Source organism: Leptodactylus fuscus, chromosome 1, assembly GCF_031893055.1.
Source record: "Leptodactylus fuscus isolate aLepFus1 chromosome 1, aLepFus1.hap2, whole genome shotgun sequence".
Lineage (NCBI taxonomy): Eukaryota > Metazoa > Chordata > Amphibia > Anura > Leptodactylidae > Leptodactylus > Leptodactylus fuscus.
In genome coordinates this window covers 289,331,015-289,456,327 of record NC_134265.1, presented here as the reverse complement: position 1 = coordinate 289,456,327, position 125,313 = coordinate 289,331,015, and the positions used below count along the sequence as shown (strand labels likewise).

The following is a 125,313-nucleotide window of genomic DNA, read 5'->3' as shown; positions in this document are numbered from 1 at the left end:
CATACACCATTGATAATCACAGTTCCTGATCAAGCCCTAATCTGTAATACTGACTATAGCACAAAGAATAAGAGCGCAGATCGCTGTGGCACAAAGACAAAAAAACAAGCTAGCAGACCTGGCAAGAACAAGTGGTGAAAAGATTCCTTCAAGGAAGCTGAAAACAAACAGATCACAAGACATTGGAGCTGAAACACAGAAAAGGGATACTGGAAAAAAACAGAACTGCACTCGGAATATTACTGAACTAGAACAAGGATGCGTATCCTGAATTACTGGATTATATACAGAGAACACACTTCATACCAAGCATAGAAATTCCAAAAATGAATTTCTAAATGTGGTTTAAATCTGTCTTGGGAAGGTGAGGAATAAGGAGTTATATGCAACGGAGTACAAGTATACAGAGAAATGATATTTGTCTGCTAGCAAAAGGCCTTTGTGACAAGATGAGAGAATCCCCGGCCTCTATTGTACGCCAGCATTTATATCTGCCTCCCTTTATCATCTTTCAGTTTTGGATGCTTTGTGCCTGGCCATGGCGCAGCCCTGTCTGTATATTAGGTGTGATCTCAGCAGTACGGTGAACCCAAGAGCCACCCATCAGCTGGGTGTTGCCTAGCAACAACCACAAAGAACAAGGAAAGGAGTTGTTCTGTCTATTGAATCCTCTGGTCTTCAGTAATTGGAAAAGAAGCCACGCTTTTCAGATAAAACCTAATATACAGCCTGACATATTCAGCAAGCGGGCAATTGTCTAGATTTGCTAATAATAAGCCGGCCAAACGTTAAAACAGGTATGAGTTGGTTACCTGTAAGTGAACAAAACCTTATTCAATATTCTTATACAAATACAATCTTATTTTACAGCCTCGAATATTCAGCAGATAAAGCCATTCCCAAGTGGCCAGTGTAATTCTTATTGTAAATGGAGTATGTACTATAATTACACTGCAGTGTTGTATGAGAGCCTTCTAAGGCGCTGTTCACAAATCGCTGAATCTTTTGCATGATACCATTGTTGGCCAATGGACTCTACTGACTATCGCTGGGTTCACACCTGCGTCTGGGGTCTCCGTTCTATGGTTTCCGTCTTCTGCATGCCAGAAGACGGAAACCATAGACCGGGTCCGGCCGTGCGCGGCGGTGAGCGTTTTAGGCTCTCCGCCGCGAAACCGGATTTTTTTATCCGGACACAGAGTACTGCATGTCCGACTCTGTGTCCGAATTATAAAACCCGGTTTCGCGGCGGAGAGCCTAAAACGCTCACCGCTGCGCACGGCCGGACATCTCTCTCACCCATTCAAATGAATGGGTGAGAGAGACTCCTGCAGGTTTCCGTATCCTGCCTGTGTTTTAGGCAGGAAACGGAAACCTAAGTACGGAGTGCCGGGCCGCAGATGTGAACGAGCCCTAAGGGGGAATTCACGCGGAGTAAAGTGGCGCGCAATCTGGCATGTATACGCGTGTCACAAGTTTGTGTGCTCAAAAAAGATCCCATTGATTTCAATGGGAGTTACGATCGTATACGGCGTGTAATTTTGCTGGCCGCTGTATACGATCGTAACTCCAATTGAAATCAATGGGATCTTTTTTGAGCGCGCAAACTTCTGACATGCGTATATGTGCAGATTGCGCGCCACTTTACTCCGTGTGAATTCCCCCTAAAGGTCCCTATTACACAGACTGAGCCCACAGCAGAGAGAATCGCTCCTGCTCATTGCACACTGGTTTGCTACATGTAAATGGAGCAAATCATCAATGAGCAAATCATTCATCCCAACACAGTTTGCATTTCTTGGCAGCACATTGCCCTATTGGGAGACATGTCATTTTGCCTTGGTCATCGACCAGTTTTTGGAAAATGACCAATTCTAGGAACAGTAATTGGTCCATCTGCAAAAAAATTCTCTCTCTAAATGGAACCAAAGACGGCTGAGTAAATATAACCTAAAATATGACACTTAAAGGTATTTTCTGAGTAATTATTTTTAAATGGAGTAAAAGCAAGAAATTGTATAATATTAAAAAACAGAACTCACATTTCAAATGTCACCCATTTACATAATGGCTCTTCTTGTTAATAGCCTACACTGAAATCTTGTATATGTTCTGACTACCCGGCAACTGGCGCTGTGCATTACAGAGTATTTTCCCTGTATTGTCATGCTCTTTAGTACTGTTCATTCCTCAGTAGCTCCATGGCCGATTCATACACCATTAAGTAATGCACCATGAAGAAATGTATGAGGAATGACACGGCCATGGAGCACCCAGCACATGCACAAGATTATGGAAAGAAAGCTGCAATGCAGGCATAGTACATTTTAGGGCCCAAAACTGGCAAAATTTGTGGTCTCGCCTTATCCCTGATAATCCTCCACAGATGCCTCACACATTATGAAATGCTCCCCTGAATCACCTACAGTGGTATATAATGCTGTACAGCGGCCCCATACAATATAAAAAGCTCCCCAGTGCCCCCCTCACTTTATAATGTTCTACAGTGACCCCACACCGTGTAATATGCTCCCCAGCACTCCCACAAGCTATAATTCCCTACTGTGGCTTCACACAGCATAATATGCTTTCCAGAGCCCCAAAGTATATTCCACAGTGGCCCCAAACAATATAATAATCACTAGAGCCCCACACAGTACTGTATAATGCTCAACACAGTACAATATGCTTCCACGAGTTCCCCCTCTACCTTGCAGTATAATGCTCCACAATGTCCCCACACAGTATAATATACTCCTTAGAACTCCCACACAGTATAATGCTTCACAGTGGCCTCACACAGTATAATATGCTCCCCAGAGCCTTCCTCCACCACAGCATAATACTCCACAGTGGTCCCACACAGTATAATATACTCACCAGAACCCCCACAGTATAATGCTCCCCAAAGGACATCTCAGTATAATTCTCTGAGGTGGCTCCACACAGTATAATATACACAGTATAATGCTCCACAATAGTCCCATGCAATATAATGTGCTTCCCACAGCCCCCACACAGTATAATTTTCCACAATGGCCCTACACAGTATGATATGGTTCCCAGACACCCCCCCCCACCACCACCACCACACAGTATAAATATCAATGACTTATCCAAAGGATAGGTCCTCCATATCAGATTGGTGGGGTTCAACATCTGGCACCCCCATGGACTAGCTGTTCAGTGTTTAGTGGCCAGATCAGCAGATAAGCTCCTATTCATTTCCACCGCTACATACAGAAAAACATTGCCTCCTGCTTCATACTCTGTGTATCAGCCGCTATTTATTTGGGGTGCTGGATGTCATACCCCCACAGATCTGATATTAGAAACCTATCTTCAATATAGGTCATATTCTTAGTCTGGAAAAACCCTTTAAGAATACACCATCGGTTTTAAATCACTTGATGACCTCTTTAATATGATCATATTTAGAGGTGTTTTTTTTTTGTCCCAATGCAATACTTTAATGCTCTGTGATGCTTCACCTGTTTGATCTCAGATATTATTTCCCTGTAATTACTTCTTTGGTTTACCATGCGATACTCCGCCATGTGACGTCATTGTCTTTTCTTGTGGTCGCTATAGTATTCCTTTTTTAAATATTTGTGTGTGACTGAATAAAGATTACATTGAGGAATTGCTGACTGTTCGCATTCTTTGTGTTTTGCAGGTTATTGTGTGCTTGAGCACAGTCTCATCAAACTCAGTTTGTACAACAAGTCTGTTTATGTGATACTGAACATATGTTATATATCTGTGTGACTTCTATTACTCAACTATCAAAGAAAATATATGACTCAATCCCGAATATCAGTTCTTTAAGACTAGGTGAGCAGAGGCAGGTATACAATCACAAATATGGTGCAGGTCACATTGTTTCAGTAATTACAATTTTTCATGTCAATGTTGACAAAACTAAGAAGTTTTCTACTTAGTAGGATCTAGTTATGATAGAAGGTCCCAGATGAGACAGGACTGATCTGGGATGAGATCAGTCCAGTGTACCCCTGTGGACACATTTGTTCCTTCTCGTTCTCCAAACTAATACAAATGCTTACATGACACTAGTTTGCATGACACACTACAATAGGCAGATGCTTTACTTCTTGCCTCAGGCAGCAGAACAGTGAGGTACTGACACCCACTACTACAACAGCTAGGGATTCCAGCCTTACATGAGCTAATACCAAGCCTGTAAAACAAGCACAGTGAGAGAGTTTCTCTATGATTTATGATCTGTCAGGGTCAGATGTCTCCATTTACTGGGAGTTTTTCATTCCCAGCACCAGTTCTGGTCAGGATGAGCACTCAACAGTGATATGCAATGAGCACTTAGAAGCAATGTGGATGAAGCAGATAACTGTACATTACACAAAAATACACACGACATAAAGAATATTATACTTCATCCAGAATATTTCACTAAAGATAATTTTATGTATTTTTTGCTAACACATCTAATATAGGTCCATTTACTATGTACAGTATTTTATATGCAGTAGAACCAGTTTTTCCCAACCATACCTATTTACTACTTAGAAACAGGTTATAACATAAGGTAAAGTCGCATGTTACTATATGTTGCCTGTTCACACCATTAAATCTACTGTATGTACGAAAAACAGTTATGTACATAGTCCATGAAACTAGTATGTCTGCGCTGGGCTCTCTGTCATGCAGGTCCACCAGGGGACCTAAAACAGGGGTTACTGATGGACTAAATAGTCTATAATGGGGTCCACCCGGTGTCCGCTGTTTTAATACTGACAACGTTAGAGAGAAAAGTTTTCTGTGCAGGGCTTTTCTCTCTGCCGATTTCTATCGGTTTCTGTTGCAATGACTCCAGTGCAGGTGTTAACATAGCCTAATGTAATAGGGACAATGCCAAGGACAACAAATAATCATTTATTAGACTCTGTTCACACAGAAGCACAATTCTCTATTAGATCTATTGTTTAAATGGATACCCAACAGTGTCTGACCAATCCCATTGACTTACAATGGGTTGGTTTAGTTCTTTCATGATATCCATCATTGTGATGTGAAGAATAGTGTATACATGAAATACTGCTTTTCCACCATAAATTGGCCCCATCGTGTGCAGGATCAAATAATTCCCTTTCCATTAGTGCCCTGTGTAATCTTTTGGGCACAGAAGAGTGAAGTTATAAATGTTTAAATGTATAAAAGTCATATAAAAATTAAGGGTAAGTTCACATCTGCACCGAAGCTTCTATTGGAGACTCTTTCAAGGAAGTCTTGAACGGAATTCTTTTTGCTACACCACTTCAAGTATTGAAACGGCAGACCCCATTATAGTTAATGGGGTCCGCAAGTGTCCATGTGTTTTAGGGCCCCGGCGGACTCGAACGACAGAGAGTTGATGCTAGTGTGATCCTAGCGTAAATAGTCATGGATAGGCTTCTGTTATACTGTACTTAGCAGTCAATCTAAAGTGACAGAGCTGCAGGATAGATGGAAATAAAAGAGCCTGACTCAATGATAAGACAGGAGGTGGATTGCAGACTACCTCAGTCCCTTTGTAGACATTGTAGCTAATCTGTAGCCACAGATCACATTGCTGCTCTAATGGAGCTGAACTAAAAATCAGCCAAACAGCAAGTACTACATAAATATTAGATAATCACATACAGGAAAAAAACAATATTTTTAGAATGTCTTTTTTGTATTACATTTTCAGTCTAACATCTATGCTGTTTTGGGTTTGTCTACCCTAAGTTATTAGAATGATTCCTCATCACAGATTGTAAAGCAGTGGTCCTGGATTAGTTCATATTTAGGATAACTACCGGTACAAAGTATCAGATAGAAGAGTTCTTCCATTCTTGCCAGCTAAAGTACTGCCAGTGGGAGATAAGAGGGGTAGAAGAAGATGACCAGAAGACTACACAAAAGCCTTTATTACACTCAATAAGTGTAACCAGAGAGTTTTGGGTAAATCTATGGGGAAACAGGGCCACAGATTTAAGAAAATAACATAAAGGGGAGAGGAAGAGTTCAGAACAACTTAGACTTCAGTCTAGAAGAAACTTTTATTTTAGCTAAAGAATTGAGCAGTTTCTTTAAAGGGAGTCTACCACCATCAAAATCACTTCTAAACCACTTATATGATGTAGTAGTTCTGGTTATTGAACATGGCACAAACTGCAATCTTGCTGCTGAGAAACTCAACTTTTATTCCATATGCAAATAAGCTGTTTGGTTTCCATTTTGTAGTCACTATAGGACATCTGTCTTGAATTCAGAAACATAGTCTTGACTTCTCAGCAAGGTGGGACTCTTAGCTTAGATTCACATGGCATAATATGGAGAAGATTTTGAGGCGGATTGATTGTTTTCAATGGAAGACAGTGATGTATGCTTTTTTTCAGGATGTTAAAAAAAAAGACACGTCCTGTTCGATCAGCTGATTCAGGCCCAGAATCCATGGTGAGAGGCTCATATTAGTTAGCCCCATTGTGTCTGGAGCTAGTATCCAAAGCACTACAATATCCGACAAGATTCACAGGGCTGGAATTTGGAGAAGATTCTGAGGCAGAAGATTGTCTCAAATTCCTCTCCAATTTACGTCCTATGAAACGAGCCTTAGTTGGATTACATTTTTGGTGTTCAGTGGCAATGCTTTCTCTAGATTCTGTTTGGGGGAAGTCCTAACCAAGCTATATTTCTATGTTGATGTTGAAGCTCATTAGCATATGAATAAAAACGGACTTATTCAAAATCTACTGAGGCAATTTACACACAAAAGGTAGGTGTGACATAGCCTTTCTAAAGGCTATGCAAGGACGTGCTTATCTAAAAATGACTTTTCCCAATGATAGAGCCCCTTTAAAATAAGATGATTAAATTCCAGTTTTAAAACTTCCTATGCATATAGAAATACCCAAACAATAATTTCATAAAACAAGGCTCTTGCCATGAGACAGGTGTGACAGATGCAATTGAAGCTGCCTCCATATAGAATGATCCTACTAAATGTCTGTTCTGCCACATGTGTAGGTAGCAGTACTGGGTAACATCTGGATGTTCTTTCTCCCCATGGAGTAACAGGATTACTTTCAGCATCACTGGTGCCCATCGGTGCAGCCTGAGAATATCCACAAGCAGAGGCTGTTACGGATCATTTTCCTATTTGAAAGTCTCAGATAATAATCCTATTCATTTCAACATTATTAAGCATCAGATTCTTTGGCAAAATACTGATAAGTATATAAACAGCAAAACAGATCACAGCAGAACAGAAGCCGCATCTTGGCTTTCTATGACTATTTCTAACCGCATTAGTTCCCACAAAATATACCAAATATGTAGACGACTCCCTGAAATACACATATGTGAGCACCGGCGCAACGGCTTAATTATCCAAATAGCAGCAAATCCAAATGAATCTCCAAAGACTCTCATTAAAAATTCTAGAAGTGGAACTGGAGTGGAACATTACTTCTCACAGCCAAGTCATCCAATAACATATTTGAACCCACAGAGGAATGCTTGAAAACACCCAAGTTAAAGAAACACTTCAACTCACAATGAACTTTAACTCGATAAATTGTGGTTTTGCATTGCAATGATTTCCTAGCTCATCCTAGACAAAACTCTGGCTTTTCTCTGTGTCCAGATGTCACTCATATGGAATCGATTTAGTGGGAGCAAATTACAAATTTTTATAACACATCACAATGCCTTTATTTTACTATGGCTGATAGATTCTGGAGATGGGATAGGTACACACAGTGCATTTCATAGTATGTCCCAATAAAAGTGACAGCTACAGTGCTATCATAGGCAGCGCACTAGTGCCCCCGTAATGTGGAGAGTGGCTAACTTCTGGATCATGGATGGCCCATCAGGAGTGGGAGCTTGAGAGGGTGTAGCACTAGGACAATGCTCTCAAATTCTGGCTGTTGGTGCAAGCAGGACAGTTGATAATAGTATGAAGTGCAAGGATCAAGTGAGGAGAAGTCAGACAGCAGAATACAGTGTAGTTTGGAAGAGAGTCTGAGACTGGGCAAGTGCTCCACAACTTACTATAAGCTGGTGAGTAGATAATGGGGCTAAACCATGGGAGCAGCCTATACACCTTAATTACATATCCTGCCCAAAAGAGGAGAGCCCTCTTGAATCAACAAAGTGGCTGAAGATTGACAGTAAGTAGTCAGAAAGTTGTTCCTTTACCCAAGTTACAGTAAAGAACCATCAATTGTTGGTTGTCACTATTGTGTGCTTACAACCCTATAACAGAGCCAAACAAGGAACCCATAGCAATGACAGCCATAATGCATAAGGGCCCCCACCCCACTGTTTTTATTTTCAAAAGGCCATAACCTGGTGGTTTATTTCAGCAAATAACAACTGATATTCCCCTATTGATCCCTGCTCCTGCCTAGGCCCTCCTCTTCTTTGCCTATAGCCTCTAGGTGGCACCACACCTTACATCTCATTGCTGGTCCAGACATTGCTTCCGTTCATTGTGGGAGGTAATATGCAGCAAGAGACTGAAGACAAAGCGAGAGCGCCCCTAAGAAGAAGCTGGGATAGATAAGTGAATACTGTCATCTACCTGCTGGAGTAATTCAGTAGGTAGCAGCCTACTGGATCGGTATATTGTGTGGGGGTCAGTATGGAGGGCAAGTACTGCGTGGGATCCAATATATGGAGAAGCTACTATGTGGGGGTCTCTTATTGTGTGGGAGCCACTATGGCTTTTACTGTATGGGTTCCTGTAACCGGGGCCCTTACTGTATGCTGGCCAATAAGGAACAGTATTTTATATGAAAATTAATAAAAGGCAATGCACCGTGTGTGGGGGGAATGTCAGCAAAGGGGATGTGATACAGTGTGGGAGGCCAGGAAAGGCAATGTTTATACGATGGACTGGCCAGCCAGTTTGCCATGGGGGCTGGTCTTTCCTAGTTATGCTCCTGCTAGTAACCTCCCTGGTATATAAGAAAAAGGTTAGCCTGCCCGTGTTGTCACACTAGGACAGCCCTGTAGAGAAACTTTAGTGACTTGATTCATTTTAACTACAACGAAAACTCTCAAAAACACTATCGATTTGAGAAGACCACCCCCTTTTCCAGACCAGATTTTCTGTGCCAGATTTTCACTTCCACCACATATCACACATACTAGTCATCTTCTTTGAGGGAGGTCGTCTGTAATAACTATGAAAAATTAGCATCAACACTTCAATGTGTTCTTGAAGACACATTCTAAGAATCCTGAGAAATCAAGTTTTTGTATTGTTTTTGATTCTTTTTTCCATATAATTAATTGAAATGCAAAAAGTAGCAGAAACAGCAAGTTATGTTTGATACTATGAAGTCTATGGCTACATATGTATGAGCCGTCAAACTAGTTAAGTGATATACTGGCAGAGCTTCACAGGAAAGCGGCTGGACTGTATTTACTGCACAGGCATATCACGTGCTTGCCTCAAGCAGCACACTTTAGAGGGGAAGCCGCCAAACGGAATCTAAGGTTTCGTTTCATCTTTTAGCATTCGTTTTTTTAGCAATCCAGAATTGTTAAAGCATTTTCTAGTTTTATTTAAATCAGACTCAATTTTCCAATATAGTTTGCGTTTCAGTTCTTCGCCATTTTCAAGATGTCTGCTTGCTGTTAAAAGCTGTGTATTTATGTATTAATGTGACCATGTCGTCATCATATATAAGCACAATAACTTCACCCTATCATTAAAGAATCCATTTTCTTGTAGCTGTTCATATTGGACAGACACTGCGTTGTTTTATCTCAGGTTTATTTACAGGCCACAATAGATATTGCAGTTTACACTTAGTATATTGTACTAGCTGTGCGTGTTCGTGACCTGCAGCTCTGGGAATTTGCCTTGAGTCAGGACCACTTTCAGCAGGATCCACTACTATTGTAATCTCTCCAGTTGTCCCGGTGACTTTGTTGCTGAGGAAACCTTGTTTGGTCAATGGACAAAGATATGAGAATCCTATTTCACTGCTCAGTGACTGCCGGCCGATCAGACTGCAGGCTTCACTCATTCATATAGAGTTACTGACTTGTCTTGCCATTTGTCTGCCTGGCAGCACAGCATGCACCCAATGCATAATGGCCGTCCCTTGTCCTGCTATCCTCATGACACAGGAAAAAGGATGCTGTATACAGGTAACACGCCAGCACATCACAAGTGCATGATACATGTCTGCTTCTCTATCAGGCAACAATGTGACTGTATTTCATGGTACAGAATATGGCAGAGTTCTTTCACCATTTGCAAATAGTCATCATTTTTGCTACAGTCACATTTATGTTTCTGTATCTCTCTTTGGATATTATATTTATATCATATTCTATTAAGTTCATCTCTATCTAAATCTAATATTGATTTATCTATGTAGTGATGAGGAACAGGGGGCTAAGGAGCCTCATTCTAGTGATTGGTCAGGTGGCCTAAAAGTGCGAGCCCCCAGGGATGTCAATCCTAAACTTAAGCCATTGACGTAATAGTCTAGAAAATCTCTTTGTCTTGCTGTTAATTCATTATGTTCAATGTCTCATTCGTTGTAATACATTTAAAGTCTACTAGAGAGCAGTTTCTCCCTGTATACATATAATCATGTATAGATATAATACAGTCATATAATACAGTCAGTCTGCTGCATCTGGTAGCTATTGATTCATGGAGCACAAAGAAAGTTCACCATTGATGTAGCTAAGCAACATTAGTCTCTATCAAATCATTCCTAAAGCATCTAATATTTACCAACTTTTTATATCAATACAAGAGTAAATAATCTATGGAAAAGCTTTGCACAGGATAGAATACAGTCATTGAGCCAAGAGTAACACATGCAGTGCAATTTACTATACCCTCTCTAAACCAGAGAACTGGCGTATATGAGAATATTTGGTGCACGAGCCTTACATCAGCCACTTCCCTCTTTCTGTCACTCACTTGCCACATTTTATGAAAGTGGATAGAGTAGGGAAGAGACCAAGGAAGTCCAGGCCTGATTTATACAGGAAATCTATGCCCCTTCCTGACTGCTGTAGATTCCCATTTTGGTGAATGGGAGTATGCCTGAATTATTAAAAAGCCATAGCCTGTAAATAATTCAGTAAACAGAGAATCTCTTACTCTTATCCAGGTCACCATGTCTAGAAGTTGTGGTAACCAAACTGGATTCAAGGAAGTGCCGGCTGCACATGAGACAACAGCAACAAGAGGAGAGTCCGACACACTTTTTATCCAATAAAAACGGAGCGTTATTTGAGGTAATTAAAACCACGTTCACGCAAGAACACGGACACGTACCAGGAAGACTTAGTCCTATGACAAGATCTGCCTGAAACACCAGTCTTCTTGCATGTACTTGGTTTTATTTGCTTCAAATAAATACTGTTGTTATTGGATCAGTGTGCTCCGGTTCCTCTTACAAAATTCAGACACAGTGAGGGCTATCAGGGAAATGTATAGGTCATATATGGTCCTTGGTCATGTGATATACACACAGTGGCACAGCTTGTTATAGTCACTGCACAGTAATCAGACGTCTGCCTGGTAACGAGCTGTGCACCTGTGTGTACATCACATGGACTGTATATCCCATGACCATGGACTGTATATCCCATGACCATGGACTGTATATCCCATGACCATGGACTGTATATCCCATGACCATGGACTGTATATCCCATGACCATGGACTGTATGTCCCATGACCATGGACTGTATATCACATGAAAGAATGACAGCAAGCAGAGATCTAGAAAACCACGAAGACTTTACACAGAAAGTATATTGGAAAATTGTACAACTTTTCATTATACAATGATATTTGTCTTTCAATATTAGTCTAAAACTGGACAACACCTATAAGAGACTAATAGATCGAGGTCGTAGCCTGTGACTATATGTGTATGATCTGCTCAGTATAAATGCTCAATATACTCATGTGTGGTTACCAAAGCTCTTTGTGTTCTGTAGGCCCAGACTATAAGAGAGATTACAGGACAAGACTTCCTGACTACACCACTTATATTGGAGAAGGGGTGCCATCTCCGGAAGGCACTGGTGATGTGAATTATCTGTATCGAGCTGCACCAAGCACTCCTGCCCCACTGCCTAAAGACTCTTATGTAGGTGGCATAGGCTGGGGAGTGTCTGAATTCAGCTTCCTAAACAGAAGCCAGCTATGTAGCAACCATCAGATCAAGGTAGGTATGCTGGGACTACTATGTGCATACACTGTAGTCAGCATAACATGTTATCAGTATATAATAAATTCCATACACCTTAAATATCATCTAGGAAAGTTATACAAAATTAATCAATGATACAAATAGGCTCACCTACCTCCTGATGTCTTCCAACCTATGATAGTTTACCTCATTTGGGTTAGGTATTATCATCAGCTGGTGCAGACGGAGTAATCTTCTAAATTTAGTGGTTTTAGGCCACTCTGATGCATCCCGATTTTTGTTATAATTATAATGGACATGTATACATCATAACAATAAACTCTATGTGTAAATATTAATGGAATATGCAAATAACTTGTCCTTTTCTAGTTTGGCGTTATTCCCAGATCGTGGCACTCTCTGAAGGCCAGGCGCTGATCTGAAGGGAACTACCTTCTATAAGGTAGCACTAGAGAAACAGTTTTCTTTTTTCCATCAAGGAACACCTATTTGCATTTTTCTTTCCCAGAGTTCCATTTTACATAAATCAATTTACAGTATATCATTTATTTTATATCTTATATATATTTGTAGATCTTTTCAACTCTACAATAACCACGGGCAACATTTTAAGAGGCCTATAAATTCAGATGCAAATGCAAAAAATGAACTTTTGTTTTAATCGCTTTATTGTCACTTCCCTGATCAAAGTTCATTGGCGCTGGTTAATAAGCAGCATAGGCCGTGCCAACTACTGCCATAATTGGTAGTGATATTTTTAGACTTGGGAATAGAATCACATTATATAACTTTCCCAGTAATAGTTACATACTAGATTACAGCGTGAAATGCTTAGAATGTGATATATTACTCAGAATCCTTGGTATACAGATCTTAATAGTCAGCGTGTGGGTCGTGACAGACTCAGGACACCCTATGGAGATTACCATGGCTTTACACTCAATATCTATATCCTATCTTATAGCATTGTAAAGAGATAAGTATGGCCTGGTAACATTCTTTCTGCTTGACCAATTCAGTAAATGGGATTACATAGTTTTGTATTCAGGAACCTTCTTCTGTCATAGAGAATGATCAAACCAGACCAGACACCAATTTGTCAAGCATGGTTTACTTGTTTTAATTGAGAACTAAGTTCTTTGTCCTTCAGTGTTTCTAGAGCACTACATGTCCACCACAACCTACAGTGCCCTTAGAGCCATTCAGTACACATAGCATTCAGAAATATGACATGACAATATTGTAATCACTCATTACAGATAAGTTATAAATGAGACTATAAATGTATCGTGTTCAGTCTATTGATACGTAACATGACATAATAGTCAGGCTTTTCTAATGACATGTAGCTAGCATGTGGATAGCCTGCACTTATCCTGCACACTTCCTGAGCTCCGTAGAGAACAGCAGGAATCCCCTCTTAATGACTAACCTTCATGGCATTTCCTAGAATGCTTTTCTCCATAGGTCACCTTTGAATTAAATCAAACACTTGACTATTCTTGAAGGTTACAATTATGTTTTTAATTATATAAGAAAGTATACATTCAATCCATTTGCACTGTAGCTGGTGCGCTGCTGGGCACAATAATATACAATGTATTTCTTTACTGCCGTCGGTGACTTTAGAGGCTGCAATATTATGTCTGAATGCTTATTACAATGGCATACTTACATCTGTATGAGTCTCTATATATTCACATGGCTCCTAGTATTCTCAAGAACCTACAAACAATTAGCTGTTGACCATATGGATTTTTACATATGGAGATATTTAGCAGGGCTGTTTCTAGGTGCTCATATCAGGGACTTCCGCTTCAAATTATTATTCAGTTTTCAGTTTACTTAATTTTCAGCCAATTCTTTACTCAGTCAATGGGAATGGTAACACTCAGTTTTAATTCTATTCATACAATTCCATGAAAAGGCACATGTAGGGGGATGTGACCATGACCTTCTTAAGCGGCAAGTTCAGAACTTGAAAAGTATATGGTTATTTTGGTCTATTTTACACTCAGGGATAACACACAGTACTGATAATGTACACAAAGGTATGACCAGCGCCGCTCCTCCGATGAGGCGACCTGAAGCGACCGCTTCAGGCAGCGCTATGCCAGGGCCCCGAGGAGGGCGGCATTTTTGCTTACCTAAGCCAGTCCAGGACAAGCTGTCCTGGACTGGCTTAGCGTCACCGTCACCAAGCGTTGGATTGGGGAGGCCCTGTGGACGCAGCGCTGCTCCAGCAGCCTCCCCTCACGCTCAGGCAGAGTGCAGGTCCTCTCCCTGCCTGCTCTCTGCCTGCTAACGACGCCCCGCCCTGCCCCCTCCGCTCCGTCCCCACCTCCGGGGGGGTGGGGGGGGGGGGTGGCATCTTTCTGTCATCTGCCTCGGGTGGCGAAAAAGGTAGGTTCACCCCTGGGTATGACAGAACAGAAATATTGCCAATATTGGTGTCAAAGTACAGGATAATAAACACAGTGATGTCACAGAACAGGGATAATAAAGTGATGTCACAGGATGAGGGATAGTAAACACAGAACTGGGATAATAACCATAGTGGTGTCACAGTACGGATATAATAAACCCAGTGATGTCACAGTACAGTGATAATAAATACAGTAATGTCACAGTACAGGGATAATAAACACAATAATGTCACAGTACAGGGATAATAAACACAGTAATGTCACAGTACAGGGATAATATACACAGTGATGTCACAGTACAGGGATAATAAACACAATAATGTCACAGTACAGGGATAATAAACACAGTAATGTCACAGTACAGGGATAATATACACAGTGATGACACAGTACAAGTATAATAAACACAGTGATGTCACAGTATAAGGTATAATAAACACAGTGATGTCACAGTATAAGGGATAATAAACACAGTGATGTCACAGTACAGGGATAATAAACACAGTGATGTCACAGTATAAGTATAATAAACACAGTGATGTCACAGTATAAGGGATAATAAACACAGTGATGTCACAGTATAAGGGATAATAAACACAGTGATGTCACAGTACAGGGATAATAAACACAGTGATGTCACAGTATAAGGGATAATAAACACAGTGATGTCACAGTACAGGGATAATATACACAGTGATGTCACAGTATAAGGGATAATAAACACAGTGATGTCACAGTACAGGGATTATAAACACAGTGATGTCACAGTACAGGGATAATAAACACAGTGATGTCACAGTACAGGGATAATAAACACAGTGATGTCACAGTACAGGGATAATATACACAGTGATGACACAGTACAAGTATAATAAACACAGTGATGTCACAGTATAAGGGATAATAAACACAGTGATGTCACAGTACAGGGATAATAAACACAGTGATGTCACAGTACAGGGATAATACACACAGTGATGTCACAGTACAGGGATAATAAACACAGTGATGTCACAGTACAGGGATTATAAACACAGTGATGTCACAGTACAGGATAATACACACAGTGATGTCACAGTACAGGGATAATAAACACAGTGATGTCACAGTACAAGTATAATAAACACAGTGATGTCACAGTACAGGGATAGTAAGCACAGTGATGTCACAGTATAAGGGATAATAAACACAGTGATGTCACCGTACAGGGATAGTAAGCACAGTGATGTCACAGTATAAGAAATAATAAACACAGTGATGTCACCGTACAGGGATAGTAAGCACAGTGATGTCACAATATAAGGGATAATAAACACAGTGATGTCATAGTACAGGGATAATAAACACAGTGATGTCACAGCAGACCTTAAAGGTACCTTATACACACAATATTATAGACAGCCAAAATAGATGATTTTGTCTATTGCAGACAACTATTGTTTGAAAAATTAGTATGAAATACACAGGTCTGCCAATTTTTTTTTCAAGAGCTGTTTTGGTTAATCCACGTAATCTTTATGTTTTTTGGTGCGCTGAATCCGACATTGCGTTTCCTGACAATTAGGTAACTGTGTTAAATAAGGCAATACCTCAAATACCTTAATTAATTAATAGCAATTTGGACTTTAAATTTAGTTACAAACCCATAATATAAAAAAAATACCAAAAAGTTAAAATAATTATTTTATTTTTATTATTTTTACATTTTTGATTTTTTTTATATTATGAATTTTTAACCAAATTTAAAGTCCAAATTACTATTAATTAATTAACATAAGTGCATTTAAGATATAAAATGCCAAAAAAAGTTCTCTCAAAGAAAAGACCTTCCAGAGCGAGTGAATAGAAAATGCTCAGAGAGACCTTCCAGATACTACTCACAAGTGTAAATGCACCAAGAAGAGCCTCACAAGGAAGAAGAATTGCGTTTAGAGTGTTAGTGGCTCATTTCAGTTCAAAAAAGGATTTTCATGAAAAAATTCTAATAAAACATTAATTTTATAAGTCTATTTCCACTTATTTTGAGGTATTGCCTTATTTAACACCATTGCCTAAATTGTCAGGAAACGTGATGTCCTATGAAAAAATGGAGGTCATTTTCAGATTGAGCGCATCAAAAATCATAAAGATTACGTGGAATAACCAAAACAGCTCTTGAAAAAATATGTTTTGCATACCTGTGTAATTTGATACATTTGAAGACAATTTACCATTTTGTGGCAAATCCTGACGTCTAGGAGATTTTTCAATGTTTTCAGCACACCAAAATACATGGAAATTAGCTGAAAACAATCAAACAGCTATTTAGTCGCAGACCTGTGTTATCCTTGAGATTAAAATGCTTATTTGCTACTTTGTTCAAGGACCATGACAACTGATCAGATACAATGTCACGTCACACGACCAGATATGTTCTGCTGCCAGTGTATTTTTGTGATGCTTCTGTTTTATTTCTTACATTAGATTGGGGAATTTCGCAGGGACTGTGAAGATAAAATAACTCATAGATTTCAAAATCCTTGGTAAGTGCTGTGTGCCAGAGCCATTGCCATACAAAACCCCTTTATTTATTATTTATTTTCCTTACCTATATAGCGCCATCATATTCCGCAGCACTTTACAAACATTGTCCGTCACTGTCCCATATAGGGCTCACAATCTACGTTCCCAGACAAGAAACCGGAGGACCCAGAGGAAACCCTTCTTAAAACGCACTGTCATTGTCTGATAGCGAACCAACTCGTCTGAATTTTAGTCACCAAGTTTTAGCATGTGGATGAGAGGTGTTAAATCCCATCTGCAGTGCTTTGACTGTAAATCGCAGCAAGTTAGCGACCACCAATTTTGCAGTGGCTAACCTGTTGCCATCATGGTACGTGTGGCCCTAGCTTTATAGGGATCTTATTCATAACAGTTTTTTTGTTATACAGCTCCCCCAATGATATACTGATCATAGAGCATCACATTGTTTTTGGTCCACAGCAACTATAATTTTTGGAGGGCCAGCAGCTGTTCAGTTACCCTGTAGGGATAATGTAGCATTACACAGCTTTCATGGAAATCCATGGACTGTTCCTATTTGACTCTCCAGAGCAAGAGTAGTTCTTTGTAGTCCATCTAAGGAGACATTCACATGACCATGGAAAAAACTGCATGAAAAACAAATAAACAGTCTATATACTAAAGGCCACTTGGCATCTGTGGGACATCAGTTTTCACAGATCCTTCATGGGCTAATCCGAGAAAAATGGTCACGAATACAATGTTGGACCTCCAAAAAAAAAAAAATAGACATGTGAATTGACACATTGAAATCAATAGGGCAGATTTATTTGGACTAAAACTGCTTACACCAGTCTTAATAAAGACCCCCAACTGGCTCAAGATGCTACTGGAAGAAGCTGTGGCCTATTAAGAAATCAGACATAAAGGGAAGTCTATGCCAGTTAGGAGCTGGTTGTAGAATTCTTGTATAACCCATTCCAGCTTATGGCCTGAGCCAGTGGCGTAACTACCACAGAAGCAGCGGAGGCAGCTGCACAGGGCCCGGGACATTAGGGGCCCGGTGACAGCCGCTATCGCTGTGTTTTTTTCTTTTTTCTTAATAGGCCGTTACCGACTGGAGTTATTCCAGCCAGTAACAGGCCCTATTTGGGCCGGGATCAGTAAGTGACACCGCGGGCCCCACAAAGACTATTATACTCGGGGGCAGACCCCTGAATATAATGATCGGAGGCCTGGGAGATGTAAGAAACATAAAAAACTGTGTTACTTACCTCTCCAGGCTCCGGGCAGGCTTCGGCCTAGTTGTCTGATGTCTCTGTCGTCACAAGAACCTGGCCTGCGTCCCAGGTCATGTGAAGTCTGACGTCATTGAAGAAAGCTGACAGCAGAGGACTGCAGCAGAGCCGGGGGACAGGTAACAGTGGTTTTTTTATTTTTTTATTCCCCATGGTCTCCGGTTATTATACTCTGGGGTCTGAAAAGACCCCAGAGTACAATAATTGTTTATGGGTGTCCACAGTGGGACTTAATACTGTGTGCAGGGGACACTATGGGGACATAATACTGTGTGCAGGGGCCACTATGGAGACATAATACTGTGTGCAGGAGTCACTATGGGGACATAATACTGTGTGCAGGAGTCACTATGGGGACATAATACTGTGTGCAGGGGCCACTGAGGGACATAATACGGTACTATTCCGTTATCGGGCCAGCAGAGCTGTTCAGCACTAGTATCGGGACAGCAGCAAGCAAGGCCGCATACCCGCATCGCAGTACAGTTCCGGACAGCATCGCGCATCGCAGATGAGTTTGGGACAGCATCGGGTTCAGCAGCATTCACACACACACACAGCTAATTGTAAGTGGATATACTTTATTTCGTAATTGCCGGCAGAGATGCTCAGCACTAGTTATCGGGACAGCAGCAGCATCGTAGTGAGAGAAATGGACGTGCCGGGCTGGTCCGATGCTGACAGAAAAATTGGGCGCCAAATTAGTGTGTTCGTAGTTGTAGTCACAGTACTCACCATTGTTTCAGTCACAGTTCTCAGCAGTTTTGTCAGATGGATTACACGCTGTGGGATTTACCTGCAGATGAAAAATCAGCAATTGAACTGTTCCAAGCCAATGGTCTGATCCATAAGAGCCGGTTTTGTGTTCGTAACCACCAGATGAAAATGTGTTTTTTGGCCAAAGCATCTCCAAAATGGCGGTGCAGCAAACGTCCGTGTGACGAAAAAAAGGGTGTGAGATCGCAAACTTGGTTTGCCAACTCACGCATTCCTTTTCTTACGGCTGCCCGTTTCATATATTGTTGGTGCCAAGAGCTGACATCCGTAGAGTTTTGTGAACAGCAATTGAAGATGAATCACAACACCTTCGTAGATTGGAATAATTACCTCCGCGAAGTGTGTACAAGTGCCTTAATATCCCGACCTTCTACAAAAATAGGAGGCCTAAACAAAGTGGTTGAGGTGGATGAAAGCCTTTTTACAAAAAGGAAAAACAACAGCGGCCGGGTTCTGCCACCACAATGGATCTTTGGAGGATTGTGCCGTGAGACTAAGGAGTGTTTTGTTGTTGCAGTCCCAGAAAGATCAGCTACAACATTGATAGCTTCTATTAAAGCCAACGTGGCAGATGGGAGTATAATATACTCTGATTGCTGGAAGGGGTATAATACTACAGACTTAAAAGCTGCTGGCTACGACCATTTAACAGTGAACCACAAGTACAATTTTGTTGACCCAAACACTCAGTGCCACACGCAAAATGTGGAACGTTTGTGGGGAAGTGCTAAATGGCGCAATAAAAGACAGCGCGGAACAGCCCGCCAGCATCTGGAGTCATACTTAGCCGAATTTATGTGGCGACAAAATCATTCCAAAGAAACAATGTTCACAGATTTGTTAAAAGAGATCGCTAATTTCATGCCTCCTGTTTAAGACAAGTTATATAACACAGCCCGACACGTCCATTTCTCTCACTACGATGCTGCTGCTGCTGCTGTCCCGATAACTAGTGCTGAGCATCTCTGCCGGCAATTACGAAATAAAGTATATCCACTTACAATTAGCTGTGTGTGTGTGTGAATGCTGCTGAACCCGATGCTGTCCCAAACTCATCTGCGATGCGTGATGCTGTCCGGAACTGTACTGCGATGCGGGTATGCGGCCTTGCTTGCTGCTGTCCCGATACTAGTGCTGAACAGCTCTGCTGGCCCGATAACGGAATAGTACCCATAATACTGTGTGCAGGGGACACTATTGGGGTTAATACTGTGTGCAGGGGCCACTGAGGGACATAATACTGTGTGCAGGGGCCACTAAAGGACATAATAGAGCGCGGAGAAGGGTGTCGGTCGGGGCCCCCATGTCAAAAGTTCACCACCCAAACACTCAGTGCCACACGCAAAATGTGGAACGTTTGTGGGGAAGTGCTAAATGGCGCAATAAAAGACAGCGCGGAACAGCCCGCCAGCATCTGGAGTCATACTTAGCCGAATTTATGTGGCGACAAAATCATTCCAAAGAAACAATGTTCACAGATTTGTTAAAAGAGATCGCTAATTTCATGCCTCCTGTTTAAGACAAGTTATATAACACAGCCCGACACGTCCATTTCTCTCACTACGATGCTGCTGCTGCTGCTGTCCCGATAACTAGTGCTGAGCATCTCTGCCGGCAATTACGAAATAAAGTATATCCACTTACAATTAGCTGTGTGTGTGTGTGAATGCTGCTGAACCCGATGCTGTCCCAAACTCATCTGCGATGCGTGATGCTGTCCGGAACTGTACTGCGATGCGGGTATGCGGCCTTGCTTGCTGCTGTCCCGATACTAGTGCTGAACAGCTCTGCTGGCCCGATAACGGAATAGTACCCATAATACTGTGTGCAGGGGACACTATTGGGGTTAATACTGTGTGCAGGGGCCACTGAGGGACATAATACTGTGTGCAGGGGCCACTAAAGGACATAATAGAGCGCGGAGAAGGGTGTCGGTCGGGGCCCCCATGTCAAAAGTTCACCACGGGGCCCCGCCATTCCTAGTTATGCCACTGGCCTGAGCTATAATGAAAATACATTGGGCTGAAATGTTCCCATCCCACTCCACCAACATCCGTGGAAAGTGGTGGGCACGTGGAGGTCACACACACTATTGAGCATCATTTTTAAACGTTTTAAGAACATTACATCAAAGTTGGATCAGCCTGTAGGGTGTTTTTCCACTTTAATTTTGGGGGTGACTCCAAATCCAGGCCTCAATTGGATAATACATTTGATTTCCATTGGTGATTTTTGTGTGATTTTGTTGTCATCACATTCAGCTTTGTACAGAGCAAAGTGAGCAATGAGAATATTTCATTTATTCAGATCTAGGAGGTGTTATTTGAGTGTTCCCTTTATATTTTTGAGCAGTGTAGTAAAGTAAAACAAATCAAGCTCTTACTTGGAACAAAACCAAAAAAACGCAATTTTTTTTCTGATAAGCTGAGAACTTTATTTTTTTTTTTTCTCAGCTGCTGAAATACATATATTGTAAAAATAAATAAATAAATAAATAAATAAAATAAATTTGTAGATATCACACCTTGGTATGGTTTGCAGTAATGTGTAACTTAGGCAGCTACATTTCCTACACTAAATCCAAAATGAACGGATATTTTATATCCAACAATTTCTTTGAATTAAAACATAAAAATTATGACTAAGATTGCGTAAAGACATTTGAGAGATTAGTTTGCAAATGTCTTGGACTTCAGATTTCTTTCTACTGACTAGGAACAACTGGAATGCAGTTTTATGGAAGAAAAATATTTATGTTTAATTTGACTTGTCTGTGTGGATGAAAATCCAGATGGGATCTATTAGGAAAGTTCTGTGATGTCACTAGGAAAGAAGCAGATACGTCTCATATAGCTCTTTAGGGCCATCTGCTGGCAGACAAGGGGACATTAAGAAAGCAGCCAGTTTTGTGTAGTTTCCCATCACAGTCCAGACATTTCCACCATTATAATAGAATAAGTGTGCTGCAATGGAACATTTCTGAAGATTTTCTATGGATTCCAGCCTATACACTGCAAAGGATGACATCTGCAACTCATAGCGTAGGCTGCAGATCTTTTTGTTATGTGTAAATTGGAATATACTGTATATAAAACTGCATTCACTAGCATTGTATTGTACTTTGTTGCTCTTCTCTATGCAGAATTTTAGTGTGGAATCTGCACCAAAAATCTGCAACAAATCCACCATGTCTGACCAGGGTCTTACCAATTCATCCAAGCATTATATGTTTACTGCCAGTTAGGAAATTTCATAGATCTCATCCCCACCTTGTGGAAAAATACATGCAACAAGCAGGCTGCAATTTCTGAAATCGCAGAATATCAATTACAGTATACCTATGGAAAACACCAGCGGTTTCCCTATATGTAGCAGCGCCTCACCTCCCATGAAGTGACCTGAAGCGACCGCTTCAGGCGGCGCTATGTCAGGGCCCCAGGGAGGGCGGCATTTTTGCTAACCTAAGCCAGTCCAGGACAAGCTGTCCTGGACTGGCTTAGCACCGAGCGGTGGTTTGGGGAGGCCACTGGAGCAGCGCTGCACCAGCAGCCTCCCCTCACGCTCAGGCAGAGAGCAGGCAGTCTCCGGGCTTGCTCTCTGCCGGCAAACGGCGCTAAGCCCCGCCCCCTTCGATTTGCCACATCCCCTCCGCTCAGCCACGCCCCTGCTCCGCCACCACCCCCGGCAAGGGGGGGGGCGCGGCTTTCTGTAGCTTGCCTCGGGCGGCGAAAGGGGCAGGTTCACCCCTGTGTATATAAGTGAAGCAGAAAGTCTGAGGAAACCTGTGTACTTTCTGTGAAAAGTACTGCAGGACACCACATGAGGCCTAAGGCAGGGTTCTCACCACCGTTGGATTCAGTTATGAAGGTGTCCATTTGAAATAAAACAAAAACGGACACCCATCATAATGGACACAAACTGACAATAACTGATGCCTATGTAGTGTTTTATATTATTATTATGAATGCAAAATAGAGTGAAAAATCTAATCTATATGTTCAATTGTCTTTTACTACAGGCACCCTCTGCCACGTGTGCTAGATTCACAAGGATTTGGATCCCGTGCAAAACTCGCATGGACTCATGACAGATTTATTGACTACTGCTATAGTAAATCAGAATGGGCACCAATGCTTGAGTGATACAAGACATTCTCTGCATCTTCCTCAGTGCAGGTATAAAGCTTATTGATCCCACATTGGCCTGGTTCACACAATGCTTTCTTAAATGGCAGTAATGAGCAGCACATTTCTATGCTTTGCAGATAAGCAGAAATTTTTTTTTATTATTATGCCAGTCAATGGGAGATTTTCCATTTAATGGCCATTCGTATGTAGGTGAAATGCATAGTAACATGTGCTGGGCATTACTTCAATGAGAAAAGCATGTAGTTCTTCAGTGAAACAAGCAACATGCCTTCAAGACAAAATCTTCACTGATAAATACACCATTTGCTATGCAAATTTGAGATTTCACATTTGATCAAATATCTTAAAGCAGGTCACAGACACAGCAGATACCAAAATCTTAGTTGTCCCCACAATTGTTCCTCTCACACACAGTAGTGATAATTTGATTTGGCATCTGTTGGGCCTTATTCACATGTCAGTGTTTTGGCCAATGATTTGCATTGGTGATGGTAATGCCAAAACCAGGGATAGGTTCACCTTACTTCTGTGTAGTCTGCACTACTGGTTTTGGCATACAATCACTGATGTTTTGGAGCCTACTAGGTCATAAATTGCTGTGATGCAGGGAGTTCCATTCATACTGCATAGATTGTGCCAGCGAATATGGTCCGCTCATGGACCACGTTACCTGGACAGGACTGGCAGTTGTGTGAAACCAGCTTCAGGATGCTTTTTATGGAGTAGCGCCATGTAATTGTCAATGAAAACAATGGGAAGCAACTGATTCTGGAGAGCCTGTCTGAGCAAAGAACATAATTGTGCTGAAACTAACAAACGATTGCTCAGGAATGGTGGGGGCTAGAATAACAATCCAACTGCACCAGAAACAGGAGCTGCAACTGATAAAGGATGCAAAGAGTTGGGGTTGGTGGAGGCAGGTTCAGTTTAAAGTTTTGAACTGATTGTGTATGGACGGTTTTATGTTTTGGGTGCCAATTCTCTTTAGTGAAGAAATGTGCCGGAGTTCACTTCCACTCCTTTGATACTTTCCTTTTTTTCCTAGGATGAAGAAAGTTGTTTTCTGTAAATATAAAATATACAGAGCATAACAACTATAGAAGACAACCTAGGGCTGGTTGAGCACCAAGTTTTTATGGGGTGATGTTTTGTTTTTTCCCGGAAATCATGTTGGCTTTCTAGCAGTATGTAATACCACGCATCTCTGAGGACATTAAAGGCCCTCTACGTCACAATAGAGTCTGATCTCTGCTACACACAGACCCGGTCGTAAAAAGTTCCATTAATTTAGTAATGGCAAATGTTAATGGCAGAGATGTATAATGCCACAACTTTACTAAATAAGTCATGTGCACGTTTGAGAGATGTTATGATGTATAAGTTTTCGTTTGGCTGAAATGACACTACTTGACAAATGTGGGATAGATTAGGAAACATTTATAAAAAAATAAAAATTCACCCCCCCCCAGACATTTTTCAAAAATTCACATAGAATGGGAGTATTAAGAAAGCTAACCATAACCCAGTGAAAGAGGCCTTAAAGGGCACCAATGGTTTATACCAGGGGTGCCCAATACGTCAATCGCGGGATGCAGCCAGGGATCCCTGGTGTCTGCTTGTTCACAGTGCAGGCTGAGAGTCGACTCTCAGCCTGCGCTGTGAACAAGCACTCCGGACACTTGCAGGCCGGGCAGCAGCAGCTCCGGGGGATGACGCGCTCCCCGCTCTTAGGGATAGAGGGAGCCGGGGTGCTGCCGCAGCCCCAGCCTGCCAGTGTCCAGAAATAACTCTCAGCCTGCGCTGTGAACAAGCAGACACCGGCGATACCTGGGCGGTCACATAACGCCGCTGTCTCCTGCTCCGCCCGGCCCACATACACACCCCACCTACAGGCCCACCCCAGCCCCACCCACAAGAAGTGGGTAGTAGATCTTTTGCCTTGGTCAGTTTATAAAATAGCTCACATGCTGAAAAAGTGTGAGCATCCTTGGTTTATACAAACTTGACATCACACAATAGTTAAATGTCAGAAATTTTGATCCGCAGTAGTTTTGTGGTACAAGATTTAACATAACTTTTATTTTGTTTTTTTCTTGAAAAGGTTTGTCCAGCTTCCCAGTGGCAGCAGTTCAGTGTCTACAGTGTATGCAGGTCTCTTGGCTGATATTCCGCTCATTATTGGCTGCAGCAGTTGCACAGGCCTCTGCAGTGACCAAGGATGGATTAGAAAGGGGACATGTGCTGTTGCCCAGGCCTGAGGCTGCGTTGCCCATTTGCCCTCAATAATAATCCAGCCCATTAATCAGCTTCCTGTGATTCAGCAGATTACTGCTGTGGGACATGGGAGTTTACTGAAGGGGAATATTTGTTGGGTGAACCTTGCAAAATTAGTCTTGTGAATATTCGCCCACTGGCTTAACTCAGACCAAAGCACAACTGCCATTATACTGTTGCGTCCATGCATCAGGATGCCAGTGTGACCCATATGACTACTAAGACACAATCACAGGCTGCTGAAGACCCAGACGTCATTGAGGAGGCCAGAAGAGGACAGGGACTGAGAAGGAGAGTAACACTTAGGTTTACTTACCTCTTCTGGACCTCCACTTATTATACTCTGGTGACCAAATTAGGGCCCCTACACACGGAGTTTACGCTCCGTGTATTCTGTCTACGCACTATGTATTCTATACATTTTACACGTGTAAAATGTAGTTAGCCATTGAATTCAACGGCTTTTTCGTATAACGCGCGTCTTTTTGCGTGCACAAAAAGACGCACATTATACGAATATGCCATTGAACTCAATGGCTAACTACATTTTACACGTGTAAAATGTACAGAATACACAGAGCGTAAACTCTGTGTGAAGGGGCCCTTATACTACTTAGAGGGGGATAGGTCATCAGTGTCAGATAAGTTGGGGTCCGAAACTTGAACCCCACCCCAGTCAGGTGTATTTGGCTGCTAGAAGCTGCCCTGCTCCGATTCAAGTAAAGGGCAGTGGGGTTGCTTTAGCAGGCACAACCGCTATACTATATGGACTGGAAGCTATGTACATAGTGCACAAAACTCTATAAAATGTAGTGGTGGGGTCTAGAAGTACAACCCCGATCCCATTCACTTCCCACCAAGTATATGGCTTCTGGCAGCCAAAAGGTAAAGTCCAGCTGTTGGGCCCTGACCAATCTGATATTAATGACCTATCCTGTCAATAGGTCACCAGTATCAATAACCTTCAGGTCCTGGATAACCCATTTAAATCTCTCTTCATTTCATTGTCAAGTAGGATGTCCTATTCACTGACTAATAACTATCTCAGTATCCACACTCATACAGAAGAGTGAATGACTTAATAGGACTAAAGTAAGCTCAGAGTTGAGTAGTGATCCAAAATAAAATAAAGGTTACAGAAACTATCCCCTCCCCACCAAAAAACAAACAAAACAAACAACTATTTCACCTGGTGATCTTGCAGAAATCAGTTCAGTGTATATTTGTTGCTTGTCTCAGGTTGACCGTATTGTATTACATTGGACAGCTCTTTTATGATACAGATGTTAAAGGGTTTCTATCACTGGGAAAAGTAATTTTTAACTAATCACACCTTTGCACAGGCTTTAGAAAGTCTATTTCACACCTACCTTTAGTATGTAGATTGCCTCAGTGGTTTCTGAATAAGTCCATTTATATTCATATGCTAATTAGACTGGTGCACGATACATTGTGCACCCCTTTGCTATGGTTTCCTATGGGAGGCTACTGCTGCTGATGATTATGACTCAGCTTCCTGCTTGCACACACACATAGGAGATAATAGCAGAGACGAGTGCTGCTGGGAACTTCCTGTGCTGGCGGGAAGCTCATTAGCACATGAATAAAAAAACGGACTTATGCTGTGTTCACACATCAGTATGCCAATCGTCCCACAGATGAGATTAAAAGTAGCAATTGTAAACAAAGTAAAGATAAGGAGATATAATAAAATGTCCCTGTGTCCTCCTTATCTCTACTCTGTTTACAATTGCTACTTTTAATCACCTTATCTGTCCTCTAGGACAGTTTGCTATCAGCATAAAAAGGTGTCAGTATATAATCAGTATGTGCATCAGTCCTTTTTGAAGTGTCAAACTGAATTCAAATGGACAGATGGCATACTGATGTGTGAACATACCCTTATTCAGAAACCACTGAGGCAATCTACTTACTAAAGGTAGGTGTGGAATAGCCTTTCTAAAGCCTATGCAAGGATGTGATTAGTTAAAAATGACTTTTCCAAGTGATAGAGCCCCTTTAAATTTCTATTCAATTTCAGCTGCTATATGGGACCATTGAACAATACATTATGTTAAGCATAGATTCTCAGCAATGTTGAGCTGTACAAAGGCACCATAGAGTCCAGCCACATTGTTCGATTAGGGTCCAAGGACTCAAAACAGACAAAAGACACAAAAACATATATTCAAAGGTTTATTGCACCAAATTCCACATAAAATATATTTAATATGATACAACAGTAGATTAAAAGCAAATATTTATCAATTGCAACTGACAACTGTACAATATGTAGATCTGCAGTGTAGATGGCGATCAGGTGATCCAGATGCACATGAGCAATTCTGATTGGTTCTTAATGTGTGTACTATGCAATAAATAAATTTCTGCCTGGTAAATGATTGCTTTCAATAAGCCCTGATCTTATACAAAGACACATAAGAGGGGGAGTCCCCTTTATAAAGGCGTTCATTTTCACTACACGACAAAGAACAAAAAAAAAAAAAAAGGAAAAAAAAACAAAAAAAAAAAAACCATGCACAACATACAAGATAAAAAAAAAAAAATCCAGCTTCAATACTGGGTCAGCAGATTAAGACTTGTATGCAGATTGTAGTTCTTGCACCTCCATCAATTCCATACCAAAAAGCAGCTAAGTGGCAGGTGCCCACATGGGTACATTTATGCTAAAACTCAAGCAAAACATACAAAGCATATAAAAGCAGAACCTACTTTAATACTGAATATAAAAAATAAAAACTCATTGGAGCTAAACATAAAAAAAAAATAAATCTAGCATTCATGTAAGTGTGTAGTGTATTATCTCCCCACTTCTACAACACAATAGAATTTCTTTAAAAAGAAAAAAAAAAATCCTAATTTTTAAACACATTTTAACACAATCTTGCTCTACACGTCACAATATCCATACTTTCCATTTTAAATTTATATAAAAAATAAAAATAAAATTAAGACTTCACGACAGAAGAGCCACAGTCCTAACAATTGAGGTAGAAACGTGAAGAGAAGACAGTGACTAAGGTCTGGATAGTTAGTGTCATTCCAAATCATATAAAGAGATTAGTCCAAACTTATCCACAAAAGACATTATTGTACTGGACTGGCCTGGGAAAAACTCAGATTTATAGACAAGTTTTGCGGCATACATCTGTTCCAATATAGGTAACAGGCCACCGTAGATCAAGGACTAGGCTAAATGGCGATTTCAACCACAATCTATGTGGCAGCCAAAGATATAAGAATTGTGCAGTCTTCACCACGAATAATAAAAGTTTGTGGTCCTGCTGTGACCTGCACGTTGCCCATGTCATGCAATGATGATAGTAAAAAATACAAACCAGATTGATGTACTTGCAACTATTGTGAGGGTCACCATTGTAGCACTGGGGGTGCATTTACTTTCATTACTTTAGATTAAGGAAGCACAACACTAATCTTTGCCTAAGTGATGCCTAAGAGTCCACCACATGCTGTTATAGGACTGGTAACATAACCTTCTTTGTGTCAAATTGCAATCATGTGACTTAAAACAAAAAAACAACTGTTTGGTGGCCCAGTTTCCATTTGTGGCCAAAAGAAACCAAGTGCACCAGCAGGCGCAGATATGTCCTAAGTTCCTTGGTATATGGAATAAAAGCTTCCTTTCCGGACAGCAAGATTGTACTTTGACACAGAAGAAGTATGGTCTGAATTCAGCCTCCAGAGAACTCCCAATATAAAGTGATAAAAGAAATGAATGGAACTGGGTTACAGGATACACTTGGTACCATCTCACCTTAGAAGTCCAAGTCCACTTATGGTACAGAATTAACATTGACATTCTGCATAGGTTATAGTAGCTAAAGACTGAAGTATTGTGCTAATCCTCTCGGAGAGCAAATTGGGATTTTGACAAGCTGAATTCAGATATAGTGAGAAAAATCTGCAGCAGATGCCCTAGTTGTTGTGGCCTTGACAAGGTGAGATCTGCATGTAACATATGGATCTCATGGTGAATTGTGTGGGGATTGCTAGGCTGACAGATTACTTGCAGAATATGTGGAAGCAGCCTTGGATATAGGAAAAAATAAATAAAAAAAAGCAGCAGTTATATGCAGTGAATGGATCAACTAGGGAGGTGATGTAAACCTGTAACTCCAGTGTATTTAGTGATATCACTGTCTGTACCATGTATAGCAAACACAAGATGATTGGATAGCCATGCCCTAAGCGCTTGTCTATATGGTCATAAATCATTTTTATTTATTTCTATATTTATTTTTAAAACAAGAGTAAGGAGGAGGAAATCTGGGCAAGACGGTGTGTGCGCATGAGTAAATTTCATTGTCAAAGTTGCTTAAGACTAGTACCATGCAAATAACTTACAATATACACAAGGAGCAGCACAGTCTATAATGGAAGACATCAATGACAGGCCATGGCGCTCTTTTTCAGTGCCTGACATAATGGTACATTCCCGATTGGTCAAGGATGAACAGACCCCATTTTTATGTGAGCTACAAAAACCCTGTTTGACACAACATACAATTACACCCACACGTGATCTTCTCCCATCAGCACTAATATGCATGTTTGTTCCCCTGAATGGCTTCTATTATTAACTCAGCCATACATTAATGAATAGTGATTATTAGGTCTAATTAAAAGGGATTGTCCAGCGGGTAAAACTCTGTTTTCTTCTTTAAAAACAGACACAGAATGGGTATTAAATAAAAATAAAAACTACTGCCCTTCATTCTAGGAGTCAGTGAGGTGGTCCCAGAGATAGGACCCCAAAGATCACATAGTGACGCCATATCTGTCTAGAAGAGATAGGAATTTACTATGGGGTAACTTTTTTGTGTTACAGTTTTGGTAGTCCATGTTTGCTATGTCTCAGAGCAAGAACCCAAGATCAGTAGTGATGTTTAAAGAAACAATGTAGTTTCTAGACAGCAAGCTAGAATGTCCGTCTTACTGGTAGGCCATAACTTGTCACTGGAATATTCTGCAGCTTCTCTACCCATAGGACATGCAATTGTGTGTTATTGTAAGACACTTTTTTTTCTGATACTTGGTCACAATGTTAAGTTTCAAATCATACAAAAGAGAAATGCATGTTCATGTAGAGCGTTGCTGAGTTACAATATGTATGCATATAACATACAGTATAATTGGGGGCACTATTAGCACTTACATCCCCTAAACTCCATTACCCAAAAATTCGGTATTCGGTAAATGCGGAATTCCCTACATGTTCCTGTTACAAACAAAGTGCAGTAAGACTATAAAAGATACTAGTGGAAAGAAGAAGCAATTCTGTAGTTTTTTTTTTTAAAGAAAAAAAAGTGGCGGTCCAGACATCAGCACTAGAGAGTCTTAGAATTTCAGACTTAAAATCGTTCCCTGTGAAGCCACAAAAGGCCACTAGGGATAGCATAATGCCTTCACGTCATGTAAACTTTAACAAGTGTCCCCATTACGATACAGGGGATACAGTTCAGTAGAAGAACAGCAGCGTCATAACCTGTTCTCCCCAATTCCTGATTGGTTGGTGATCCTCTGCAGCTTATGGAATGACCCAATGTACAAAGCAGCTTATAAAAGGATTTGGGCAACATGAGGAGAATGAGTACTTGCCACAGCAGCCAACAAAGGCAAGTCACTGGATTCAATCCTGAATGGGAAACAAAATGCAGAAGTTCCGGTTAGAAGGGTTTAGTACAATAACTATATGGTAAAAATTCTAAAAACTACTATTTCTGGAGACAGATAGGTTTAGGCTTCTACTGTCAAGTGGGTGGGATTAGAATTTCATCCTTGCCTACTTTTACCTGAGATCTGAAACTGACTATATAGCATATTAGGTATGAAAACAACAGCACCGATTGCTCAGAAACTGTGGGGGCTATAGGGGGAAAAAAAATAAACTCCAACTGTGCTGGTTACAGTAGACTGGCATCTATTAAATGACGCAAAGAGCTGGAAGTGGAAATGATGAAATGTCCTCTTTAAATAGCCTTAACAGGAGCTCCTGCCGCTGCTGGCTTCATGCAGGGCAGGCACATAGCGATGTTGCAGGCATCTGTGCCGGCGTCTACACTCCCCGGCATCCGCCTCTTTATTACAGCGGATGCCAGGTCTGTAGTCGCACTGTGAAGGCTACACTGGTCTCACCATCTATGAGAGTGCACGCAGACCTGGCATCCGCTGTAATAGAGAGGCGGATGCCAGGGAGTGTAGACGCCGGCAAAGATGCCTTTGCATATGTAAACCCTGCCCACCAATGACACAACAAAGCCGGAAGAAAGAAGAATTTACAGCAACGAAGACTGGTGAGTATGCGACGTGGGAATACCCCTTTAATATCTAATATACAACTTAACGCTAGGTTCACACCTGCGTTCAGGGTCTCTGTTCTATTGTTTCCATCTTCTGCATACCAGAAGACGGAAACCATAGACCGGGTCCGGCCGTGAGCGTTTTATGCTCTCCGCCGCGAAACTAGTTTTTTTTAAAATCCGGACACAGAGTACTGCATGTCCGACTCTGTGTCCGGATTATAAAACCCGGTTTCGCAGCGGAGAGCATAAAACGCTCACCGCCGCTCATGGCCGGACATCTTTCTCACCCATTCAAATGAATGGGTAAGAAAGACTCCTGCAGGTTTCCATCTCCTGCCTCTGTTTTATGCAGGAAACGGAAACCTGCAGTACGGAGTGCCGGCGCAGATGTGAACGAGCCCTTATTACTCTTGCTGTATGTCCTTATGAAGTCAACCAGGCCAAAACCCCTGGATATACATAATGTAACAGATGAAACAAGCTTCCGATGTGACCAAGATGGACTATAATGACACCGTACACAGCGAGAAGCAAGGGAAAGAATAAAATGCAGGATTTCACAGAAAGGAGACAAAATTTGTTAAATATATTACAAAATGTATTTTTGCCACAAACACTTCCAGAAAAAACAAAAGTGGGTTAGAAAGTTTTGTTACTCTTAAAGTGTACTTATCATTCACTTGCATATTAAACCAATGTATTTTGCAGATAAGGAAACACTCACCCTAACACCACTCCAAGCTCTTTCACATGAACTCTGGTGTGTCCCCTCAGGTACTCAGAGAGCATTTTACTTTTGAGGTACAACTCTTGTAACTTGTCCTCTAGATGCATCACACACTGTTCAGGGTAAAAGAACTAAGTTAGGCTTACCAGTAACAAAAATCTCAGACATGGACAATAACCTACCCAACATATAATAAGGGATCAGATTAATAGTGACACCTACAATGCAGTTTATACACACAGTAAAAGTCAAAAAGACCACGATCGTTTATACTTCTTGTTAAAGCTTTAGGTTGAGGCTCCATGGAGCGATCTGAAGTAAAAAAAAGCTGCAGGAAAAAATGCTGCGGAAACACAATGAAGCAGAAAGTCGCAAAAGAAAACTTTGCAGACTTTGTGTGAAAGGCAATTGTTCCTTTAGAGAAACTGCCGGTTTTCCATAGGTATGGACATGAAGAGATTTACAAAAATGCAATAGTTCCGCTGCAGGTATTTTTCTGCAATGTGCTGATGGTATTCTCTAGAATTCCATCCACTTTGCTGGGACTATAAAATGCTGCAGTTTTTGCCACGCTATTTTCACTGCAACCAAATCACTGCATTTACAACATGTGGGGCCATGGCTTTAGGCTGAGGCCAAATGCTATAGAAAAGCCAAGTTTTGTTTTTGCACATTTAGCTGCTTTTTTTTAAGCCAAAGAATAGAGTTGCTTCAACAGGAATGGGAATTCCAAAGCGAGCACTTACACTTCTCCTCTCTGCTAAATCTACTCCTTTACAAAAAAAATAAAATAAAAAGCCACACCCAGTTGCGTTTCCACAAAGTGTAGGCTCAGCAGGGCTCTTTTAATGCTTTACTAAGTACTGTTCAAAAGTTTCCCCCCCAAGTAGGCCCCCCCTCCCCCCCAGTAGTTTCATGGCCCCTCAAGTGGCGCTCACCTAATGCCCCCTTAATGCCCATAGATGTATGCTATATACAAGTTAAAAGACAAAAGAGAAAGTGGAAATTATTTATATTATCACCTAGCTCCGTTCCCACAGTGCTTCATGCAGGCTCTGGCTGTAGGGATATCTGCACCTCCTTGTAGACTTCCGCTGAAGCCTGAATGGTGGAGCACAGACCAGATACCTCTGTGCTCCACCACTGAATTCAACTATATCTGCCTCCCACTCAATTTGGGTTAGCAGAGGGCCCCGCTCCCCTCTAGCATAGGGCCCGGTGGTTAAAGCATTCCCTTGTTCCCTGCCTTAAGTAGCATTAAAAAAAAAACATTTCTTTGGTTGACTCAAGTACCTTTATGGAGCTTTCCAATTTTAAGTAGCTTTTATTCAGTATATAGCACTAGCCAATATTGGTGTAAGACTACAAGTCTCAATTCACTAGTGCCTATCCTGAAGGTAGATCTACTAATGCGACAGCAGCAAAATATCCCAAAGTACTGCAGTGGCATACTTACAAACACAGGGGGTGTTTTGAGCTTATGAAGCTGTAGAATAGACTGTAGCAAACTGCAGACCTGACTGGACACCAAAACTTCTGTACCAAGCTTTGTGCAATCCGTTGGCACCTTCTGGCTGCTGACCACCTGGACAGTACATTTATCAGTGTCTGCCACTATGCACACAGCTTCTGCAAGGGGCTCATCCAGGACAGGGTGCTAGAGCCAAAGAGGAAAAGAAAAAAAAAAAAAGTTTTAATTCATGCTTTGCTTAACCCTCAATTCTTAAAAGGGACAGAACTGCTTAAATGAACCAAATGCAGACTAAATACTGTACACATAGTATACCAAATAAAATAACAGATTGTGGCAAATGTTCATTCCAAACAAGTCCCTTTATATCCAACTTGTATAGCTAATAAGAATACAACAGTGAAACATCACTGTGCATATATTTAGAATTGAATCCATTTTAAGCCCCAAAACTGTCTGGTATGTCCACAAATGTGAACAGTGCCTTGTTTTGTATCATAACAGAAACCTTATAGTCTGGGGCAATGTCACCTGACTGTACGGCCCAACATACATGGGTTGAGTGAGCCAGGCTGGCTGTCAAGCAGGTCTTCAGCTTCTCAGCACTTGCAATCCCATGCAGCACCATATCAGGCATATATGTGGAGCAGTAACCACCAAACAGAGATCTCCCAAAATTTTTAACACTTGGGCTACTGATGACATCAGACCTAAAAAAACAAAAAAACAAAAAACAAAACACGAGGTAGATCAAATATACAAAGTCTCAGTTCGGCTCACTATGAGCTATAAGACATACAAAAAAAGTGGGATTGGATTTGTCATTGACAGGAGGAAATGGTCTGAAGAAAATGTAAAGGAATGCTCCAGGCAGAACGTAATATACAACTATATCCCTAGTACATGACTCAAGGAACATGAAGAGAATCTTAGACCTCACACTAGAGAGGAGCCAAGTAATAGGTGTTGTGTGGGAGAACAAATGCTCAGTGCTCTAGATCTTACCTTGGTAGTGGAAGTTCTAATTCTGCGTGGTCACTGCTGTGGTCCCAATCTTCTGGATGGGTGCGACCAGTGTGCAGCTCCTCATCACTGTGACCTAGTGCACTGTCATAACTTTTATTCCTTGGAATGTTTCCCTCCAGTCCGCCTTCAGTCTCTTCGAGTGGATCACCACAGGGGATTTTTTCAGAGGATATCGGAGGAGGGTGTACTTGAGCATGAACAGAATCTGTTCTGTCATTCTTACAAGTTCTTTCCTTCCTACTACTGTCGGCTCTTATACTGGAGACAAAACACTTTTCTGATAACCGTGAATGGGAGGGAAGAGATTCTACTGTATTTGTTTCAATTCTGTTCCCCTCTACAAAGTACTCATCAAATAAACTGGACCCTCCCTCACAGGAAGGGATCCGAGAAAGCATCTTTCCCCTTCTTTGAGAGGCAAATGTGTCAGATGGTGGGGAGCAGCCCATTGTGAAGGTGACTTTACCCGGAGGAGAGTCTTCTTTCAGGTCGGCACGAAGTACTTCCTTTGCCCACTCAGACAGTTGCACTGGAGAGCTGACTTCGTCATATTTACTCGCATAGTGATGGCTTTTAACATGGGATGTTAGAGAGTCAGAAGTAAGTACATGGTCGGTGTTAAAAGCTGGCGTTCTTGTGACCGACACCAAAGTTTCTACTTTGGCTTCCTTAACCAACGTTATAGTTTGCTTACAGGAAGTCCCACTGCTCGTAGGCGATGCAGCCGTTCTTTGGGCTGATTGAACGCAGCCTTCACTTGTACTTCCGGTGGTCTCTGCAGTTTCTGAAGGATCTAGTCCATTACCATTTTGAGGTGATGCAGCTCTTAAATTACAGGGCAATGAAGGAGACAATAGGGCGGACTCATTGTTCAGAGTTATGACCACATAGTCAGAGTCTTCCACCTCACCCTTCTCAAGTGAAGTTGTGACATTACTGCCCTGTACTATCTGCTCCCCTTTCTTTAAGACTCTGCTGTGCACCAGATGGTTCTCCTGAAGTTCAGAGCATCGGATAAAATAGGTAAGGACGTACAGAATGCGCTGGACCAAGTCTTTACGCTTTCCTACAACAACAGTTCGAGTCATTCTGACGGGAGATCCTATAGCCCCATATAGATCACCTAAGAGCGAGATAAAGAAAAGGCTTCATGAGAAAATCTCACCTGGCAGAAATGGCCCCTACACCATCTACACCAGGCATGTCAAACATGCGGCCCATGGGCCACATGTGGCCCTTTACAGCAGGCAAGTCAAACATGCGGCCCGCATGTGGCCCTTTACAGGCATATCTGCGGCCCACACAAAAGTCTCAAACTTTGTCTCTAAACTTTAGAGACAAAGTTTGAGACTTGTGCGGGTCGCAGATGTACAAGGAAAGTGAGCGGTGGATTGGGGCGGCCCTGCTGGATGCAGCGCTGCTCCAGCGGCCGCCCCTCACCCTTCACAGAGAGCAGGTCTCTCTGCCTGCTCTCTGCCCTTTCTGCTCCTTCCTCCCTCCACTCCGCCCCCTCCTCCCCACACGTCGGGTGACGTGGCCACGTAATCAGGCCCGCACCCGACGTGTGCCTGCATCCTACGCGGTCTCACAAGACCGCTGCACTTGCTGAAGAGCAGAAGCAGGTAAGCTTCTGCAGAAAAAAAATTGTGATATTTCAAGTATTTATGATTATGGGGGGGTTGTTTTGCTGGGGAAGGGTTGGGGTGCTGGGGGAGGGGGGGATTTTTGATGTCTGTCTGCCCCTTCCTTGGGCTTGAGGACTGTTTTTTTCCCACCCACCTTGTAATTCTTTCACTTGGGGGGTTAATTGGAGCATTACAGTCTGTAGTGCTCCTATTAACCCCCAAGTGCAAGAATTGCAAGTGGGTGGGAAAAACAGTCCTCAGGCCCAAGGAAGGGCCAGACATCCAGAAGCCCCCCTCCCCTAGCCCCCCCTTTCCCAGCACTCCAACACAATAATGGTGTCTGCCAGCTTTAACTGAGGTGCCATTTTACCGGCAATCGCAGGCACCCGGAGAAAGATTCGGGGCCTGCGTGCATTTTTATGGCAGCCGGGAGTCTTGTGAGGCTCCAGCCTGTCATTCTATACTTTCTATTGTAGGCTACTCTATGTAGCCTGCAATAGAAATGCTGGATTTTTGCGATGCATGGTATTACTGATCAGTCCCCTAGGCCTTAGCCATTAGCTGCTGTGTGCGGCCCTCACAACAACCTCTTGTTACTCATGTGGCCCTAAGGGTACCCTGAGTTTGACATGCCTGCTCTACACTATCCTAGCAGAGAGGTTAGGGACAGTGCATATCTACAATGGATTCAATACATGACAGACATCAGTGGTGCTTGATGAAAGGCACTGACTTGGGTCTCAGTCATGTACATTTTATACATTCACAAAGAACTTTTTTTTAATTTGCTATACTTTTCATTGTTTCAGGGTCCATTAAAAAAATAAATAAATAAATAAATAAAATGGATAGCACACGCTGGGACCTGTCCGTGATTTTCACAGACCATTAGATTTCAATAAAAGTCCATGTATGGCAAAAACAGACCAAAATAGAACACATCTCCATCCCCCCCACCCCCAAATTATTGATCTGTAAAGAAAGGGGAGAAAATAAAACAGATCTCTGCATGTACACGTACGAATCAAGTGGTTTGGATCCAGTTGGTGATTAATAGGACATCATACAATCGTATCAAACCATAAATAGGCCCCTATAGCAAGGTTGCACAGATGTATCCATTGTTTGAAAAGGAAAACTAGTAGCAGCTTGGGTCTCCCTTAGCATCCTCCAATGAATATATGAATAGTCCAAACAATATAATCACATATAAGAGACTATTAGTACATCCATTTTGGCAGCACACATACTGGTAAAGGAAATTATAAATGCAATTCAAACACATTAAAGATAATTTGTGGGAGAGCCATTTATAAAGGTTTACTTAAAGGGGTTATCCAGGATTTACAAAAAACCCCAAAACAAAACAAAAACACTACACACACAGAGCGAAATGTCCACAAGCTAAGTGTAGTACTGCAACTCGGCCCCATACACTTTAATGAGGTACAATACCAGACACAACCAATGGACAGGTATAGTGCAGTTTCAAGAAGAGAGCGGCCATATTTTTCTAACCTTGTACAACCCCATTAAGGCATCCCAAGCTACAGGTTGATGCCTTGCTCAGCTATAAACCTATGGCCCCCATCTAAAGTCTTTGCCCCCCAAAGACAATGTGAAGCAGCCCCTATAAATATTACACTGACTAAGACCAATAAAGGGGTCATCCAGGAACTTTTTAAATTACTTCCTCCAGGAACTTGTTAAAGATGTGCCTGAGGGTTCCAGAAGGATTCTGACACCTGGTCAGGTTATCAGAACCAGCTCCACCCCTACCCTCCTGTCCAGATTTCACAAATAGTTACAAGGGCTAGCATACACCCAGTTTATATTGTTTTGATGCAGGAAAGGAGAACAAATAGGTGACCTCTTTTTTTCAGGAGAAACACAGAGATTGGATAGGTTGCAACCCATGAACAAAATTCCCAAAGATTTTTGGCAGGATGATTTGAGAAAATAACTTAGGCCAATCGTTCACCATTATCATAGTTCAAGCTGATGTCTGAATGAATTAACATTTCTACTACAAGGAAGGGAAGATTGATAACTGCAAACATTCCCCAAAGTCTTGAACAAGGACCCTTTGCCCCCTGTAGACCAGAGTTGGTCTACTACTAAAGCACTGGTCACCACCAGTCAACTTCTAGACATTGTTACAAGGTGAAAGGTCTGGAATAGGTTTCAGCCCCAAGTGTAGGTCCTGAGACTTGTTACTGGCCTACAAAAGGTTGCAGAGCCTGCACTTCAGGGAAGATCCAAGAAGTGAGCAGATGGCTGGGTCTGTCCTGTAACCTTGAGTCTGGTGAGACCAATTTGTGCTTGCGTTTTTCATGTGGCTGGTAGTAAGCTACATGTATAGTTCGGTTATTACTTCTGTTTAGTTAGTCGCTCGGACGAGCAGGAATTTGTATATTTTCACCTGAAGTTAAGGCTGTATTTTCTTTTGCTCATTTGTGCCTCAAGGTTTATTTATTTCCCATTTTTTTGTAAATAAACCTGTTTTCTCCATAGTTTGTGTCTGTCTTGACTGTTTGAGTCTGCACCATGGCTTCTACTGAGCTACCTTTCCCGCAACGTGTATTGTGGAAACCAAGCCTAAAAGCAGGGGGATCCTGAAGATGCCCCCTAAGCCTAGGTTCACACCTACTCTCTGCTGGGGGATTACGTTCCCCATTCCGCTTGAAAAATGCGGAGAGAAAAGTGCTGCAAGCCTCACTTTTCTCTCTGCATTTTTCGGTGGAAATCCCATTATAGGGGTCCGTGGGTTTCTGCTTTTTTAAGCAGATTAGGTTTCTGAATGGAGGTGTGAAATGAGAATCAGATTTTAATATCGATTATGTTCAAATGCAAATAAAATACCATTTAGAAGCAAGCACTACATAAAGCCTAAGAGAAGAAACAAGATTCTGTATCTCCGGGAGCACTTAAGTATGATCTCCAGACTTTGCAAAAGCCACTGAGGATAAGAAGTTTATCCCCAGGTTGTCAGATTTACAGCAGCCTCACGTGGGGGCATTCAGTCACCTGCTACAGTCCAAGACTGGCTTCCCATCAAGTTTCTGCATACTGTTTGTTACACATATTTAACTCCACACATGCAGGATGCACAAATGCAATGTAAACTGAAGGGAAGGAAAAAAAAATAAAATATCTATCTATCTATCTATCTATCTATCTATCTATCTATCTATCTATCTATCTATCTAACAGTTGTGTAGCATCAGAAGAAAGCATACAGGGCTATGTAATAGATTCCTGGTTTGATCCATGCTCTATCAATCTATCCAGAGCAATGAGAGCTTTTTACTAGCTTCCTGGAAGCCGCCTGCTACTTTAAGTAATAAGCTGACATAGCAATAGAACAGATATATGAAACATTCATCAAGTTAAGTGGATATGTCTATGACCTACTCATGAGCTCAACAAAATGGACAGAGTGATTATTATATTAAAAGGGAAACTACAGTCTCCATCTAGAATTATTCTTAAAGGAAATCTGCAATGACAACAAAATCTCCCAATTTAGAGAACCTGTGATGTTCTGCAAGGAATTAACAGAAGACTGAAGAATGTGGTCACTCGGTACCTTATTAGAGAAACCAGGCACCAGTAAGTAAAACTGCATCGTGGCAATGATCTGCATGTGTGTTGGAGAGACCTTTACCAATCACTCATTGCATGCTATTAATGTAAGGGTGCATGCACACGATGTAACGCGGCACTGATTCTTGCACGATAACTCATGTAAGGATCAGTGCTGCAAAACAGAAACCCATTGTCGTCAATGGGTTCCGTTTAGCACACGTAACACATTGAAATCAATGGGAGGCTTTTTAATCCATTGATTTCAATGTGTTACGCACGCTAAACAGAACCCATTGACGTCAATGGGATTCTGTTTTGCAGCGCTGATCCTTACACAAGTTGTCGTGGAAGAATCAGTGCCGCGTTACATCATGTGCATGCACCCTCAGATTCTACCAAACCCATATAAGATGCAATCAAGTAAATGTATCAAAAATGCAACGTTATCCCTATGCAGGCAAGAATAACATCAGAAGTGACCATCAGGAGTAGAAATGGTGCAATATCCCATCATAGCCACAAAACCCAGCCCCTTGTGTAACTATAATGTGTGCAGAGAATACTTGGTGCAACTATATACTGTATAATCAAACTAGATCTGAAGCCGTAACCAGAGGAACTGTACGAGAGAACAAGTTATTCACAACATTCTTATAGCAGTTTTTCTTACAGAGACCAAGACAACATAGATACTGATGACCCATCTACATGATAGAGACTCTTCATCAGATCAATCGGCTCTTAGACAACCCAGCCATGCTCCGATCAGCTGCTTTGGCTTCCTAAGTCATATATAAGGTATATGGGGAACTGTGCCACCACTAGTGTACGGTTCTGTGTACTGCAATGATGGTGCTGATATTGACGGCCTATCTTGTAGATAATCATAAACACTTGAGTTATTGTTTTTTGGTGGGGACCCCCATTTATAGTCATTTTCACATGGCATTATTCTATTCAGTATTTTTCACCAGTGTTTGGACACAATCTTGGTTTTGTTGTACAACAAAGAAAACGGTGAAAATCTTTCCATTATAGTTTCCCATCTCTGCTTTTGGCTTACAAATACGGAGACAAAATACTGACTATGAGAAACTGGCTTTACATAGCATCAGTTCAGGAGATGAGATTTTTGAAGTCTCATCTGAACATTGGAGTAATTTTCTCCATCTACGATTAATCTGAGGTATTTTAGAATAAGTGCAATGTTGTTTCGGCACTGCACGAGGTGAAGAGATAGTTAAAATCTGTGACAAACTTGCCACGCATACTTGTGGATTTTACACATGTATGTGTTTTTGCATACATCTAATTCATTCCCAGGTGAAAAAAGTCTGGGATGGGGAGAAGTTATTGAGGGTTCTGTAGACTTTGATCTGTGCAAGAACATTTCCTTGCCACATATATTACTAATTTATAAACAGTCTTAATATTTTTTAAAATTGGTCTTTGAAGGAACTGATTTAGTTAAAAGGGGTTATCTGGGGAATAAAATATTCTAGCGCTTTGTTCACTGCAGTAGATGGCTTAATATATATGCTGCTCCCCGTGGTGAAATTCAGAATTTTATTGCATTGCCTGAGGACCAGAGAACTTCTTTGATGCAACTCGACTCTGGTTTTTCTGGCGGACCCTGATCTACTTGTCCTGATCGGAGTAGTGAGGGGGGTCAGCCACATGATCCGGAATCTGTGAGTCAGTAGAGAAGACTGAACTAGAAAACTTATTGTCCCCAGGCAATGGTAGGAAATCCTATGAACACAGTAGGACCATCTACTGCAAGAACTTTGTATGCCATAGATAACACATTCAATAAAAAACAGCAATTTATCAGCGTAAAAAAACAAAACAAAAAAAACCAAAACGCAACTTAAGCCACAAACTGATTATAAATATATTAATTATATGGATTATAATAAAGGCATAAAAAGTATGCCTTTCTCGAAAAGACAATTAACTCACCAAGCTGGGCCCACAGGGGGTTATATGGATGGGACTTTGCCAGCAAATCGACTGACTGGGAAGTGTGCTTTTCACAAAAAGACTTTATTGGAGGATGGTCATTTGGCATCACTGTTGGAACCCATGCCAGGTGGTAAGTCAAAACTGCAGTGATTAAAGCTGCAAAGAACCTGTAAAACACAAGTCAAGTGTCAGTAACTTACTGTTATATGCCTTTATACAGTCATAGAAAAAACCTGGAAAACCCAAATATCTTTATATGTTGTGCAGTTCAATGAAGCACAGAAAAAGGAAGTCTACTTAGGAGATAGAAAAGTATCAGATGCAAAAATATGATAGGTGAGCTTCTAGACAGCACACATCAGGAAGGACCTTCTCCGAAGGATATACTACAGGCATTTGGATTAAACTGAATTGATGTTCCTATACTAAACCATATTGGACAAGCAGCACACACTTGTCACTGTTGGGTACAAGGTAGTAGTCCTGGACTGACGTAGAAGAGTGAGCCACTGAGCAGTCCACGTGTGTGCGAGAGATATACCACATGGAGCCTCATGACATGAGCTGCTCCAAGAAACTAGGACTCTCTCTTACACATTAGCATAGGGCTACTATCTGGTCTGATTTACTAATGGCCTGGTGAAGGTTTAACAACCCAAAACCTTCTATATAAAAAAAAAAACAAAAAAAAAACAAAAACCACACACTTAATACACAAGACTAGTTTTGGATCAGATTATTGAAACAATAAAATATTGAGGCAAGCTTGAATTCATGAAGTGCTGTCCTAGTAGAAGGTTCTTGGATACTATCCATATACTTTACTTACTGGTTCTTGTTAAGCTGCTCAATGAGATAGGTGAACTCTTTGAGGAAATGCTGGCAAAGTTGACTTTTCTCAGTAGTGCTGGACATCATGGTCAGCCACACTGGCTCAGCAATGCGGGGAGCACAGTACAAATTCCAGATGGTTTCCCTGTAACATACGATAAAATGCCATTTTATTTACTATCTATCTATTAGAGGATACGTTACTGAGCTTAGGTTCCTGTTTATATGGGTCATTAAAAAGTGTGTTCTGCAAAAGGTTATTTTTATACATTTTAGTTTCAACTTCATATTATAGTGTCTGACAGTGAGGCCAAAAACCACGTCTGGCAGCACAGCTGCACCTTACAGATATACTCAATGGGGGAGAGCAATACTGGCATCTCATAGGGATTCCTAGATTTCCCCTGTGCTTGAGTAAGATGCACTAATGTATTAAGGGACAAATGCCTTTTAAGAAAAATCGCTACAATTTGTCTTTCCACTAAATCAGAATTTATATTTAACCCCTTAAGGACCAGGCCATTTTTTGGTTTCGCATTTTCGTTTTTCCCTCCTCACATTTCAAGAGCCATAACTTTTTCATTTTTCAGTTCACAGAGTCACATGATGGCTTATTGTTTGCGGGACAAATTGTACTTTGTAATGGCACCATTCAATATGCTGTGCAATGTACTGGGAAGCTGGAAAAAAATTCAGAATGAGGTGCAATTGGAGAAAAAATGCATTTGCGCCATTTTCTTATGGGTTTAATTTTTACAGCGTTTTGGGAAAGATCTGATGGTTTGATCACTTTTTATTCAATTTTTTATAAGAGGCAAAGTGTTGAAAAAAACGCTTTTTGGCTGTCTTTATTTTTTTTGCCGCTACGCCGTTCGCAGTACGGAATAAATGTTTTAATATTCTAATAGTTCGGGCATTTTGGAGCGCGGGGATACCTAATATGTTTATGTTTAATGTTCTTTAATTACTTTTATAGCTAATCTAGGGAAAGGGGGGTGATTTGAACTTTTATATTTTTTTATTTTTTTTAATACTTTTAAAAACTTTTTTTTTTCTTCTGTTACATTTATGATCAGACCCCTTAGGTACCTTGAAACCTAGGGGGTCTGATCGCCCATACTATTCACTGCAATACTACAGTATTGCAGTGAATAGGAAAATCGCAGCACTTCTATTAGACGATGCCTCTGGCATCGTCTAATAGATCTAGTGCAGAGACAAGCCTGGAAGCCTTCAATAGGCTTCCGGCTGTCATAGCAACCGATCACCGCCCTCTTGTGACGTTCAGGAGGGCGGCGATCGGGGAAACATGGCGGCGCCCATGCCGCCTGCGCTGTTTACACGCTGCGGTCGCGTTTGACCGCAGTGTGTAAAGGGTTAACAGCAGCGATCGGCTCGGGCACCGACCGCTGCTGTTATTGGCAGGTCCTGGCTGTATGATACAGCCGGCATCTGCCGTGTATGGAGCGAGCTCAGCGTGTGAGCTCGCTCCATACATCCCCATGCGACCCATGACGTACAGTTACGTCAAGGGTTGCTAAGGGGTTAAACTATAATTTATGCCAGTTTCAGGTGTAAATAATAGTAGGAGGGGCATGGCTTCCCACACGCTGACACACTTGCTAACTTCTGCCCCAAGTGGCAGTGGGGGGTGCCAATGAGCCAAAATTTGTGACTGCTATCATACCTTTTTGGACGCAACCTGGTGTAAAATGCATGATTGAATCGGAGCATTGTGGCAGAACTAAGGCTATAAGCAGACATCTAGGGAGCAGATTATGGTCCAGGACGGATCTGGAGTAGGCCTCAGCCCAGATGTAGATCCTGGGCTCATTACTTGGCCAGAAAAGGCTGCCGATCCTGCATTGCAGCACAGTTCCATGAGGTGAAAGGAGGTGTCTGGTTCTGTCCTGTAACCCCCGAGTCCAGAGAGACAATATTGCTCTTGTTTTGTTCGTGTGGCTGGAAGTATGCATGCAATTGTGATTTGTGTTAAGGGATATTAAAGAAAATCAATCACTCCTACAGCCTACCTAAAGTGCCCCAGAGCCTCCATGACCTGACTGAGGTAAACTTGCACCCGTTGACTTGATTCTGTAATCTTCCTGCATGAGATCATTGCCTGAATATGGAAAGAAAGTTTTAAAACAAAGTCAATTTCAATAAATCAACATTTTCAAAGAATCTTTAAAACTAGGTCCTGCCATCTCTCTGCACATGTCCTTTTTATTGACTACATGGTAAAATAATTCAGAAGCATCTGTCTTAAGAACTTGTCTATATTGTGGTGGGGCTGTGTTGCTATGTCAAACAACAAACTCTGACCCCATTTTTATAAAAACAAAACAACAAACAAACACCTGACTCAGACTTTAAATATGGCTAACAGCCATGGTCATATGGAAGCAGTAAAGCTTCTCCAATATAGTGGGGGTGAAAAAGCCAGTGATTAAATACATAAGAAAATATTTAGTTATACAATATCAATAATTGCTTAATCTATAAAAATAATTTTATTTTGAACCTGGAGTTGATACATTCCCTCCCCTCCCTCCAACTCCACCAAAAACTGGCCACCCCTGGAGTGCAATATCACATACAGGAGTGTGAGCTGCAGTAAAAAGAAATGCACAAAAGGTGGCGACAGAGAGCAAGAATCCAGAGCGCCACTGTCTGCTTTACTTCCACATACATTAGACACGCATGTTTTCCCATGTCATTTTGTCAATTTTATGGAATAGACAGTTCATTTAATTTATTTTCTTTTATTAGAACATCTAATGTGAGTATTAAAGCAGCCACATTTCTTGTGCAAAGTTACATAAGCTCAAGGACCCTGAATGATCAGCGATAAGCTGTTATTGTTGGGGAAAGCTGACAACCTACACATTTCCCCTTCAGTAAGATATACATTCCCTGAAATCAATAAAGAATCTGATGGTGAAGTTACCTTCTCTATTGCAGATTTCAGCTTATTCATGTGAGACTCGAACAGAGGGAAATGAGAGAAAAAGAAGTCTTGGAAGTTGTGTTGTGCTTCGTCTTCTTCAGACAAGGAGAAGATGATACTGATTGCAATCTTCTTTCGACCAATTGTTGCTGGGTTGGATGGATACGTTTCATCAGCCATACTGAATGTCTCTTCTGTGGTCCTGTATATACAATCAATTATGGTAGACATGGAGTACACAGGGCAAGTCATCTTATAACCACAGACAACTTTCCCTGCCAGTGCACTTCATAGGAACAGCCAGGAGTATTAAATCACAATTGCTTCAACTAAAACCGCAAAATGTGCTGAAAATAACAATAACTGTCCATAAAGTAATGTGCAAACTGGATTCATTTCTCTTCATCAACATAACCAATGTAAAAGTTATTGCAACAATTGGAAAAAAATTACAATGATTCAGATGTGCTATTAATAATGCGTGTGTTATGCTACATTTATTTATGGTTCTAGACACTTTCTACGCCTTGTCAAAAAGAGGGAACAGTCATAAAAAGAGAGTTTTATAGAAAAAAAGGATGGAGCTTAAGATGTGACAATGCTCTATAGGTCAAAAACTAAGCAATAGATGGAGTAAACTTTAGTACAAACAGTAATGCTTTACCCCGGACAATCCGATTAATCCACAACTACAGCAGCTTCAAAATTGCCCTAAAATCAAACTTTTTTTCTTTTAATCCTCCTCTATTCCACAGCTCCTTTCCTCTACATCTAGAAGTTACTAAGTGCAAGGAGTGCAGTGTATCCGTTTATTCTCAGATACCGGCTGGTGAAGGGCTCATACAGCTTCAGTAACATAGCCTTTTCTATTGAAAGATGGCTGGACCATTGTAACAAACAAGCCCTCTGACCTCTTGTGTCCCCCTACCTCCTCACAGAATTTAAGCTCCTGCTAGCAGGGCCCTCACTCCTGCTGTTTGATATGTTTATTTACTTGTCACATTGTAATGTCTCATATTGTCTCTTCATGTGTCCTCTGATTTGTAAAGTGCTATAGAATATGTTGGCGCTATATAAAGTTATTTATAATTATTAACATCTCACCAGAGCTGTCATACAGCATTAGACTTTGATAGAACAGGTGCAGTGCAAGTTTGCACAAGCTTCCCTTTAGCAAATCTGTCCCCCGCGGTAAGGGTGCATTCACACGGAGTAAAATGGAGTGTAATTTGGAGTGTAATTTTTACACGTGTAAAAAATTTACACGTGTATTTTGGAGTGTTTTTTTACACGTGGCGTTTACGGAAGCGTTTTTACACGCGTAAACGCTCCGTAAACGCCACGTGTAAAAAAAAAAACACTCCAAAATACACGTGTAAATTTTTTACACGTGTAAAAATTACACTCCAAATTACACTCCATTTTACTCCGTGTGAATGCACCCTAAGGGTGAATTCACACTGAGTAAACGCTAACTTATTCTGAACGTAAAACACGTTCAGAATAAGCGGCGTCTAAAGCAGCTCCATTCATTTCTATGGGAGCGGGGATACGAGCGCTCCCCATAGAAATGAATGGGCTGCTTCTTTCACTCCGTGCAGTCCCATTGAAGTGAATGGGGAGTGCCGGCGTGTACGCTCCGGCATGAGCAGAGCTTGCCGTATACGCCGGCACTCCCCATTCACTTCAATGGGACTGCACGGAGTGAAAGAAGCAGCCCATTCATTTCTATGGGGAGCGCTCGTATCCCCGCTCCCATAGAAATGAATGGAGCTGCTTTAGACGCCGCTTATTCTGAACGTGTTTTACGTTCAGAATAAGCTAGCGTTTACTCAGTGTGAATTCACCCTAAAACTGGACTGCAAGATGCGAATATTGTAGTTTCTTTATGCATGAGCAGGAACATAAAAAGTTTGGATTAAGTAAAGAGCCCATTGAGAAGAAAAATAAGATGTGATGCTGCAGAGTTATTATTCTAGACGAATATGACCATGTTTCTTGAATTAGGAATCTAGAGATGGGAAAATAAAGATGACTGACAACTCACCATCGTGGCACAAGACCATTCTCTAGACTGGTAGTCTGACTCCTCAGCCAACGCCGTTGATAGCTGCTGGCACAGTTACTTGAGGATGAGGTACTTGGAGAAGGGAGAGGGGTTATCAGGAGGCTGCTTAGAGATGCTGCAAAATAAATAAATAAATAAATAAAAATCCAACAACCCTGTTACATCACTAATAAATGCAAAAAAACCATGTATGACATAGGACAAGACATATAGGTCTTTAATGGTTTGCAAAACTACTTTCTTAGCCACATCTACAAGGTAAGTAACCTCCTAAGTCCGAGGTTCCGATAGAAGCCTCAGCTGCCAAAGTCATCTAAAACAATGGACAAAAGCCATGTAAAAAATTTTTTGCCTGGCAAAATAATGGCCATTACAATGCTTCCCATTATAGTTAAAGGGACGTATTAGGGATAGTCTGTGTCCACTATATAAAACATTCAACCCTATCAAGATTTACTGTGATCTGTTACATATATAGGAAATGTTGACAGAGTTGAACATGGTACGGTAACTCAACCAGAAGAGCTTGCAATCTAGAGGGGCAACACGGTAGCTCAGTGGTTAGCACTGCAGCCTCGCAATGCTGGAGTCCTGGGTTCGAATCCCACCAGGATCATCTGCAAGGAGTTTGTATGTTCTCCCCTTGTTTGCATGGTTTTCCTCCCATAATACAAAGACATACTGATAGAGGGGGGGGGGGGAAAAAAAAAAAAAAAAAAAAAAAAGTACATTGTGAGCCCTATATGGGACTCACAATCTACAGTAAAAAAAATAAATAAATAAATTATATTATATTATATCATAATATATATATATATATATATATATATATATATATATATATATATATATATATATATATATATATATATATAAAGCTTGCAATCTAGGAGATCATTGTATTATGTTCTTTTAAAGAAATCTTAAGGTTAACAAGCGTGGGTGTCAATAAAAGTACTCCTCGGAGAGGAAAACACAGCTAGCAAGTAAACAAAAAAAAGCCTGCAGTCTCAACTATATTTCTATATTTTAATGCACAAGGATTCATTTTATAGCTAAAAAACAGATACCTGATCTGGCAATGCCGCTGTCCTTATCTTCATTGTGACCCCTGCTTGGCATATCCACTGGTGTGCTGTGCGCTGCACAATAAATTTTATGAGAAGTTGAATCATTATATATGTAAAAAAAAAAGCAGCAAGGATTTTGCGAAGTACAAGGCAAAGGCAAGTAAAAGGTCAGTATCAAGTAGGTTAGTACCTCCACCAATGTGCATGCAGTTAAGAAAACAATTACCAAATAAGTCAATGTACAATTTCCATAGTTTGTGGCAAAGCATAGTCTACTGATCTCAAAGACATAGCCACGTGAACAGTGGCAGGAATACTGCATTACATCCTCAAGCATCAGGGTGCTTCCACTAAAGGATGATAAATCGTAACATGTCGGAAGGAGGAAATATTTGGTTTTTGGATGACCCGATAAGACATTAATGAACCATTTCCATTCTGATGAGCCAAGTAGACTGAACTTTAACACATTAATAATATTTTGTGAAATTATCACCAAATCTCAAGGTAAAAGGAGTGTACATTAAAAGATCTGTCACTTCCAATGGCATGTCTGTTTCACCAAAAACTTATATTTCCCAGAAAACAACAAGACTAGAAAAAGCTTGTCTCAAAATTCTGTGGATACTCTAGAAATTTCTGAATAGATTGACAACTGGCTGACTATTCCACTTGTCAAGAGAGGTGTCGCTACAGAGGCCAACACGTCTCATTGACTGTGTCAGAAGATATAGGGAGACACCCCAAGAGGTAACACAGTTGTTAGTTTATTCATTCATTTTTCAGAGAAAAGACACAAAGTACAGTTTTAGGTAAAATCATTGGGGTATACAAGTATTTACTAAAGCAGACAGGTCAGAGGATCCGACAGGTCCTCTAAGTACAATAAAAGCCTGATTTCTGCTACAATTACTAAAATATATATTCAATAAATAAAAGCATAAATCATTTCAGAATTTGGTCAGTAAATAGATGTAGCAAATTTTAACTTGACATTTAAAGTGAAGTTAAAAACTGTTACATTTGTATACACCATTATAATAAAATGATCTTTTGTTAAAGGGAGCCTATCATTGGGAAAAGTGCTTTTGAGAACTGAGAATATGGTCGTATAGTTGACTACAACAAAATGGCTGCTCGGACACTGAGCATTACTGCACATGCCCGAGATTTGAACTTGAACAGCGCAATCTGAGGCAAGAGCACAGCACAATATCCAGGGAGGAAGAGGAGAGACGGAGCACAAGCAGTGGAAGGGTGGTATTAAAGGTATGATGCGGGGGGGGAGTGCTCGGAGGCCCTGGGGAACGGCCAGGGAGCTCCGTGGGGTTAATATGCATAAAGAAATACAGAAACAGTGGGGACAACTGAAAGGGTAAAGGTAGTAGTAGAATAGCCTTTTTAAAAGCTATTCAGGCTTTTCCCAATGACTGACTCCCTTTAACACCACTAAAAATAAATAACATGGACCGTTGTAATCATGAATCAGACCATTGGTTCTACAAATCATACAGTCACATTGGCTTGTTGTGTGGCTTTCAAGGAATTCTGCATTCCACACAAACCTGCAAAGTAAGAGGCACTCCGGATGAGCCGGAGGGGGCGCGCTTCAAACATGGCGGGCAGCAGTATGCTGCCACACATCTGTAAAATACCTAAAACAGGAAGTGGAAGCAATTGAAGGGAAAAAAAAAAGAAAAACAATATAAAATAAAATTCAAGTACGCCATGTATAGGAAAAGATATTAATATAGGACATATAGACAAGTGAATTATGTCCTATTTGTTCATATGGACAGGCTAATGGGAAATCCGCCAAAAAGAGCTGATATCACTAAAGGTATCAAGAACTAAACCCAGGGCGGGCAAACAGCTGAATATAATTTATAAAGACTATAGTACCTAGATTAGATGCATTGTGACATGAACCTTGTCCAGAGTGGCTCACACCAAGCTTGACGCCTGTGCCATCATGACTGATATTCTCCATACTATCCTGTAAACTTGAAAAAAAAAAAAAAAAAGTTAGCATACAGCAAATATAAAGAAACCATCACACATGGCTTTTTTCCCCCCTCAATGAAATAAAATTCTCAAGTAACACCTTTGTTATTGGAATCATTAGGAAACAGTCTGCTTCGAAAATTAAAAAAAAAAGAAAAGTTTTTGCATGGAAATATGGACTTTCGGCTTTTCTATGCATGTTAAGTGAAACTCAAATATGTTTTTGTTGAAGTGTATTAGAGGAACCTTTAGTAGTTCCCCCTTGCTTCTGCCATACCCACAACTGTAGTTGAAATAAACTGAAATGTCAGAAACAAATTAAAGCCCAAGCTTAAAGCAAACACTCCGCACACTGCAGAGCATCACATCCTTTTGGCTCAGGTTGGCGAAAACTAAAATTTACACAATGGACTCACACTGAATGAGTACATTTTGTGTAACTGCAGACACACGAATCTATCCCCAACATGATTAAAAAGGTCCTAACCATTTCATACAAGTCATAAGACAATACCCGTTTCAGGATTAATGAAGACATAAAAAGAAGAAAAATAAAACCCTAAACATAAGGGTAGCCAAAAGAAATACAATTCTTACGTGCTGGCACTGCCACTGAAGCCTCCGACTTTAGCAGAGAATACTTTACTAATCATGAGCTGAGGAGGATTCCTGAAAAGAATAAGACAATATCAGTGTGTTGCCACTGTTACCACGTTGTATTCCTAGCAATACAAGTGTCATTCTAAGCCTAGGTTCACATCTGCGTTCAGGGGGTCCACTTAGCTCAAATTCTGCCTGAAATCTGAATCCCATTCACTTCAATGGGAGGCAGAATGATTTTTAGCAGCTAGCTGAAAAAAAATTGCATCACTCTTGATGTTCAAGCAGTCTGAAGTAAATGGGAGGCAGGAAAAAGCCCAGCCTGTACAGAATTTGCAAATTCTATGGTGAAATTTGGTCAAGCAAAATTCAGCTTCAAATTCCTGAAGCTGAATATTTTAACTTCTATAAATTCAGCCTTGTGAATATAGCCTTAGGGTAAGTTCACATGGCAGAAACCTTTTCCGCCATGTGGCTTTTTTTGCGCGACTAGCCGCGACGGGATGCCGATAGGCCCAAATGAATGAGCCTAATCAGGAGGGAGTCTCGAGCTGCGGACATCGCAGCTGGCTTAGTGAAGATACAGCATGTTGCATATTTTTTCTGCTAGCTTTAAAAAAAAAAATAAAAAATTATAAGTCGCTAGCGAGTAAAAACTGCGAGTGACTCCCAATGAAATGAGGTGTTTTTTTGCAGCAAATTTTGAGGTAGATTCTGCCTTCAAAAAACTCAGTGTGAACATATCCTTCCTGCTAATCACTGACCAAAGATAGAGGAGTATGTAAAAATATAAATACATACAATACAAATATAAAATACATATAAATCACTTGGATGGGCTATTCTGGAATTTAAAAACCCAAAAACATAAAATAAATAAATGTTCATCTAATCGTATTTTTGATTTAGATACTACAGTGATTAAGTCACTGAATTTGTGTTTGTCCAATCTGGTTTGAGATATATTTGACTATGTCGATATATTTGACTTTGACGATGTTTGTGACACATCCTTCAGCAAATGGCAGGGTGGCATGGATATAAAATAATTCATATAAAAATCTAAGAGACTAAATTCACTTTGATTGAATGAACCGACTATTATTTAGTGATTATAAGGTGTTGTCCAGGAATTGTATAAATCCCAGAGATGAGGAAGGTGTAATAAAAGAAAGCATACTCGCCTGTCCTTGGTGCTCCGTTGTCCACCACAGCCGTCGTACCGCACACAACAGGTGGCCTCAATGTTTTCTGAAAAGGACATGGTGACGTATGAGTGATGTCACCAGGTCCTTTCCAGCCACCACTGAGGCCAAATCACACATTAAGCAGGACTAAGCAGGACTTCAGCCACAAAACCATGGCGCACGCCTGAACAGAAAGCTGTGACAGACAGGAGAGTAGGATTTCCTTTTTTTATGTTACACTTACCCTTGCCTCCCCTGGGATTTGTTCAATTCCTGCACAACCTGTTTAACATACCCCCACCCCCCCTCCTCTATATCAGTAGACAAACTAATATGGTCTTTTAGATGATCTTCTACACTATTCCTTATTGCACTTTAGCTGGACAAGCCTATGGCTGAAAGTACCGGTACTCCAGTGACTCATCACCAAGTCATAACTGAGGAGATGGGCTGTGCATAATTGTTCCAAACCTCCCCAATATCTTCCTGCCACCCCCATCTTTATCTCCAGCCTTATTGTTTGACAAGTTACCACCCCACTCTCCCGGGCCCCTTTTTATGGGCAAACTATTAGGAATAACCTTCAGTCACAACAGGCAGCAGCACCATCTAACCTTCAGGACTACTTCGCTGATGGGTCATATGTTTAGTACCATGGAAATAAAATATTTGCTAGTGACGTCACTACTGTACACGCAGCGTTTCTATCTCAGTTTACACTGTTCTTTTACAGCTTGGAAGCAGCTACTTCACAAAGCTGCAGTTATAGTTACTGAACATGCATTTTCCTGGTTTGTCAAGCAGAATTGAGAATCACATGGCCATCTTCTACTATACTGCGTTGTAGGTCACGCTGAATATTAGTTAACATTTGTTCTAGTAAACTTACCGGATTAGGTGAATCTTTAAAGTGGAACCTTTATAACTCATTGCCACAGAACCAAACATCATCTCCCCCAGCATGTTCACGTCAGAGGCCGGCTTTGTGTACTGTGATAGGAGTAGAAAGACAGACAACCATACAGTATCCGATTGGGAAGTCACCCTGCACTCCCTCCATACAGCTTCATTTATATGAACTTATTTATTAAAAGATGGCGGCACCATTGTACCAAACTAGCCCTTTTACCTAGAGTCTCCCTATTTCCTTGTAGATTGTAAGCTTTCGAAAGCAGGGCCCTCACCCTTATAGTTTGAGGTGTTCATTTCTTTGTCGCACTGTAATGTCAAATACTGTCTGTTCATGGAGCCTGTAACTTGTAAAGTGCTGCAGAATATGTTGGCAATATTTTAATAAAGTGATCATAAATAAATGGGGGCTCCACTTGTCTCCTTGGCTAAATCCCCACATCGCAAAAAAGCTGTTTTTTGTTGCAGATTTTGAGATTTTGTTGAGGTTTATGGAGCCGAAGCCAAGAACAGCTACAGAGGGAATAGGTACACACCATGCCAAAAGGGGTGAATTTCCACAGAAAGTCTGCAGAGGTTTCCTCAAGTATACCTATAGGGGAACCACAAGCATTTCTGTAGGTATAATCGACATGCTGCGATTTCCAAAACCGCAATGGCTTTGGAAAATTGCCGTGTCCGCAGTGGATGTTTTAGTGAAAAGTGGGCATGAGATTCACTAGAATCCCATCCAACTTGCAGTGACTGTAAAACGCCACATTCCCCCTCACAGTGTTTACATCATATGCGGCAACAGCCAGAGGCCGGCCCCACGGGTTGGAAAAGTCAATTTCGCTGTGTCTTACATTAACTGCAAAGTGGATGGAATTCTTGCGAATCCCATGCCCACTTTGCGGTAAAAACCGCAGCACAGACACGCTGCGATTTCCAAAACTGCACTAGTTTTGGAAATCGCAGCGTGTCAGTTATATCTAAGGAAAAGCCAGTGGTTTCTCCATAGATATAATTGTAACAACACAAAATCCGAAAAGGAAAACGCCAAAAACTTTCTGTTTAAAGTGCTGCAGGAAGAACCGTGATGCATTGCCGTTGCGTTTTTCCCACAGCGCCATATAGCTGCGGGTCGTCCTGAAGGGTCTTAGCCTCAAAGGGTTTTCAGAAATCACAAAACCATGATTGCTCTCTTCCAAAAACAGCGCTACATCTGCCCACAGGATGTGAGAGGCATTGCAGCTGAGTCCCATTAACTTCAATGGAGCTGACCTGCAATACCAGAAACACTGATGGATGTGGTGCAAGCGATTTTGGATTTCAGGGGAAACCTAAAGAAGTCATAAATACAGTAAACAATATTGTCACTGAAACTCAAGTGTGTCATTGTATCTATGAGGAATCTAGCAGCAGTAAACACAGTGGAGTATCGTACCCTGGGTGTTCCCTCAAGTAGTAGCCCAGGATATCAAAAGATCATAAACGTGTTTGTAATAGGTGCTTGATGTTTGTACAGTGACTCACAAATCATAAGACATGAACAAGTTACTTCCTATACAGTGTATTCCAGGCAGCCAGCAAAGGAATGTTGTACGGTACACTAAGGTTTGACTCTCCTAATGGAATGTCTCTACATAGTGTACAAGTCTAGAATGGATTACATAATACAAAGTGAATAACAGAATTTAAAGATTTCAGACTGCGTAGAATAGTGTTAAGCTGGGGTCACACTGTGTGAAATTGCTGCAACTTCAGTCACAAATTGCTAGTGGTTAACAATGGTAATTTGTGGTCTCAGCATAGTGGATGGGACTTAAAACAAATCCCATTCACATGCTGTGGTTATTTAAAAAATAAAATAAAAAATTGGGTGGGGGGGGAGGATTTAAAAACAGTAGTAGGAAAAGTTGTGCGTGTTAAAGCTGCAGCATGTCAATTACTAGTGCAGAATTCACTTTGGATTTTAACTGTTCTGAAATTCATGGTGAAGGCTTTTATATCTTTAAAAAATAAAATAAAATTACTGCTTTTATTTTCTCCTATTAGAACTATAGGGGAACGTTTGCAATTTGACAGCTAAAATGATGATGTTCACTTTTCTGAAAAAGCAGCTTTTCTGCAAATACTTTTATTCCCCATGAAACAACTCTGAGGCATCTTACTATAAAATGCTGTTGTGCGTTACGTTTTTTTCCCCTCCTAGAAATTGAGAAATAAATTGACAACTGGGACAGCAGTGTCAGTGACTGGACAGTGTTGGAGCGTGTAGCGCCATTCCAACACTCAGCTGTCCATGTATTAATTTCTAGGAGGCACAACAGAACAACATGGGGTACTAAGAAAACCTGCTCCATTTCATGACAGACAGGTCCTCCTAAAAGTTACGTGACATATACTTGGATTTCTTTAAAGTTTACTTCTTCTCTACTGCAGCCTTTTCATTAGCTTAAGTTTTAGTCTCTGCTCAGACAAAGCCAAAGTCTCAGTTCTGTTCATGTCCAAGAGAGCAATGCAATCGTGGAGATCATGGGTCAGTTACACAAACCTATCCTGTTATGTCACAAAGGTCCGCAGAAATTGCAAAAACTGCATAAAATTCCATGGAGCCGGCAGGATTACCTGGTACTTGGGCAGCTGCTCTCTGACAGGCTGGGCATATCCGGGGGTTGTATTTCGGGAGGAGATGGTGCACGTCCCACTGCTGCTGGTCTGACAGGGTTTTGATCTGGTTGGAGCCTCATCTCCCGATCTCTGCATTTAGAGACCAAAGTTTATTATTCAATTTTCTTAAGGCAAGTTATAAAATGGTGTATATATACACACACACACACCAATAGAAGTCTATTACACATGTTCAGTGATCTCATCTTCATCCTGACAGCAGAATACGATGTGCGATGGAGAGAAGCTGAGCTCTGTTACATTGGCTTAGATTACAATATCTAAAGCAGATTTGTAAGCAAGACGCAGAGTAGAGCTGGGTTACCACAGGTTGTCTCTACTACGGATTTTACATTAGGAAAAGTTAGCAGGTGGTTTCTCGAATTTTTGCCATATAAAAAAAAAAACAAACAAAAAAAAAACGGTTCAGTGGCTTCTCTTCTCACCAGGTAGCCAGCCGCTTTCAACCTTTGTAGGGCAAAAGTGACGGCAGAATTATATTTTTTTGCCATAAGGATGAGCTTTGTTTCACCCCATCAGCCTCAGTTGGTGCCATTCATGACATCAGATTAGCTGTGACAAGTCTGCGGCACATAATGCACTGCAACTCTGTCCCACGGGAACCCGGGTTAATTGCTGCCCAGACTTGTAGGATCGGTAGTAAGGGTATGTGGACAAAATGGCAGATTACTGCCTGTGACTGAACATCCACTGTACTTCTTTAAATGGGTCTATTTCTGCACCAAACAGATGTTTCAATCCCCCATTTTTTTTTTTTCACCACATTGATTCATCTGTACTTAAACACAGATTTAAAAAAAAATATGTTTTTTTTGGATTTCCAAAGGAAAACCACCTGATGGAGGGGGAATAGAACACGCTTATGACTGCCATGGTTATAATTGGAGCCTATCCCGGATGTACATAGTAAAACATGAGAACAACCTTACCATATCTTGTAACTAGAGATGAGCGAGTACTAATCGAAACAGCTGTTTCCAATAGCACGCACCCATAAGAATGAATGGAAGCGGCCAGAACGCCGACTTTGCCTGTGGCCGGCCGTTTAACCCCCTGCGTGCATTCATTCCTATGGGTGCGAGCTATTCAAAATGGGAGTTTCGAATAGTACTCGCTCATCTCTACTTGTAACGTCTGGAAATGCTATACAGTATACAATATGTGGGATATTTTAAAAAAAATAAATAAAAAACACTAACATTAGACATAAACATTACATACAGGGATGCATTTGCCATGACTATTGGTCATTGTGCAGGGTTTTCTGCCTGTTCCTGAACAGTCTTTTAGCAAGAGTCGAGGAGTTAAAGGGATCCTATCACTCAGACACAGTTTTTTCTAGGTGCTATGTCAGAATAGCCTTTAGAAAGGCTATTCTTCTACTTTTCGTCGTCTTCTCCGCGCCACCGTTCGCCTACAATCCCCATTTCTCAGTATGCAAATTAGCTCTCGCAGCACTGAAGGCGTCCCCAATGATGCCAGAGAACTCTCTCCAGCGGCGCCTCCATCTTCGTCAGCGGCTTCCTCTTCATCCTCTTCTTCCGGCGGTGACTTGTAACTTCTAGGCCTCGGGCAAAGCAGACTGCGCATACCCACAGGCCACGATAAAATGGCCGCTTGCACAGTATTTTAAGCGGCCATTTTCTTGACAAAGGCACGAACACTGAAACGCGTGTCGTGGTGGGCCTTCTGCTGGTTGTAGGTACAGTGTCTGGATGCACCATGGGTATGTAATGCTATATACTTACACTTGTATTACCTCTCTCTCTCTCTCTCTCTCTCTTCCTGGATGTGCAGCTGCTCTTAGGATATGAGACTGGGTCACTATCTGGCTTACATGCTACTATTGTTATTATAGAATAACATTATTTACACACATATAGATTCCTGATCTAATTGTCTGTATACTTTTATATTACTTTTTTAATGTACATCTACTTATTGACATTGATGTGTGTATGTTCTAATCCTATTCTCCTGGTGTTGTACTGGGATTGTACACCTGTACCTTCCTCCTTGGCCCTTATTTATTCTCATGTGTTGTGTCCCTCCTTGTTCGTTGTTTTTTTTTTAATATGTTTCAATAAAGTACGGTATTTTATACATTTTCATTCTTCTGTGCCTCGCCTTTCTTTTGTGCTTCTATTTAGTTGGTTTGAAGTACTTTATCCACTTATAGACATGTGCCTTATAGCACTTAGACACTGGTTTTTCATTTTCTAAATATTTACTGCTTGTGCTGGTTTTCCATGTATACTTTATTATTCCAGTGCTGTTTGAGCGCTGGGGCCAGCCCCCAGTGCTGCGAGAGCTAATTTGCATACCAAGAGAAAGCGGGATTGTAGACGAACGGTGGCGCAGAGAAGACGATGAAAGGTAGGAGAAGAATAGCCTTTCTAAAGGCTATTCCGACGTGGTACCTAGAAAAAAAAAATAAAAAAAATAAAAAATAAAATTGTGTTGAGTGATAGGATCACTTTAATTTTTAAGGATCTGCTCCATTTTCTACTGGAAAACAGCTGAGGTGATCAAGCAGGCACCCTTGGCCATTTTTTTTTGGAAGTTCTGTACATGTCGGTGGAGAATTATGCCCACCTCTCATTCACTTGAAGCAGGGAACTGAACCCCCTTCTTGCAACAGATGTGGGCCTTTGTGGAAGAACCCACATCTATTAAGCATATTGCTACAGCCATGAATGCCAAAATGGGAATGCCCCTTCTGTGTGTCCTACAGCAGAGAGGACAGTGAGGTGAAGCTGCTGCAGCCAGTAGTCTTACAGCCAGATGCAGGATGGTAGAGGGGGCAGGACTGACTTCTTTATACAGTTCCCAGTTTTAATTCTAATATGAGATTTTTTTTTATTTTTTTTATTTTTTTTTTTTGCATTTTCTACATTGAGAATTCTCTTTTGAAGGTGAGAAGTTTCACACAGATTCTGCTATATTTCTGTTCCATCCCAAGCCTTGGGATACTTTATCCAAATATAGGAGTTGCAGCTGGACAACTAGTCCACCTCCAGTAAATATGTCACACAGAATATTTACATAGCTCTGCAGATTTCATAGAAGTTTCCCCTAGCGTACACAGGCTATCTGGTTTATTCAATCTGCAGTGTGACTATCACTAGGCTATTAAAATGTACATGCAGCAGTCATGTGCCTGACACAATGCAGGGACAGGGAAAAACAAAACCATTAAACGTGTCCTCTCTCCAGAGCCGTGTCCATGTACTGACTGTGCAAAATACATTAACCCACTTCTGATATCAATCTGCAAACACTCACATAATACTGTACATCTGCTGCCCAAATCCATGAAAGACCGGTGGAGAACAACTGGGGGCTGGTTACTTATAGAACATATATTCATTAATAGATTGGGGGATTCTCTCTTCTTTAGAGAAAATACTGCTCTTTCATTAAATGCCTCAGATTTTGTAATAGAGTAAACTTAGATCAGCATTGTGAGGCCGAGAGGGTCGTGGGGGATTTTTATAACTGAATGCATACTAACGATGCTAGGATGAAATCCAAGCACGCTCCATTCCCCAAGAATTCAATGGGGGGGAGGGGGGGGGGGGGTCATTCTGTTCCGAAGTCAGGTAGCAGGATAGCTCTAATCATTGGATCGGAATGAAGCAAAGGAACCCCAACATTTTTTGCTAATCCCAGAAATCCCTGCAAAGTGAGAGTCTATTGACTGAGCCTATATACACAGCCATAGATTTTGTGACTCTGTCCAGGCCAAATTGAAGATCTGCAAAATATAGATCCAATACCTGTCTATGTTTGTGGTTCTGCCAATTCATTTTCAATATATGGGTGAGGGAAAACCATGAATGACACGGAAAATAATCTTCATGGGGAAAGGTCACAACCATGGTCAGCTATCCTATCCTTCCTACTAATATTATAAATGTGAAAGTTTGGATGTTTGTTCCTCAATCACGCCAAGATGGCTGTATGGCGGCAGCGGCAAATGCAGTCTAAAACAAAGTGGGTACTCCAGCGAACATGCCGCCTGTGTGTGCTGTCGTACAGGGTATCGGGGGCACACCTGTGTATACTGCGCATATACAGAGGTGTACCATAGCCAAGACGCGGCCGCAGGTGGATCATCGCCGGCGGCAATTGCATATGTCGGTCGTCGTCAACAACACGCGGATGAAGTCGTGGACAAATGCTAGTTACTATACAAGAACTTTCAAGAAGATCATGAGCTGAACAGTTCTTGAAGGACCTAAACCCCTTTCGTGAGTAACAATATTGCAGATTATACTAGTTAGAGATTTCTGGGTGCAAGAACTTATTCCGATTGCTGATTTGGAATCAGGAATGCTTCCCCCCTCCCCCCACATCCTAGAAGACAAAAACTACACCAGCTATGATCTGGCATAGGATGTCACTCCAAGAACATGCACGCAAGAGATTGTGAATGTATCCTAACTAATCCTGTTCTGAAACTACCACATTCCTTGCCTGTCTCCAGAAAACGGGAAGAATATGCAAATCTGTCTTCCATGATGTAATTAGGAAGACAGTGCCTCAGTCATGCAGCCCAATAGAGGGCGCTCCCTTTAAAATCATGCCGACCTTCCCAGAGACCTTTGCTGCAATGATGTGGGATTTTACCAAGTACAGTCTCTCAGCCGAGGACAGCTGTTTCGATCTGATTGGATCTCTTCAACCCGGCGCAGAGAAGACTGACTTGGCAGAGGTGAGAAGTTTCTAGACAGGGTTAATGGGATATCGTCACTATTTAGGGAGAGACCACAATTTAGGTGTATGGAGTCTTATTAAGCCATTTTGCGCTCCACTGTGCAATGGAACATGGGAAGAATGTCTCCAGAAAAACATCCAATTACTAACATGTGACCCACTGCAATAACCAGCAAGAGCAGTGTTCTCAGCGGTGCAATACATGTCCGTGTTGTGAATGAATCCCTGAAGGCCCCTGCAAAGGACCAAAAAGTGCCAAATTGAAAGGGGCTGCTAAAACTCTGCAAACTCTGAAAAACACAGCGTTTTTCTGCTGCAGCTTGCCATGCGGGGTCTTAGTCTTAGATTCGCTATGGGCAGAAAACCGGCACAGATGTGAACACAGTGGAAGTTTGAAGGCCAAGTTTGTTTGTTTTTTTCCCCCACAAAAAGATATGAACGTTTCCCAATGCCAATTGAATTAATAACTAATGAATGATAAATTAAGTTATCCATCAAATTATCATAAATTTCTGAACTTTTTCTCATGCTACAAAAGCTGCAGTTATCTCATAATGGTTGACCCACATAACCTTGTCATTGTGGATGAAAGTCAGTGACGGAGAGGCATTAATATTAAACGGCCTGACCTATTTGTGCTCACAAGCAGATGATCAGTCAGACATTGCATGCATGGCTCTTTGGCAGCAGTTCAGGCGATCATGTGATGCTCTTAAGCATGGAGCACACACCCGCATTAATCACGGAGGTGTTAGGTCACAGCAGAGTGTGAGCCAAGAGGGACTCGACAATTCACAGCAACACCATTCCAGTCTGCTACGACTTCACTGGGGAAAGTCATTTATTGTTTTGGAAAATAAAAAACAACACGTATCTAATAATTTTACAAAATTTATCTTTATACATAGGTGAAGTAAAGCTGGACTTGTCACATTATGCGCATGTATCAATTACACGACCGATTTGAGCGTTTGTTTTTTTTTCTGCTCTTGCTGTAATAGACGTTTTCTCATTATGTTGGGGGGGGCACTTAGTGGGCCCAGTTCAAAGGTTTCTGATCTTAAACGGCCCAGTACACAGTCATCTACCTTATGTGTAGGAGGTTCTGGAGCTCTCAGTTTATTAGGCTTACTTTTATAGCACCATCATATTCCGCAGCACTTTACAGACATTGAGTCCTATATGGGACAGTGACCGTCAATCTACATTCCCTATCAGTATGTCTTTGGCGTGTGGGAAGAAACTGGAGGACCTGGCTGGAGGCCATAATAGCAAATGAAGCAGGTTCTGATGACAGCGCTACAATGCTTCTGATCTTAGTATAAGCTACTACTTTAGTATAAGAGAATTTGATTCCAACATGACAAATCACGTCCATTTTGACAGGCTATTGTAAAAGGATGAAAAAAAATATATACAATATGTTTATTTTTAAATAATAGGTTATGTCCTGATTTATGACGGTTTTACCAGAGACATCAATAGACTGAAGTGGCGGGGTGGGGGTTCAGTTCCCCATATAGGCAGAGTCTGGGGGCATTGCTATATTGGGAAACTCAGAATGGGGCTATTGCTTAGAAACAGGCAAACTCTAGATATCCTAACCATTACCAAAGATACAGGACAATTTGGTGAGTAAGGACAGGGCCCCATGTGATGTAAACTCCACGGTTTGCCGAGTTTTGGAAATCGCAGCATGTCAATTATAACTACGGAAATGCCGGCGGTTTCCCTATAGGTATAATTGAAGCAGAAAGCACTGCGGGAAGAACCACAATGAACTTTTTGCTGTGGGACACCACATGGGGCCTTAGCCTAAAGAATGTTTTGAGGTTTGGACTTTTCTAAGCATATACTAAACAGCAGAGTACTACATAGAATATTATTACAGTTCTTTGCTGCCCAGTCTATTCCAGTCCAATTCATCAGAAAAGTTGTGGTATCCAACAATGTATTACAGGGTACATACAAAATCATTTTTATGGTCTGTACCAACATACTAGCATATTAAATATAAATTTACCCATCTGCCTATGTGTCGCTACAAGATAAATATAAAAGGGTGAAGGCCAACAGCAGCCAAGGCAAGTGCATCCAGCAGCAGCATGATGCAATGTGTACAGGACCCTGAACATATATTCTAATCTAGTTTCCCAGAAAAGACTTTCATAGTATACTGACTAGATATACAGAAGGAAAAAAGATTCAAAGAAAGATAGAGATTATTCCCTATGCAATATACGTAAACAGGACGCGTGTCCTGCTTTGTACCTGGAAAGGGGGGCAGTGTTCTCTGAACTCATAACAAACCCCACAGATCTTATTGATGTTATTTCAGGACATCTTTCTAAAAAAAAAAAAATAAATAAAAAAAATTCTATTCTTTAAAACAGAGAACATATAGATCATGGGGTAGATAAAACTAAAATAAAAAAATAAAATAAAAATTCCAACGCTTTGGAAAGTATGCCAAATTTTTGGACAATGCAGCAAATGCTGGTGCACTTTATGATGGTCTATGGATTTACACCAGTGTTCGAACTCAGTTCGGGGTATGCTTCCCTGAATCTGCTTGAAAAATGTGGAGAGAAAAGTCCTGCAAGCCAAACTTTCTCAACGCATTTTCCCGGCGGAAACCATTAAAGTCTATGGGGGTCTACGGGTTTCCGCATTTAACCGCTTATTAAAGAGGGCCTTTCATGTCCTCCTGCACATGCGGTTGTATATACCGCTAGAAAGCCAAGAGTGCACTGAATTCAGCACTCTGTTGGCTATCCCGTTCTGTGCCCCAGGGGAAGAGATATCGGTGCTGTTAGTTTCGGCACTGATCTCTGCCCACCGTCAGAAGTGCGTTCCTGACAGTTTAGCTGGGCTATGAGGAGCGACCCTCCTGACAGTACCTATCCATAGCCTTGTACTGTGAGAGGGGGCATTCCTTACAGTCTAGCAGTGATGCTGAGTAACTAGTACAAAGCTATGGACGAGTACTGTCAAGATGGGCATTCCTCACAGCCCAGCTAGACTGTCAGGAATGCCTTTCTGACGGTGGGAAGAGATCAGTGCCGAAACTAATGGCACCGATATCTCCAGCTCCAGGACATGAAAGCCGATAGTGTATGAAACCACATGTACAGGAGGACAGAAAAGGTCCTCTTTAAGCAGATTAAGTTTCCATTTTTGGTCACCCAAAGAACAGAAAGCCAAACGCTAGTGTGACACTTTGCACTGTCTAAAAGCATCCCAGGGAGCAGCCTTTATTGGGCTATCACTGAGATTCTGTCTTCCTAATTACATCAGGGAAGACAGGCTTGCACATTCCAGTAAGCGCCATCTATTGGTTTGCAACACTGAGGCACCTGACTTCCTAATTACATCATTGAAGACAGATTTGCATATTCTTCCCATAAAAGCATCCCAGTAATAGTTTAGCTGGCCAATTCTTTACTTGCATATTATTAGCTACTGCAAAATTGGAGCAAACCCAGTGCAAAGTACAGAAGCAGTGTAGGGAATGGGATTTAGACAAAGTCTTGCTCTGTGAGTTTCAAACTTGCAGCAGGTTAGTTATTGCTGCATGTTCATCCACGGTTTCCAACCTTGGCGTTGAACCAGTATTAGGTCAGCGGCGGTAGACATCCTGCAGTGAACCTGACACGTATGGCCTTAAACTAAAGTGAGGTTATACATCTCAGGTGTCATAGTCGGACACCATCTCCAACATGCCAGACACAAGCCCTACTGAGGTTCTTTTGTCAATGCATCCTGTACGTGGTAAGAGCACAAATGTTAGTAACAACTTTGTTCTTTCCATGTACAAACTATAGGCACAACTTCAGTGGAAGTGCAGCCATGGAGAATAGGATTTCTCACCTGTGCACCTTCATCTTTTATTTCGCGTACTGCTTTGGAGTCAAACAACACTTGTCTTCCCCTTCTTTCACAGTCCTGGTAAACAATCAAACGAATGCAGTTCAAGTCAAACTCTGTACAAGGCCAGCTGTAAAGAAAAAACATGGAGTTTGGTCAGTCAGACTGGTATTTACAGGTCACAGAATCCAGACTATACCATATGTATGATTACTGTATTTACACAGCCAGCACATGAAATCAGCGATTCAGCTTTTCAGAGGTGACTATATCCCGTCTATACACGACCCCAGCAGCCCATTACTTAATAAAATGTGACCATGTCTAGGTCCCAAATAATATGCAAATTATTCTCCAGGATGCAATTAGGAGAACAGTGCCCCAGTATTTTGCCCTCTAGGGACAGCCCCCTTAACATTACGCATGACTCAGTTAATAAGCCTATCATGATGCGGATTTAATTGCCAAATTAGAATTTCTATTCCAAAAGGAACAGATTCCCAGGTATGGACAGCGCAGTTTCGGTCTTTTGGACCTCCTCAGCATAGCGCAGGGATACTGATTTGGCCCAGTACTGAAGCAGTTAAGAGACTGACTGCGCTACAAATTTTCCGACAGTGGATAACCCCTTAAAGTCAAGATGACTAACAAAAGCAATACATTCTATGCCAACACTTCTGCCAAGGATATACTTTCTTTGCAAAATAAAATAAAAAATAAAATAAAAACCACACACCACCCCATCCAGATTACAGAAAGATGGGTGCAAAAAATTAATACCGTAATGAAATCATACTAAAAACAACAAATTTCTACTTTAGTATTCCAATACAACTGTGAGCAGAATGACAGACATTTCTTACAATCTGACATTTGCTAATCTGTTATTTCTAGTAGTAGTACGGAGCCAAAAGCTAGAGGAGGATGGGTAACCTTCTCCAAATACATTAGCAGGCATATCTTCCTAAGCATTCTACAAGTCACAATGTGACACCCATCTGGTCCTTGCGATGCCCAAGAAAACTAATTTTAAGATATGATTTGCGTGACATGTCCATGGAAATTTACAAGGCACTAGGTAATAACCTACAACATATGCCAATGATCATTTCACAAGAGCCATAAACACGATCATGAGAACTATTACATCTGTCCCATCCACTCCTATAAAGTCAGGTTACAGCACTACATTACCAGATCTGGTCATACAGCTAAAGCCACAGACAAGCATCCATATCAAGCAACAAACCAATTTAGTCTGAGGTTTTGACAACAGAGAAGTAACACTACAGTCTGCCAAAAATAAAAAGTAATACCAGTCAACAAAATGCATCCTATTCATGTGCACCTCCACAAGGACATAGGCAGGTTTTCCACTGCGCTCCACATAGTAATGCCCTCACCTTCATTTGGGGACTATTCCAAAAGCACAAGACTATCAGATGACTATGGGCTGACCCCCCTTAACCCACATAACAAAAGCTGCTGAGCAGACTGATGGCTGCACTTCTATTCTGCACTGTCTGGGTGCTGATCACAATACATCACACACCGCTATCACTCTGCGGTCACCTCTGTCAGTGCCCAGGACAGCCAATTCCTGCTTGTCAGACACCTCTGGGATCGTCTCTTGTTCTTGTCTTAATATACCTGTACCTTAGTCACAGGATCAGTCAAGTAACATTTACTATAGGCTCTAGATCAACTTAAAAGTGATGTGTTGGGAGTTGTAGTCTCACTGCTAGTGGAGAGCAGAGGATATGGATCTAAAGAAACGTTCAATATGGTCTATACATCTGAGAGATGGTAGAAATGAGAGCTTGCACTTCATGAACAGCCTAAAGCACTTTACATGACTCTAAAATTCTATGGACTATATGGAGCTTCTGATTTTATCTTTAGCAGAATCATAGTACTTCTAGCAGTAGCAAGTTTACAAGCCCAGTGGTTCTGATATTAAGATACATCATGAAGCCTCAATGGGAAAAATACATCATGGTGAAGAACCACTTCTCTGGAATTTGCAAAGTTAGTGAGTGCCCAGGTTCTGAGGGTTCTGGGATGGCTGTTATGAGCCATTATAGTAGACAGAGAACTATCGCCATGAGAAGAAACATCCCTTCCATGAGCAATGAAGATGAAGGCTAAGGCACCACCTTGCAGAAACAGCTCTTTTTTGCTGCAGATTTTGCTGCGATTTTTCAAGCCAAAGCCAGGAGTGCATTAAGCAGAAGGGGGGGGGGGGGGGGGAATTTTTTTTTTTTTTTATAAGAACTTCCTATATATTTCCCATTCCTTTTCTATCCATTCTTGGCTTTGGCTCAAAAAAAAACGCAACGAAAAAAGCTATGTTTCTGCAACGCGGGCATTTATGGAAAGTGTAGATTAGTTTGATAGACTCATTTTAGGGATGCATCTCCTCTGCCACAGCAGATTGTCTATTCAGTGCAGACTAATAGCTTCTGAACTACGATCTGATGAGAGCTATAGGCTGGAAGACCCTCAGAATTTTTATAGTGTGCCCATCACAGGTGCTCCATAGGCAAAAGTATTTGCTTTGTGCACTAGGTTACCCAGTTTCTTTACCACAAACTTAGGAGCAGGATTCAAATGACAGACACCATAGAGTCTATTGGGGTTACTTGTTTGGAACCCTTTTCAAGATGGGGTACTTAGCTTGAAGAGGTTGAGAAACTGTGACTAGTCATACAGTGTTCAATAAGTACATATGGCTAAGGCCTAGTTCACATCTGCATTCGGTAATCTGTCCGCATGGTGACACCCTCCCCGAACAGAGTATAAGCCCCCCTCGACTTATACTCGAGTCAAGCGGCAAGACACCTGAGTGGTGAAGCAGTGCTGTACCCTGGACCGCCCCAAAACATCTTTTGCTGCTCCAGCGGCCACCCACAGTCAGCAGCGGGCCTCTACTTGCTTGCTCTCCAGACCCCACCCCTCCATCACACACTGGGTGATGTGACCACATAAGCTCAGGCCCGCACCCAAACTAACACAGAAGAGTGTCTGCTCTTAAAACAACCAGAGCAGCGTTCTCCTGCACTGGTTTAGACGTCTTTGTCCCAGCGCAGGTGGCGTCATCACGCCTCCTATGCTGAGACGCAGACGTCTTACTGTCGGGTGAACAGGAGGCGGCAGCAGCGGCGTGGTCGGTAAGTAAAATAGCTTTTTTTTTTTTTTTTTAAAGAAAATGCCGCTACTTGCTGGAGTATCCCCAGTAGGTAGCGCTAACTTTACCAACCTCCCTGGGCCTGCTCACTGCCGCCCCCGCTTCCCCTTCTACTATAGGCCGTGGAGGCCGACAGTGAGCAGTCCCGAGGTGGCGTTTTGGTTGTCTGCCTGCCCCTTCCCTGAGCTTCAAGGGTGGGGCTCCCCCCCCCCCCTTGGAATTCAGACCGACTGCAGGCTAAGAAAAAAAAAAACAAAAACCACACACCACCAAAAAACAACCTAGTCCTTAGGCCAAGTTCACACGTGAAAAAAGCTAGCTGATTTTGTCACTGATTTTTAAGCCTCGCTTTTTTTGGACGCTGTTTTTTGCATTGGACGCTGTTTTTGACGCTTTTTCGGTCGCTGTTTTTTTGAAGCTTTTTTTTTTTTTTTTCGGCAGCCCATTTTTTAACTAGCCAGCCCACTGGGCATGGCCAAAACCAACCCCTTTTTGTCTGTAGGCGCCATTTTAGCACACATCTCCAACTGAGCAGAGCTCACTGCTAATTCATTTTTTCAGGCAGAAAACGCCTGAAGAAAGGTCATGTCGCTTCTTTTTCTGCTAGCAAAAAAAGCTAGCAATAAAAAAAGCTAGCAGAAAAAAAAAAGCTAGCAATTCACATAGGGCTCCATTTTATGGAGGCTGATTTGGCCGCGAAATCAGCTGTCAAAATCAGCGTCCATGTCCCCGTGTGAACTAGCCCTTAAGCTCAGGGAAGGGGCAGGCAGACAACCAAAACACCCCTCCCCTTCCCCAGCACCAGGTGTTACTGGCCCCAGATGACATCTCCTGATGGCACTATGTTTGTGCTTAGATCACCACTGCAAGCACCTACTGGTCTCAGCAGTAATATGTATGCAAATGTTATGTGACTGCCAAGACCAATGGGATACAATCCATTTGTGTATAATACATTGCGGAGGCCAGAGGTGACCTGAGCACAAACAGAATGTCATGCATCCCCCCCCCCCCTTCCCTTCGGCTTATACTCGAGTCAATAAATTTTCCCAGCTTTTTGTGGTAAAATTAGGGGCCTCAGCTTATATTTGGGTCGGTTTATACAGTAAATACAAATTATTCATACATATATAAAATACGACTACTGCCATCGAAAAATGGTGGAAGTGTAGGACAGGGCACTTGCAGACACATTTGCACACAAGATAAAATTTCAGTTCCACCTCACAAGGGTGCTGAGCATGCACCCCAAGTGTGTTTTAGATTACTAACAAGTGTAACAATTTATTTAAAGGGATATTCCCACCTGGGACATCCATACACTAGGTCATTAATATGAAGAGAATGAAGAAGGAAAGAGGCAGCTCCATTCTCTGTATAGTGGCCAGACTAGGTAACTGCAGATCAGCTCTCTCCCACTTCTGTGGAAGTTAAGCAGTAAGCAGAAGCGACTATTCAGCTGCTACAGAGACAATGCCCTCCTTATAATCCCCCCCCCCAAACAAAACAAAACAACCCACACCACATCTTGCTTGACTAGGAAAGTTAAAGATTTTACAGGCTAAAAATTCCAATGACCCTTGCAACAGACAGGTCATTATCAGACCTGTGGTCATCTGACATCTGGCACTCCCATTCTTTAGCTGACAAACTACAGCAGGAAGCAGATAGCGCTGTTTTGTGTAGTGGCCTGAACAGGTATTGCAGATCAGCTCCCATTTATTTGAAAGGGATGTAGGATGCAGAAATGGAGTTCTGTTGTCCGCTTCCCGACACATCAGCTGCTAAGAACAGCTGATCAGTAGGGATACCAGGTGTCAGCCTTTAGGGACCTAGCCTTAGGTCATCATTATTTTTAGCCTGGAACACAACTGATTAATGACCAAACAGTCAATAATAAAAAAATCCTTTAATATACAGACATTCCAGAAGGTTTAAAACATACAAATGTGTAATGATAGTCATCTTCCTGCCACTGTGGTTGCTCTAAGTCTAGCCATTTATTCTGTTCTATGGATGAGAATTTATAACGGGCTCCACTAGAACAGCTGCTTTATAAGCTAGAAAGAGAAGAATACTCAAGGTGCAATGCCATCCTGCTTTTCATATCAACCCAAAGATTAGAGGAGCCTGAGGACAAGCCAGCAGGTCTCTGCCTCAGGACAGTAGAATGGGATATTAACAAGTATGAGGGGCCCTTTACCATCCAGTGTATGCACATCCCCTTGTACATGCCTCTGCCTATTCTGCAAGAATTGTGTACCTGCTGCAGATTCAGTATGCAGATCCCGTTACTATGCTGTCAATTACACTTGTATTTTGCAAGTTTACTAAATGCACATAGGAACATGTGGCAAAATTAAACAGGTTGCCCACTTTCAGACCGAAGTTACTGTTTCTATAATAAGTGCTACAATTTTCTTATTTACTTTCTGTATAAATGCCTCACGATTTCGTATATTTCCGCTTGCTTTTATTCTGCTTCCTCCTAGTGGATAAAAATCAGCACTGGTCATGTGATCTAATGTCCATGGTCATGTGATACACACAGGTGCATGGCTTGTTACCAGGCAGATGTCGGATTACTGTGCAGTGACTATAATGACCTGGCATCCGTGTGTCCATCACATGACCATGGACTGATTTTTATTCACTAGAAGCAAGCAGAGCTCTAGAAAACCATTAGGAATTAAAACAGAGTATTTGAAAATTGTACAATATCAATATTTCAATTTGGTCTGAAAGTGACCAACCCCTTTAAGGACTGACCACTGAGATTATTCTGCCCCAGGTTTGTGTGCGGAAAGTCTGCAGATTTTATAGTAATGGGAAAGTGAATCAGAAATTACAAGACGCCCTCTGTCTACAGTCTGCAGGAGAATAGTAAAAAACTGACCTATGGTGTACAATGTAAATCTGCAGCATGTCAATTTACGCTGCAAATTTTTACAGATTTCCCTTTGCAAAACATAAACTGAAGTGTGAAACTAAATCTGCACAATATGGAAGTAACCCAAGACCCATCAGCTTATGAACTGAATAATTCAGGAGCCAAGACAAGTCACCAAATAGTATAATGGCCCTCAGAGTCTCCCCACAGTATGGTGCTCTCCCCAGTGGCCTGCACAAACTGAATAGCAAATGCTGTTAGTGCTGCACCTCCAGTTTATAAAATAACATTTTTTATTGTATATTATAGTCTGTCACCAGAACCCACCATAGCAAACTAGCACAGCAGATAGGTTAGGGTCACCCAACACGAGTTGCCACCTACCTATTTGTGGGCAACGGAATACTCTTGTTGTGGCAAGGACCAATTTGTAATACTGACAAAACGGTGATAACTTGGCACCGGGTCAGTTTGATTCATGTGACAGAGTGCAAAGATACTGCAGTTTGCCAATACTGCAAATGAACTCTTGGCACAACGAAAGAGTTTCCAGTGCCCTTAAATAGAGCACTAACAATTCCCTCATTGCTCCAAAGAGCTCCTCTACATATTGGCAACTACAGCAATATCCTGGCAATTGAGACAAGGGAGGCACCATTTGATTCAGGTGACTCTAACCTATTTGCAGGACTGGGTTGAAATGTTGAATCCTGGTGATAGACTCCCTCGAAATAGAGTATGGTGGCGGCGCTACTTGCAAATGGTGCCAAGATTAAAGGCCCTAGTGCCACTTGCATTATAGACTTGAACAAGTAATCTCTGGCAACACGTTGAGAGCAGGGATCCTGGTGTTGTAGGATACCTGAGAATCCCATCTTTCAGAAGACTCTAGAATCAGTGTTGTATGTTATAAAATGTCTGAGACAGAACTGTTTGAAGTTACCTTCCCCAGCCTCAGGTTCCCTGTATTATACAAGATCCTGGACTCCGAGAGAAGGATTGCACAGATTTCAGCTACAAGTACAGATAAAAGGGAAAGTGTAGGATTTCAAAGAAAGGAGCCAAAATTTGTCAATAAGATTATATGAACACATTTATTAGTCACAGATTTAGCCAGAAAATGGAAAGTTGTTTGAGATCTCATTCAGGGCTCGTTCACACCTGCATTCTCCTCTCCGTACTGCAGGTTTCCGTTTCCTGCATAAAACAGAGGCAGGAGACAGAAACCTGCAGGATTCTCTCTCACCCATTCATTTGAATGGGTGAGAAAGCTGTCCAGCCGTGAGCGGCGGTGAGCGTTTTATGCTCTCTGCCGCGAAACCGGGTTTTATAATCCGGACACAGAGTCGGACATGCAGTACTCTGTGTCCGGATTAAAAAAAATCTGGTTTCGCGGCGGAGAGCATAAGACGCTCACCGCCGCACTCGGTCTGTGGTTTCCGTCTTCTGGCATGCAGCATGCAGCAAAATCTGCAACAAAAAAAGCTGTGTTTCCGCAACGTGGGGCCTCAGCCTAAATATAAACTTTCTGGGGCCATATATTTTGAATGGATTGGTCTAAATTTTTCAAAAGCACGGGGAACAACCACAGCAGTCATTTTGCGCTTTGTGACCGAGTATTGTTTTATAAATGCTGTGACAAAATAGGATCAATTCTTTCAGCATACACAGACGTTAACCAGTGACACATTAGCCGTAGGTGGCATATAAGTATAAACAAAAACACTACTACCCACCTGGATGACCTTTACACTCCCCTTGCAGAACATGTGAGCCTGGTTGTTTGTATATTATGAGGCCAACTGGCAGTGCTCGTTCTACCTGGCACTCAATCCTTAGATAGTGGATTGGTGTACACACAAAGCAAGTCACGCTATCAAATTATAAGTTTGCAATATATTTTATTCCTTTTCAAAAATAGTAATAAATCTTAAAACTATTGTCAAAGTTTTGAATTCTGTTTTTCGGTATATAAAGAAAAAAACCAAAACAAACCCACCAGTGTGTCGAGGAGGACCTTCACACTACATTTCTTCGTGTCTGTTAGCACCCATCAGATGTTATATGTTAACAATGGACACAGATCAGTCAAAATTGATATCAATGGGATTTATACTGTTGTCCATTTTTATCAAATCTGTCACAGGTCCGTTATTTTGGCAGCAATAACGGGACATTTGTCTACATTCATAATAATGGACTTATGATGGATTTGAAGTGTTCGATCTTTATTTATTTGACATTAATGCAAAGGATGCATGACAGATGGTAAACAGTCACCTGTTATTTCTATCCGATTTTTTTTTTCCTGTGCATACTCAGGGAAAAAAACAAAACAAAAAAACCGTATCATAGACTTCCAACAATGTGAACCTATCCTAAGCTTTTAGAAAGGCTAGCCTCAAGTTCCCACTGGAAATCAGTGCAAACACAAAATAAAGTAAAACCTAAGCATTAAAACAGTATGCAATTTTTATCCAATTTTTCTTGTCATTATACACAATCGTGCATACTGGAATACATTACCTTGACTCAGAGTAATGATCAATGCCAGGACAGTTGTTCGTTGGGCGTCTCATGCGCTTTCCTTCTGCTCTATGGCGGTCGGAGGATATACACCTGTCTGCAAGCAGGCAAGTTGCAATCCACCTGTTTCTTAGTCTTTTTGAGCAGCACCCAGCATAGCTGCTACTTCTCTGAGCGCCCCCACACATTCTCTTGAGTAAGTCGCAAAATAAGAGAAAGTCCTGCAATGCTTATCCCATTAATACAGAAACAAGTCCACCTTTAGCATATGGAGGAGAAACACATCAAGATCCCAGGCTGCCAGAACAGGCTCACTCCTTCCCAAGTTGTGTCTAGCACGCACGGATGGTAACATGCTGACAGGTACGACGTGCTGCTTTCTAGTTCTCCAGTAACAGACCATACATTGAAGTATTTGCAAGTCACAAGACTCAGACATATGTTTGGCAGAAGGCAGGGCTTCAGTAAAAGCACACCCTCTACAGGAAGACTAACACCACTGGACAGCCTGCTAAATGACTGTCATGTGAGAAGTATTCATGTGACAATGCAGTGGTTGTGCCGCTCTTATGTGTGGTTATACAACTACCTGTCCTGCAAGTCTGGAGAGAACGCTGCAGGACGACTAGTCACAGGCATCTGCTCACAGAGACAGCGCTGTGGCCTCATCGATGGGACAATCAATAACTATGACACAGTATAATACAGCAGCTCAAGAACACTTCTGAGAGTAGCTGCCTTTTCTTAAAACTTTGGACATTAAGGAACTCCTGACATAGCTTAGGCTAGGTTCCCACCTGCACCTGTATTAAAAATACCAACAAAAAAAAAAAACAGGACTTTTTTCTTTTCTGCTTTTTAAGCAGGTTAAAGAGGACCTTTCACCACTTTTGGGCACATGCAGTGTTATATACTGCCAGAAAGCCGACAGTGCGCTAAATTCAGCGCACTGTCGGCTTTCCCGATCTGTGCCCGCTGTAAAGAGCTTACGGTGCCGGTACCGTAGTGCTCTATGGTCAGAAGGGCGTTTCTGACCATTAGCCAGAGACGTCCTTCTGCCTCGCGGCGCCTATCACACTGTGCTGTGGAGTGGGGAGGAACGCCCCCTCCCTCTGCTCACAGCGCTCGTCCATAGACGAGTATTATCAGGAGAGGGAGGGGGCGTTCCTCCCCGCTCCACAGCACGGCGCGATAGGCGCCGCGAGGCAGAAGGACGTCTCTGGCTAATGGTCAGAAACGCCCTTCTGACCATAGAGCACTACGGTACCGGCACCGTAAGCTCTTTACAGCGGGCACAGATCGGGAAAGCCGACAGTGCGCTGAATTCAGCGCACTGTCGGCTTTCTGGCAGTATATAACACTGCATGTGCCCAAAAGTGGTGAAAGGTCCTCTTTTAAGTTTCAATTCTTTGGGTCCCCAAGTGTACAACACGGTATACTAATTTCAACAATGGGACCCTATATGTGCCACATGCCACTGAATGAGTAAATAAGTATTCCAGGTAATGGTTTATGAAGTCCTAGCCTCAGAAATCACTCCAATACAGCTAAGGGTATATGGGCACATTTATTAAAGCATTAGTAGCACTAAATTTTTTTTTATTTTTTGCCCAGAAAACCCCTTTAAGAAACCTCAACAAGTCGTCTCCAGCCAACTACGACCCCATTTCGCCGCCTCAAAACTCCTTGAACTATCCTCCTATCACCCAACATCTTTGACAGACTACACTCAGGCCTCCGACCCCATCATTCCATCAAAAATGCCCTAATTCCCAAAGCCAAACGGCACTACTCTGTTCTCTTCCTTGCCCTTTCCCCTTCCTCTTCAACACATTTAACCCCCCCACCCCTTTTGTTACAAACTTGCTCCGTTCTTGGCATCACAGGCTTGGCCCTCTGCTGGATACATTCATACCTAACCCGCCACACATTCAGCATCTCCATATCACACACCACCTCCTCAACGTGCCCCCTGTAGGTGTCTGTCCATCAAGGCTTTGTCTTATGACCCTTCCCATTTTCCATGTCCACCCTCAGCCAACTTTCAGAATCACATGGTTTTCAATACCACGGTTATGCTGACAACACTAAGCATCTCTCTGGACCAGACACTATTGCTCTGTTGTACAGAGTTCCAGAAAGTCTAGCAGCCAGCCATAACCTCCATCCTCTTCTCCAGCTTTATCAAATGCAACATGGAGAAACCAGACCTCATCATCCCCCCTACCTAACCCAACTATCAAAGTTAAGGGTGTCACACTTGACCCAGTCCCACAAGTCTGTTGCCTGGGGGTACCCTTGATTCTACCCTATCCAAGCCCTGAACACCTCCTGCTGTTCCAACTCAAGAACATTCAGCAAATCTGCTCCTTCCTCACCGCTGACACTACAAAAATGATAGTCAATGGCCTCAAACTCACACAGACTACTGTAATACCTTTCTCCATGGCCTCCCAGCAAATGCTCTTACCCCTTCCCAAGTCCACCCAAAGCAACTCGTTTAATCCCCATTTCTCAGACAACCCGCTTCCCCCTCAGTCAATCCCTTTCCTGAGTAGAGCTAAACATGTTACTACTGACATACAAAGCCACCCACAACTTGTCCCCTCCATACATCTCTGACCAAATTTCCTGCTACCTACCCAGAGGTAACCCACGTTCTTCACTAGACCTCCTACTCCACTCTTATCTTTTCTGTTCTACGCACAACTACCTCCCAGATTAGTTCACCTCTTTGGGAAGGTTTACAACCTTCAATAAAACAACGGTCACCACACTACCATCTCAACAGCTCCTGCCCTCACTTACAGCCCCCCTTATATCATATATTGTAAGCCCTTAGAGGCAGGGTCCTCTATCCCACTGTACCAGTTGGTCACTGTTAGCTTTGTACAACACCAGGGAATTAATGGTGCTCTAAGGCTGGGTTCACATGGGGCTTTTTGGTCTGGATTTTGCTGCCAAATCAGTCAAAATCCAGCAAAAAAAAAAAAAAGGGTTCCTTTTTCCACGAGCAACATGCCCTTTCTTCAAGTGGATTCCGCAGCTGATCTATAAACACAGACTGAAAATAATTCAACAAGGGTACGTTCACATGGCAGAAACCAAATTCTGCGCAGCTAGCCGCGACCTGATGCCGGCGCAGTGCACTAGCATTCAGTCATGGCATTCCGCTCCTGAATAGGCCTAAATGTGGGCCTAATCTGGAGGGAGTCTCACACCGTGGAATCTGTGGGAACAAGGGGCATCTCGCTTCTTCTTTTTCCCGCTAGTGAAAAAAAAAACGCTAGCAGGGAAAAAAAGGGAGCAGCTCCCATTCAAATGAATGGAAGCCTTTTTGCAGGCAGATTTCACGTCAAAATCCACCTGCGAAAAAACTCTGTGTGAACATACCCTAAATGACTCCAGGCATATGAATGTGTGCTTTGCCAGTGTCCTAGTATTTTTAATTGCTAGCACATTAACGCACTCCTTCCTATACTCCGTACACATAACAGTGTATTTTTTACAGGTCTGCGTAGGAAGCTTGGGGACAAAAGTCAAGACAGGTCCTACGCCTTTCAGTTTTGCAGCCTGGGCTCAGTGCAACAATAAATGGGTCCATGGATGGAGGGCCACTTTAGCCATAGGATAAATGGTGCACTTTTGCCATGCCTTATGGTAGTCAGGCCCCCTTGGGACAGTCCACCATTTAGAGTGCTATCTGCATGCTTTGGGCACAAATGAATTTAATACATATGGCCCCTGCCTCTTGCTTTCAGTATCTGCAGAGCAGTAGGCATGATGTGGTGATGTCACTTATATCGGACCTGCTACCCCCTGAAGCCTCTGGAGAAACAGAAGAGAATTGGGGAACATAGAAAAGTTATTACACCCTTTGCTTGTTCCATTCTACTGTGGGAACAACCAGGAGGGAGACATATTATAATGTCTGAGAGGCCACAGGTTAGTGCCTGATGCCACTCTAGGGGCTGCTCAGTAGACATATTGTGAGAGCCACTAAGGCGGCATTATAACTCCAGGTCAAGTATGTTTCAGTGATAGATATGGGGAGGTTTTGGGGTGACACATTGCTGGGCCCACTGATTAAACCTTTGCACTGAGCCCACTAATGTGCTAAAACAGCCCTGCAAGGATGACACAGGAATATCATCCATGTACAGTGTTCACACAGACCCACAGATGCATATATCTGTTTGCAATCCATATTATTTCAAGTAAGGGCATGTTCACACAAGATTTTTCTTGTAGAGTTTTTCTGTGCCACAGATTCTACATCCCCCCAACGAAACCCATGTAAAAGATCAAAAACAATTGACATGTCAATTCTTGTCAGGGACACAGAGCCTGGTGGAGTAATCCATAGCTACGCAAACTGCAAGTCCAAAGCAGAAGATCAGCTTCAGATTTCAGGCACGGATTCCACAGCAAATATACTTCAGATGTTTGTGAGGTGTTTTCACATAAAATCGCTTGAGTTTCATCTACAAGAAATGGGAGATTTACCAAATCTAAATACAGTCTATTTTGAGGACACAGACTAACCTCACCAATGGATTCCTTGCCACCTGCAATACTGTATTCACATGGAGTTTTTTGGTCAGGAAACGGACTCAAATTCCTCCTCCAAAAAACACCTCACCAAACAGTCCTATGGTGAGGCGTTTTTAGGAGGAGGAATTGGAGTCAGTTTCCAGACCAAAAAATTCCGTGTGAACATAATATTTTTTTCGGCACCGTTGTGTACACTGTAACACTGCATTTCTATGAATCAGTGTTCATTCAGTTTTTTTCTTCTTCAGACAGACCATGAATATGGCCATGTGAATTAGGTCTTAAGATTTTCTCAGGTATAACATTTAGGAACTTTGGAAAGGTCTATATCTGGAGGGGGAAGGGTTGTCATTAAACATCTGGTGTCTGTACCATTGCACTCAGGGTGCGCACACAATACCAGCTCCTTCCCGTCTCCTGATGAGGCTTAGCATTACAGCTATGTTGAAACGCGTTGAGACATGTTTAATGTAGATTGGAAAGTAATCATTATTAAAGGGCTTTAGGACACAGCAAACAAGTAGGCTGTAGCCCTGGTCTGCAATAATCTCCATCAGGCATCACATGGCGGCCTGGATGACACTGTACTAGAGCTATAGGAGGCCAAGGAAACACAGTGGAAAAACACTCAGCATTGAACAGTACTAACAAAGTCAATGAGATTTTGGTTAATCTCATCCACATATTATGGGGGAAAAAAAAACAACACAAAAAAAACACAGCATGTTAAAGGCCAGTTCACAGTTTTTTGCAGGTCTGATTTTGAGGGGAAATCCACCTCAAAATCTGCCTAAAAAAAAACAACAAAAAACCAACATGACCTATCTTCAGGCGGATTCCGTGGCTGAGTCAGCTGCGGCCACAGTTGAAGATTCCCTGCTGATTAGGCCCAGTCATCCAGGCTTAATCAGGAGTGGGATGCCACGACTGAACGCTAATACACTGCATCGGCATCCCGTCACAGCTAGACGCACAAAAAAAGCTGGCAGCATAAAAGGAATTTCCCCTTCCTTTTCTACCATGTGAACAGGCCCTAAAAAGTTTTTCATCCTTCATTCATAGGATAGAGGATAAATACCAGAGGTAATAGGGGGTCTGACCACTGAGACTTCCACCATTCCATAGTCCTTCTCTCCCCCCTGCACACTCAGTCTGACTATAGCCAGGTAGAATGTAGGTGCAACAGGTGGTGGACAATGCTCGTATTCACTTCAATAGGAGTACCGGAGATTGCCAAGTGCTGTACTTCAGATATCTGTCATTTCCACTGAAATGAATGGGAGTGCAGTCCACCACCAGCCAACAAGACAAGGCCAAGTCAACCTGTCATTGGCTACAACAGAAGAAAGTGAAGGTCCTGGAGTGGCCATCTCAGTCTCCTGACCTCAATATCATTGAGCCACTCTGGGGAGATCTGAAGAGCACAGGACATGCAAGACAGCCCAGGAAATTACCGGAACTGGAGACTTTTTGCCAAGAAGAATGGGCTGCTTTACCATCTGAGAAAATAAAGCGCCTCATCCACACCTACCATAAAAGACTTCAAGCTGTCATTGATGTTAGAGGGGGCAATACACGGTATTAAGAACTGGGGTATGTAAACTTTTGAACAGGGTCATCTTGATGTTTTTGGTTGTCATTATTTAAAAAGAAAAAAAAACAAAACACAGAAGTTTGACAATAAATGGCTTCACCGAACCACTAACCATGAGTGGAGATAAAGGTTTTGTGTAGAGATGAGCAAACACTATTCCAAAAAGAAAGCGAGTAGCACGCTGCCTTAGAAATGAATGGAAGTGGGCGGCAGGCAGACTTTGCCGGCAGCTTAACCCCCCCCCCCCCTTTTTATTGAGCTATACCATGGTAATGTGCATTAATCTTTGATCTTACAATGGGCTGTACCTGCAATGGAATACAAGCATAAAAGCTAAGGCTGGGTTCACACCAGTGCTTGTACGCCACTTGGGGGTTACTTCATTATAGTCTATGGGTCCACAGGTAATCGCTTTTTTAAGCGGATTAGGTTTCCATTTACGGGGTCCCAAAGCGGATCCCCCGAACGGAAACTCGAATGCAGGTGTGAACAAGGAACACATATATAAAAATAAACACACACACTTTTTTTTTGCACTCACACAATTTTTCTGATGTGTTGATGAACCTTTTTGCAAGGGAATATACATTGTAGGTGTCAATCTACTGCAGGAAACTGTACACATATGGCATATATCTGAACCAGTGACAGTATAAGAGACTATGATTCATCTTGATACGCATACATACAAAGCTTCCCATCCATTTACATACAATACAGCACAAATGGGGGCAAATATCATAAAACAATACAGTCTCTTAACAACAGCTTGAAGTCCAGAGGTCAAACTCCTGGCTAGACATCAGGTCTAGTATTTGCAGCTTTATCTTTAAGTGTCTTGCCTGAATCTACACCTCAATCCCTCCAAATATTGTGCACATAATAAGCAAATCTCTGTTATCCCATTGCCCAAGTCAGGATTACAAGGGCAGCACTGCTGACAGAGGGCACAGGGCCAGGATGGGCTAGATGTCTGTCAAAGCAAAAAGGAAAATCTTGCTCAGCTTTACATTCCGCTATATTCCTACGTCTGGCGCTTCGTGCATGTGATCTGGGGTGAAGAGCAGGCCAGCCACCGGGATCTAAGTATAGTATCTGCACTGAACCGGTGACACCTCCTGAGGTCCTGCCCTTCTAAGAACCTTCTACCAGTGAGCACCTTGATAAAACACAGCCCAAGCATTTCTAAGGTGTCACATGGGAAGAGGGGGGGGGGGTTTCTAAAGTGGCATTTGTGTAAAAATGCATTAGAGCAAATTCTGAAAGTCTTGCAATGTATTAGGACTCTCACCTGTGGGATCTTCCACATGTATTGAATGTACCTCGAATTTTATTGAGGACTCCGATCTACAATAACTGTACAATATTGAGTCAGGATTGCTGATATGTGAATAACCAAATATAAAGTGTAGTGGCATGGCCTGGCATATAAATTAAGGGAACGTAGTATGTAAAAACAGACGGGTTCTAAAATAATCATACATGAATCATGATCAAGGTAAAAATGATCAATTCATTGTGATATTAATCATGATCTCCCAGCCCTAAAATATCAGTAAGGCGGATTTTGGCACAGAATCCACATCATAATCCTCCCCCTCACAATGGTGGTCTATGGAGACCACTAGCAGCATGTAGCCGCTAGCAGAAAAAAGCAGCAAGCTGCCATTTCTTCAGGCGGAATCCATGGCTGATTCAGCCGCAGCATCTGAACGCTCCGGGCTAGGCTGATTCATTTGGGCCTTTTTTAAAAAAAATTTTTTTATGTAGATTGTGAACCCTACATAGAGCTCACAATGTACATTTTTTCCCCTATCAGTATGTCTTTTTAAAATATGGCATGAAAATCCACGCAAACACGGGGAGAACATACAAACTCCTTGCAGATGGTTTTTTGCCCTTGGTGGGATTTGAACACCAGGACTCCAGTGCTGCAAGGCTTCAGTGCTAACCACTGAGCCACCGTGTGGCCACACATTTGGGCCTTAACCTGGAGCAGAAAGCCGTGAGAGGATGCCATGCACTGCACACGCGGAATTGTGTGTGAACGTAGCCCAAGAGCTAACAAAATTCTTTATGGATTGTAAATCAAATCACAACCACTAGGTGGCAGTATATAGGTATTAATAGTATAATATTCTTGCTGCCAGGTCACTAATATAGGGCACGTTAGCCACTAGCATGAACTGTGTTTTTACAATATGGTTTTTTTTTTTTTTTTTTTTTTTTTTAATGCTAGCACAGATAGGCTCATTTTATATCACAACCGTATCACACTGCACTTTGTAATAAGCTATGTTTGTTTTTAGCCCAAACATTGCAAACACCGGACCTGTTTGGGGTTGGTTAAACAGTTGGCCAGCAGAACATGTTTTAGACCACGTACAAGCCAGGTGTTACTGTGTCACAGACATAACGGTTCCCCGAATGGTCCATGGAATCACAGACATGGAAAACAAAGGCGTCAAATAATGCACAATGAACAAAAAAGCCACCATTTACACCAAATAGCACAACTTGCTATAATTATTTCATAAATGTGCTCCAGTCTTTAATGTTGTCCCCCCTCCCCACCAGAGAAGACACCCTCTATGATTGGCATAAGGCCACCTCTACAACCCGCTATGGAGTCATAGTCTTTACTTCTCCAACCGAGCAAGAGTTCTTAATTCCTGGAACCTGCACCTATTACATTTATAGCATATCCTGTGAATATGCTATAACACTCCGAGATGACAGTTGTTTCTAAGAAATCCAAAGACCCAGTGGTGTGGCTTATAGCCCTTAGTACTCGATTCACAGGAGAAGAAGGGAAATTGGAGAGCCTTCATGCCTCAAGGGAAAAATTCTTAAGATACATCCATATTGGTCACATGACCATGTCCTCACAGATTGGGGAGCAGCAACCTACACCCAATAGCTGTCGCAAGACGAGTTTCCTATTATAAGACAAAAACCAACTGCAGGTCATAGTTTTGTGCCAACTGTACTCTGAGGATCCTTTTAGCATCTATTAACCATGGTCAACCTTAAAATACAGATCAAGAATGCCCTTTGCCCTGTAATTACCACCTACAACTTAAGCTAGTTCACATGTGTTTGGGCACCCCAAAAAAACCTATTCACTTAAAAAGCAGTTACCCGCGGAGAGCCGTGGACCCCATAGACTATAATGGGATCCGCTGGATTTCCGCCTGACATTGTCATATTTTATGCGGAATGGGGGATGGAATCCCTGAGCAGTCACACAATGCTAGTGTGACTGCATGCGGATAGTAGTAATATGCTATACAGGTAAACACCTACACAACAGTGTCACCCAGTGGTTAACACAAAGCAATTCACAAAACTTGTTTGGAAAAGATTTCTTGCTGGAAGGTTCCTAAACCCCTTAAAACACTCTTGCAGGGGCAGCCAGGGAACATAAATTTTGCATCAAAGTCCAATTTTGTTGAAGAGAGAGTCAAACTTTAACCCACATGTAAATGAACCATTTAATGCACCCAGGGCATGGTTCAGACTACCTGAGCACCCATTTTCACCACCCCCAACAAAAACTGAATGGAACCAAATTGTAGCAACTACAGAGCCCTGCAGTGAATGATGGACCTGTGGCCTCATACTCATCAACCCCTATTGTGTGAGGCTAAACGCCACCAGATACCCAAAGATCAGTCGCCGCATTCGGACACAGATTCAAAAGGTTGGTTTTGATGAAAGTTTTCAAAGAAGACGACCACCTCAATATCCTCTCCAAAAGCCACAGTGTACACACACCCTTATACACAAATAGGCAGTGCTCAAAACACAACACAAGCCAATTTCTGTGTCGCTCACAAACTAGTCGGTGAACTAGGTTCTGAGAAGTCTGAGAGTCTCAGACTACTGCTTCCTTCTGCTGTGACGTCATGATACCACCTGTCAGTGCCGTACCTCCCATGAGGCGACCTGAAGCGACCGGGGGGGCGGCTTTCTGTCGTTCGCCTCGGGCGGCGAAAGGGGTAGGTTCACCCCTGCACCTGTTACCATGGTAACTGAAGCATATCACCTTTTTGATGATGGCCATTATACCGAAGACCTCTGGTGTGCTGGGCATCATCATGCAGGTGACAAGTATAGTAGCACACACTATTCACTACTAGTGAAAACCGCACACAGCTCTTCAAAGAGAAGGAAATAAAAAAAAAAAAAAAATGCACTGTATACACCCCCATCTGAGGTTAATGCCCCATGTAAAGAGAATTCTGGAGCTCACCATATATCCATTCTTGTGTCTTTGGGGTGCACGATCAATAGTCTCCGGACTCAATAGAGTATGATAACCAATATGCAAATATAGAAAATGAGCGGCATCTCTCCGGTTTTTAGATGTAAAATTTAACTTTTAAACCATCAAATTTTTTTTTAAAAAAATAAACAAACATACAGAAAAGAAATCTAACAAAAACAAAACAAACAAACAAAAAACCTAAAATAACCCCGCACCATGTAGCTAAAATACATTGCGAGGGAAGGGGGAATCCCTCCCCCCACCCCATTCAGATTTTGCAATTTTTTTTTCTTTATCTATTAAATCTATAGGGAAAGCGCACACAATTCTGCAGCTAAAACTAACATGCTGAGCTCTTCAGAAACACATAAATTTTTTGAAAATTTAACTTTTCCGCAGCTCTTTTATTTCCCCCTGCAATAAATTGGAGATTAACCAAGAACTCATTCACTTTGCTGGTACCATAAAAACACAGCTTTTTGTCCACAGTAGGCAAAAATGCTGCATTTCAACAGCATGGAGCCTTACCCTCAAAGTGATAATACGCCTTGTGGGTTATCAGTTCAGAATAGACATTGAGACGTAAATGTTAATGTTTGTATGATGAAAAGTTAGACAATTTTCCAATATACGGTATATAAATTCAAGATTTTCTAGATCTCTGCTTGCTTTGCTATCATTCATTCTGCTTACACCTGTGTTTGGGTTTCCATTTGGGGACCCCACGAGTGGAAACACCTACTCCGATAAAATAAATAAAGCGGTTTTCCATGGAAACCCGTGGACCCTATAGAATATAATGGGGTCTGACGGGTTTCTGCTTGCAGAACTTTTTGATCCACATTTTGATGGAAGGAATGCCTGAACAGGAAACGAGGCAGATGTGAACTTAGCCTTACTCCCAGTGGACAAAAATCAGTCCATGGTCATATGATGCACTTTCTATGGTCATGTGCTGGACATACAAGTGCGCAGCTCATTACAAGTCAGAGCTCTGATCTTTAAAGGGGTACTCCCACGTCGCATACTCACCCATCTTCGTTCCTCTAAAATCTTCTGTCTTCCGGCTTTGTTTCATCATTGGTGGGCGGGGTCACATATGCAAAGCCAAGCGGCGAGATGCCGCCGGCCCTGCGTGCGTGCTCATACACCAGTCTACCCTTCACAATGCAAATACAGACCCGACACCCTGCGGGTCTGTATTCACATTGTGAAGGCTAGACTGGTGTATGAGCGTGCACGCAGGGCCGGCGGCATCTCGCCGCTTGGCTTTGCATATGTGACCCCGGAGCGGAACAGCATCACTTCTGCCGCTGCTGTCTTCATGCAGGGCAGAAGCATAGCGATGTGCCTGTGTCGGCGTCTAACAGTCCCCAGCATCCGCCTATTACAGCGGATGCCGGGGAGTTAGACGCCGGCACAGGTGAAGCCAGCAACATCGCTATGCTTCTGCCCTGCATGAAGCCAGCAGCGGCAGAAGCGATGCTGTTATTCCGCTCCTCCGCCCCGGAATAGCAGCATCGCTCCTGCCGCTGCTGGCTTCATGCAAGGCAGAAGCATAGCGATGTTGCTGGCTTCACCTGTGCCGGCGTCTAACCCTGTATTGGCGGCCCCTTCCCCCAAAAGGTAAACTACCTCCCCCTCCAGGCTCGCTCCCGTGCACTTAGCCCCTCCTCCCTCCCCCCTCAGAGCAGGCAGACACATCACTTGACTCAGGAGCAGCTAGGTCAGGGCTGTGGCCACAAAAAAATGAATAAAGTAAGATAGTGGCCAAACAAAGCAATTTTGCTGAAGCATTGTATTTAGGAAAAGTCTTACATTCACATTAATAAGCATTATAGATAGGATCCTTGTGATGGGACAACCCCTTTAAGTCCTGAGCTGCAGAATGTGTGATCGTGCAGGACACTTACCTCTTTTCTGTGTCCTGCTGCAGTCTCTGCCTCTCAATGAAAACAATGGGAGGAATCTACTGATCATTTAGGGATCAGAATTGATCCCCTAAATCGGCAGCAAATTCCACCATGTTATACCAATATCACTGTTCTATCAAATGAGAGGGCTTTACAGTACAGGACTATGCAGGCTGTCACAGGGGTTTAGAAGTGTCCCATTGCTGCCAGTCATTTCAATGGGAGCTGTCAGACATCACTAAGATCTAGTGCTCAACTCTCTCCAGCTGGTTCCCATTGAGATGACTACAGCAGAGAACATCTACCTGCTGCTCCATTCAACGTAATGATTGGTGGGGATCCCAGCAGTCATACACCCAACAATCGACAAGTTACCCCCATCCTTACTGGCATACCCAAAGAACACAAGAACGCCGCCTTAGCACATACACTAGGATGACAAGCAGGCTTAGAGGGGGGGGGGGGGGGGGGGGGAATCCCAAATAAAGGTTTGAATGGGGCAACTTGAAATGCACTGCCATGTTTCACTATACAACACCCCAATAATACTGTCCACCTGTACCCCGGAATCATCACCTCACACATAACCCTGCCTGTGCCAGGTGACAGAAATGGTATCAGGTCAGCCCCAGCACCCATAGCCCCTACCCCTGCAATGACTAATAGGCTGTGCACAGCACATGATGGGCATCACATTGCCCTGTGCAGTCACCTGAACGCGGCTCCCTCCTTGGTCCCTCTGCCGGGCACAGGGGTACAGTTGGTCCTCTTGCTGAAAAGCCTATGTAGAAGGGCCATGATGGTGACATATAGCAGCCGCTTCTAGCACGGTCTCCGGTGCCCAATAAACACGGTAACCGTGGCTGCCCACAGCCCTCGCCCGCTGCTACCCGCCATGGTGGGAGAGAAGAGCTTTATCTCCTGCATGGAGCCGCGGCTCATGTGACTGGGAAAGGAGGAGGGGGAGGAGCCGGCCCTGGAAGACAGGGGAGGGCGGGGCCAGGCGGCTTCTTCACCGACTATTCCAGGGGACCCCTTCCCCCCGAACCACGTGCAGGGACCAAGCGGTGTGATGTCATACAGGGCATGACGTCATCGCGGAGTCTCCTCACTTGTATAAAGGCAGACGTGCGTAATGTCTGCAGGTGAAAGACAGTGTGCAGCGCTATGGTATCAGGCATCGCAGACGAAGAAGAAAGCAAGCATCATGGAAATGTGTCCTGTTCTGGATTTATTCTGATAACTTCTCAGTCATGGCTGATCACATCATGTAATGGTGAATGTAGAGAGGTTATAACAGATAGGTCGTGACCTGTATTTATCCCTTACGATAATCGGAATTCATGATAGTTCATTCAAAGGGATTCTACCACTAAACCAATATTTTTTCTAATTACCACGTCGGAATAGCCTTAAAAAAGGCTATTCGCCTCTTACCTTTAGACGTGGTCTCTGCGGCGCTGTTCCTTAGAAATACCGATTTTAATCGGTATGCAAATGAGTTCTCTGCAGCAATGAGGGCGGGTCCCAGCGCTCAAACGGCGATGGGGGTGTCCCCACTGCTGCCCGAGAGCTCACACCAGCGACACCTCCATCTTCAGCTGCAACCCCGCCTCTTCTGCCTTCCGTCTCGGTCCAACATCCGACGTCTGCACAGTACGCTCCTGTATTGAACTATGAGAGCAAGAGCGGCCTCCCAAAAATGGCCGCCAGCAGCTGAAGATGGAGGCGTCGCTGGAGTGAGCTCTCGGGCAGTAGTGGGGACGCCCCCATTGTCGTTTGAGCACTGGGGCCCGCCATCATTGCTGCGGAGAACTCATTTGCATGCCGGTTAAAACCGGTATTTCTAAGGAACAGCGCCGTGGAGACCACATCTAAAGGTGAGAGACGAATAGCCTGTCTTAAGGCTATTCCGACGTGGTAATTAGAAAAAATGTTGGTTTAGTGGTGGAATCCCTTTAAGATTTAGGTGATTTTGTCCGAAACTGCTGTGGCTAATGTTGGCCCCTTTCCCCTGGTGGAAACCTGGCAGACCCCTAAGGGGGCATTCGCACTTTTGCCCATATCCACCCTGTGTCATGGGATGTAGGGCAGCGGTCAGCCAATACGTCCACCATAAATGCCCTTATTCTCTTTGTGTTATGTCATATCCATTAATATTCTCCATATACTAATTTTTACCTGTATTATACAGTTCAGGGTGATTCATGTGACTTTCGGTCTATCTTCCTTATCAACTACACTCACCGGCCACTTTATTAGGTACACCATGCTAGTAACGGGTTGGACCCCCTTTTGCCTTCAGAACTGCCTCAATTCTTCGTGGCATAGATTCAACAAGGTGCTGGAAGCATTCCTCAGAGATTTTGGTCCATATTGACATGATGGCATCACACAGTTGCCGCAGATTTGTCGGCTGCACATCCATGATGCGAATCTCCCGTTCCACCATATCCCAAAGATGCTCTATTGGATTGAGATCTGGTGACTGTGGAGGCCATTGGAGTACAGTGAACTCATTGTCATGTTCAAGAAACCAGTCTGAGATGATTCCAGCTTTATGACATGGCGCATTATCCTGCTGAAAGTAGCCATCAGATGTTGGGTACATTGTGGTCATAAAGGGATGGACATGGTCAGCAACAATACTCAGGTAGGCTTTGGCGTTGCAACAATGCTCAATTGGTACCAAGGGGCCCAAAGAGTGCCAAGAAAATATTCCCCACACCATGACACCACCACCACCAGCCTGAACCGTTGATACAAGGCAGGATGGATCCATGCTTTCATGTTGTTGACACCAAATTCTGACCCTACCATCCGAATGTCGCAGCAGAAATCGAGACTCATCGGACCAGGCAACGTTTTTCCAATCTTCAATTGTCCAATTTCGATGAGCTTGTGCAAATTGTAGCCTCAGTTTCCTGTTCTTAGCTGAAAGGAGTGGCACCCGGTGTGGTCTTCTGCTGCTGTAGCCCATCTGCCTCAAAGTTCGACGTACTGTGCGTTCAGAGATGCTCTTCTGGCTACCTTGGTTGTAACGGGTGGCTATTTGAGTCACTGTTGCCTTTCTATCAGCTCGAACCAGTCTGGCCATTCTCCTCTGACCTCTGGCATCAAAAACACATTTCCGCCCACAGAACTGCCGCTCACTGGATGTTTTTTCTTTTTTGGACCATTCTCTGTAAACCCTAGAGATGGTTGTGCGTGAAAATCCCAGTAGATCAGCAGTTTCTGAAATACTCAGACCAGCCCTTCTGGTACCAACAACCATGCCACGTTCAAAGGCACTCAAATCACCTTTCTTCCCCATACTGATGCTCGGTTTGAATTGCAGGAGATTTTCTTGACCATGTCTACATGCCTAAATGCACTGAGTTGCCACCATGTGATTGGCTGATTAGAAATTAAGTGTTAACGAGCAGTTGGACAGGTGTACCTAATAAAGTGGCCGGTGAGTGTATATTCATACGCAGGAATTCCAGGTTGCAGGAACCATGGAAGATTATACTGAACGCACTTCTGATACTCTGAACGCGCTCATTAATTTTGTTTTTGTTGATTTCTTCGTTTAATTTATGTTTGTTTTTCTCTGATTTCTCTCATGAACATTATGTCATTTTGGTTATATGCAAATATTATTTATTGTAGAATATGTATTGTAGAAACTGAAGAAGGTCCTTGAGACTGAAAACATTGACACATGTCTACATGATTATTGATTCTTCGATGTGGTTGGATATACAATAACATTGTTTCGATATATTTCCTACTAATATCAAATACACCGATCTGGGGATTAATAAAAAAGCTTGGCTATAGCACACTCAAGAGTGCTATATCCAAGTGTGAAGTCTCTTGTATATTGTGATTGACGGGTTGGGACTTCACTACTGTAACGGATAGTGTGCCGACCATACCCTTTTTTTAAAAAAATTTAGCAGAAAATTGCAAACACAGTTTTAATTGCAGTAATGGGTAGTACATGTTACTATACATCTCATCTGTACCATAGCATCCAGTACACCAGAGGTCTTCAGTTTAAAGGGGTTGTCCCACGTCGCATACTCACCAGTCTTCGCTGCAGTAAATTCTTCTGTCTTCCGGCTTTGTTGTGTCATTGGTGGGCGGGGTTACATATGCAAAGCCAGCGGCGAGAAGTCGTTGCTTCTATGCCACTGGCCCTGCGTGTGCGCTGCCGATGCACTAGGCATCGGACGTACAGCCTTCACAATGTAATACAGACCCGGCATCCGCTGTAATAGAGAGGTGGATGCCGGGGAGTGTAGACGCCGGCACAGGTGAAGCTAGCAGCGGCAGGAGCGATGCTGCTATTCCACTCCTCTGCCCCTCCGGAATATCAGCATCACTCCTGCCGCTGCTGGCTTCACCTGTGCCGGCGTCTACACTCCCCGGCATCCGCCTCTCTATTACAGCGGATGCTGGGTCTGTATTGGTGGCCCCTCCCCCCCCCAAGTGTAAACTACCCCCCTCCAGGCTCGCTCCCGTGCACTTAGCCCCTCCTCCCTCCCCCCTCAGAGCAGCAGATACATCACTTGACTTATGACCAGATAAGTCAAGGGATGTGTCAAAAAAAAAAAAATGAATAAAGTGATATAGTGGACAAACAAAAGCAGTTTTGCTGAAGCAATGTATTTAGAAAAAGTCTTACAGTCACATTAGCAAGCAGTATAGATAGGATCCTTGTGATGGGACAACCCCTTTAATGACAGTTCATACAGGTGACATGCATAGTAATGTGCTGCTCTTTACTGCAATTAAAACTGCATGCAGTACTTCCGTTAAAAGAAAAGTGCTGTATAAACCCAGTCTAACAAAAATCCAGAGCAATGTGGTAAGATGGGCACACAAATGATCAAGATTGGCTGCTTGTAGTCCCCTTGGCAATTACTGACCAATGATGTGTTTGATGGCAGACAAATCCAGAGACACTGCAGTCCTTTTTAGCACATTTAGGCCATGTAGGCTGCTCACAGTGCCACGGGCAACATGTGGCCTGGTTTTGTTCTGTTGTGAATGACAGTATCAGTAGTTCCACATCTAAATCAATGTAACGCTGAGCTGTTATTCTACTTGAAATGAAAAGTAAAGGGATCCAGCTACCATACGTTATGCCACTTCACACCATAACCCCTGGAGTAGGACTGGTATGACATTCCCTTCATTGTGTTGCTCACATGGTTTCCATATCTTTGTATCCAACAGAAAAAAGAGACTCATTACTGAAGATAATAGACTTCCATTCCACTCTCCATTGTCATCTTGCTGTGCACCGAGTACATGTATATTTTTTAGACTGCAGAATATAATAATTGGCCCAAGGGAGGTAAGCAGTACTCCCAGTAGCCTTCAGTGTTTTTTGTGATGTCACGTGGGCCAGGCTGGCGTCATTATGCGTTGCATCGCCAACCTGGCCCACGTGCCGACTTTGAAGAGGGACAAAACAGCAGGGAGTGCATCGCAGCCTAGAAGAGTTAAGTAATAGTGTTGTTTATGTTCCCTCACCTCCACCGGGTCTCCCATCATTATACTCTAGGATCTGAAAAGACCCCAGAGTATAATAATAGTTTGTGGGTGGCCCACTATGGGGCATAATACGGTGTTCAGGGGCCACTGTGGGACATAATACGGTGTCCAAGGACCACTGTGGGAAATAATACTGTGTGGAGGAGCTGCTGTGGTACATTATACTCTGTGGAGGGACCGCTATGTGACATTATACTGTCCAGAGGCCAGTTTGGAATATTTTAGTGTTTGTAAATGGGGCATTATACTTTTTGGGGGCCATGAAGGGGGTGCTATACCATGGAGGGAGCCCAATTCAAAAGTTTGCTAAGGAGGTTCAGCCTTTGCAAGTTACACCTCCTGCTGTGCACCATGATCGGCTTTGAGAGCAGTGGCATGGGGTCAATGGAACACCTGTAGCTAAGCATCTGGCTCATAGCCCAATGTTGTGCCAACACCTGACAGTGTTTATCACACTTGCCTTGGGAAGTCATCCAATTTCACTTGCAGTACAGAATGGATTACCCTTCACCAATCAGACAATCTTTCTGTGCACAGGTACGTTTCTTAGCACTTCTTGCTGTATTCCAGTTTGTAGTCGTTCTCCCAACTACCAGAATATGCAGCTTTGAACAATGCTTACATTTATGACTAGGCGCATAGTGATTTGCCAGAGTGGTAAACCAAGATCTCAGTTTGAGGATTCTGTTCCTCCTAGTTTATGAGAAGTAGCGATAACTGGCACATGAACGAATAGAAGGCATTGCGCAATCATCCCACAGCACTTGGTCCAATTTTTGAGCTTTCATGTGGATAGAAAACCTTTGCTTTGAATTTATTCCCCTCCCTCATACCACAAATTGGACCTAGGTGCTTCAAAATGTGATTATTTCCAGACTTTAATGAAACCTGCTACCTCTCAATTTGCATAATTTTACAGCTTTTCCTTCTTGGTTTAATTTCAATGTTCAGAAGAATATGTAACCCAGAAAACCCTGTTATGTACAGTATGTATAGCACAATACATTTTGAGGAATTCATAGCCTGTAACTGCATATTTGATCAGTTGCATCCTCCTGTTATTGATCATATTATTACACGCCCGGGCCGCCATTTTCCAATGGTTTGTTACAGCGCTGCATCTGATGCCTACGAAAGGCAGAAGATATGGAGAAGAGGGGAGTGAACACAATGAGCTAAAGAACAGTAGGATGTTATAATGCGGGGGTGATTGGACACCAGGGGAATGCCCGCTAGTGCTCTGTGATTGTAATTAGCATAAGAGAAGAAACCGATTTTTATCAGAAACAGTGGGGAGAAGAAAAGAATGGTAGGTAGGAGTAGAATAGCCTTTTTAAAGATTATTCCAACGTGCCATTAGTTAAGGTGGTTTTCTAATGAAAGACTCCCTTTAAAGTGATCCTATCACTCACACACAATTTTTTCTAGGTACCACGTCGGAATATCCTTAAGAAAAGATATTCTCCTAACTTTCGTCATCTTCTCCACACTGCCATTCACCTACAATCCCAGTTTCTCTCTGTATGCAAATTAGCTCTCTCGCAGCACTAGGGGCGGGCCCCAGCGCTCAAACAGCTCTGGGGGCGGCCCCAATGTTGCGAGAGAACTGTTTCCAGCGCCGCCTCCATCTTCGTCAGCAGTGTCCTCTTCATCCTCTTCTTCCGGCGGTGGCTTGTAACTTCTAGGCCTTGGGCAGAACAGACTGCGCATGCCCACAGGCCACAAGAAAATGGCCGCTTGCACAGTATTGTAAGTGGCCATTTTCTCGTGGCCTGTGGGCATGCACAGTCTGCTCTGCCCGAGGCCTAGAAGTCGGAAACCTGCGCTGGAAGAAGAGGCTGAAGAGGACGCTGCTGATGAAGATGGAAGCGGCGCTGGAGAGAGTTCTCTCGCAGCATTGGGCCGTCCCCAGTGCTGTTTGAGCTAATTTGCATGCCGAGAAAAACCGGGTTTGTATGCAAACGGCGGAGCAGAGAAGAGGATGAAAGGTAGGAGAAGAATAGCCTTTCTTAAGGCTATTCCAACGTGTTACTCAGAAAATATTGTGTGTGAGTGATAGGATTCCTTTAATAATACAAACCTAGATAAACAACTTTTTAATATATTATGGAAAATGTTTCTTTCTCCACTGCTAAGCCACTTTTCCGCTCTACCGCTGTCTCATTCTCTGGCATAGATACCCTACTGCTACTTCTAGTGTTTTACTATCTCAAAACAAGCTAATTTCAAAGTAACACTGACCATTAAAGAGATTCTACCATTGAAATTAATTTTTTTGGCGATCACACGTCGGAATAGCCTTTAGAAAGGCTATTTCTCTCTTACCTTTAGATGTGATCTCCGCTGCAACGTTCCTTAGAAATACTGTTTTTTACCGGTATGCAAATTAGTTCTCTCGCAGCGATGGGGGTGGGACCCAGCGCTGAAAATGCGATGGGCGTCCCCACTGCTGCTCAAGAACATGCTCCAGCGACGCCTCTATCTTCGGCTGGATCCTCCCCTTCTGTCGTTGTCTTCCTTTGCGTCATCTCCGACGCATGCGCAGTTGGCTCTGCTAGTGAGACTCTAGGAGGGCTGACCGCATGCCGGCCGGCTCTTGCTCTTGTAGTTCAGTACAGGAGCGTCCTCCCAAAAATGGCCGCCGGCCGGCATGCATACTCGGCTCTGCTGGTGTCTCACTGGCAGAGCCAACTGCGCAGGCGTCAGAGGTGAGGCAGAAGGAAGACGACGAAAGAAGGGGAGGATCCAGCCGAAGATAGAGGCGTCACTGGAGTGTGTTCTCGAGCAGCAATGGGGACGTCCCCATCACATTTTCAGCGCTGGGGCCCGCCCCCATCGCTGCGAGAGAACTAATTTGCATACTGGTAAAAACCGGTATTTCTAAGGAACGACGAAGCGGAGACCACGTCTAAAGGTAAGAGAAGAATAGCCTTTCTAAAGGCTATTCCGTGTGATCGCCAAAAAAATTCATTTCAGTGGTAGAATCCCTTTAAATCTGTATTTTGTCATCTATGCTGCTTCTGAGGGTCTGAGACTGAGAGCAGAATCCTCTCTCCACAATGTGAGTTGTGAATGGGAGACATAGCAGCTAGTCTCCAACTACTCTGAAGCTGAGTTCAGGGAGAACTGTCATTTACCTATGATGATTGTAGAGAGGTAACACGGGTGCTATAAATGCACAGAGTTATTGTTGTTCCTCATCTACAACTTTTCCCAAAGAGTCACCTGAAAACACAGTACTTTGTGTACTTTTTTTTTTTTTTGCCGCACCCTACAATAGTATTATCAATAGTATCATCAGATATACTTGTGCACCTTAGAGGATTATGGTTTTCTTACAAACTTACATGCCTGTCTTCTGGCGTACACAGCAAAAATATGGTTCAACTTATAAATGGATTAGCTGGAGCACAACTATCACAAGCACAGCACTGTAGCAACTTATTGTCCAATAAATATTACTATAGTACTGTCACAACATGATGTTACAGGACATGCAGAGCTAAAAAGAATTGATAATATACAATTATTGTATGTAAAGTAAAATACGCTAGTGTAAGAGACAAATGTGAAAAACAGTCTACTTGCTTGTCCTTGATGCGTCGTAGCACTGTATAGTAGTTTGGGTCATGCAGTATAAAGCAGTGTTGTTTCGAGTTATAATTTGGCATTATTACAATGGTAGATGAGGATATTTATCTTCTTCAGCAAGGAGGTGCTTACGTCTAACTTCCCAGTCTTCTATCCATACCACTAAATCCTGACACACAAGTGGCTTGTGAGATCTCTCTTTGTAAAGTTGCTGTCAGATGCTGTGATGGGTAAAGTGACTCAAGAATCTCATCTGAACACATCAAGCAGCAGTGAGCCAACAAAACCACAGAGCACATGGACACAGCTGTCACATGTCACTTAGAACGGAGTTATTGCAGAATGGGTTAAGGAAGGATAATGACCTTAATCAGGATAAGGAAGGAAGAATATTAGGACTGACAAGGACAGCAATAGAGATGACGACTGTAGGATGACCAGCAAAACATGAAAGTGCTGATTATAAAACAAAAATGACAAATTTTGCATTTTAAAAACGTTATGCTTCGCAACATTTCATGTTTCACGTTACAGCACAGTCACATTTATTCATGATGGCTGTTCCTCACCTTACCGTAACCTTGTTTTTTTCTGTTTCTCCTGCTGCTTGTACTCAGATCAGAGCAGATTGGAGTTGGAGTGTTAGGAGAGGTGGCTGAAATAAACTTCAAATCGCCCAGCAGTGCTATGAAAAGCTGGGAACTGGCGTGATGGGGAACTAGCATCTTTATTAGGCTAGCCTTGTTTTAGCCTGTCTGCTAAAACGGTGGATGCCTGCAGGGCCCTATAGACTATAATGGGATCCGCCAAGCGTCCGTCAGGTTGCCGCATTTTTATACTGAAATAATCTGCAGTGGAATCTCCTACGACTCTGATGTGAACCTAGCCTCAGTAGGTTGACTGTTCTAGTGAAGAATCTACACTGCCAGAAGTTTTCCTCGTCACATAACCACTTTAAAATATTAAAGTGGATCAGGTATATAAGGATTATGTCAGTTAGCTAATACTACATGTAGGGAAACGCAGGATTTGTATAAACAATTATCTCAGAAATGAACGTAGGGAGCACTCCTTCATGAATACAGTAGGATCATAACTTTGCCTAATAGAGGTAAGGACCTGTACTGTATCTATAATTTGCTGCCCTTACATATGCCAGTTTACTCAGTTGAAAGAAATGCTTTAAGATTCCGGGTATATGTCTTATATAGTATGTGGGGATATATTTAGAAGAATTGAATGGTGAGCTTCAGCACCACCTATTTGCAGGTACTGGAATTACAATACAATTTTTCATTCACAATATGATTTTTAGTTCCATATGTCTCGGTAACAGGTTTGTGTTATAGTTAGTTAGTATAACAAGAAATATTTAATGAGAGTTTCCCTATAAATTAATATTTTTAGAAAAAAAAAAGGGGATAAAGTGAGTATCCAAAAAATATAGGGTAGCAAATTAAAACTCAAAAGCTTTTATTAATACCCGCTAAAACATTTACTATAAAATTGCTCCCCCACAAGTGAACCACCATCACCTATCACAATGTAGGATAGCTAGACTACAGATAGTCGCATAGGTCTGATTGGGGGTATAGTAGCCAACACAGGTATTCCAGCTACTAGGATGTCAAGGGGAAAAATATAAATAAACAAGGATCCTCCCCCTCCTTTCCTCAGATCCCTTTAACACCCCATATCAGATCCAATGTGTAAGTTGCTTTTGGGAGATACACAGGATGCTCTTATATACTACTAGCTGGTACCCGCGACTTCGTCTGCGATGATTGTAGCAGTGGGTATATACAGGCATGGGTAAGGTTTTCGTAGTGTGTATAAGGTATGGGATATGAAATGTAACTTTGTATCTTGTTGTTTCTGTAATTCAGAGAATACGTGAGACTTTTGTGTTGGATGTAATTTGTATTTGAGCTGCTATATATACGGTGTTGTGAGAAACTTTACATAGTGACTTTGGGGCAGAGGGATTTGAAGTTAACCCTTTCCCGCCGATGGCATTTTTTGATTTTCGTTTTTGACTCCCCTCCTTCTAAACCCCATAACTTTTTTATTTCTCCGCTCCCAGAGCCATATGAGGTCTTAATTTTTGCGGGACAAATTTTTCTTCATGATGCTGCCATTAATTATTCTATATAATGTACTGGGAAGCAGGGAAAAAATTCAAAATGGGGTGGATTTCAAGAAAAAATGCATTTCTGCGACTTTCTTAGGGGCTTTGGTTTTACGGCGTTCACTGTGCAACCAAAATGACATGTTCCCTGTATTCTGTGTTTCGTTACGATTCAGGGGATACCAAATTTATATGGTTTTAGTTACATTTTGACCCCTTAAAAACAAATCCAAAACTGTTAAAAATTTTTTTTTTGAAAAGTCGCCATATTCCGACAGCCGTAACTTTTTTATACATGCATGTACGGGGATGTATATGGCGTCTTTTTTTGAGGGACTGCGTGAACTTTGTAGTTCTACCATCTTCAGGAAATGTTATTGCTTTGATCACTTTTTATTCAAATTTTTATCAGAATCAAAAGAGTGAAAAAATGGCAGTTTGGCACTTTTGACCATTTTTCCCGCTACGGCGTTTACCGAACAGGAAAAATATTTGTATAGCTTTGTAGAGCGGGCGATTTTGGACGCGGGGATACCTAACATGTATGTGTTTCACAGTTTTTAACTACTTTTATATGTGTTCTAGGGAAAGGGGGGGTGATTTGAATTTTTAATCCTTTTTTTTTTTTTTTTTAAATATTTTTTTTACTTTTTTTAAACTTTTTTTTTTTGCATTTATTAGACTGCCTAGGGGTATTGACATGGGTGGGCGGTGTCGCGGATTGTCAGAGCGGTGGGGGTTGGCAAACGGCTGCTCCGGAGCGTTAAAGAGAACCTCCTGGAGTATCGTTAAGGTGAGGGGCAAAGTGGTAAAGTATATGTATATGAGATTGTGTGGGGTTAGGGGTGAGGCTGCAGAGGGCAATATGAATTTTGTGGCTTGCTATGGTCTAAAGTGTGTGAGATTGCAGAGATGGTAATGTGAGTTTGGGGTTTGTGGGGGTCCTGGGAAAAACGTATGTGCGCTATTGTGACGAAAAGTAGCCTATTGCGCAATGGGGTGTATTAACTATGTTTGTGGAAAATTTCAGCCAAATCGGTTGAGCGGGTTTTGCGTGATTGACTAACAAACATCCGAACACACAAACCCACAAACATCCAAACTCACAAACTTTCACATTTATAATATTAATAGGATTGTTATCTCACTCCTGTGTCAGTATAAATAGCAACTAAACTAGCTGTTTACAATGTTTCTAACTATTTAAAACAGCAATGTAAATATAGCAGAGTGCTTCCTCATATTCCACTTGCTACACTCAGTTTGCCTTTAGCTGCCTGGACTCTCACACTAACACTAATAGCTCCAGGCACTGATAACTGCCTAAATTCACAGCACTATCAGCCTTGAGTTCCTGGCCCTCAGCTCTTGGCAATGCTAACTGCTTAACTTTTCAGCAATGTTAGCTTCACTGGTAACAGCCTGACATGTTTCCTTACTGCTCACTGCAAGTAATTCATCAGAGGCTTCTCTAAGATAGCTTGCCACTTCCTAAAATAAGTGATTGTTTCAAAACAAGGAGAGCCTAGTCACTGCCCCGCTCCCCCCTTGGCATTTTTTTGCAGCCATTTTTTTTGTGTTATAGTTAGTTTTAAGCCTTAAAGAGGACCTGTCACTAACAAGAGAGACATCAGGGTTAGGTTAAAGAACCTATTGATATCATAGTGAAGTATATCTGAATCTGTTATGCTAACGCAGGGGCCATTTACCAGGAGTATTCTGGTTATTTCATGCAAAGGATGTACGATAATTTGCTGATTGGTGGGGTTTAACCACTGGGAACTCGACCGATCATAAGAACCAGGGTCCTGTTCGTCCATTGAATGAAGCAGGAGATCAAGCATGTGAGTAGTGTAACAGACCCCCTTCTCGTCAAACTAAAAAGTGACAGGTGCCCCGCCCCTTTTTTGATGTAACCACGCCCCTTTTATTATATGACCACGCCCCCTTTTATATGATTATTTTTGACGTCACTACGGCCATTTTATAATTAAACCCCCCCCTCCCCCCCCCCACACACACCCCCTTCCACACCCCCCCCCCTTTATAAATATGATGCTACGCCCCTTTTTATATAAGCTCTCCTTTTGCGCTGGCATAAATGATATTTCTTTGATAGAAAGGAATATCGTTCATTTCAGCGCAAAAGTGTCCGCCCCCCTTTTATATATATGCTTCTCACCTTTTGCGCTGGCATAAACGATATTTCTTTGATAGAAAGGAATATCGTTCATTTCAGCGCAAAAGTGTCAGCCCCCTTTTTATATATGCTTCTTCTTTTGCACTGGCATGAATGCTATTTCTTTAAGGAATATCACTCAGTCCATCGCAAAAGTGTCTATAGTTTTATTTAAGATAAATAATATACCTATTTATTGTTGATGTAACCAGCTATGTACTTCAGCACCGCTGCGTGGCGTCATGAGTCAAGCTCCTACACATCCACCCCAGAAGACAGCAAGACATATTGTGACATGGCCGTACAAAGTTCCCCTAATACAACTATGGACCGTGCTTCTGCGCAAGCGTGTAGCGCAAAAACATGTCTTGACATGTAGAGGACCTGGCCACAATGAGCGATTGGCATGACCGCGCATGGCTTTTCAGCAGAACTTATGGTACATTCTGCGTACGAGCAAAAACCACAAACACACAGCATTTATTTTAAAAAATATATAATAATTTTATTCAGAATACCAAAAAAAACAAACAAACAAACACAAACACATGAAATATCATTATTACAATGTTAACCACGCCTGCTGTAATAGTGGAAAAGTTCTCACTTTAGGTAATAAAGTCGCATGGGGCAGTCCCGAGGCTGTGGGTGATGAGGGAAAAATGTGGGTTCTGGACCGAGGTAGTTCTGAAGTTGAGGGATGAGTCAAATTCATTTTTAAAAGGTCCAGATTTTCCCTTCTGGTCGGATTACCCACTACACTGGAGGGTATATTTAATTCGGCCATCGAGCTGAAAAATACATCCCAGCCGGGAGGCGTATTCTTTTTCACCAAGCTGTGACTCTGCGTGGCGTGTTTAATGAGATCCAACATATTAGATCCGGGGATCGGTTCCCCTCTGTAAATAAATTCACCTTTGTCATTCCAGGCTGTGACATCTGATTTCTGATCCATTTTGCTCAGTATAATTTCTGCGCTCCTTTTAAAGCGCGGGCTGACACTGTCAACAATTTCACGGATTGAAGCATTTTTATCAGGTAGTGTATTTGACAATTGCTGGTGGTCGGTGAGAGGAGACGCAATAAGGTTCAAACTAGATAACTCGGTCGTCTCCTGTTTTACAAGATTCAAGTACCTCGCTAGCACCTCTGTGTATCTCTTAATTTTCACATCATCAGGGAGATCTCTGCGCTGTAAAATGTTGTTAAGCTCTTCCTCAAGAGTATGCAGGGTATTTTGGCGCATAGTGGGTGCTGGTGTAATAGTCTGTTTTAGTTTGTTAAGTTCACTTTTAGGAACCAGGTACATTTTCTCTGCGTGTTCCATTACTTATTAGCAATATGATAATTGCAATTCTGCGTACCATCACAAATACGCTCATTCATGTCAGTATTTGTGTAGAGCTTGCAGGAACAAGGACTGTAAAGAGGACCCGAAAGCTGATGTGCGTTGTCCTATTTGCCGTGTATATGCTCGTTCTAGAGACTGTTTGAATCGTCACATGTTATTGAGTAGAGAGGACAGAGAGTTTTGTATAGCTAAAAGATTTTGTGATCAGTGCTGTCGGTTTGTACGCCGTGAGACATTCGGTGATCATAAGTGTGAGGGGCTGCGCTGTAGTGTATGTTATGCACGTGTTCAAAAATTTGACGATCACCTCTGTTATATGCGGCGCTGCAAAGAAATGGATGAGACTGATGCTTATATTTTCTATGACTTTGAATGCATGCAGGAGAATGGCCCCCATGTTCCTAATTACGTATACGCCACAACATTGGCGGGTGACAAGTTCTGGGAGTTTGAGGGAAAAACATGTGCTAGTGAATTTGCCCAGTTTTTTACATCTGGTGCCTTTTCTGGCTTTACATTTATTGCCCACAACGGCGGTCGTTATGATTCATATTTCATAGTCAAAGAATTGATAAATGAGAAATTGTCTGTAAAATTGCTTACTCAAGGTGGCAAGCTCTTGTGTGTAACCGTTGATGGCTTGGGGATACGATTCATAGATTCTCTAAATTTTATACCCATGAAGTTGAGTAAATTACCGCAGGCCATGGGTTTTTCTGAAACAAAAGGTCATTTTCCCCACTTTTTTAATACTGAAAAGAATCAAAACTATGTGGGACCTTTACCGCCGCCAGAGGCTTACGGGGTACAGTACATGATGGATAGTGAGAAGAAAGAGTTCATGGCGTGGTATGAGACACAAAAAGATGTGGAATTTGATTTTAAATCAGAGCTGAAAGCATATTGCAAACAAGATGTTGAAGTGTTGCGTCAAGCTTGTATCCGGTATAGGGATCGTGTTATTGAAATGACAGAGAAAGAGGTTGTCAGATACTGTCCGGAACAGCGGGCGAATATTGTGGTAACTGTATATATTGATCCATTTCAGCTTACTACTTTGGCGTCTGTGTGCATGTCTATGTACAGGTTTAAATTCTTGCCGAAAAGGCGTATAGCTATCGTGCCCGCTGACAATTACAACAAGACAAAAAAGCGTTATTCAACACCTGCTATACAGTGGCTCATGTATGTAGCACGCAATGAGAATATTGAGATACAACACGCTTTGAGAGGTGGCGAAAAGAAAGTGGGGATATATTTTTTAGACGGTTATGCTAATGTTAATGGCCAGGAGACAGCATTTGAATTTCAGGGTTGTTTTTATCACGGTTGTCGTGTCTGCTATAATGATGAAGATGAAAATAGTGTCACTGCCACCACTTTTGGTCAGTTGTACTACAATACTCAGCGTAAAAGACGCTACCTCCATAGCTGTGGTTTCAAAGTACGTGAATTATGGGAACATGAGTGGAAAGAGATGGTTGAAAAAGATGCGGGTGTCCGTGCCTTTCTTGATGAGATGCAATTCCCCGAGCCTCTAGAGCCGCGTGATGCCCTTTATGGCGGTAGAACTAACGCGATTAAGTTGTATCACAAGTTGTCTGAGGGTGAGACCATTAAGTACTTTGATTTCACAAGCCTCTACCCCTTTGTCAACAAAACAAAAAGATATCCTGTAGGTCACCCCAAGATCATTTATGAGAATTTCGGACATCTGAAAAAATACTTCGGCATTGCCAGAGTTAAGGTATACCCTCCACGCGATCTGTTCTTTCCAGTATTGCCTGTGAAGCTTAACAAAAAATTAATGTTCCCTCTGTGTTATACATGCGCTGCAAACTCTCAGACGGACCCCTGCACGCATACTGAGGAGGAACGAGCTCTCACAGGGACATGGTGCACCATAGAGTTAGAAATGGCCATTGAAAAGGGGTATAGAATAGCAGAGGTCTATGAGGTGTGGGATTTTGCTCGTTCAAGTGACAAATTATTTGCTAAATACATTAAATTACATCTCAGGGATAAACAGGAGGCCTCGGGTTACCCTAGCAGATGCACTGATGATGAAAAGAAGGCTCAATACGTAGCTGACTTTTATGAAAAAGAAGGTGTACGATTAAGACCTGATGAAATTGAAGTAAACCCAGCAAAAAGACAAATCTCCAAACTTTTTCTAAATTCGTTATGGGGGAAGTTTGGTCAAAAATCAAATTTACCAACAACTAGTTTGGTCACAGACCCTGACGAGCTCTTCAATTATGTCTTCCTCCCCTACTATGAAGTCTCAGAACTCAATTTTATAGACGATGAAACGGCCACTGTCAATTGGAAATATGCAAAAGATCACTACACGGTCAACAGAAACACAAACATCTTTATAGCTTGCTTTACTACCGCTTATGCCAGACTTGAACTGTACAAGTTACTGGACAGACTGCAGGAACGGTGTCTCTACCACGACACAGACTCTGTCATCTTCATCCATCGTGATGGTGAGTGGTGTCCGCCTTTAGGCGACTATCTGGGTGAATTGACCAGTGAAATACCCGATGACTCCTACATAACTGAGTTTGTATCTGCAGGCCCAAAAACATACGGCTACAAACTGAACACTGGTAAGACTGTCTTGAAAGTTAAGGGGATAACACTGAATGTCGCCAATAGCCAGGTTATTAATTTTGACAGTTTAAAAGATTTAGTTTTGGACTACCCCCGCAATTCAGACGCTCACACCCAGAAATCGTTATTTGTTCAACAGCCTGGCATTGTTCGTAATAAGAAATACTGGTGTATTGAGACTCGGCCTCTGAGTAAAACACAGAGATGTGTTTACACAAAGCGTCATCTGTTCGATGATTTTACAACACTGCCTTTCGGGTATTAGTCTTGTTACATTACTCCACTCCATTTTTTTTATGTGTTTTTACTAGATTTGTGGAACGCTCTTGTGAGACACATGAGCATTGAAATACACGGCCGTGGATCAAGAGAAGAAATAGGGCGTCTACAGCGCAGTTTACGGCGGTTGCACCGCTTAGAATACAGGTTTGCCCTAGAATATAATTGGGAACATTTTGGATGCCGCCCTCATCATCATTATTATGGATCCTCGGTTACAGCACCCTTTCTCGTGCATTTTAGCGGGACCAAGTAATTCAGGGAAAAGCTATTTTGTAAAACAATTGTTACATTACGCTGACACTCATTTATCACACAAACCCGAAAATATTGTCTGGTTTTATGCATGTTGGCAAAAATTATACGATGATCTGTCTCGCACCATTCCTAACATACGTTTTATTGAAGGTCTACCGGCAACTTTTATAGACGATGAACTTTTTCCCCCTGACAAGGTAAATTTGACAATTGTTGATGATCTCATGGAGAGCGCTAGCCAGAATGGCGAGATAGAGAAGGCTTTCACCAAGTACGTACATCACAGAAATCTAAGCATTTTCTATTTAGTTCAGAACATATTTTGTCAGGGTAAAAAGAGTAGAACAATAGCTTTAAACACAAAGTACATGGTTCTCTTTAATAATCCTCGTGATAAATTACAAGTTATGACATTAGCACGGCAGATGTACCCGGGGAAAACACGCTTCTTTTTAGAAGCTTTTGAAGACGCGACACGTAACCCTTACGGTTATTTGTTAGTAGACTTAAGAGGTTCTACTCCTGAGGATATGCGATTAAGATCGGGTTTGTTTCCACCAGATTTACCAGTTGCCTATGTTCAAAAGAAAATCAAAGGTTAATAAGACAAAAACTTAGAGATCTAGTCACATTCTATGTCCTGCGCATAGTATCGACAAGATGTCTGAGAGAATACGCCGTAACTGGCACCTCTTAAAAACTCTGGTGAAGGCACCCCCGCCGCTCAGGACATCAATTTTACGCAATGCCAGTAGAGATTTAATACTGGCCATAGGTGAAATTGCTTTAAATATTTTGAAAGGTAGAATTCCTCTAAAAGAGAGACAGAAGAATATACTCAAGAAATGGCGTAAGTCTATAAGACAGCTGGGGAATAAATATATAGACGCAAAGAAAAAGAAGCGCATAGTGAACCAGTGCGGCGGATTTATAGGACCTCTGCTGAGTTTTGCTATACCGCTAATAGCTGGACTTATTGCTAATAAGTAATGGAACACGCAGAGAAAATGTACCTGGTTCCTAAAAGTGAACTTAACAAACTAAAACAGACTATTACACCAGCACCCACTATGCGCCAAAATACCCTGCATACTCTTGAGGAAGAGCTTAACAACATTTTACAGCGCAGAGATCTCCCTGATGATGTGAAAATTAAGAGATACACAGAGGTGCTAGCGAGGTACTTGAATCTTGTAAAACAGGAGACGACCGAGTTATCTAGTTTGAACCTTATTGCGTCTCCTCTCACCGACCACCAGCAATTGTCAAATACACTACCTGATAAAAATGCTTCAATCCGTGAAATTGTTGACAGTGTCAGCCCGCGCTTTAAAAGGAGCGCAGAAATTATACTGAGCAAAATGGATCAGAAATCAGATGTCACAGCCTGGAATGACAAAGGTGAATTTATTTACAGAGGGGAACCGATCCCCGGATCTAATATGTTGGATCTCATTAAACACGCCACGCAGAGTCACAGCTTGGTGAAAAAGAATACGCCTCCCGGCTGGGATGTATTTTTCAGCTCGATGGCCGAATTAAATATACCCTCCAGTGTAGTGGGTAATCCGACCAGAAGGGAAAATCTGGACCTTTTAAAAATGAATTTGACTCATCCCTCAACTTCAGAACTACCTCGGTCCAGAACCCACATTTTTCCCTCATCACCCACAGCCTCGGGACTGCCCCATGCGACTTTATTACCTAAAGTGAGAACTTTTCCACTATTACAGCAGGCGTGGTTAACATTGTAATAATGATATTTCATGTGTTTGTGTTTGTTTGTTTGTTTTTTTTGGTATTCTGAATAAAATTATTATATATTTTTTAAAATAAATGCTGTGTGTTTGTGGTTTTTGCTCGTACGCAGAATGTACCATAAGTTCTGCTGAAAAGCCATGCGCGGTCATGCCAATCGCTCATTGTGGCCAGGTCCTCTACATGTCAAGACATGTTTTTGCGCTACACGCTTGCGCAGAAGCACGGTCCATAGTTGTATTAGGGGAACTTTGTACGGCCATGTCACAATATGTCTTGCCGTCTTCTGGGGTGGATGTGTAGGAGCTTGACTCATGACGCCACGCAGCGGTGCTGAAGTACATAGCTGGTTACATCAACAATAAATAGGTATATTATTTATCTTAAATAAAACTATAGACACTTTTGCGATGGACTGAGTGATATTCCTTAAAGAAATAGCATTCATGCCAGTGCAAAAGGAGAAGCATATATAAAAAGGGGGCTGACACTTTTGCGCTGAAATGAACGATATTCCTTTCTATCAAAGAAATATCGTTTATGCCAGCGCAAAAGGTGAGAAGCATATATATAAAAGGGGGGCGGACACTTTTGCGCTGAAATGAACGATATTCCTTTCTATCAAAGAAATATCATTTATGCCAGCGCAAAAGGAGAGCTTATATAAAAAGGGGCGTAGCATCATATTTATAAAGGGGGAGGGGGGTGTGGGAGGGGGTGTGTGTGGGGGGGGAGGGGGGGGTTTAATTATAAAATGGCCGTAGTGACGTCAAAAATAATCATATAAAAGGGGGCGTGGTCATATAATAAAAGGGGCATGGTTACATCAAAAAAGGGGCGGGGCACCTGTCACTTTTTAGTTTGACGAGAAGGGGGTCTGTTACACTACTCATGTGTGTGTTGCCTTTCACTTATTCTCTATGGGATTGCTAAAGATAGGAGATGTACAGCATCTTCATTTTAGCCATCTTCACCAGTCCAAGCACTATCACTGCTGCATTTAGACAACACTGGAGGCAATCTTCTTCTTAAGATCAATGGGGATCTCATTGTTCATGCCCCCACCGATCTGTAACATAAATCTGTGGATAGGAATAAGTCGTTCCCAGAAAAAAACCCTTTAATGCCAGAATGATTTGAATTATGGCAAATAGTGGTTGGAAAGCTTGGTGTGACTACTTGTCTGGGAGTCGTTCATTTGCATATGAAGAAAACAGCGATTTACATGAAAATGGGCTCCAAAGCTGAATAACACAGGTATATTTGGAAAATACAGAATCACCTCTACAAGGTACTGTGATTAGGTTTACAACCAATTTACTGCTGACAGACTCCCTTTAAAGGAATTTTATCATTGGGAAAACTCATTTTTAACTAAGCATATATTTGCATAGTCTTTAGAAAGGCTATTCCACACATACCAATAGTTTGTTAATCCTCCCAGCAATTTTTGAATTAGCCCGCTTTTATTGATATACTAATTAGTCAGCAACGAGCACCGGAAGTTCAGTGAGCACTGTCTGCTGTGTGTACACGGGGGAGGTGAGAGCAGGGAGGCTGATGAGTCATCATCATCAGCAGCAGCCTGTGCTGTACACACAGCAGACAGTGCTCACTGAACTTCTGGTGCTCGTTGCTGGCTAATTAGCATATCAATAAAAGTGGGCTAATTCAAAATAGCTGGGAGCATTAATAAACTAATGGTATGTCTGGAATAGCCTAAAGGCTAAGCAAATATATGCTTAGTTAAAAATGAGTTTTCCCAACTATACAATCCCTTTAAGTAGGGGCTGTTGTGCTTACTGTGTCAATGGAGTTTACTCTGATAACTGAGGAAGTATAGAAAAAAACATGGAGTAAAATCAAATAGAATTGGATTTGGTTGATGCCTCAATAATATTAGCTTATATCACTTTTTATTTACTTGTTTATTTATGCAATATTCAGCACAAGCATAGTATTAAGAATGTAAAATCACACAATGGAGGATATCAGTGATTATATTAAATAAAAATATCACAAATCACATGATGAGGACAAGACATTAATAGCAGTGACAGAAAGTTAGATCACATGAACAAATTGCACAATATATCCAAATTAGAACATTACTGCATTTTGTATTACATTTACAATATAGATAAAGGGAAACAGTTAACAGGCTTGGACTGGCCCACAGGAGTACCGGTGAATCCCCCGACAGACCCTGTGCCTTTGGGGTGCCCTACTGGAACCCCATGGCTTTTTTAACAGTCAGTGGCACCTTTTTTTTTACCTGTGGTACCTTCCAGCGACGGCCCCTATTAACTTACCTATCCCAGCTCCTGCTCGCAACCTCCTCTTCCCTCCTAAGCTTCCAAGGGGCCCCCATGCATCGCATATTACATCAACACAACGTGATGTGCGGCAAACAGGAGCCATTGAAGGCTGAAGAGAGAAAAGGAGACTGTGAGCAGAAGCACGACTCGGTAAGTAAATGCAGCCAGTTCTCCTGTTTCTGCAAGTCCAATTGTTAAAAATACAACCGGATCGCAGAACTGAGGAAAAGTGGTGCCCTAACCCGGTTCTGCTACTGGGGGAGCAGAAAGCCACAATTTACTTACTCTAACAATCCCTGACAAGCTGCATGGGATAAGGGGGTAAGTATCAATACATATCAGTTTTCTCTTCGGACCCTTCTGCTCCTTACTGCTCCAGGTCCACATGACATGACTATGGAGTGGGTTAATCAAAAAATGTTGTCGCACACACAGGTTTTGTTGCCAAAAAGGGAAATAAATTTATTTACAACACTGTGTACATCATTTGTTGTGCCTTTGGACATAGGAGTCGCAGTAATATGAAAAAGACTAATAGATCACAATAGTTGACGTTTCGGTCGTGTAGACCTTCATCTGAACTGATCTATAGTGTGAATACAAGGCATGTAGGATGCATCCCAGGCCTTGTATTCACACTATAGATCAGTTCAGATGAAGGTCTACACGACTGAAACGTCAACTATTGTGATCTATTAGTCTTTTTCATATTACTGCGACCCCTATGTCCAAAGGCACAACAAATGATGTACACGGTGTTGTAAATAAATTTATTTCCCTTTTTGGCAACAAAACCTGTGTGTGCGGCAACATTTTTTGATTAATCTGATTGTGGGGTCGAAGGACCCTTTGACGTCTGCACCACACTTTCTAAATTTGTGAGTGTGCGGCATCATTGCCTTTTTTTCATGACTATGGAGTGGGACTGGAGAGCAAACAGGTAAGTAATGACCCAATACTGCAATATGAAGGATCAGTGAAATGGACCATACAGTGGCACCTTCACTATTCCTCCCATACAGTGACCACTTCACTGGTCCCCTCCACTGTTATTGTGAACAGTTAAGCAAGTTGAAGGTGAACTAATCTTTAAAAGGCATAAAGATTAAACACACTTGTCTATAAATTTTAAGCAATATTGGTGTATTATTATGTTTGAGTACAATTTTACAGTGAAAAAGGGAAAAGAGTACCTTGCAAAAGTTTGGGAGTCCTTGTAGATTTGTGTGCTCAGATAACTTTGACCAAGGTCTCAGACCTTAGTTAGCCAGTTAGGGTTATGGCTTGTTCACTATCATCGCTAGAAATGGCTAAGTGATTCAAATTTTACAGCTTTATAAATACCCAGCCGCCTCTAAACTTGTGCCAAAAAAGCAGCTACCTAGCACTCTGAAAATGGTGGAGGCCCACAAAGCAGGAGAAGGCTATAAGGAGATTGCAAATCTTTTTCAAGTTGCCCTTTCCTCAGTTTTGCCTCGCTAATAGGTGTGCTTCTGATGAATCTTAGTATATCAATAAGGAGAAACGCGTTGATCTTGGTTTAGGACCGAATGCACATTAGGAATTAGGTGCTTGGTCATTCAATTGATCTGAAAAGGGGCCATGTTAATAATTCCCATCAGGGGAGCATTTCATGAGTGGCAGAAGGTAGATGAGGAATCAATCACCAGGTTACTGTAGACCTGGTGATTGATTCCGATCGCCATTTAAATGAATGAAAAATGTCACGGACACGGCTAGTGTCCGTGCAAGATTTTGAACGGACACCAGCAGCGGACACTACCTGTCGGACAATGACGGTAGTGTGAACGCCTCCTTAATTTTGTAGTGATCCAACCACAGTTAGAAGAGTTTTGGAGGGTAGTAATACAATTTGAATACTATTCCCGCTGAGGTGGTTAGAATGAATGAATTAGACTACTGTTTAGTTCAAAGACGTCTTGTTGTCCAATTATTAAAAGTTAAGTTTTATGTTTAGTCACCATTTACTGTGAAGTAAATTAGTTTGATAGTGTAGATACCCACTGAGACACTACAGAACTATGGAAACCCATAACAAGCAACCCTAATTTAGAAACAACACCCTCAAAGAATTCATCCTTGGGTATTGTGAATATATTGACTGCAGTGGTGTCTCACAGAATGTATTTTGTCTGTTAATAAAAAAAAAATTTTTTTTTCCAAAGATATGTTATTTTACCTCATAATGTTTTCACATGGAATAAAATAACCAGATTTCTCAGTCAATTTCTCTTTTGTACGGAAATTTCCCATTTGTGTTCATAAACTGCTGGGAGGGCTTAGAAGGGAAGGAGTGCTATTTCACTTTTGGAGCTCAGATGTGGCTGAAACGAGCCTTAGTGGTACCAGAACGATAAAAACCCACTAGAAGTGAGTCCATCAAGGAAAATTCACCCCTCAAAGAATTCATATATGGGTGTTATGAACATTTCAACCCCACACAATGTAATTTTTTTTCTAACTTTATGTATGTTTACTTTTTTCTAAGGAATATATAAGAAAAAGCCCCCCACAATTTGATAACCAATTTCTCCCAAGCATAGCAATATCCCATATGTGGTGATAAACGGCTTTTTAGACACACAAGAGGGCTCAGAAGGGGAGTAGTGGTATTTATCTTTTGAAGCAGATTTTTTTGAATTTGTTTTCAAGTGAAATTTTGTATTTGCAGCCACCCAGAGGTGCCAGAACAATGTAAACCAAGAAAAAGTGATCCCATTTTGAAACTACACTGGACTTGCATGCGTGAAAGGTGGTCAAAATAATGACATTGTGGTTTTCCTTGTATTTTACAAGGAATACATTTTCACTGCAAACAGCCCTACTTTGCCCACGGCATACTGTCTGGTCTGTAAAAGATTTAGGGAGACTCTTTTTGTCTCACTGAAATGTGCCGCATGCAGCTGTGCCTCTGGCAGCTAGGCACTTCGAAAGGGAGACATTATTGATAAAATTGTCCAATTATAGATGGTATCTGTGGTCCAGTATGGGGTACTACAAATTGGATACTATCCTCACAATATTCCCAGGACAGGGAGACAGTTAGGGGGCACTATGGTTGAGTCTTTCCCCAAATGTATTCGAAATCTGGAGGTGTAACCAGATGCACTTTCACAAATCTCCCTATCTTATAAAAATGAATTCTTGTCTGTCTGTCTGTCTGTCTGTCTGTCTGTCTGTCTGTCTGTCTGTCTGTCTGTCCGTCTGTCTGTCTGTCTGTACTCTAATGCGAACCAAACGACTGGACCGATCTTCACCAAATTTGGTACAGAGATACTTCAGGTATCCGGGAAGGTTTAAGACGAGACTCCAACTCGCTCGGACGTACCATTGCTGAGATACAGCATTCCAAATACAGTGCCCCCCCCTTAGCCAATACAAACCTGCAAGTCTTTCACTCATATTCCAACTGCAATACACACGGTCACTCCACATGCACAATACAACACTGATATCCAAACTGAGATACACGCATCAGAGGATTAGATACACAGATCAGTACACAGTATCACATGCCAGAGGATTAGATACACGGGTCTGCACACAGTCCCACACACCAGAGGATTAAATACGCATTTCTGCACACAGTTCCACACACTGAAGGATTTGATATGTGCATTTGCACACGGTTTCACATGCCAAAGGATTAGATACAGGCATCTACACACAGTTCCACACTCCAGAGGATTAGATACGTGCGTCTGCACACGCCATAGGATTAGATACACGCGTCTGCACACAGTTCCACATTCCAGAGGATTAGATATGCGCGTCTGCACACAGTTCCACATTCCAGAGGATTAGATACGCGCATCTGCACACAGTTGTACATGCCATAGGATTAGATACACGCGTCTGCACACAGTACCACATGCAGTAGGATTAGATACGCGCGTCTACACATAGTTCCACACGCCAAAGGATTAGATATGCACGTCTGCACACAGTACCACACGGGGGAGGATTAGATACGCGCGTCTACACACAGTACCACATGCCATAGGATTAGATACGCGCATCTGCACACAGTACCACATGCCGGGAGATTGGATACGCGCGTCTACACACAGTTCCACACGCCGTAGGATTAGATACGCGCCTCTTCACATAATACCATACAGGGGAGGATTAGATACATGTGTCTTCACACAGTTGTACACGCCATAGGATTAGATACAGGGTCTGCACACAGTCCCACACACCAGAGGATTAAATACGCACTTCTGCACACAGTACCACATGCCATAGGATTAGATACGTGCGCCTGCACATGGTTCCACATGCCGAAGCATTAGATACAGGCGTCTACACACAGTTCCACACTCCAGAGGATTAGATACACAGATCAGCACACAGTATCACACGCCAGAGGATTAGATACACGGGTCTCCACACAGTCCCACACACCAGAGGATTAAATATGCATTTCTGCACACAGTTCCACACACTGAAGGATTTGATACACGCGTCTGCACACGGTTCCACATGCCGAAGGATTAGATACAGGCGTCTACACACAGTTCCACACTCCAGAGCATTAGATACGTGCGTCTGCACACATTTGTACACGCCATAGATTTAGATACACGCGTCTGCACACGGTTCCACATGCCGAAGGATTAGATACAGGCGTCTACACACAGTTCCACACTCCAGAGCATTAGATACGTGCGTCTGCACACATTTGTACACGCCATAGGATTAGATACACGCGTCTGCAGACAGTACCACATGCAGTAGGATTAGATACGCGCGTCTACACATAGTTCCACACGCCAAAGGATTAGATACGCGCCTCTTCACATAATACCATACAGGGGAGGATTAGATACATGTGTCTTCACACAGTTGTACACGCCATAGGATTAGATACAGGGTCTGCACACAGTCCCACACACCAGAGGATTAAATACGCACTTCTGCACACAGTACCACATGCCAAAGGATTAGATACGTGCGCCTGCACATGGTTCACACAATACTACACTTTGGAGGATTAGATACGTGTCTCTGCACACAGTACCACAAGCCAGAGAATTAGATACGCATCTCAGCACACAGTATCACACAGGGGAGGATTAGATACGTGTGTTTACACACAGTACCACACGGGGGAGGATTAGATACGCGCGTCTACACACAGTACCACATGCCATAGGATTAGATATGTGCATCTGCACACAGTACCACATGCCGGGGGATTGGATACACGCCTCTACACACAGTTCCACACGCCGTAGGATTAGATACGCGCCTCTTCACACAATACCACACAGGGGAGGATTAGATACACGTGTCTTCACACAGTTGTACACGCCATAGGATTAGATACGTGCGTCTACACACAGTACCACATGCCTTAGGATTAGATACACGCGTCTGCACACAGTACCACATGCCGTAGGATTAGATATGCGCGTCTACACACAGTACCACATGCCGTAGGATTAGATACACATGTCTACACACAGTTCCACACGCCGTAGGATTAGATACGCGCCTCTTCACACAATACCACACGGGAGGATTAAATACGTGCGTCTGCACACAGTACCACACGCCAGAGGATAAGATAAGCGCATCTACACACAGTACCACATGCCTTAGGATTAGATACACGTGTCTACACACAGTTCCACACGCCGTAGGATTAGATACGCGCCTCTTCACACAATACCACACAGGGGAGGATTAGATACGTGCATCTGCACACAGTACCACATGCCAGAGTCATTAGATATGCGCGTCTGCACACAGTTTCACTTACTGGAGGATTAGATACGCGCCTCTTCACACAATACCACACGGGGAGGATTAGATATGTGCATCTGCACACAGTATCACACCAACAAGGATTGGATACTTGCATCTAAACACAGTACTACACGGGGAAGGATTAGATACAGCTTTACTCCAGGTATCCATAACAACTGATCACAGGTTTTTCACTGACATCCAAAATGAGATACACATAATCACATGACGCTTATGGACATACACACAAACCACATACAAAATACACCAGTGCAAAATTGGACAATTCTTATGGGGCCACTACACAAACATAAAATGTAATATACCCGTGCGAAGCCGGGTCCTCCCTCTAGTATTATATAACTTCACACCATATCTAGACATCTTGTTGGGCAGCTATTAGCAAGTGAAGTCTGCCCTTATAGTACACCAGTCATCCATCCACTGATATGCATTTCTGTGAGGTGTATACTTCTTTAACTTTTTTGTTGTAATGGTCAATTAATGGGTGAATTTTGGAGAGCCCATTGTGCATGGGGCCATTTGGGGATGGACACTCATCATTATTATTACAATGAAAAGATTTTTTAGAGCCTTAAATTGAGCTCTTGGTATGGTGAGTTGGTATAGTGTGGATTGGTATATGAGAGCTTCGAGGGCTCTTTTGTAAGGCCCATATTCAGTAGAAGATCCCAATACCTGCGCATGTCAGCAGCATAAGTGGTGCTTCATTTATAGGGCCTTGCATAATAATTATTTGGATTGGCAGCAATAAATAGCTCAGTGTAGAGATTACCTTGTGTCACAATTAGAGCTATTAAATCTTCAGAAAAAGATATATATATATATACAGTTAGGGCCAGAAATATTTGGACAGTGACACAATTTTCGCTAGTTGGGCTCTGCATGCCACCACATTGGTTTTGAAATGAAACCTCTACAACAGAATTCAAGTGCAGATTGTAACGTTTAATTTGAAGGGTTGAACAAAAATATCTGATAGAAAATGTAGGAATTGTACACATTTCTTTACAAACACTCCACATTTTAGGAGCTCAAAAGTAATTGGACAAATAAACATAACCCAAACAAAATATTTTTTTTTTCAATATTTTGTTGCGAATCCTTTGGAGGCAATCACTGCCTTAAGTCTGGAACCCATGGACATCACCAAACGCTGGGTTTCCTCCTTCTTAATGCTTTGCCAGGCCTTTACAGCCGCAGCCTTCAGGTCTTGCTTGTTTGTGGGTCTTTCCGCCTTAAGTCTGGATTTGAGCAAGTGAAATGCATGCTCAATTGGGTTAAGATCTGGTGATTGACTTGGCCATTGCAGAATGTTTCACTTTTTTGCACTCATGAACTCCTGGGTAGCTTTGGCTGTATGCTTGGGAGTCATTGTCCATCTGTACTATGAAGCGCCGTCCAATTAACTTGGCAGCATTTGGCTGAATCTGGGCTGAAAGTATATCCCGGTACACTTCAGAATTCATCTGGCTACTCTTGTCTGCTGTTATGTCATCAATAAACACAAGTGACCCAGTGCCATTGAAAGCCATGCATGCCCATGCCATCACGTTGCCTCCACCATGTTTTACAGAGGATGTGGTGTGCCTTGGATCATGTGCCGTTCCCTTTCTTCTCCAAACTTTTTTCTTCCCATCATTCTGGTACAGGTTGATCTTTGTCTCATCTGTGCATAGAATACTTTTCCAGAACTGAGCTGGCTTCTTGAGGTGTTTTTCAGCAAATTTAACTCTGGCCTGTCTATTTTTGGAATTGATGAATGGTTTGCATCTAGATGTGAACCCTTTGTATTTACTTTCATGGAGTCTTCTCTTTACTGTTGACTTAGAGACAGATACACCTACTTCACTGAGAGTGTTCTGGACTTCAGTTGATGTTGTGAACGGGTTCTTCTTGACCAAAGAAAGTATGCGGCGATCATCCACCACTGTTGTTATCCATGGACGCCCAGGCCTTTTTGAGTTCCCAAGCTCACCAGTCAATTCCTTTTTTCTTAGAATGTACCCGACTGTTGATTTTGCTACTCCAAGCATGTCTGCTATCTCTCTGATGGATTTTTTTCTTTTTTTTCAGTCTCAGGATGTTCTGCTTCACCTCAATTGAGAGTTCCTTTGACTGCATGTTATCTGGTCACAGCAACAGCTTCCAAATGCAAAACCACACACCTGGAATCAACCCCAGACCTTTTAACTACTTCATTGATTACAGGTTTACGAGGGAGACGCCTTCAGAGTTAATTGCAGCACTTAGAGTCCATTGTCCAATTACTTTTGGTCCCTTGAAAAAGAGGAGGCTATGCATTACAGAGCTATGATTCCTAAATCCTTTCTCTGATTTGGATGTGGAAACTCTCATATTGCAGCTGGGAGTGTGCACTTTCAGCCCATATTATATATATAATTGTATTTCTGAACATGTTTTATTAAACAGCTAAAATAACAAAACTTGTGTCACTGTCCAAATATTTCTGGCCCTAACTGTATATATATATATATATATATATATATATATATATATATATATATATATATATATACAGTCCTATGAAAAAGTTTGGGCACCCCTATTGATCTTAATCATTTTTCGTTCTAAATATTTTGGTGTTTGCAACAGCCATTTCAGTTTGATCTATCTAATAACTGATGGACACAGTAATATTTCAGGATTGAAATGAGGTTTATTGTATTAACAGAAAATGTACAATATGCATTAAACCAAAATTTGACTGGTGCAAAAGTATGGGCACCTCAACAGAAAAGTGAAATTAATATTTAACAGGTCCTCCTTTTGCAAAGATAACAGCATCTAGTCGCTTCCTGTAGCTTTTAATCAGTTCCTGATCCTGGATGAAGGTATTTTGGACCATTCCTCTTTACAAAACAATTCAAGTTCAGTTAAGTTTGATGGTCACCGAGCATGGACAGCCCGCTTCAAATCATCCCACAGATGTTCAATGATATTCAGGTCTGGGGACTGGGATGGCCATTCCAGGACATTGTAATTGTTCCTCTGCATGAATGCCTGAGTCGATTTGGAGCGGTGTTTTGGATCATGGTCTTGCTGAAATATCCATCCTCGGCGTAACTTCAACTTCGTCGCTGATTCTTGAACATTATTCTCAAGAATCTGCTGATACTGAGTGGAATCCATGTGACCTTCAACTTTAACAAGATTCCCGGTGCCGGCATTGGCCACACAGCCCCAAAGCATGATGGAACCTCCACCAAATTTTACAGTGGGTAGCAAGTGTTTTTTTTTTAAATGCTGTTTTTTTTGGATGCCATGCATAACGCCTTTTTGTATGACCAAACAACTCAATCTTTGTTTCATCAGTCCACAGGACCTTCTTCCAAAATGAAGCTGGCTTGTCCAAATGTGCTTTTGCATACCTCAGGCGACTCTGTTTGTGGCGTGCTTGCAGAAACGGCTTCTTTCTCATCACTCTCCCATACAGCTTCTCCTTGTGCAAAGTGCGCTGTTTGTTTGACCGATGCACAGTGACACCATCTGCAGCAAGATGATGCTGCAGCTCTTTGGAGGTGGTCTGTGGATTGTCCTTGACTGTTCTCACCATTCTTCTTCTCTGCCTTTCTGATATTTTTCTTGGCCTGCCACTGCTGGGCTTAACAAGAACTGTCTCTGTGGTCTTCCATTTCCTTATTATGTTCCTCACAGTGGAAACTGACAGGTTAAATCTCTGACACAACTTTTTGTATCATTCCCCTGAACAACTATGTTGAACAATCTTTGTTTTCAGATCATTTGAGAGCGGGCTGTCAATACTCGGCGACCATCAAACTTAACTGAACTTGAATTGTTTTGTAAAGAGGAATGGTCCAAAATCCCTTCATCCAGGATCCAGGAACTGATTAAAAGCTACAGGAAGCGACTAGTGGCCGTTATCTTTGCAAAAGGAGGATCTACTAAATATTAATGTCACTATTCTGTTGAGGTGCCCATACTTTTGCACTGGTCAAATTTTGGTTTAATGCATATTGTACATTTTCTGTTAATACAATAAACCTCATTTCAATCCTGAAATATTACTGTGTCCATCAGTTATTAGATATATCAAAGTGAAATGGCTGCTGCAAACATCAAAATATTTAGAACTAAAAATGATTAAGATTAATAGGGCTGCCCAAACTTTTTCATAGGACTGTATGTATATATATATATATATATATATATATATATATATATATATATATATATATATATATATATATAAATTCTCTGTAACCTGTAGTGGCTATAATGATGCCTGGAGTGACTATAAATTCAGATCCAGATGGGCACTGAGGACCTGGTCTCCCTCTTAGAGCCACGTTCATTCCAATCTTAGCTGAGGACCTAAGATTGGCCCTGTTCAACTCCCCTACTGTTTTCTACATAAACAAATAAGGGGGGAGGGACCAGGAGTCCGCTTCTGATACAGGAGTGCAGGAAGATCTGGGCAGAGAAACAACTCTTCTATTTCCAGTTAACTTAAGGGGGATAATGAACAAGAGATCAGATTGGTATAGCAGGAATCCTGTCTGAGCGAGTGGGGCCTGAAACAAATAACACCTCCAAACGTGGAAGTCCAACCTTAGGTATCCAACCTTAGATGTCCTAGCATCAAGGCACAACATACAGGAAGACCCTCAGTTGCCTAGACAATTCAACCTTTCTGGACGGAATGATAATTTAACCCCATTATTTCTCAACAAAAATCAAGCAGGATTAAGCAGGGGACATCCTCATCACTGCCTTCTGGCCAGCATGGGCTTGGATTCCCCTCCTACTTTATCTTTCAAGTGGGGAATTCTGGAAGCTTCCTTTCCCTCAGCCCTTCTGTCTCAGACTGACTTTCTCCACCCAAATATAGGGATGTTTCAGCTTTCTGCTTAGTGACTGACAGGTAACAACTAGTCAACAGAGGGCTGTCTCAGGGCTCGTTCACATCTGCGGCCCGGTCTCCGTACTTAGGTTTCCGTTTCCTGCCTAAAACACAGGCAGGATACGGAAACCTGCAGGAGACAAATGAATGGGTGAGAAAGCTGTCCGGCCGTGCGCGGCAGTGAGCGTTTTGCGCTCTCCGCCGCGAAACCGTGTTTTATAATCCGGACACAGAGTCGGACATGCAGTACTCTGTGTCCGGATAAAAAAATCCGGTTTCGCGGCGGAGAGCGCAAAACGCTCACCGCCGCGCACGGCCGGACCCGGTCTATGGTTTCCGTCTTCTGCCATGCAGAAGACGGAAACCATAGAACGGAGACCCCAAATGCAGGTGTGAACCCAGCGTCAGGGGTGTGTTAACCATCTACTATACAAGAATATGACAGAATCTGGAGAATATTCAGCTCTTGGTGTGAACAGAATACCATGTCTTCTATTTCTCAAACCTGTAGAAGAAAAAAGTGGGGGGCACTCACCCAATTGAAGATCTTTTTCTTAAAACGTTTATTGAAGCATATTGTTTAAAAACAGAGTCAACGCCACTGTATGTCGCTTCTCCCTTCCAGCTCTGTTTTTAAACAATATGCTTCAATAAAAGTTTAAAGAAAAAGATCTTCAACAAGTTAGACTTTATGTATCTCTTTTTGGGATGTTGAGCACCACTCTGAAAACCCTTATGTGACTATATATATACACACATGATGTTTGAGTTGTGGAACATGGAGCGATAGTGCCACTTTTTTCTTCAGAATTGTATATATTTCTTCTATTTCTCTCCCTGTGGTTCTTCAGTTTCTGCAAGCAGGATTTAACAAAGGGTTCAAACTTAAAGGGGTTGTCCCATGACAAGGATCGTATCTATGCTGCTAGTTTATGTGGATTTAAGACTTTTCCTAAATACATTGCTTTATCAAAACTGCTTTGTTTGGCCGCTATCTTAATTTATTCACTTCATTGTTGACACTGCGTTTCTATGGCCACTGGGCTTATCTGTTCATTTCCCAAGTGACCTAGCTGCCTGCCACAAGAAAATGGCAACTTATTACTGTGTAAGCAGCCATTTTTCTTGTGGCCGCAGGCATGCGCAGTCAGGTCTGCCCGAGGCCTACAAGTTTGACCATCTGCGGCGGAAGAAGACGTGTGAAGAGGACGTTCCTGAAGAAGATGGAGGTGGCGCTGGAGAGTTCTCTTGCAGCATTGGGGTCACCCCCAGTGCTGTTTGAGTGCTGGGGCCCGCCCCCAGTGCTGCGAGAGAACTCATTTGCATACCGACGAAAACCGGGATTTCTACGGAACGACAGCATGGAGAAGACATCTAAAGGTAGGAGAAGAATAGCCTTTCTTAAGGCTATTCCTACGTGTCAACCAGAAAAAAAGTGTTTTAATTGTAGAATCCCTTTAAAGGGGTTGTTGAGAATTTTTTTCCATATTAGGCTGCAGAATGTGAAAAAAACAAAACCCATACTCTCCTGTTCCCGTGCTTTGGTGTCTCCTAGCGCTGACCGGTCCTGCTGCTCCAGTGTTGTCTTTCGGCAGAAGTCCGCGCTGCATGAAATCACTGAAACCAATCAGCTATCTGTCTATTTAGGTCACTGATTGGTGATTAGCGTCCTAAGTAAAGGACATGAGACAGCACAGTACATTGGGGACTTCTGGCAAAACAAGACTGCATAGCAGCAGGATCGGACTGCGCTGGGAAACACCAAAGCACCAGGGACAGGTAAATATTATTTTTCAGCTTGTACAGTTCAAGATGAAAATATTTTTTTTATTGTGGACAACCTCTAAGGGGGCGTTCACACTACCGTCGGTGTCCGACATGTAGTGTCCGCTCAAAATCTGTCACGGATACTAGGAGCGGACACTAGAGGTGTCCGTGACACCTGTCATTCACTTGAATGGGCATCGGGTGCGTTCTTTTGCACTCCGTGCCCGTCCTTCCCTGTCCGCAAGTGAAGATGTCCAACTTCTCAAGCGGACAGAAAAACCCTGCAGGGTTCCTCTGTCCGCTTGAGAAGTCGGACATCTTCTCTTGCGGACAGGGAAGGACGGGCACGGAGTGCAAAAGAACGCACCCAATGCCCATTCAAGTGAATGACAGGTGTCACGGACACATCTAGTGTCCGCTCCTAGTGTCCGTGACAGATTTTGAGCGGACACTACATGTCGGACACCGACGGTAGTGTGAACGCTCCCTAAGTTTTACTGAAAAGCCTATTTTACTGGTCTTTACTATCTCATCCAGGCTCTCTCATGTAGGGAACTATATATCAGGTTTCCTCCACAAGCTTTAGTTCTGAGAATTGTTCTATATTTCCTTACTAAGGTTTATTCAATCTATATTGAGCTTTTTCACGTTCCACCCTGGCATTTTCTTAACAATTTTCTCAGTACTTTGTATGAAACTTTCTTCACCACTACCAACTCTTCACATCTTTCACTAGGCACCACTCCTGCTGAAGCCCACCATTCCTGAGAAAATGGTACTGCTGATTTTAACACTAAGGCCCCACGGATCGTAAGAACCGCAGCATGAATGCATTGCGGTTCTTTCCGCAGGGCTTTCAACAGAAAGTTCGCAGAGTTTTCCTCTGCAGACTTTCTGTTACAATGATATCTATGGGAAAGCCGCAGGTGAGATATGCAGGACTTTGTCCAGGCAAAAAAAAAAAAATGGTTTCACCACGGACAGGCCGCAGCCAGACACCGGCGCTCCCCTTTACAAACCCATTCAAATGAATGGGTTTTAAGTAGAGATGAGCGAACAGTGTTCTATCGAACTCATGTTCGATCGGATATTAGGGTGTTCGGCATGTTCAAATCGAATCGAACACCGCGTGGTAAAGTGCGCCATTACTCGATTCCCCTCCCACCTTCCCTGGCGCCTTTTTTGCTCCAATAACAGCGCAGGGTAGGTGGGGCAGGAACTACGACACCGGTGACGTTGAAAAAAGTAGGCAAAACCCATTGGCTGCCGAAAACATGTGACCTCTAATTTAAAAGAACAGCGACGCCCAGCTTCGCGTCATTCTGAGCTTGCAAATCACCGGGGACGGAGGTTTCCGTCCAGTTAGCTAGGGCTTAGATTCTGGGTAGGCAGGGACAGGCTAGGATAGGAAGGAGAAGACAACCAACAGCTCTTATAAGAGCTAAATTCCAGGGAGAAGCTTGTCAGTGTAACGTGGCATTGACGGACTCAATCGCCGCAACCCAGCTTTCCGCGGATCCTGAATGGAATACACTGACAGTGTATTCCCGTATACCCGATATATACCCCCGATACCCGTTCCAACGGTGTGCCCCCCCACCTTCACCCCAGAAATACCCTGCAAGTCCCCTAGCAATAGAATTGGGGCTATATACACCCACTATTTTTGCTACTGCCATATAGTGCCATTGTCTCACTGGGAATTCAAAGAATATATTGGGGTTACATATCACTTCAATTCCAGGGAGAAGCTTGTCAGTGTAACGTGGCACTGACGGGCTCAATCGCCGCAACCCAGCTTTCCCAGGATCCTGAAAGGAACACACTGACAGTGTATTCCCGTATACCCCATATATACACCCCAAATCCCCGTTCCAACGGTGTGCCCCCCCACCTTCACCTCAGAAATACCCTGCAAGTCCCCTAGCAATAGAATTGGTGCTATATACACCCACAATTTTTGCTACTGGCATATAGTGCCATTGTCTGACTGGGAATTCAAAGAATATATTGGGGTTACGTGCACCCACAATTTTTGCTACTGGTATATAGTGCCATTGTCTCACTGGGAATTCAAAGAATATATTGGGGTTACGTGCACCCACAATTTTTGCTACTGGTATATAGTGCCATTGTCTGACTGGGAATTCAAAGAATATATGGGGGTTACGTGCACCCACAATTTTTGCTACTGGTATATAGTGCCATTGTCTCACTGGGAATTCAAAGAATATATGGGGGTTATGTGCACCCACAATTTTTGCTACTGCTATATAGTTCCAGTTTCTGACTGGTAATTCAAAGAATATATTGGGGTTACGCGCACCCACAATTTTTGCTACTGGTATATAGTGCCATTGCCTGACTGGGAATTCAAAGAATATATGGGGGTTACGTGCACCCACAATTTTTGCTACTGGTATATAGTGCCATTGTCTCACTGGGAATTCAAAGAATATATTGGGGTTACGTGCACCCACAATTTTTGCTACTGGTATATAGTGCCATTGTCTGACTGGGAATTCAAAGAATATATGGGGGTTACGTGCACCCACAATTTTTGCTACTGGTATATAGTGCCATTGTCTCACTGGGAATTCAAAGAATATATGGGGGTTACGTGCACCCACAATTTTTTTGCTACTGGTATATAGTGCCATTGTCTCACTGGGAATTCAAAGAATATATTGGGGTTACGTGCACCCACAATTTTTGCTACTGGTATATAGTGCCATTGTCTCACTGGGAATTCAAAGAATATATGGGGGTTATGTGCACCCACAATTTTTGCTACTGCTATATAGTTCCAGTTTCTGACTGGTAATTCAAAGAATATATTGGGGTTACGTGCACCCACAATTTTTGCTACTGGTATATAGTGCCATTGCCTGACAGGGAATTCAAAGAATATATGGGGGTTACGTGCACCCACAATTTTTGCTACTGGTATATAGTGCCATTGCCTGACTGGGAATTCAAAGAATATATGGGGGTTACGTGCACCCACAATTTTTGCTACTGGTATATAGTGCCATTGTCTGACTGGGAATTCAAAGAATATATGGGGGTTACGTGCACCCACAATTTTTACTACTGGTATATAGTGCCATTGTCTCACTGGGAATTCAAAGAATATATTGGGGTTACGTGCACCCACAATTTTTGCTACTGGTATATAGTGCCATTGTCTCACTGGGAATTCAAAGAATATATGGGGGTTATGTGCACCCACAATTTTTGCTACTGCTATATAGTTCCAGTTTCTGACTGGTAATTCAAAGAATATATTGGGGTTACGTGCACCAACAATTTTTGCTACTGGTATATAGTGCCATTGTCTCACTGGGAATTCAAAGAATATATTGGGGTTACGTGCACCCACAATTTTTGCTACTGGTATATAGTACCATTGTCTGACTGGGAATTCAAAGAATATATGGGGGTTACGTGCACCCACAATTTTTGCTACTGGTATATAGTGCCATTGTCTGACTGGGAATTCAAAGAATATATGGGGGTTACGTGCACCCACAATTTTTGCTACTGGTATATAGTGCCATTGTCTGACTGGGAATTCAAAGAATATATTGGGGTTACGTGCACCCACAATTTTTGCTACTGGTATATAGTGCCATTGTCTCACTGGGAATTCAAAGAATATATTGGGGTTACGTGCACCCACAATTTTGCTACTGGTATATAGTGCCATTGTCTCACTGGGAATTCAAAGAATATATGGGGGTTATGTGCACCCACAATTTTTGCTACTGGCATATAGTGCCATTGTCTGACTGGGAATTCAAAGAATATATTGGGGTTACGTGCACCCACAATTTTTGCTACTGGTATATAGTGCCATTGTCTCACTGGGAATTCAAAGAATATATTGGGGTTACGTGCACCCACAATTTTTGCTACTGGTATATAGTGCCATTGTCTGACTGGGAATTCAAAGAATATATGGGGGTTACGTGCACCCACAATTTTTGCTACTGGTATATAGTGCCATTGTCTCACTGGGAATTCAAAGAATATATGGGGGTTATGTGCACCCACAATTTTTGCTACTGCTATATAGTTCCAGTTTCTGACTGGTAATTCAAAGAATATATTGGGGTTACGCGCACCCACAATTTTTGCTACTGGTATATAGTGCCATTGCCTGACTGAGAATTCAAAGAATATATGGGGGTTACGTGCACCCACAATTTTTGCTACTGGTATATAGTGCCATTGTCTCACTGGGAATTCAAAGAATATATTGGGGTTACGTGCACCCACAATTTTTGCTACTGGTATATAGTGCCATTGTCTGACTGGGAATTCAAAGAATATATGGGGGTTACGTGCACCCACAATTTTTGCTACTGGTATATAGTGCCATTGTCTCACTGGGAATTCAAAGAATATATGGGGGTTACGTGCACCCACAATTTTTTGCTACTGGTATATAGTGCCATTGTCTCACTGGGAATTCAAAGAATATATTGGGGTTACGTGCACCCACAATTTTTGCTACTGGTATATAGTGCCATTGTCTCACTGGGAATTCAAAGAATATATGGGGGTTATGTGCACCCACAATTTTTGCTACTGCTATATAGTTCCAGTTTCTGACTGGTAATTCAAAGAATATATTGGGGTTACGTG

At 42.3% G+C, this 125,313-nt stretch overlaps 2 protein-coding genes across 6 annotated transcripts; one reads left to right on the top strand and one right to left on the bottom strand.

Moving 5' to 3' along the window:
• Nucleotides 1-10,094: 10,094 nt before the first annotated feature.
• On the top strand, nt 10,095-23,349 carry SPMIP2 (sperm microtubule inner protein 2). Its single transcript, XM_075265701.1, has 4 exons — nt 10,095-10,167; nt 11,990-12,219; nt 17,094-17,152; nt 23,226-23,349. Exons 1-4 carry the CDS (start codon nt 10,095-10,097, stop codon nt 23,347-23,349), a joined length of 486 nt encoding a protein of 161 aa, XP_075121802.1.
• Nucleotides 23,350-27,814: 4,465 nt separating this feature from the next.
• FNIP2 (folliculin interacting protein 2) lies at nt 27,815-95,640 on the bottom strand. Of its 5 annotated transcripts, none has more exons than XM_075288050.1 (18): nt 95,319-95,640; nt 65,257-65,383; nt 56,605-56,736; nt 53,975-54,075; nt 51,896-51,967; nt 51,197-51,297; nt 50,860-50,949; nt 49,295-49,366; nt 48,204-48,339; nt 46,157-46,358; nt 45,240-45,328; nt 43,205-43,351; nt 42,373-42,542; nt 35,177-36,320; nt 34,725-34,881; nt 34,157-34,357; nt 32,698-32,813; nt 27,815-31,306 (listed from the first exon to the last, which is right to left on the bottom strand). In XM_075288050.1, exons 1-18 carry the CDS (start codon nt 95,363-95,365, stop codon nt 31,228-31,230), a joined length of 3,183 nt encoding a protein of 1,060 aa, XP_075144151.1. In that variant the 5' UTR covers nt 95,366-95,640; the 3' UTR covers nt 27,815-31,227. The 5 variants fall into 5 exon arrangements, with proteins under 5 accessions (XP_075144151.1, XP_075144142.1, XP_075144134.1 ...); XM_075288041.1 differs by having other exon boundaries at nt 95,323-95,640; XM_075288033.1 differs by lacking the exon at nt 95,319-95,640 and adding an exon at nt 86,900-87,126.
• Between the last annotated feature and the right edge of the window lie 29,673 nt (nt 95,641-125,313).

Bases quoted from the DNA above. Each gene is read 5' to 3' on its own strand.
- SPMIP2 (XM_075265701.1), top strand. From the start codon at position 10,095: ATGCACCCAATGCATAATGGCCGTCCCTTGTCCTGCTATCCTCATGAC. The intron at 12,220-17,093 runs GTAGGTATGCTG...TTCTTACATTAG, and splicing joins GTAGCAACCATCAGATCAAG to ATTGGGGAATTTCGCAGGGA. The intron at 17,153-23,225 runs GTAAGTGCTGTG...CTTTTACTACAG, and splicing joins CATAGATTTCAAAATCCTTG to GCACCCTCTGCCACGTGTGC.
- FNIP2 (XM_075288018.1), bottom strand. From the start codon at position 74,044: ATGTGTGGGGGCGCTCAGAGAAGTAGCAGCTATGCTGGGTGCTGCTCA. The intron at 45,329-46,156 runs GTAACTTCACCA...TTCCATATTCAG, and splicing joins TGAAATCTGCAATAGAGAAG to GCAATGATCTCATGCAGGAA. The intron at 31,307-32,697 runs GTGAGTGTTTCC...TTTCCCATTCAG, and splicing joins GAGCTTGGAGTGGTGTTAGG to GATTGAATCCAGTGACTTGC.